General features: G+C 48.5%; 1 protein-coding gene across 2 annotated transcripts; it reads right to left on the reverse strand.

Moving 5' to 3' along the window:
- Positions 1–4,776: 4,776 nt before the first annotated feature.
- Positions 4,777–93,925, reverse strand: FAM78B (family with sequence similarity 78 member B). Of its 2 annotated transcripts, none has more exons than XM_032422082.1 (3): positions 93,626–93,925; positions 17,667–18,597; positions 4,777–8,351 (listed from the first exon to the last, which is right to left on the reverse strand). In XM_032422082.1, exons 1-2 carry the CDS (start codon positions 93,886–93,888, stop codon positions 18,075–18,077), a joined length of 786 nt encoding a protein of 261 aa, XP_032277973.1. In that variant the 5' UTR covers positions 93,889–93,925; the 3' UTR covers positions 4,777–8,351; positions 17,667–18,074. The 2 variants fall into 2 exon arrangements, with proteins under 2 accessions (XP_032277973.1, XP_032277974.1); XM_032422083.1 differs by having other exon boundaries at positions 17,663–18,597.
- Positions 93,926–144,179: the final 50,254 nt, after the last annotated feature.

Consider the following 144,179-nt stretch of genomic DNA (forward strand, 5'->3'; position numbering starts at 1 on the left):
CAACAGAGGTGTTCAACAGGGATATAAGAATGTCCTTGTTCACAGCCTCTGGTTTCTGCCTCTGTGAACTCACCAGCAGGGAGATCTCTCCCTAGAGGGGAGGAGGCAGTGCAGAGTTGGGGTCCCTAGTCGGCTTTGGTGCTGTTTCTTCCAGTGCTTTGGGCGATGGCCTCCCTGCCCCTGGGATCCCAGGCTGTGTGGTTACTGAGCGACTCAGCGCCCCAGACCCACCACCCCCAACTTCTATTTCCTACTAAGGGGCACTGCTCCTCCTGGGGTGGGGGAAGCTCTCTTAAAGACATGGGATTTGGGGGGCGGTCCTTATAACCATCAATTTAATACACTGGAATTCAGAAGAAATAGCCTAAGTCAACTCAGAAATGCTCAGGGACAAACTCTCCAGCCTGCAGTGTTTGCTGCTGCCTTGTGGACCCCTCTGTTTGGGGTGGGAGAGGCATGTTAGGAAGGAAAGAACAGTTCCCCACCAAAGACCATTTTTCACTCTCTCAGAATCTTAACAGAAGATCCCTACAGCTTCGGTTGGAGCCCATTTCTCTCTGTCTTTCCTCAGTGATAGGAAAATAATTGGTTCCCATCATCTTCAGTGTAGATGCTCTCACTAGAGTGAACAATTGCTACACCTCAGACGGCGCTGCTGGGTGGAGACACAGACATGTTCCTGAACTTTGCGGATAGATTCTATTTAAACTATTTTGTGTCTTTGTCAGGCTATGCACATGAAGTTTTAGTTTGGAAACTATGACCATCGTGGTTCTAGCTTCTCCCACATGCTTCTTGCTTATTCCAGGATTTGTTTCATTTTCTGTCTTGGTTCATTCTCTATCCTTCCCTATGAAAATGAGGCTTGCCCACTTCCTTCATGTTGACCCTGGGCTTATCAAGTATCTTTGTGTTTTGGGTGGTTTTGTCCCACTTCCCTTGGCATCTTGACGGTGAGGAACTGCAGAAGCAGGGAAGGGACACTTCTGCACACCCTCCAAGCTGGGAGGATGGCTGAAGAGGCTACTTACTGTCTTCCCTTGTTGTTCTAAAGTCTCTCACCCTGACCGTGGGGAGAGGAGAGCAGGCAACCTCTGGCAGCTCTACGAACCATTTCGGAAAAGAGAGTATGCCTCTTGTCTTAGTCAGTTGGGATCGCTATGAGAACACCATAAATTGGATTGCTTGACCAACAGACATTTCCTTCTCACAGTTCTGGAGGCTGGAAGTCCAAGATCAGGGTGGCCGCATGGTGTGGTTCTAGTGAGGGAGCTCTTCCTGGTTTCCTCACTTGGGGGAGAAAGAGAGCGAACAAGCGAGAGCAAGAGAGCACAAGTGAGTGAGCTGGGGTCTTTTCATCCCTTTATAAGGGCACCACGCCCACCATGGAGGCTCCTTCCCCATGACCTCATCCAAACCTGATCACCTCTCCAAGACTAAAATACCCCCCAAACCTAACTACCTCCCAGTCTCCAAATACCATCACTGTGGGTGATATGCTTTCAACATAGGCATTTTGGGGGACACGCTCAGTGCATAGCAACTTCCTGCCTATAGTTTTTATCTTCTAAGCTTTCCCAGAAGCTGAATTCAGTCTTACTTACTAGGTTAGACTGATGGGCTCAGGACCAGCTGCCTTTCAGACCAGCATGACACTTCTTTCTGCTCCATGGTGAGCATCCTCCAATGGCTGAGATAACAAAGGGAAGCCAGAGGCCTGGGATGGGACAATAAATCCAACTGCTTGTTTGTTGCCACACCCACACCCCTGGGATCCGTCACACGAATGTCCTTTTCTCCACACAGAGGGCTCAGAAACTCCTGGCAAGGACTGTGTCCCAGTGCTTCTTCAGCACATTTCATGTAGTTACATGCATGCTTTCGTAGAGTACCTGCAAGTGGACTTGCTCTGAATCCAGTTGGAATCAGATAATTAGTTTACAGACAGAAAATATATACTGTTTTAATTTTTCCAACTTGAGTAAGGATTGCTTTGGGAGTTGTGTGCAGCATGCTGTAAAAATAACTCCTTTTAATTATATTTATTTACTTAATGAATCACACCGAGAGTAGGTAAGTGGAGTGTTGAGGCAGCCCGCAGAGTTGCCCAAAAGTGTCATTTGTCCCATGCCTTCTGATTTATAATGTAATTTCACATCCAGTCTTATCTTCTGTTTGCAGGGAACTTTTCTAGGTTGCGTACACCTAGTAAGAGGCAATGCTGGGTCTCAGTTTTGAATCTTTGGACTTCATGTCTTGTGCTCTTTCCACGTTCATTGGGGACATCATACAAGGGAGTCAGGAGAGCCTGACTCTTAGTAGCCATGTGGCCCTCGGGGGCCACTTCACCTTGCTCAGCAGCAGTCAGTGAAGGCTCCACAAGTTGCCCGAGATAGGAGGTGATCAACCTGAGACTGCCTTGGAGAGTGTGAAGTGATCCTTCCGTGGCCCAGGGCACCTCCTGATGCATAGGTTAAATGGGAGAGGGCATGATTACTATTGTTCTTATTAGTAAATGCAATTGGCAGCTGCTTCTTGGCATATGGCCCAGATAGAAAAGAACCTGGAAGCTGATCTTCCTGAACTCTTGATCCCCCTTCTCTGTTCTTGTCCCCTCCCATTGAACCTCTCACCACATAACATACAATTTCCTTATTCATTATGTCTATCGCCTATCTCTCCCTCCACTAGAATGGCAGTTCCAGGAGGGATGGATTTTTTGTCTGTGTGATCCTGAGGACTGCTCAGCATCTAGAATAGTGTCTGGTACATGCTGGTCACTTAATAAGTATTTGTTGAAATAAATAAATCTCTTGCTCTGCAGATCACTCCAGTGGTCTCCTTACTTATGCAAACAGGGGCTTCAGGGAGGGGCAAGGCAGAAGTGGATCAGCTTGCCTAGGAGACCTGGGCCTTTCTGTAAGTCAGGGAAGGAGACCCAATTCCCTTTCCTAGGTTTGAAGTTGGGACACCCGTGGGGATCTCCAAGGGACCCATACTTGGGCTCAGAGCAGGAAGAGTGCTAAGGTCACTGACTTGGGTGGGCGGACAGGGCTTTAGGTTGTTGAACTGGGTGTAACATAGAGGCTTAGAAAGTTGTGAGGAAGGTGGTTTCAGCACAACATGGGATGGATTTTAGAAGGGCCTCCGGTTCCCAGCACCCTTGGCATCGTTTCTCTTTGAGAACAGTGACTGAGCAGAGTATGGTGTCCAAAGCCGTACCAAGGTGATAACTTTTGCCCTGGGCATCCCAGCAACAGTGAACTGCTATCTTCCCTCAGCTGGTGGGAAGGGAAGGCAGCAATGGATGAACATGACCATGTTCTTTCTGTTTGGTGTTTCGGCTCTCTTTGGGATGAGTTCAGGATACAGGGTTACTGAGAAATTGGGGGTGGGTGGGTTGAGGAGCCTCAAGAAGGGATTACTGAACTCTCTGCTAACAGGGCCTAAGAAAGTTCAGGTAATTAATTTGAAAAATAAAACAAATGTGATCATATTTGTGCCATAAGTTGATTAGGCAGGTTGTACCATTTCTTCACATAGGTAGCAATAAATATATAGTTTTTGTTTGAATATTCTTTGTTCCCCCAAATTTCTTCTTTAAGTGTGTGTGTGTGTGTGTGTGTGTGTGTGTGTGTGTGTGTATTTTAAATCAAATATATCATTGTTTCCTTTTCTAAACCATTATGGAGTTTAACATAGAATTTTACAGTTTCTTTTAGCGAGAAAGAAATACCACTTATTTTCGAGTTTGCCTCAACTGTCACTATGTTCCCAACCTTCATTTATACATTTGAGCTTTATACACACACACACACACACACACACACACACACACACACACACACGGTGTGTTCAGCCATCACCAGGGCAGTGTATATTTCTTTTTTTTTTTTTTTTAAGATTTTATTTATTTTTTTGAGAGAGAGAGAATGAGAGAGAGCACATGAGAGGGGGGAGGGTCAGAGGGAGAAGCAGACTCCCTGCCGAGCAGGGAGCCCGATGCGGGACTCGATCCAGGGACTCCAGGATCATGACCTGAGCCGAAGGCAGTCGCTTAACCAACTGAGCCACCCAGGTGCCCGGCAGTGTTTATTTCTTAAAATAAATTAATTAGGAAAAAGTGCCAATTGCCCTTTCACACAGGATATACTTCAGATTATGCTTTTTACTGGAGAAGATGTAGGAATCCCGTTTCCGAAATGTGCCTGTAAGGCTGCTTCCCACAGAACTGTGCATGTCCTGCTTGGCTCACTTGGTGGGGGGGGGGGGGGTCCTACTTATAAATATATATGTTTCAAAATGTACCGCCCCTCACCCCAGGAGAGGCATGGTAGATAAAATTTCTTCCCCCTAGTGGAAACCACTATTTACCATTCTTTGAGTATCTGGGTCTCCTTCTTGCTTTTCCTCTTTTGAATGGTGAGAGAGAGAGAGAGAGAGAGAAAGAGAGAACAAATATGAATTTTTGACTCCTAGCCCTCTTAAAACTGCTGACCCCTCAAAAGGGTCCCATCTCTTGTGGCAAATAGCCATGATAGCTCTGAATAAAAGGTCCAATAGAAAGAACAGCTGTTAGCCCGATGACACCAAGCACTTGCCAGCCAGGTGTTTACTTCCAGCAGAAAAGCAGGGTGAGGAGGAGGCGGGAGAGGCAGGGGGGGGGGGCCGGGGTGGGTGCTCTGGCCGGCCAGGGCTGGAGAGCTGTGCTCCCCAGTTCCTTCCCACCTGCAGAGTGTTCAGAATCCACGTGCACGCCAAGATCTCCATCCCAACTACACTTCCCATTGTCACCCAGATAGGTCTGACCATTAAAAAACGTGACTCGAGGGAGAGAAGGCGATATCCCAGAAGCCTTAACTACCTTTGGGAGCTCAAACTCTTCACGTTATCTTGTTTAAGTAGAATCCTAGGTGGCAAGTGTTGAACTAAGGGGAAATCATTTAGCAAAGGCAAAGCAGAAACTGGCCAAAGGGTGCTCTAGAGAGGAGTAGTGGTGGGGAGGGGATAAAGGGCAAGGTTTGCCCTCTTCTTTTCTAGAATGTTCTCCCCTCCCCCGTTTCACAGCACTAAGTTGGCCTTAGCCCACCAGTTGTCCTAGTGGGCAGGACTCTTGCATCTGCCCTCTGTACGTCCCAGAGCTGCTTATTCTGAGGCCTCCCCAAGGCTTTAAAAAAAACAAAACAAAACAAAAACCAGCCGCTGCATCTTTAATGACCAAATTAAAGAGAAAAGATACTTTGTTGTTGTTGAATACATACTGTATTTAACTTTTTTTAATCCCAGAGAAGTGAAATGCAACATCTGTTTGAGTTTATGTAACATCCAAAGACTGACGACTCAGAATTTCCTAATTGAAGTCATTTTTAAGGCACTCTGCAGAGCCAGCTTTCGTCTCTTCCTTGGGTGGCTTTTTTTCCAAACTGCAGCAGAATACCCGGTTTCTCTTTCTTCCAAGCGATACACACATGCTCATGCTTTTCACCTGCTCTTTGTCCAGACAACACCGAAAAACAGCACAATTCCAAACGGGAAACAGTGAAGGAAGGAAATACATCTGTTGGAGGGCACGGGGGGAGGGGGGCACAGAGAGGACACTTTTGAGTAAATTAACTGATGGGGTGGTAGCAGAAAAGAGAAGGAGCAGCAGGGAAATGGAACAGGGTGGGGTGGGCCAGGTGGCTGGCGGCCAGTGAAATATAGGCTACATTTCCCAGTGAGGTTTAAATTAATTTAGCTGTTCCTTCTTCTTCTTCTTCTTCTTCTTCTTTTTTTTTTCATTTGTAAAATTCAGGCCAATATAAGGGAGGAGTGTCAACATTCTGGAAAGTGTACATAGGTAAGTGTGCTTGCTTGTGCTCATGTACTTATGAAGGGTTGATCTTAGAGATAAGTGTGGTTGGCGGGGCCTAAAAAGCTCCCCTGATAAAAAGTAATCTCCCTTACTGGCCCACTGCTGTGCCTGAGATACCCACTGTTAGAGCCACTCCTTCGGATTAAGGCATTATCTGTAGCCCCAATTAAAACATGAATGTCACCTGGGAGGGGTAACCCTCAACTCTTTAGCACCCACTGACTGAACTGTCTGTCACCTATCAGAGAGTAGGACCCTGAGAGATGGGACATAGGGCAGGGACATTCTGACTAATGGGGAAAGAAGGCTTGGTGGTATGGAATGCAGGAGGGGACAGGCTGGGCAACAGAGGGTGTGTGTGAACTAGTACTCGCCCCAGGAAATTACTCAGATGGGGGAGATCAAGTACGAAAAAAACCTCTTCCCACATCCCAGGTTTCCCTGGACTGTGTGTGTGTGTGTGTAACAGTTTGTATATATTACAACATTCTTGTGTATATATCTAATATGGAATTCACCTGGGCCCATTTATGAACATGGTACATCTCTGTGGATCTTGATGGTTTGTATGCAGCTGATGCACATCACACACATACACACATACACATCACACACATACACACGCATTTACTCACACTCAGTGGAGATCTTGTAAAGTGTGAAGGGGGAGATGTCTCTTCTCAGCCATTTGGGATTTGGATGCTGCACAACTGTTGGGGAAAGAACTGGCTTGGGGTAATGAGACTCCTTCCTCTGTTACCAGTTGACCCTCATTCAATTCAGGTGGCTCTGCAGAAATAGCCAAGCCTTGGGTTATCAAGACTCAGCACGGGCCTTCCCATCAGGATTGGGATTGGGAGACATAAATGTCACCCAAGTGCCCTTTAAACCTTTGGAGCTGGGGAGTCTGGGGCAGATAAAAAGAGAATCTGGTGGGGAGTGGGTTTCTATTCCTAGAAAAGCTGGACACTGTTTGAGAGCCCCCGGGCTGGGTGTAGGCACCAGCCTTGGGGTGCAAAATGGTGGGACCTGCCAACTCTCCAGGGATCCACTCAGGTTGGTTGACCTGATGGGTAAGGTTGAGTGAGGAGGAGGGGCTGGAGAAATGGGAAGAGAGTTCTCATTCCCCAGTGGCCACTCCCATTCTTGGCAAGGCAGAAAGCTCCGGAAATAGAGGATGAAGGCTGTGGATGGGTGGGAGGGACGAAGGGAAAAAACACTAGAAGTGCTTCTCAACCCTAGCCTCACATTAGGATCATCTGGGGGTACTTTTAAAAACACCCATGCCCAGGCTCTATCCCCAGATTCTGCTGTAATGAGTTTAAGCTCCTCAGGCATCTCTAATGTGCATGTGGACTTCAGAAGGCGGCACCAGAGCAGAAGGAAAAATCTAGATCTGAGGTGGCCAGGCTGCAGCTGACTGCCCCCCCCCCCCGCCCCACGTGCACACAGAGCAGGGGAGGGGTTATGCTGTGAGGGGGAGGGGAGGGCGGGATGCTGGGAGCTTCTACTTGGACAGTTGACCCTCTTTCTGCTGATTTGTATGGCTTTATTGCCTCACTAGAGCTGGTGGTTTCTAACCCCACTTCTGGCTGAAAATCTGGTTGGGGTAGAAGTGTTTGGGCACAGAGAGAGAAATCCCCCCTCTGTTTTTTCTGTGGCTTCAGAGAGGAGTCACTCACTGTGCTCTCCAGGGCCAAGAAGACAGATTCCGGGGCTGGACGCCTCAAAGATGGGAGTGGGTTTTCTGCTGTATAATAAATACATATTTTATAAATGAATCAACCAGTAAGCAAGCCAACCAATAAACCAATAAATAAAACAATGCACACCATTTTTGCCCTCTTAGGGTGGCTCTCCCCTCCCCCCATCAATCCTGCTGACATACACTTGCCCTTGGTCACCTGAAGACACCAGCCTGGTCATGCCAGGGAAGCAGGACTGCTTTGGCCCTAGCTCCAAGGATCAGAGAAATCTCAAGAGAGTATCCACACTGGCCCCCCATGTGGAGAAGGGAGGAAAAGGGGAGATATGCATTCCCGCTGTTTCAGACCCAAAAGTGTAGGGAGGGAAGGCAAGAGTTTGGGAACCAAGGCTGGGCCATGTTAGGTGTCTGAAGTCCAGGCTGACCAGCTCTTCCTCCCTGGGCAGCTTCACTTTAGAGGGTCGGGGATGGACTTGAGATCTGGATGGACCCAATCTTTCCACACAAAAAGATACAGCAGACACAGCTCCCACTTCAGCACAGCCCGCCAAGAGCCGAGCCCAGCCCAGCCAGTCCATGGGGAGTGCTGCATGACCCGTGCTTTGGTAGGAGGGGGTACAGCTCACGGGATGGGAGGATGGCGAGGAGACAGGGAGAATGGCACTCGTTTTAAGGGGAAATCAGCTGTCCAGGTCTTCAGCTTCTAGAACCACCAGCCATGGCTCATTTCCTCCTCTTTAGTCTCTGCCATGTGGTTCTGCTTGCTGGACGTGCCTTGTCCTACTAGGTGACCTGTATGTGGACATGGAAACATGTAAATAAGACGGGCATGAAGACAGTGACCAAAGAATCTCATTCCTTAAAAGCAGATGGTTATAATCTGGCTTTATAGATTTCAAGGGGACAACGACCCTGCAATTTTATGCGAAGTTATTGGGACTTATTTACATATGCATTTCTCTGTAAAGATGGTCTATAGTATTTATGTGGGTCTTAAAAAATGATTAAAAACTAAAATAATATTAAGGGATTCCAGATCATCCATAGGTGTTACCCACCAGCAAGGCACAAAGGGATCTAAAGAAATGGGTGGGAATTCCAGACCCCCCACCCCCCTGCCTTGTTTTTTAGCACCTGAAGGCACAAGGAGATTTGCAAGACTCGCTGATTCACCAGAACCCTGTGGCTTACCCCATACTCCTGTGCCTGGGCGCACACTCCAACTGCACTAAAATTTCTCGAGTGTAGGTCTATACTACTCAACTTGAAGTTGTCAGTCAGTTTGTCTTTTTAAGACAAACTTGCTGCCACTATTTTTGTGTGTGGGTGGGTATTTGTATATATCACTTTAATAGTTATGGTCCTAAAGAAGGGGGCGAACTGAATCTTTCAAATAAAAACGGTACTTTTGAATGCATGGAAGGAAGAGTTGCTCCGAGGTAAATCCAAGCACCAGGCATCCTCCTCTTTCTTCCCTGATCATTTTTTCTGCTTTGTGTCTTTGGATTTTTGATATACTGGCTTTGCTTACAGAGATGCACAGCAGAACGAGTTTTTCCAACAACAAATGAACACCGTTGCGTTTTCAGAATGTCTGCATGGTTTCAATTTCAAGAAGAAAACAAATCCCCGGTTCTTACAGAGGTTGTCAAATAAACTCGTTCCAGTTGTTTGAAGTTTGCAGACAACCACATTATATGTACAAATGGGGACTTAATAGCCTATAAGCCATTCTAGAAACGGTTCCCCCATACACCCTGTACTCTAGCTGCTGTGCCCTAGTGTACCCAGTGCCTGTCCCCCGCCCCCTGCAGTGAGTGAGTGGTCAGAGGCACTGAGAGTGCTAGGCTCTGCCAGCCCTTGATATCTTGCATGGCACAGAGTGACAGACGTGGGGGATGATGGCGGAAGTCGGGATATGACGTGGGCACTTCTGTGCAGAAGCCTTGAGACAACCTCGGAGGCTGTGTGCTGCTCATGGACCATACTGGAGAGAAGCCTGTGTGCAAACGTCACATCATTGTGACAACTGCTTTATATGACCATTATATTCATTATTATAATGTTCATATCTGTTAACTGTATTCAACTTACTATACAGTAAGGGTGCCTTTGGGTTAGCATAATTTTGGTACAGGAAATATTTTAACTGCATGGTTGAGTTTTATCTCAGTTTCCCCCAGGAAACTCTGCCAATGTGTTCTCACGAGCTTAAAAATTTCGGGGGGGTGACTGTGGCACTGAGAACAGGACTTCTTCCCATTTCACAGATGGAAACGTGAAGATGCCTTGCATGAGACCTTCATATTAAGGTCCATTCAAAAGGACGGGTCTCCTGGTCCCTGACACCATCCTGAGCATTTGAAGGAGGGAGCTGGCTTGGGAAGTGCCTCCTTCTTTCCTGAAGAGGAAAGGACAAGATCGTTTTGAATCCAACTGAGTTTAGAGCTGCTTATTCTCTCACAACAAAGGCCCCTATTTCCTTTCTGATGAATGTGCCCAAAAAAGGCATTTTCCTTTGTTTGATTTTGTGAGTGACTCTTGGGAGCAGATTCTTTTTTTTGCTGTTTTCAGAAGACCCATGACATTCTTCAGGTGAGACAGCAGATGAGTCTTCAACCCTAAGGCATGTGTGTGTGTACGTGCATGTGTGTGTGTACATGCATGTGCATATGTGCGTGTGTGCACATGTATGTGCGTGTGCACACGCATGTGCGTGTGTGCACACGTGGGGGTGTGTGTGCATGCATGTGTGTATGTGTGCGTGTGTACATGCATGTGTGTGTGTGTGTGCGCGTGTGTAGAGCTAGGTGGTGTAGAGCCTAAGGCCCCGTTCATCTGATATGCATATGCAGGGCCCTTCTTTCTTTCCTAATTAATTAGAAGTAATAGCTTTCTATAGTTTCTGGTACGTGAGGGAGTGAAGTGGGAAATAATTTAATTGGCTGTCTTGCTTTCAAAGACCAGTTTAATGAAATAGTTCTCAGCCTGAAGTGCATGTATTATCTTTCCTGTTATTTTTCCAATTAACATTTCATTGGATCATGTCTGTGTGGAATATTCTAATTGGTTTGGAGGGTGGGGGTGAGGGGACAAGAGCAGATGGAGAGATAACCAGCTGTTTCTCCCATCACCAGAGCCTGTGTATGTGTGGATGAGGCTGTAGGCTCTCCCTAGTGCCTTTCCTTGGAAGAGATCAAACAACACGACAGAATGCTGCTTGTCACCTCACCCGTCCTCACCAAGTCCTCGGGCCGGAAAGGCGTCTTCCCCTCACAGGCAGACTAAGGGAGCGCTTGTTAAACTTCTGGGGTTACTTGTGATGTATGGCACCAAAGGAGAGGATGAATGGTGCCCAGAGCTTCCTGTGAGCATCGTCTCCCTCTGGGCAGGGGCTCTGTTTAGTCTGGCACATAGTAGATGCTCCGTATAAACACTTGCTGGGAGAATGAGTATCCCGAGGGATCTCACGGGAGCCACCCCCACCCTCCCTTCCTGTGAAGAAAGCAGCATGTAGATGGTGGCACAGAGCAGGGCTGGGAGCAGGGTGAGGGAAGCCAGGCATCCAGGGCAGACACCGTGGGGCGTTCGTGCTCAGCAAGTGCAGAGTCGGTCTTTGCACAAACCTGCGTCAAGGGCCTTCTGAAATTTTTGCACCCTGGGCGCCTTGGTTGGTTCACCCTCATCCTGAGCCTGGCCTGAGGCAAAGTATTCTGCCGTCCTTCCTGTCTCCTCCCTGTTCCCAGAGACATGGGGCATCAGCCAGCCTGAGACCAGCCCCCCATGTAGCCATCTTGCTGTTTGAATGCTTCACATGCCCTGTCAGAGCCCCCCATGGTCCCCAGGGGTGTCCGAGGGCAGCTGGGCTGCTGCTCTGGGTCTCGGCCTTCTCCCCTCAGCGCTGTAATGCCATAGCGTCTATTTTCCCTTCTCTCGGCATTTCTGACCCACACTCAGCGGCTTTAAGGACTGAGCCACATGTTCTGGGTTAGCTAAGGACCCCTGGGAGCCCGGAGGCAGAGGAGAGGCTCCTGCGTGTGGCCATGTGGCCTGCTGCCCAGAGGCCTGGCTTCATATTTATCCCGGTGAGAAGAGCGGGTGGTTTCTCTTCTGGACCACTCCCCAGCTGGGCCAGATTACCTCTCTCCTCAGAGGGCCCATGGTGCTGGGTCTGGCTGGGGAGGGGTGCAGCGGGGTATGTGGGGCCAGGGGGCCTTGGAAAGCAGTCCTGAGGCAAGCTGCGTGGCTGGTCCAGGTGGGGCCATGTGGAATGGGGCCACAGCAGGCAGGGTGGGCAGAGAGAGGGACCATAACCACGTATGCCTGCCATGTGGTGGGACAGCCTGGGGGGTGGAACATTTGAAGAAACGTATCCTTTTATTTGCATACTCAGAGCCAGATCTGTAATGCGACCTCCAAACTGTGGTGTCCTAGCCAAGATCTGGGGCATCAGAAACTTTGTAGAGATAGGACAGTGGGAGATCCCCACCCCCAACACTATATATATATTTCCCCCCTCTGTATCAGTGGAAACCCACAAAAAGGTGTATGTGTGTATGTGTGTGTAAAATTATTATTATCACCATTTTCTGCCTCTGTATCTCTTGCCTGAGCTCACAACAGGAAAAGGGCCCCTGCCCCTGGCTGGCTTCTCTAGGTGGCTTAAACCAGGCAAAGTGTGCTGGGATTTCAAGTTTGGCCCAGATCTGATGTTCAGCCTCCTTTCCTTTCCAAAGGCTTCTTGGAGTTGCAGCTACAAATTCTGCCCAGAGCTGCTTCCTACAGGGCTACGTAGTGGTCTCCTTTCTTTTCCTGACTGCCAGGGTCCAGGCCTCTCCAGCAAGGTGTTTGGGGGCAAGCGGGGGTTGGGGAGCTCAAAGCCCACCACCCTCCACTGAGGCCAGGCTTATTCGGCGGGCAGAGTGGGTTTCCCTGAAATGGTTTTGGGCTTCCTAGTAGATGGAACTTGAAATCGTGCAATTAGCTCTGGGCCCTGTGATTCTACCAATGTGACAATACCTTACAACAGGCAGCACGTTAGACATTTTGGGAGTGTTTCCAGACATCATCCCCCTGTGTCTTCCTGACTGTGATGTTGGCTGGGTTGTATTAGTGGCTCAGTTAACAAAAGAGTAAATGGAAGCCCAGGTGAATTAAATGATTTGCTCAAGGTCTAGTTCACCAGCTGGATCGCAAGTCACGCTGAAGTCCTGGGCTCTGGCCTCCAACTTCAGAGCACCCAAAAGGGCCTCCCTTCCAATGAGGAATAGGAGAGAAATCACCTGAAGGCACAGAGCCTGGGATAGCTGAACCCAGACTCTTCCAGAGAGCTGATTCTGTCTTAAACTGCATCCAGGGATCAATCAAAAAGGATCAATTTCTGCATTCCTGCGAAGACACCCTCTCCTAGTTAGTCAGCCTTGCCCAAGGAACAGCAGTGGCTGGACAAACAGAGAAAAAATGCTTGCACTGAACGAAGGAGAAAATGTTCCATGAGAATGGAGTGCAGGTATGCAGCCAGAAGACTGAAGCTCAACTCCTCCGTGCACTACTAACATTAGGGTGACCTTGGACAGGTCACTTGACCTTTCTCCTCAAATCCTTCATCTGTAAAATAGGGACATAGGGCAGCTCTTACTGGATCGTTGAGACAAAATGACAGAATCTCTGTGTCTGTGCTATGTAAAGTGTAACATACTAATCAAAGGGGAGTTGTTGTTGTTAATAATAAGAAGGATAGAAAGATTAGGCCAATACTAAGATTTCCTCTCTTCAACAGAACTCTTTTTTACTCTACGTAAAGGACAGGAAAAACCCTTTGTGAACTGTAAAGCATGGTATGCCTGGAAGGAATCGTTAGCAGGACTGAGGTTAGCAGTAGGATGCATCGTGGCAGGGAGCACGGCCCTGGCCCTTAGCTCCCCAGACACATTCCTGTAAAAGTGTTTGAGGATGGCCAAATAACCTTGGCTGTCCTCTGGCCACTGAGCTGGCAAGTCTCCTGTAGGCCTTCTAGAGGCAGATGTCCTACCGGGGAAACTGGAACCAGATGTACTCAAGATCTCAAAAGAAATTAATGGCAGTAAGACTCTGGGGTAAAAATATCTGTGTGCACTGAGCTTGCTCACTCAGCTCCCTTTCTATCTGAGGATCATTTAGGCTTAATTATAGAGTTCAGGCGTTCATTGGGTTTTTGATTAATTTTCTTTTCAGCTTGAGGAGTGTGTGAGTGTAGTGGGTCTGTGTGTGTGTGTGTGTGTTTACATCTTTCTTTGCAACGCAGTTGGGAGCTGGCTCTGGCCATGTCTAATTGTGCCCTCAGTTCTAACAAGAACGTTCGATGTGCCAACCAGAACTCCGAAAGCCGTTGTTTGCACTGCCTCTGCCCCAGGGGCCGCTCCTGCCACATGGAGGGATGGTGGCTGGCAGGGTCTCGCTCAGCTGGGACCTCAGCTGCGGAATGCATGCTTTCCTCCTCCTTTTGTGCTTATGGGTTGTTGAAGGGGCTCTGAGACCAGGAGAGCCGACTTCCTCCTCTACTAATGACCAGGGCTGTGCTGAGAGCTGCCAGATGACCGCAGCTCCCCCACTCTGTAGCCCCTGACAGGCATTCTTGGGGGGCCAGTCTCCCTGAGGATTACAAGGTTCTCTGCCTAAGAAAACACTGTTTGTCCTCTTATTTTTAATATGTCCACTCAGTAGTTGGTAGGGACTACGTGGCCGTGGAGGGGAAAGTGGCATGCTTTCTCCCTTGCTTCCTTCTCTTTGGGTGCCCTCCAGGCAGGGAACGCGTGGGGAGGCCGCACAGTGCAGTGTCCTAGCATGGGATTTGGAGCCAAATGGCCCAGTTCGAATCCTAGCTCCTGACATTTCCTGTTTGTGTGCCCATGGATAAGTCACTTAACCCCTCTGGATCTCAATTTATGGTCTGTAAAATGGAGACAATAATATCAACAACAAAAGTACACTCCCTGCAAGACTGTCTGGGGATGAGAAGAGGCATGTAGAAGCCTTTGGTAAAATACTCTATAAATCACAGTTGTCTTATTTTATTGCTCAGAATTGCTGCTCAGAATGCGATTTTGCCCTATGCCCTTATTCCTAGCACGAGGAGACGGGGTTGTAAAAAAGCCCAGGGAACGGGAGGTGGAGAGAGGACTAGCCTCCAACCTTCCCATGGGCTGTGAACCAAAGCACTGACCTGGGAATATAAAGTCCATGCTGCCAAGGGCCCAGATTAAGAGTTCAATCTCAAACAACTGTCATGGGTAAGAGGGAGTCTGGAATATTCATTTTTTTGACATAACAGTAACAAAGATTTCACCCTATTTTTAAAAGGGGGAATTCAATTGCCTCTAGTGCTGGAAGGGTGAATGGTTCAGGGCTAGACGCAGGAGAGGACAGTGGGTCTCAGGTAAGTGTGCCCATGCTGTGCTATGAGATTTGGGAGATCCAGGCTCTTCTCTTGGCTCTGTTGCTAATTAGGTCTGTGACCCTGAACAGATGAACTAATTTAACTGGACCTCAATTTCCTTGAGATTGCGGAAGAAAAGATCTCAAAGATGACTACATTTAAGATCTATTACCTGACAAAATGCTCTTTCCCACACGGAATTAAAAGGTCTTGTGCCACCAGAAACCATTGCATTATGTGTGTGTTCAGAATTAAGTATAGTCTCTTAAGTATATAAGACCACCCAACTAAAACCTGATCAAGGCACTGAATGAGCCTCTCTAAACTGATGGCCTCTGGCATCAGACCCCAGGGGCTCTCGGAGGAAGAAAAGCCTGGTGGGAGGATGGGGCGACCCCAATAGAGATTTCAAGGTGAATTCTCTCTTGCTGGAGAGCCTTTCATTTGGCAATATCCTGACTAAGCTGAAAGGTAACGATCTAAGGATCACAGAAAGAAAAAGGATTGTTTCCTTGCAAAACCACTTTAACTTCAAAATAATCAGCTGTGGGGCAATGGAGCATTCTGCCCGGCTCATTCCAGAACCGAGAGACCCAACTGCACAGCTCACAATAGTATCACCAACAATAATCATAATGTATATTTTGCCCAAGGGATTTTAACTTTTATAAGCACTTTCCTCTCTATTTTTCTCATTATTACATAATTTTCCAGAAAACTGGCCAGGTCATTTCTTTTCAAACTCTGAAAAGTGCGACTTTTCAGCAGGAACAAATCTAACTGTATGCTGCCCCTTGCTTTCTACAGATATGCCCTTGAAGAAGTTATGCTATACGTAAATGTGATTGTGGAAGTCATATCTTGTTTTAATGGATGGGCAAGGGGAATTTAAAAACAGAAATCTTGTACAGGATTTTGTAATTCAATGATCATTTCTCATTAATCAGTGGTTTGTTGCAATTTTGGAATTTTAAATATCAGGTTTTCTTAGGATAGGGCCACATGGGTTAGATTCCAGGATTGGTGTCCTGGCATCCCATCTAATTCAATCAGAGGGAGAGTTTGTTGTTTCAGATGTCAGAGTGGAAAATAGGCAGGTTTATTTCAGCCCTGGAGCTCTTTGGAGCTCCCATAAAAAACAAGGAAGCATGGGAAGGACAGTGGAATCCAAATGTAACCGCTGAATTATTTTTAAATGGAATGTCTCTAGGTCTTCTGTGAGTCACTGATGTATCATTAATGTGCTGTTATAAATAGCTCAGTTTGCCATCAATAACTAATCTATAAGAGAATAGCTGGTGGTTGTGTGTGAGGTTAACACTACATGATTTCAAGTGGATCTCTTAACCCTCTCTTGTAAATAAGCACCATCCCCTGGGACTAGAACCTGAAAGAAATTAGACTTAATTGCATTTTAAATAAAAGTAATAAGAAAGTCCTCCTGCTTTTTCTCCTCCACTCTCAGACTGTGGTAGAAGACATCATTGAAGCCAACCATAGGACTGTAATAATTACTCTGAACTTCAACTCTTTCACCTCTGAGATTAAGCTGCCAGTATCCATCCACAAAATCTACAATGACATTGTGACAGTTTTAAAATTATTTTGCTTGGGGGATTTTGAATGAAGAAACCGTGTGTGTGTGTGTGTGTGTGTGTGTGTGTGTGTGTGTGTGTATCACAGTTTGCATGATTGAGAATTAAAGGAAAGGCTCTTTTCTGGGTGATGTAAGCTAGAAGAGCTGGGAAAGTCCTTATTGTAAAGACTGGAAACTCTCTAAAACATTTGATATTGGCCTGACTAAAGGAAATATGGTCTCTCATCCTTGATGGTTGGACCTCAGCCATATAGTCTTGCACAATGTGAGCAGCTCAGATTTTCTTTAAAGAGCTCTGAAGTTAAACATTATGAGGCACTTCCTCACAAGTGCTCATGCAGTTAAAGTTGAGCTTCTGTGAAATCAAGCTAAAGTAAACATATATAAAGTATACGTACTGGGCTACAAGGACATATGTAGGGACTGCTGGCACATGTGTTGGTCATGCTATCAGCATCCTGGTATGTATGCTTGCATGTGTGCATGTATATACATGTGTGCATTCTGTATGTTCACATCGTTCAGAAGCTAAAAAGACCCCAAAAGAATGAAAATAGTATTCTTATTTGTTAAAATGTTCTCAAAATCCTACATGGATTCCATGGTTTATAAACAATTATGCTTTTGTAAATTTAGGGCTGGTAACAGGAACAGGGTAAGCAGCTGTAAACAAAATCACAATTAATGTTTCACCAAAAAACATGGTGAAGTCCCCAAATATCATAGCTTCTGCAGAATACAAGAACTGTCTATCCAAATACTGTGATTAAGGATACTCAGAACAATCAGATTTTGGAAAGAGGTGGGTACATGGAAGCATCGAGGCACCATCTGTCCACATCAGAACCCTGGACAGTTCCCAGGAGGCTCCTCTTCAGAATGGAGTGAATATCAATATATCTCTAGTTCTCTAAGTGTACCTTTCATTCCACTGAGTATGTTGAAGATCTGATTGTCTACTAATAAATTCATAGGTATTAATTTGTAGTAACAACTTATTTCTCCTTCTCCCCATTCTCTTCACCGCCCGACTTTCATTCCACCCCCTTCCCCGAGCACCCTCCAGTCAGACAGTGGGACTCTCTGTCTTACAAACACCTGGTGTGGATGTTTTCACTCCCACTTCTAATTGGTTGGGAAGCAGCATTTGCCACAGGCACTGTTTAATTTTGTTTCCATCCCCTGCATCTCACAGGAAAGAAATGGTCAGTAGTTCAGATAAAAGAATCATCCTGGTCAGCTCCAAAATATGGCTACTTGCATGGTAATCACAGCAAGTCTGTCAAATCAGTGATTTCTTTATTCCTAAAAGGAAGGGACTTTTCCTAAGGATTATGGTTCTACCACCCAAGAAGCAGCCCTACTCTTCATAAGTGGCTGCAAATGCTGGCAAACCAAGTGGTCTGCTTTGGCTCAGAAACTCAGTTTGGCTCCTGCCACCCCTGGCAGCCTCACTGCGTGTCATAGCGTCATGTGCTCCACACACAGTCAGGCCAGTCTGCTTCTACTTAGGAGGGATCACAACCAGAGGTGGTCCTCGCTTGGGCCTCCACATGAGGACCTGGGCATCGTTGGCATTGGGTTTCACTAGTGCATTGGGGGGGATGGGTTCCATCCGGCTCAGGATCCGGGGCTGCTCCTGCTGAGTCCTGCCCACCAGCCGGGCTCGTTGCCCCAAGAGCTGAAGAGGGTCCACCTCAATGTCCACCCTCATCCTCCACTTGATGGTCTGTAGAATGATCTTCTCCTTCGTGGTGGTATTCATGGCCACCAGCCAGGTAGTGAAACTTTGGTCCCTCTTGATCCTTGTGAGCAGTGGCACATTGCTGTCACTCACTGGCACTGCCCACGTCACACTTGGGTAGAAGTTGTCATTCATGCTGACGGAGAACCTGGAGATCTTGTTGGTGGGACCAACCAGGGTCACAGTTTCTGTGGTGTTCCCGTACCAAGGGTAGCTCACCCCATCTGAGTCACTGATGGCTTTTACTCTCCCTTCCCTCAAGTCAGGTAGTTCCCAGCTTGACCTGGCAAAGCAGAAGAGATGCACAAGAAAAGAAGAGGCTGAATGAATTTTTCAAAAGCTGGAGAGGTGCCCACCACTTACTAACACTGTCAACTTGGGCAAAATGAGAAGTTCAGAGGGGAATTCAGGTCAAAGATCTATGCTGTGCTGCTTCGGGATTAAGTAGGGACAAATCAAAACAACACAAAGATTAAAAAGCAATACCAAAACTAGTTAAATAAAATCATAGCTGGTCCAACTGGAAACAGGAAGCTCAGAGAGGCATTTGTGAGCCCCACAGAGGCATCAACTAGTTGGGATGGTGGAATTGTAATCAGCTGGTTAGAGGCATTCCATTGCAAGAACCACTTTCTTGGGAAGTATGAGTGTGTGTAACGTTTGTTTGTTAGGAAGAGGTGGTGACAATTTGATGTACTTAGAGGGAAGTATCAGGTGGAAAGGAGGGCAAAAGGAGGCAAACTTTCCCAGGAAATCACAGTAGTAGAATTTCTACTCAACAAAGAAGGTTGCTTAAATTCCAGTCATTGGCCAATCTAGCACTTGGCAAACAGACGTAGAAACTGATAACACAAGGAGATCATGGTCACCTTGGAAACCACCTCAATGTAAATGTTGTGCCGTAGGCTGGCATACATAGTCTCTAATGTGCTGTTCTCCCACTGACTTCAGGTCCAGCCTGGAAGTCCAATTGCTTAGTTTAGCAAACCTGCCATTCTGGACACTTTGCTACTCCTCCGGGCTGCACCTGATTTTAGCCCATGTCTTAGCCCATGTCTCTCCCCTCTGCTCACCACTAACACCACCACCACCACCACCACCACCATCATCATCATAGTGATACTTATTGAGCACTTGCTCTATTCCAACAACTGTGCTAAGTACTTTAACTATGTTATCTCAGTTAACGTTCAAAATATTCCACAAGATAAATGAATTTCTATTTCCATTTTACACAGGAGAGGGTGGAGGTTTAAAGATGTTAAACACCAAGGGTTCTACAGTTTGTAAGAGGTGGAATTAGGAATCATCTGCCTCCAGAGTCTATGCTTTTGACCACTATACTTTATCACCTCCTGGTTCTGGAGAAAGCCAGAGTGGAGGAGACTCAGGCTGTCCAGTGTGATTGCAGCTCTCAGAACAGCCACAGGGAGCTGGACTGAACCCAAATAGAAGTCGAAGTTTAGTCAGCAGAGCCTGGCTACACATTCTGCATATATCCACTGCTGGGACTGGGAATGAGTCTCAGTGACAGTGCAGAAGAATTTAATAATTAAAAAAAAAATGAGATGCTCCACTCATCAGCTGAGACGTGGTAGCCTTGTTTGATATAAAGTTCTTCCTCTTATGAAGTGACAGAAGATCCTACAGGGCTTTATACGAATGGCTTAAGAGAGAGTTGCATTGTCAAGTTGATGCTAAAATGTCTCAGCATCCTTTACCATCACACGGGGACATGGAGACACTAATTGCTGCCCCTGGCTGGCCCCCACAGCTCCCCCTGTGCTAGTCAGCCCCAGTCTGAAGAGAAGGGAAGGCAGGGCTGCCTGGGGAGGAGGTGGGCCCACAGCTGCAAGAACCTTTTCTCTTGTCTCCATGCCCCTGGTAACTGCCGGGCATAACTGAAATGTATCCTGATTGGCAGAGATGAAGAAGAGGAAATGCCCTCACGTAGAAAGTCAGAGAGAGCCCATTTTGCTGCACATGCTCATTGTAGCTGTGCTGACGAGTAGCTCTCCGCAATAATGCTACAGCTCCCCAATAATGCTACAGCCATTCCTTACTGTACAGAGGGGCATAAGTGTTGTTTGAGTGGGATATAATCATATACGCATCAGAGGTCAGGTGAGACCCAATCTGCTTGTTGGGTTTATGAAATAGACACACTGGAGTGAGCTTCTTGCCCCCAGCCAAAGTGTGGAGACAATTATTAAGTCATCAGGCATTTACTTTCTGTGTTGCCTCAGCTCTGTTCTCCATTTAGGTTACAGTGACCAGGCCTGCTTTGGGTTCTTTTGGTTCCTTTGTGGGACGGGAGGACAAGCATTCTCAGCAGCATAAAATTGTACTTGTTCTCCTGTCTAGGACACTGTGCCAACTGAGGCACATTGGTTGGGGAGTTTTTCATTCTGGTTGATTCTTGATTTTTGGTTCTGTTGTAACACTGTCCTTTTCAGGACTTGCTATCTTGCTGGTCGATTAAGATATGTTGTCTATAGAGTCTTCACAGTTCATATTTTTGCCCTCACCTTCCTGCCTAGAGTTATGTGAGCAGACTTAAGCCCAGGGTTCTAGAGGTCAGTCATGTGAGAAATTTACAAAGCTTAGTTTGGTCCCAGATTTTCTGCAAACAGAGATAATACAATAAAGTTGCACTCTTGTGCCTGTCTTGGGAGAGAAGGAAGATACCCTTTTCTTGTAGGATTCTGTGGAATAGAGAAAAAGAACAAGCTTCTTAATCATCACATCAAAACAAAGGCACCTGGCTGAGTGTAGCCAATGGGCGTGGTGACCTTGGGAGGCTGTGTACTCAGTCCATCCACATTGCTGTGACTTCTGACACTGCTCTATTGGAAATCCTTTGGGTCTGAGGCATGTTCTCTCCCACAGCCTCAGGGACTGAAGGACTCCATCATTAAGGGAAGGTTTGATTTTGGGTAGCCCAAAATTCATTATGACGAAGTCTAGTGGATAGGTTTCTTTTTCAAAAATATCATACTTTTATTTCTTTTTCTTTCTTTCTTTCTTTCTTTTTTTTTTTTCCTAAGGTAGTGGCCCTTTTTCTTTTCCCCCAGGAAGAGTCATGCCTATACAACGCATGACTTGTTTATGTAGCTGATAAACTGGCTTTGGTAATGGTTTTCTTTTTTTTTTTTAAGAGTATTTATTTATTTACTTATTTGACACAGAGAGAGAGACAGACAGAGCACAAGCAGTGGGAGCAGCAGAGGGAGAGGGAGAAGCAGGCTCTCTGCTGTGCAGGGAGCCCAACACAGGGCTCGATCCCAGGACCCTGGGATCATGACCTGAGCCGAAGGCAGACGCTTAACCACTGAGCCATCCAGGTGCCCTGGTAATGGTTTTCAAAGAAGTCCCTGACAAATTCCAAGCGTGATAGTACCCTGGAGTCACTCTCTGACCATTTAAGAGGACTACTTTGAATGGGATGCTGGAGGCACTTCAAATTCCATATGTCCCAAAGTGAACGCACCACCTCCAGCGTACACTTGGCCCTTTCCCCCTTCTCTGCCAGGGGTGACCCACTGCTCACCCAGTCTTCTCGGCCAGAAGTAAGGGTTATCTTTGGCTCTTCCTAATGCCCTCCCCTAGACTGTTTGAGCTATTGCATCACTGAGTCCTATGAATTTTGCTCCATAAGTGATGCTTGAATTTATCTCCTTTTCTCCATCCAGCTGTCACTGCCCTCATTTAAATCCAAGCCCTTAGCATCTCCCACCTGGTCTACAGGGAATGGCATAACTGCCCTCTCTGCATCCAATCCTGATCCCTTTCAAATTGATCTTTTAGCCGCACTGTTGTTCAAACACACAGACATGATTCTGTCCTTTTTACACCTAACACCCTTCAAAAGCATCATTGGCATCACCCACATGATAGGATTCAAGTTCCTTAATATATGGCCCTCCGTGGTCTGGCCTCCCTACCTCCACACACCATGCTGTTTTAACCTCTTCCTTTTTGCTCGTGCCATGTCCGCTGCCTGAAGCACTCTTTCCCCTGTTACAGTCTCACTGGATCTAATCACTCATCCTTTGAGAATCATTACATGCATCACCTCCTTCAGGAAGCCTTCTTTTCCATGCTCCCATGGATATATCCAGCTCTTTACAGCTCTCAGGTTATATTATAATTATTTGTTTATATGTCTGTTTTCCCCATTAGATTATGATTTCCTTGAGGCTTGGGATTGTGACTTATTTTTGAATCATTAGTATCTCACACATTGTTGGCATGTAGTAGATCTTAATACATTTTTGTTGAAGGAATAAATATTTTATTTGAATCACTTTCATGCCTATCTACCTGGAGCTTGGTAGAGCACAACAAAGTGCTTTATCACAGTTTTACCTTTTATATATTCCCTCACCTTTAAAAAAAGACTAACATCTACTATTCATGTATTCTATTATTAGAATAGCACCATGCTTAACACTGAAAGTTATTTATCCTTGAGGGGGATGCAGACAAGCCACACACAAAAATGAATGAACTGGTGAATATAAATGTATTTAGTGACTGTTCATGCCATTATATAGCTACATACAAAAGTGAAGGACACAGACTCCAAGTGATACAGGACGTTGGAGACATGGACATCCATGCTGGCTATAGGGAGAGAGCTTTGTGGAGGAAATGGGATATGAGCTGTGGAGAACAAAGAAAGGCACACCCTGGTGGGAGGTTCCACCATGGGCAAACATGTGGCCTTAAGCATGAACATGGAGTGTCCAGGAAAGAGAGGGCACCTGGGAAGTAGAGACAAGACTGGGTGGGCAGGGCAGAGTCAGTCTGTGAAGTAGCCTTTAATAATGGGCTTAGGCACTGGGCTTCATTCCAGGGGTGGTGGGACTTTTGAGCAGGAGATGATGTGCCAGGAAGAAGGATGATGGAAGAAGGAGAATTAGAGGGCCAATGGGAGGGAACCTGGATGTTTAGGAGCTTTTGCAACACTGTAGGTGATCTTTAATGAGGCTTCCAGCTAGGCTGGAAGGAACGGAGGGGAGGGGCTACGTATGGGAGATGCTGCAAAAGTAGGTACTCTCTGGCTTGGTAACTGATTGCCTATCAGAGACAAAAAGAAGGGGTAAAGTAAAATAACCAGAAGAGCCACATACAGTTGACTGGTGTGTGTGTGTGTGTGTGTGTGTGTGTGTGTGTGTGTGTAAAATCATTCTCAGAAGTAACAAGGTGTGGTCTCACTGCCTCTGACATTCCACAGCCATCCCTGGACCCACCCACAGTGGTATTTCAGGGTGCGAAGCCCTGACTCCTCCATGAGGGAGTGAAGATGGAGTCATGTTTGTCTTTGCATCTTTCCCCAGAACATGGTGGCTGGCACAGGGAGCACACACGTGACTCCTGTTGCCCCTTGTGTCTCATGAGCTCTTCCTCACCATCCTTGGCTGATTCTGCTTCATTTCTCAACCCTTTACCTTTGGAAGGTGCCAGGTCTCAGTCTTTGGTCCTCTTCTCCTTTCTATCTACTCACATTCCCTTGGTGAATCCAGTCTCATGGCTATTAAGTACCATCTAATCCTGACAACTTCCAAATTTCTATCTCCAATCTGAATTGCTTCCCTGAGCTCCAGATCCATAGACCCAACTGCCCATCTGCCAACAACTTTGGAGTCACTCTTGACCACACTCTCACATTCCATGCACTATCGGCAAATCCTGTTGATGCCATCAAAATCTATCCAGAATTCATCTCCTGTCCATCCATCACCTCCATTGCCACTACCCTGATCCACGCTAGAGATGTGTCTCCTGGATTGTTGACCTAGCCTCCTAGCCAGTCTCCTCCTTGCTAAAACCTCTGTTCTGCTGCCCTGGTCTATTTTCAACATGGCAGTCACAGTGATCTTGTGAAACAAATGTGAAATTATGTCAGTCCTCAACTCAAAATGATTCCACAGCTCCTAAGCCACTCAGGAAAAGCCCAAGTTCTTAAAAGGACCTATGTGGCCCTACATGATCTGGCTCTCCATTTCCTCTCGGCCACCATCAACTTTTCTCTCCTTCTTGCCCATTCTGGCCTCTGTGCTGCTCACTGAGCATGCCAGGCAAACTCCCACCTCATGGCCTTTGCATGTACTCTTTATTTTATCTGAAGCATTCTTCCCTCAGGATCTTCAAGGCTTGCTGTCTTGCCTCCATTATTCCTGGCTCAAGTATGATGTTCTCAGTGCAACCTTTCTTGTCAACCATATTTAAAATCACAACTTCCTGCTCCAGCACTCCCCATGCCCTGACTCTGCTTTATTTTTCTCCACTGTCTAATACACTATATTACTTACTTTGCTTATGGTCTCTCTCCCCTCACCCTGCAACTCAAAGGTAACCCCAAAGAAGGCACTGACTTCCTGGTTTATTCACTGCCATATCTCCAGTACCTAGAACAGTGCCTGGCACATAGAAGGAGTTCAGAATCATTTGTTGAATAGGTAAGTATTGAAATGATCTTAAGTGAAAGATAGGAAGAGATTGAGTTTCAACTGGGAGGTGCTGCTTTTGTGGAATTGCAGAGTTGGATCGAGAGCTTGGGAGAAAGTCAGGGCTAGAGGTGTAAATTTGGCAACTGTCTGCATGGAGAGGATTGGCTGATGGTGATGGTGAGACCACGGGGGATGAAAGAGACACCTTAGGAGGCTTGTTCAGATGGCCAAGAGACAAAGAGGAACCTATGAAGCAGAAGAGACAGCAAATGGGGACAGCTCACTTCCAAAGTCAAGAGAATTTCAGGAAGCCATCATTGCCAAAAGCCACATGAATTGAAGAAAGTGGGGTTAAGAAAAGACTATGAGATTTATTAATTATCAAGACAGCAGTGAAGATATGCTGGTGGAGGCCATCCTGTAAGGGGTTACGGAGGGAATGAGCAAGCACAAGAAAAAAACGGGAGTTCAGGTAATTCCTTCAAGAAGTTGGGCAACAAAGGGGAGGAGAGAGCGAGGTGGAGAGCTGGTTGGGCAGAGGAGCCGAGAGCAGGATTTCTGGAGCCAGGCTGCCTCAGCTTGTAAACCGAGTGCTACCACCTACTGGCTGTGTCAGTTAGGCAAGTCACTTGCCCACTCTGTACCAGTTCCCCCACCTACAAAATAGGACACAGTAATAGGATTTACTTGATGTACTTGGTGTGGACATTAAATGAGGTAATGAATGCAAAGTATGTAGCACTGCATGTGGTACAAGTGAGATCTGACTTTAGGTGTTAGTAAGGAAGAGCAATGGGGGCAGTGTTGGGAAAGAAGGAAACTTAACAGCCACTGATCCTTCCATGGGAAAGCACCCGACAGCAACTGTGTGAGGCAGATTTGATGATACGCAGGTCACACACAAGGAAAAGAAGCTCCAAGCAAACTGTGCAAAGTCCTACCAATGGGAAGGGCAGCACCAGAATCTGAAGTCAGGTCTCTCTGACCCCAAACCCTGCTTTCTCTCCTTCACCACACTTGTGGGAAAGCTCCTTAGTCTTAACCTTAACCTTAAATGAGTTCTTCATCTCATTTTTTCTCTTTGCGCTCAGTGGTTTGGGTGTCAGTCCCAAGGTGACAGCTGGCTGGCCTCAGACAAGCTGCTCCTGTCAGCCTCAGGCTCCTCGTGGGTAAAATGGGAAGGAAAATAACTCCAGGCTCCTTACATATCAGAGCTGTTACAAGGATCAACTGGAGTGATGGAATGTGAGCAGACACTTTGTAAACTATAACAGGCTAGATCCACGTTAGTATCTCGTTCCCCTCCTTCTCCTACAACCCTCTCCTCACGGTGATAAACACAATGTTTTTATTTTAGACAATCAGTCTTTGACCCAAAGCTCACAGCTAATGGACTCACCAATGGGGCTAATAATGAAAACATCGATTATTGCAACCTTCATGCTTTCTGCATCCCATTTTTAGAAGAAAAAGGCAAATCCCATTTAAAGAAGCTCATGTGAAGCATTTCATTCAAATAAGTGGGTTGAGGTCCAGGTTCCAGCCAGTTCTCCCAGTGCCCACGAGGGGCAGAGCAACCTCTCTGAAGGAGCTGTACTTTGCTCCCCCTGAAGCCTTGTGGTCACCAAGGGGATGGGGGGGCCAATAGCAGCATTCTTGAGGGCAGGGATAGGCCAGGTGTTCAGGGGCACTGCTGACACTGATGTCCCCTGATGGATGGGTGGTTTCAAGCCTGTTTCAAGCTCCCGGGGAGGCTTTGGGATCCAAGATGACACTGCCCCTCAGCCCAGGTGAGAGGAGCCCCTGCTTGTCCTTATGCTTTAAGGGACCCACTCTGGTATCTTCTGGCTATGCCATTTCACACTGAGCAAGGGGCCTGTGGGGCTAAGAAGACATGCCCACCTGAAGGCTGTTCCCCTCCTTCTAGACCACAGTCTGGGTATCTGGGATCTCAGTATTCCCAGCCATATGGCCCCAAATGTGCCTCCAGGGTCAATGCAGGCCTCTTCCCTGTTCTGTCTTCCTAAGGGCAGTCTACTCCACCTGTGTGGGCCAAAGCTTGGCTGTTTGTTGGGGGTGCACATGGAGTTTGGACATATGTGTTAAGCATCCACACGCATATGCGTGATTATCCGTTATCTCTCAATATGGTAACAAGCCAAGGTGGGAAGAGGAGTGGGGCCAGCTGGGGGTCAGCTATTCCTGCGCTGCTACACTCTAGCACAGAATTTTGAGGAGTCCAAGAATTCTAAATCTGAACTTTGCTTTCTAGGTTGTTATAAAGGTGTAGATAGATCAGGGTAGGAGGGCAGAACTGATGTGATTTAGCACTTAGTCTGACTTACACCCTTAGCTTTCCATTAGTTGACTTACAATTAAAATTAATATTTAGAAATATTTAGAAACTAATTAAAATTAATATGTGGGCCTTCATTTGTGTTCTCTCCTTGGACCCTACAAATGTTGGGGACAGGTGGAGATCTGGAGCCCCATGACTTCGGAACCCTGGACAGCTCCAAATCAGAATTCTCTTTTGGTTTGTGTGCTTCTACTCACATCTGTTCAGTCTTAACATTTACAAAGTACTCTCAGAAATAGCTCTGCACCCGGGGCGCCTGGGTGGCTCAGTTGGTTAAGCGACTGCCTTCGGCTCGGGTCATGATCCTGGAGTCCCGGGATCGGGTCCTGCATCGGGCTCCCTGCTCAGCAGGGAGTCTGCTTCTCCCTCTGACCCTCCCCCCTCTCATGCTCTCTCTATCTCATTCTCTCTCTCAAATAAATAAATAAAATCTTTAGAAAAAAAAAAAAAAAAGAAATAGCTCTGCACCCACTTCTTACATCAATCTCATGAAGTGGGTATCATTCTACTTTCCATTACACAATAGGGAACTTGCTCAAGGTCATACAGCTAGCAATGGGCAGAGCTGAGTTGCAAATCGAGGATCAGATTCAAAATCACATGCTTTCCTCACAGTGACTCCCTGGTACTAAATTAGTGGTCCAAAGGCTCTGAAAAAATAATGATAATAGTCATGGGTGATATTAGCTGACAGACACTTGCTATCACCATACCAGTTGTTAAAATATTGAAACTTTTTTTTAAACAACTGCTAAACAGACACCCTCCACCCTTCCCTCCTCTCTAGCTATGCAGGTTCCTGCCCAGGGCCCCGGATCTCTCCAAAATCCACCAGCCAAAGGGTTAATGCAGGCAGGACAGGGGACCTCGGAGACCCCTGCTCAAGCTCCAAGGCTGGATATCAGCCCTGATCATATCAACGGCACTGCTCTGAGAGTCTGTGGTCTGCCCGCCTCGCTGAGCCTGCTCCTACAGGAAATTGGCTGCTGTGTTAACTTCACTGCATTCTGATGCTGAGAAGGGGCTCCCGCCTTCTCTCTTCATCTTCATCGCTCAAACTGATGGCATTACCACTTGGGAGTGTGGAAAATTAAAGAGAATGTCATGTTTTCCGAGGATTCAGGCTTTTCTCCATCTAGTACTGGGACGAGCAATCGGTGCCACATCCCAGAGAGTCTGCGGCTCAGGGTCACTTCTGATTTGGCAAAGGCAGCGCCCGGCACCTTCGAGTCCCTGAAGCCCCTCCACACGAGTTGCTGGAAGCAATAGCCCATGGCCGGTGGGTGAAGGGAGACGAGAGGAGGAAGAGAAGCCCCCTTCTAGGAGCAGGCAGGGGCAGGGCTCAGGGCTGGGGAGAGGGCTGTGGTGGGAGGTGGGGGGAAACAGGAATTCAAAGCCTCTGCCCTGTGTCACCTGGTGAGTCCGGACGCCCACGGCCTCTAGTCAGCCTCTCAGCCTGTTCAGACACCAATCCCAGCCCTGGCGTGGCTCCCGAGTCTCAGATGGTTTGCACCATGATTACAGAGTAAGTTTTAAAATTAGGTTTTTCCTCATTCTGCACTGTTTATGTCAGACTCCAAGAAGCCTCCCACCTCCTCCTCCGCCCCTTCCTTTCTGACCACATCCTTTTTTCTTGGCACACAGGGAGGTATTTTTTCCCACAGCAGAAAAGACAATTTCCAGTGTTTTTAAAGAGCCTTCCGTGTTGGGAGAGGCTCCATGTTTAAGTGAAAGGCTTCTCTTGCGGCCACACTCATGTTCTGTTTAGACTGGGTTTCACTAGCATTAGAGACACCTTCTTATTACGTATTTATCCTTCACGACTGGGGGGTCAGTTTCTCTGGCGGACCCCCTAGCCCAGCACGGTTCTCAGAGGCCTCTGCTGGCTTGTTTATATTTGACATGCCTGAGGTCTTGGGTCAGCGGCCAGTTTTCCGGGTCATGTCTGAGGATGGTTCACCTCCGACTCCAATTCTGAGCTTCTCGGAGCAAAGCGCCCTTCCCCACAGACAGCTGCAGACCGGGGCAGCGGAAACAGCGAGTGTCCTCACTCACACGTGTGGGGCAGGCACGCAGGCCCAGGCTGTGTCCCGAGGGAGCACCGTGTCTGCTGTCCGGGCACAGGCTCTGTGCTAGGCACGGTGGGGGTCTGTGCCCAGCCTCCAGGGGCTCACCACCTACCTGCACTCAGAGGCTCCTCACCTCCTCCTGTCTTTGGAATGAGGGTTCCAATCCTCCTCCCAAAGGCAGCTCCAAGGACACAGCCGTGAGTTGTGCTGTGGTGCTAAGACCATCTGGCTGGTTCACAGGCACCAATGTCCAGAGTTGCACAAAGGTCGGTGTGAGCCCCCCGTGCCCCGCACTGCCTCCCCAGGTCAATGGCAGCCACTCCTCAGCCTACTCAGCTCTGTCCACAATGCTTCACGCTCATGATTTGCAATCCTGTTACGTAACTCATCACTTCTTATTACAGAATAAATACAGTTTTTTTTTTTTAAAGTAGTTCTCTACACCCAACGTGGGGTTTGAACTCACACCCCAAGGTCAAGAATCGCATGCTTTTCCAACTGAGCCAGCCAGGTGCCCCCAAAATAATTATTTTTTAGAATAAGAACAAAATAAAAATAAAGGGAAAGACCCATAATCTTGTGATCATAGGTAACTACTTTTAACATTTTGGTGTATCCATCCAATATGGATGGATAAAATTTCTCAATTTTAACAAAGCATCTATCTGTAGTAGCAAAATTCCTAAATGAGAGGAAGAAAACACATGTCCACCTTCCCTCTCCTCTTGTCCCTCGTTTGTCTGGCTTCTAGGGATGAAAGCAGACGATTCAGTTGACTACCATGGCTGGAGTGTGCAGCCCCACTCCCCCCACCACCACCTGGCCCTTCCAGCCTCTTCCAGTGCCTGGGGGCGGAGCTCATGGATAGTGCTGTCACATGGAGGCACTCGTGCTGATGGCTGGTGGGATTTTCAGGGCCTCAAGGGGGGAAGAAATCTGATTTCAGAAGAAAGAAGTGCAGTGGGTGTTCGCTCAGGATGAGGGGCTCCTCCCAGAACATAGGACCCCACCCAGTTGGTTTTCCCGGGGCTCCAAAGACACTGTGGGGACTCAGGCTGGCTGCCCTGGATCTAAGCTGGGCCTGGGGCCCCATTCACTCTCCCCTCTAGGCTTCTGGCATCTTCCTGATTGAGTCTCTGGGACCACCTGCAGCTGGGAAGCCACCACGGCTCCTGACAGGTGGTTCTGATCTGCTGGTCGTCATGCTTCCAACCTGTGCATTTGGGGTGGAAGGAAACGTGGCTCCCGCCTTCACCCCGCCTGGTCCCAGCCCCAAGCCAGCCTTCCCGGGAGCTCCTATGCTCTAGAATCCAGCTCCTGTGGTGATGACAGCCCTCTGACCCTCCAAACTCTTTCTTTGCATTTGTTCCTCCTGTTCTGTCACTGACTGGGGGGAGGCGTGGCTGGCTTATTTCTTTTTGTACTATTCAAGTGAGATTCCTCATTTGGAATCTTTTGGTGGGTCCCTGGAGGAGGACACCTTGGGGCCCTCCCATTTCCCCAGCCTCGGGGAACTGACAGCTTGGCACTGCATGCTCTGCAGTCTCATTGACTTTTAGCCCAGAACATCTGCAGCTTTTACTGTTGTTTATAAAGACACAGCTGGTTTTCTGGGGGCTGAATCTGATGATGGCATATGCATCTGATAGAGACGGGGAATCCTGAGGATGGCTGGCGGGGGGCCCCAGGCAGCCCCCAGGAGGAGATAGCCTCTCTGCCGTCCCACCCTGACATCTGGACCTAATGCCGCTGGAGGCTGGGGCCGGAACTCCGAATTCTTTGTATTTGCTGGTCTAGGTAGTAGTTGTGATTTCTTCCCATCTGGTTTGGGAATCATTATGGGGGACAGTTCCTCAAGGTCAAGATCACATGATGGCTAAATCTTCCCCAAGATGAATAGGAAGTCACTAGATATTTACAATTGAATGAATGAATGAATGAATGAATGAACCAGAGCAGGAGTTCCGGGGCACCACCACCCACCAGAGTTGCCTGAGCCTCTCTGATCCCAGCCTGAGGAGGAGAGATTGCCACTTCCCAGTCCTGCCCACCCCATCAGCTAGCCCGACAGAACAGCCTACAGGGCTCAGGCCCCTTTGGGGGACCAGGACTGGGGAGGTAGGTAGAAAGGCCAACAGACCAGGGGAGAGGCTGAAAGACCCTGCTCTGGGCCACCAAGCCAAGGGTGGGACTCAGGAGTGACCCGAGGGTCTGGGTACCGGGGGTGGGGGGTGTCAATGTGGGGTCTGGGGTGCAGGCTCCTTGGCCTCAGTGGTGTAGTGACTAGAAAATGAAGTCAAAGGTCTGTTTATTGGAGCAAGAACAAGACCAGAGGAGCCAGACTGAGTGCAACAGCTATGGTGACAAGGCAGAAATCAAGGCAAACAGAGGGGACTCTCAAAAGTCAAGTATTATTAATACCTCTATTACCTGCAAGAGCGGCCGATATTTACTGGGGGCTTCCTGTGTGCCAAACATTCTACTAGATACTGATACAGCAACCTCAAAGTAGGCACATGTTACTCCCCTCCACTTTTTTTTTTTCCCCCCAAATAGGGCACTGAGGCTCAGGTTAAATCATTTGGTAAAGTCAGCAAGCAAGCAGGCGGCCGAGCTGATACGAGCTTGACTCTCCAGCACCTGTACCCACTTGTGGCTCGGAACCCGAGGCTGTTGGCAGCCAGTGCTGACCTGAGCGCCCTAACCTGCTTCCCTCTCCCCCGCCCCCCGCAAAGCACCGGTTCTCTGTATGGATGACACTCCAGCTGAGGCATCGCCCCAGGGGAGGCATGGCGGCAGAGGGAAATGACTGCCAGGTGCCGCCGGCCAGCTGCGGGGAGCACGTGTCTCTCACGGGCACCGGGCAGGGTGTGGGAGGGAAGGCAGACAATGGGGACGTGCCCGTGCCCTTTCTCCCAACTGCCAAGCACTTCCGCTTCTTCTTCAGGGAGATCCCCATTCCCACCGGGTCATACCCAAGCAGGCAGCAGGGAGGGTGGGGAACGGTCAGGTTCCTGAAGCGCAGCAGAAGAGCGGGGTGCACACAGGGACACAGAAGGGGCGAGGCTGAGGACGGAAGCGGTGTGGGCTAGCGGCACCGACTCTTAAAATCAGAGTTTATTATTTTCATTAACTTTCCACTGTGTGTTCCTCACACGCCGCATTTCACTGCACGCTGAGCAGGGCGGCAGATGTGGGGGGTTACCAGCACAGCTACGCTGGGGGCAGACAACATGCGGCTGCCGCCGGCTCAGCGTGTGTCCTGGCGACAAGGCCATGAAAATGGTTTATTAGACAGGTCCCTGCTTAGCACACAGAAGGGGTGCCTGTCTGCAGGGAAGCGGAGGTGGACACATTTGTGAGCACAGAGGAATTCGCAGAGGTATTACCAACCTAGAGGGGCAGAGAGATTCCAGAACGTGTTCCCCCAGCGCTTGGTCCGGGGGGTGGGGGGATGCCCTGCAGCTCTCAGTGAGGGACGTGCTTCACACACCTGCTTTCACTGCATCTGTAACAACGCTACCAGACGGCTTCTATTATCACCACCCCATTTTGCAAAGGAGGAAACCGAGGCACCGAGAGATGAAGTTACGCCGGGATCAGGCAGCTGGTAAACCATGGAGCCAGGATTCACGCCCTGGTCACCTCTATGGCCCCCAATTCTCCAGAGATGGGAGGAAACTACCATTTCTCAAGCTCCTACTATGCCTACCATGCTCGGTACTTTCTTACGAGTCAACTCATTTGGTCTTCATAACCTCCTTGGGAAGGAGGCGTCAGTAGCCCTGACTTACCAAGGTGCAACGCAGACCGAGAAGTCAAGAAGCTTGTCGGTATTCTCCCAGTTGGGAAGTGGCAGACCCCACACTCTTTCCCCTGCCCTGGGTGCCTCCCACTTGACCGTGTTGTGTTTTCAATTTTAAAAAGTTACCTTATTTATCTGCCCCACCCTGTCCCCCCATCTGCTTTCCTCGTTAATCGATTAACTCCTTTAACACATAATTTTTTAAGTTGTTCTGCGTCCAAGGCCATGTGTGGGGAGGGGACACACCGCTGGCTGTGGCCTGGCTCCCGGTGTCCGCTATATGCACGTGACCTCGGTGCAAGGAGGAAGGTGAGTAGTGCACTCAGGCCAGAGAATGTCCTGGGGTGCTGGGATGCCGGAGAGCACCTGTTCCTCAGTATTTTAGTCTTTTTGATACTCTTGTAAAATGGGCTGTTTTCCTAATTTCCTTTTGAGAGCGTTCGATACTCATGCTACCTAGAGACACAGCTCATTTAGGGAGTGCGTGTCAGCTGTTGCGTCCTGAGCTCTGGGGAAGGTGGCTCTGAAGTCAGCCTCCCCCAACGAGGGGTCCAGGCTGCAGACGCTTTGAGCCAAAGCTGCTCAAGCTGTTGGTCACCTCATCAAACCCCCAGGGGCCTGGCTTTTGCCCCTGGATGGATCATCTCTGCTCTGAAGATTCTGGCATCAGCCTGAGAGCCAGCAGGGGAGCTGACTCACAACAGAAAACTCTGGCACCTCACTCTCTTCAGATGTTAAGTTGAAATCTGGAGCTTCATGACTCTTCCTGTCTTTGGGAGCCCATCAGAGCTGTGTGAACTAGAAGGAGCAGTGGATCACGCCTGCACGCCGTGCCCCGCTCTGGTCTCACTCTCTTCCTGGGGGAATTTCCCTCTCCTCCGCAGACCCTGCTGGCGGGGTGCAAAAAGCACTGGACTTGACGTCGGAAGATCCGGACCTGCATCCCGGTCTGTCCCTCAGCTGCACAACCCCCCTGAGCAGCACCCTGGCTCCCCTCTCCCTGGGTTGCCTGAGCCATAAAATGCAGATAATAATGCCCCCTCATGGAGCCAGGAGCCACCGTGTGGGTTACACGGGAAGTATGTGGACCACTAGGTTTTATGCCCATTACAATTTCCTGGCTTTATCGAGTGACATCCAGCTGTGGCCAAGACATTTCCACCCTACAGTCCTCTGGGAAGTGCTTCTTGACCATCCTAGTGCACCTGGCTTCTGGAGGGCTGTGTCACCTTTTCCCCCAGCCCCCAGCCACCCAGATGGGGGGCAGAGGAGGCAGACTCTGGCTTGGCGGCCACCCCAGCTTGCGACTGTTCCTATTACAGGTAGAATAAATCCCAACCCCCTCACTTTCTCCACTCACCCTGCGTAATCCAGCCTCCGGCTCTCCCCGCAGCTTCCTCTCATACCACGCTCCCCTGTTCTCTCAGCGCTCCATCCCCACCCGCTCGCCTTGTAGTCCTGAAACATACCAGACTCTGCCCTGCACCAGGACCTTGGCACATGCCATCCGGGAAGCACTTTTCCCCCTATTTACGTGGGTAACTCGGAATAACCCTTAGCTCTAAGTGCCAGTGGTGTTTTCTCTGGGATCTTCCCTGATCTGCACACACCCTCCCTTCCCCAACGCTGAACTAAACTAGGTTTCTCTTCCAGAACCCTGTGCTTTTTCTGATTCACAGAATGTATCACCATTTGCAATTACATAAATGCATGAGTGTGACTGTGCTTTAACGTCCATGTCTTCATGTGGACTAGAACACGCGGACTCTGGCTACCACCACAGACCGAGTACCTGCCACACTCGGGCACACGGTGGGATTTCATAAGCATGTGGGGTGGGGGGAGTGAATGTCTGCAGGAGGCAAGAGGATGGAGAGTACTGGAGAAGGAGTGGTAGGGCTGACTACTGAGAAGGGAGGAGGAGGAACGTGGTGGGATGGGCAGGGAGAAAGCAGAGGGCTCAAGAGATGAAGGAAGCCTAGTGGGAACACCTGAGAGTGACTGATTGAATTTAAGATTTTGGAAGAGCAGAGTGAAGGATGGTCTGTTTTAGGGCTCCCAGAAGGGGTAGGGGCTGCCTCCAGATGGGGTGCAGCCGGGGCATCCAGAGTGCCCAGGGAGCTAGGAAATGGACCCGGAAGGAGGACAGGGCTCCACGGAGGGGCCCGTGTTGCCCACGTCCCTGTGGCAGGGGTGGCCCTGCGCTCCAGGCGTCTGAGGGATACTTGGAATTTCATGGGGATCCCTTGGATTCTGCAGGAGGGAGCTCTCTGGGAAGCACAGAGCTCTTTGCACATAACTTTGGTGGGGATTGAACAGCAGCTTTTCCTCATGGGCTGGAGCCCTGTGGTCAGCAGCACTGCGTGGACTCAGCAAGACTCGGCTCCCACGGTTCCTGAGCCGCACTGGGGCTCTTGGTCCTCCTGGCAGCAAGGATAAAGCCGAACAGCAGAGGTAGCGATGGAAAGCCACACGGGAAGCTGCTAATAGCCACCTGCAGAAGTAGCTCTTTTTAAATACAAAGGTTCGTACGAAGGTCAGTTATCCAAGCTCCGCCTGTCCCTCCCAGGCCCTCCCATTCCCAGTGCCTCCTTTCTGACCCCGTGCACTGCTGTGGGTTGAAAGATGTCAACGTGAAAACCGAGGGACTGAAAATCCTATCCCACATGCGCCACTGCTCAGGGCTCCATTTTCCAAGTCAGGACCCCACAGCCATCTGCCCATTCACTGATACATGAACCAGCCCAGCCCCTGGCCGGGCACATCAATGCCCAGCCAAGGAAACGGACCCTTTATTCAACAGGAAGACTGGGCTGAACAGTAGTCATAGGGGAAGTACGTGCCATGAGCCAAAGGAGGTGGCCGTGGCAATGATGACAACAGAAGAGCCTCCCAGCATCGCAGGTTAAGTCCATCCTTCTCCGGCTACACCAAGCCCCGCTGAAGGAATGTTACCCCGATCAAAATCAATAAGAAAAACTGCCTCAAAGGTATGGCTCATTTTAAATTTAGTTCCATGATGTCTCGAGCACTTGCCCTGTGCCTGGCGCTGTCCCCGGTGCAGGGGACACCGAGACTTAAGACAGGGCTGTTGACATCCCAGGCAATGTTGACGTTATTTGGGGAGGACAGGCTTAGCGGCAGATCAGTTCAGTGCAGTGTGGGATATTTGGGGACAAAGACATGTCATCCTAGGGGAGGTAGGAGAAGCGTGAAAGCCAGCTGGGGAGAGAAACAGGTGGTGATGGCAATGACAGCCAGCGCTGATCGAGGGCCTGCTCTGCACGGGCATCCTTCCCAGCGCTTCGCACGCGTTCACTTATTAATCCTCACCACCACCCAGGGAGGTGGGAAGTAGCACTGTCCTGTTTTAAAGGGGACCGAGGTGTGGAAGGTGGATGACCTAGCCTGGGGTAATGTGGGGTTTGGACACGTCCCGCATGGGATCCCGGATCCCGGATGAAGACTGAGTGGCAGAGGAGGAGGGAGAATGGCCCGGGGAAGAGAGGGCGCAGGAGATAGCTTCTGAATGACTTGAACGTGGAGTTGGGCTAAGAGTGAGGGAAGACCGGGGCGCCTGGGTGGCTCAGTGGGTTAAGCGTTGGACTCTTGGTTTCGGCTCAGGTCATGATCTCAGGGTCCCGGGATCGAGCCCCGAGTTGGGCTCTGCCCTCAGAGGGGAGTCTGCTTGGGATTCTCTCTCTCCCTCTTCCTCTGCCTCTCCACCATCTTGCACTCTCTTGTTCTCTCTAAAATAAAATAAATAAATCCTAAAAAAAAAAAAGAGTGAGGGAAGACAAGGTGAGAGGGGACGATGGTGTGGTCGGGTTGATGCAAGGAGGTGGGCTCTCAAACATAATTCTTTGTGGGTCTCCCACCTTCTGTTGCCACGGAGATGCTCTGCATCTGTGACTGACCCAATGGGAAAATCACCAGAGCCAAATACTGGCTTAGCACTTTACACTTCACAAAATACTCCTTAATAACCCCATTTAATCCTCAAAATAATCCAGTGAAGTTGATGGTATGTCCTCCATTTTAGAGCCAAAGAAACCAAAGTTCAGAAAGGTTAAGTGATTTTTCTTAAGGTCCAGCAGTGAGTAAGTGACGGAGACTGGTCTCAAACCTCCATCTGCATTCTGTATGTTGTCTACCACACTCACCCTGCTCTCACAGAGGCAGGATAGCTGGAGAACCCAGAAACTGGGGTCCACATGGTTGAGCTACCATTTTTTCTGAAACACAAAAAGGGTGGGAGCCTTATGTACCAAGATTCTATTTTTCTGATGAATTTTCCAGAACCTGGCTCTCAGGGAGAATATCTGTCCAAACTGCCTGTAATACACTTAGTAAACATGAGCCAGAAATAATTAGGTACTAAGCTGCCATCAGTGCTAATTATCTGTGCCAATGGAGGTGAGCACTGGTGTGGAGAATAAAGAGCATTGGGCAAGTGTCCCTCTGATGGCGGGCACGGCCCCACTCCTCCTCCCCGAAGGGGATCCCAGGCTGCCCTCGGTGCACCCTGCACTCCCAAACCTGCCTGGTGCTCTCAATCCTCCCCAGCAGGCACCCCTGTAAAGGGAGCACAAGGTAAGTGCTCTCCACCGCCCCTCTACCTTCTCCTTGCGCCCAGGTAGTCCTGCTCTGCCCCTCCTGTTGACCATCCATCATGGATTCAGGGCTGGTTCTCTGCCTATTCGCTGCCTATTGGTCTTCAAGCTTCAAGCTTCCTTAAGCCTGTCATCTAGGACAGAGACCTTGGTTTTCCTTTACTCCATGCTCCTCAGCTGCAAGCCAGCCTTGCCCCCTAGAAATCCAGTCCTGGCCCTTGGAGCCCCTGGGGAACAGGCTCCCCAAAGGGAGTTTTGTGTATGCAGCATAGCTTTGATTATAGGCCTAACCGCCCCAAACATCCTTCCTTAAATTTGGTGCCGTCTGTCTGATTATTTTTGCTTGCTAAGGTGAGAGTGAAGAGGCCCTAAGAAAAGTCATTCTAATCCACATTTTTGACGAATGAAGGAATAAGTAACTTAATCCTCCAATGATGCCCATTTTACAGAGGAACACACTGGATCTCAGAGACCTTCTAACTTGCCACTAAGCAGCCATGCCAGGACTAAAGCTGGGCCGCTCCCGAGCCCCAGACCTATGCTCCTTCAGGTCCACTTGCAAACTTCAGCCGGAGTTAAGGATATGCCGAGAAACAAATATACTGGGGCAGCAACCCATTAAAGGAGCCTTGCAGAGAAGCATTTTGGAACCGAAAACTCTTGGTGTACAGTACAAATGAGCACCCATTCATTTTTCCTATTTTACAAGTTTCTTTAAAAATAGATACTCCCGTTTTTTAAAGTGGGGCATGTCAGTTTGTAAGGAAAGACCCAGAAGAGGTATTGGGTGGAAAAGGGTGGTAGGAACACACAGCCAGGTGGTGCCTCAGGTCTAGTTGTATATGGCCGTTGTGAATGGCAGCACAAACATGCAGATGGTCATAAATTCTAATTTTTATGTACCTATTCCAAGTACTTGCCCTTCCCATTACTTTTACCAAGAGAAGAGGGGTCCGATCATGCCCTTTTTTCCTGGGCCAAAAGCAGAAGGAAAAAGAACCAAACTATGACATGCCAGGCCCTATAGAACCCCCACTTTAAAGCAAAGGGCTTGCTTCCTTTTACATAAAATGTCTTTCTGTCCCTTCTCACATGCTAAGCCTCTAAGACATGAAATCTGTGCTAAATTAATGGAGGACACATATGAGAGGAAAGTGTGTCAGAGCAATTCTTTGCAAAATAAGGCAGTCCTGTTCAGCAGAGACCTCGCAGGGGCCGGGAGTCGGCAGGCAAGAGGGTCACAAGGAAAGTGTTCTTTATTATTTTGTTAAAGAAAGCAACAAAATTCGCAGACAAGATGAGGCACTGGAGGTGAGACAGGCATTGATTTTTAGGGAAGAATTGATGCATCCTGATTGGCTGGGATGATACAAGGACAGGGCTGCTGGGAAGGGAAACTGACTAGTCCTGGGAACAATGGCAACTCCCTGGGGAGAGAAGGGGGCATGGGGACCAGGGGAGAGAGGTCCTCAGAGAGTGTGAACAAGTGTGTGTGTGTGTGTGTGTGTGTGTGTGTGTGTGTGTTTATGTGTGTGTGTGAGAGAGAGAGTTTTGAGGCCACACTTTACAGAGCCAGAGGCTGGAGAGGAAGCAGGAGGTCGGGATCAGGGCTGACCTCACACAGGAGGCTCTGAATGTAGCCGCAGAGAAGAGGCTTTCTGGGGGGGACAGTGCCGAGGAAAGTGCCTGTGGTCACAGCCAAGAGAAAAATGGTGGCGGCTGAAGAGCAGGACCAGGAGTGCTGCGACTCAAAATCACGTGGGCCCCGATGGAGCCGGGAGCGGCAGCCGGGAGCTGGGGGACAGAAGCAGAAGGCCCCCTGCCCTGCTGTGGAGGGCAGATGCGTCCTGTGCTCCCAGTAGGGACCCACCTCCATGCGGTGGCAGGACCTCCCCACCTGGGGGAGCGTGTCCACACGGGCATCTGCTCTCTGACAGAGCACGGCTGTGGGCATTTTCCGATCAAGGTGGACCCAGCAGAGCCCTTGGCCATGCTGCACTGGGGCTGAGAGTCTGGCCCCATGTTGTCCTGTCCTGAGCAGACTTCCCTCTGCTCCTGTCTGTACCTTCCTTAGAAGGCTGACAGTGCAGGGGGGTCCTATAGATGTGGGGACCGAATGTGCCTTAATTCTTCTGCCGTGAACATGTTGGCCCTGTACGGATGCTGCTGTGAATCAAAATGCCTACGTATTCTGGAGGGAACCCTGAGGGTCGCCGAGGCCCGTTGGGGCCGGCAGAGGCTGACGGGTGCAGAGAGGGACAAGACTTCTGTTGCAGTGACAGCAATAACCACAGCAGTACTAGTTGCCGTGGCTTATGCACTAGGACATGCCAGACAGAGTAGGGCGTTGCATCCACAGCCACCCTTCTGCACATTTAATATATAAGAACATGAGAGCTAAAACCACCTGCCAAGGTGGCCAAACTGGCAGGCCGATCTGGCCGCCCAGACCCTCCTGGCCATCCTCAGTAGGCACGGCGCTCTCCATCCCCCTGCACCCGCCCTCACGGGGCCTGCAGGAGCTAGCTGGCTGGCACGCAGGGCCGTAGGTGGCCGCGTTTCCCCCTTCCCAAACAGCTTGCCAGGCCCTGTGGGCAGGGCGGCTTCCCGGGGCAGGGGTGGGGGCAGCTTCCTTTCCTTTGAGCACGAACAACTCAATGACAGGCCCTCCGACTGCCCCAGTCCCACAAGAGGTGGCAGGCCAGGGCAGCTGGCGTGGCCAGGCCAGAGGGACGTGGGTAGAGGCACGCCCAGGCGTCACAGGTGCCGGCCCACGGTGTGGGCGCTCTCCCTGGCTTCCCAGCGCTGCGGCATGGGCTGTCAGAGCCACCGGGGGAGGGCTGCAGAGGGGCTGCCCCAGGAGGAGGGCCCCCACCACGGTTTTCCAGCGGAGCTATACAACCTGGACTTCCATGCACACTGTCGGGGCTGCCCTGCCCCTGGCCCAGGGCTCCTGAACCCCCAGGGACCGCCCCCCAGACCCCCTTAGTCATGCCTCTCCTCAGCCCTGCTGAGAAGGGGGCATGGGGAAATGAGCAGGGAACCGCCCAAGTGATAGATACAGTGAGTGATGCACGGACCCTCCCAGGCAGGAGACAGTCTCTGGGGCTGGAGCAGGGGAGCAAATTAGGAACCACTTTGGGGGGTGAGACTCCCTGAGCCGAGAGGAGTAAGATGTGAACTCCTGAGGACCAGTGACAGAATCAACTCAGAGACGATCAGACCCTAAATGCAGCAAGCTGCAGTCAGAAATGAAATGCCCCAGCTGGGAATGGCAACACCTAAAAATACAGGCTGTGGTTCTCGTAGGAATGCTCAACGGCCCACGTTAAATGGAGAATGGCTTCTGGATTATGGGTTAGAGTAAATAAAGAAGATCATCTAAGTAACATAACCATAGGTTTTTAGCTTAAAATGACATCTGGTACCAACATATTGTCTGCCTCTAAGAAACTCAAATTGCCAGTCGTCCTGGGAGCCTCTGCTGTTCTCAGCAAGTTTTCATCCTGAGTTGCTCTGCCTGGTAAGAAAGAGCACAAGTGTGGACTTCCAGGCCTGCTTTGGGCCCCCGAGTCTCTGTGGTGACCCCAGAGCCGCTGCTGGGGACAGGTGGCCACCGAGAGCCCACCTGCTCCCACCTGTGGGCCGGAAGCCCACACGGCCCCCATGCGGGTCACGGCGCACCTGTCTCCTCTCCAAGGGAAGCAGCTTCAAGCGCTCCCCTTCCCCATGGGTGGTCAGTGGCAGCGCTGGACAGTTTCTCTGGAAGGAAGTTAAACCTGCCCCACCATCGATCTAATTCCTGGTTCTCCAGTGTCTGCGCCACGTGACCCAGGGCGAGTTACTTCCCCGATTTATGCCCGTTTCCTCATCTCAGATGGGGACTCAGGAGAAGAATATTTCCGGCGCCTGACGTTGCCCGAGAGGCCTGCTTTCATGTTCTCCTGCTCCTGTCCTCACCGGGGGCCTCCCCCCGCCCCCAATACCACTGTGGCGGGTCGGCCTGCACCCCACCGCACGCTGACCTTTGCCACGGGAAGTCAGCCCAGTTGCCAGGGAAACCAGGCTGGAGCCCTCGGATCCAGAGAAGATGAAGAGCTGTCTTCAAAAGGAAACGAGCAGGGCTTTATCACTGGCCCTGGCCCCGGGGGTCGTGAAATCCTGACTTCGCCTCCTCCTTCGGCACTGCTGGGCATCTCTGAAGAGTCGGGCGGTAAGAGACCGTGACTGCTCTCTTCCTTCGGCTGTTCTGGACACTGTTCATTATCTTCTCTTCCTGTGGCCGAGGCCAGGCAAGTGGTGAGAAATCACAGGCCTTCCCTCCCCTATGCTGCTGCCCCAAGCCGAGCTCCTCATTAACGCCCCCACTCCTTTCTTGCTTGGCCACTGACGCGGTGAGCAGATGTCACAGGCACATCGGCTGCTGGCTAGGCGGGCATCGGTCACCGCAGACTCCAGGACACTTGGAACCAAGTCCCACAGAAAACCCAAGGAGGGAGTCCCCAGTTTGGGAGAGCAGATTGCAGCCCCCAACTATGGGAGACATGGTTTCTGATACCTCACGTAGCAGGGCTCGGGGATACTGTGAAGACCCACTGGGATGACACTGTCCTAGGACAGGCGCAAGGTCCGAGTGCCTCTGCACGTAATACTGGGCATTCTTTGTAGGGTGAACGTGCACTAACACCATACAGTCATGCTTTGGAAGGTCCTCTGCCCCTGAAATGTGAGGAATGACAGAGAAACCTGCAAGGCCCCTGTTGAGCAGTGGAAAGGTCTCTTCAGCAGTGGAGAGAGACAAAGTCACTGGTATGAACTCTGACGACCAAACCTGGAGGGTAGGAAGTTAAAGGCCTCTGTGGGAAGACCATTACAGGCCATTGTTGACAGGGTTCTCCTGACCCTCCCAGAAATGGTGGCCTGGACCTGATCCTTCTCTTTCATATGTCCCCTGGATCAAGCAACTGCAAGGTCCAGGTGGCTGGGATCTGTCCAAGGAGGGCCCTGCCCGCGGCACCTGCTGTTCTCTCCATCAAGAAGATCCCACATTTATGCAGTTTGTTAGAAGTAGGACTCTCTCTAAGACTGATGGGCAGGGAAAGGAAGGACAGGGTTATAATGGGTTCACATTTGCTCTCTGCACCCCAGTAAATGGGCCTCTGCTTTCAGAGGTTGGCTGTCAAGTGGGGACACTTGATATGAACGATCTCACCCCTGCAGAGAGATAGCCAGAGAGCTCAGACATGTCCAGGGCTACCTGTCACAGAGGCCCAAATAGCTGGCAGCCAGCAAGGACACACCGACTGTGAGGTTCATGTGCAGTGTCCCTGCTGCACCTATCGTCTGTTCTGGAAATGTACTGAGTTTCCTGCTTTCCTTACAGGTAACTGGGACTCACTTCTTTTTGGCCACCTGCAGTGGGGGAAAATTCGTGCTCACAAGGTCCAAGAAAATGTCTTTACATGTTAGACAACTATCAAGTGGTTCCTGGTCTGGGAAGCCTCCTGCCCAGAGCTTTTGAGGGGACCCAATGAATGCAGGTCATTAAAGTTTGCAGCCCAGCTCCTGGTACCTAATAACTACTCGGTAAATGTTCACTATTATCTAATTTCCGGTAATATTTGAAATAGAACCAGCCAGAGAGCAGGGCTCCTGGCTTCCCAGAGTCTGGTTCATTACCTGTGGCTTACCATTCTTTATTGCTCTCTGGCTAAATTTCCACCCAGGTCATAGAGATTTTGCCTAAGAGAATATAAATCGAGTTCAGGAAGTTGCATGATCCAGGTTCTCACGGAGTTGATCAATGTCAGGAGACAGGGCTCAGTGGCCTGGCCTTCCCTGGCTATAACTGCTGTTCCGGGCCTCCTTGGCACTGTTCCTTCTGCCTCACTTCTTGGGGTGACTCTCTCCACTGCCTCTGCAATTTCCTTCCAGCTGAGTCATTCCCATCTTCAGAATGTATTCACGAGGGATTAGTTTTCTTAGTCACTGATCCCATTTCTATTACAATTGCATTCACAAGGCTGGTCCCCAGACAGACACAAAACAGAGGCAGGTCGAGGGAAAATACAGGTGGGACCCCAAAGCTGGGCTCTGTGGAGACCAGCCTGTTGCTTTGCTTCTCCTCCTCACCTCACTTCACCCAATTTCTAGAAAAGCACGGATCTGGTTTTTCGGGCCCACAGTCTGACTTAGCTGAGGAGAGGAACTGCGGAGCCGGAAAGGGCACTTTTCCCTGAGAATCCTCCCCCTGCTGCAAGACCCAGCTCCCAACCCTCATGGCATCGCCTCCGCTGAGGGAGCTGAGGAAAGACTGTGAGGGGGACCCTACGTCCTGGAGCTCGCTGATGAAGTGCCGACTAACCCCCCAGTCTGCACTGCCCGCTGCAGGCGCCCCCCTCTTCAAGGGGTGGCTACAATACACCGGCTTCCCTGTCCCCCAAGAGGCAGGCGTTCCCCAGCTCCTGCCCTCAAGCCAAGCGGGACGGGGATGTGGCACCAAGGCCCCGGCCCACTCGCGGTTCCATGAGTGCTTCCCACGCGCCAGGTCCCACGCTCGGCACCCGGGCAGGCACCTCATCTCTCTTCGCAACGATCCTATTGAGTACATAGTAGCCTTACGCCCACTTCACAGATGTGGAAGCTGAGGCCCAGAGAGGCTATGTCATTCACCCACAGCCCTATCACTAACAGGTGCCAGAGCTGGACTCCAAGTCTATATTCCTGGGAAGTCCATTTATTTATTTATTTATTTACTTGCCTTTTTTTAAAAAAAAGATTTATTTATTTATTTTAGAGAGAGAGCGTGTGTGTGCATGCAAGTGGGGGGAGGGGCAGAAGGAGAGGGAGAGAGAGAATCCCAAGCAGGCTCCTCGCTGAGCAGAGAGCCCGATGCAGGGGCTCGATCCCAGGATCCTGAGATCATGGGCTGAGCTGAAATCAAGAGTCAGACGCTCAACCAACTGAGCCACCCAGGCGCCCCTAGGAAATCCATTTAAAGTGCATTGTTAACCTGGCTAAGTTACAGAGATGAGAGATTAAAAAAAAATGTTTTCTACTTAATAACACCACAGAAACTAACTGTAGTGAACCAGGCCCTTTCAGGCCTCAGATGGTCAGCGGCCCTAGACCTGCCTGCCTTGTCCTGGCCACGGTTGGGAGGAAGGTGTGGGTACCAGGGCCACCGTGAGCAGGCTGGCTGTCACCATGGCCCTCTACCTGTTTTGCTGTCAGCAGCGAGATGCACCTGCAGTGGGCCCTGAGTTCACAGCCCTCCCTCAGCAGGTCCTGCCCCCACAGCCTTCCCAGGAGACTATGTAGGGCAGCCAAGGGAGACCCGCTCTGCAGGGTGAACAGACCTCCCTTACTTGTCACTATATGCCCAGATGACATCACTGCTCCAGCCTCAGTCTCATGAGCTGTGAAATAGACCTAGAAGCTATATTGCAGAGTTATGAAGATGAAATTAAATGTGTGATGACCAAAGCTATGTCAAAGCGTTATACACACTGGCAATTAAGTATGTAACTGAATTTATTTTCATCAGGGTGTGAAGGACCATTAGGATTTACCCTCCTGCATTTTTTTTTTAATATTTTTATTTATTTATTTGAGAGAGAGAATGAGAGAGAGAGCATGAGAGGGGGAGGGTCAGAGGAAGAAGCAGACTCCCTGCCAAGCAGGGAGCCCGATGTGGGACTCGATCCCGGGACTCCAGGATCATGACCTGAGCCGAAGGCAGTCACTTAACCAACTGAGCCACCCAGGCGTCCCTCTCCTGCATTTTTTAAAAAGATTTATTTATTGGAGAGAGGGAGAGAGAGCGTGAGTGGGGGCAGGGGAAGAGGGAGAGGGAATCTCAAGCAGACGCCCTGATGAGCGTGGAGCTAGATGCGGGGCTCGATCCCACGACCCTGAGATCATGACCTGAGCCGAAGTCAAGAAGCAGACGCCTACCCGACTGAGCCACCCAGGCACCCCTACCCTCCTGCATTTTAAAAGAGGAATTTGATCAAAACAAATGACACTCCAATGAGTGGGTTGTGATGTGGCATCAGAAAATCCTTCCAGCAGGTGGGAGGACTGGACTCACCCCCCACCCCCGCCCCCCAGAGTCTCTGGCCCTGTTGTGCCATTCTAGCTGGCCTGCACTGCATGCTCACTCAGGTGTGCTCCCCTTAACAGCCCTGCACGGAAAGGAGCTGGTGTTTCCTGGCACAGAGGGCTGCTGGACGGGGGGACAAGGAGATGGGCCCGTGTGCGGGTGGGCACGGCTGTGAAACCGCATGCCAGGCCTTTGTCAGCTCTGCCACGCCACCTCCAGCAGGTGCACTGTCGGGATCCAAACTGGGGTGAAAGCATGACGCCAAACAGTGGCCACAAGGAGGCAGCCCAGCAGAGCTGGGGACATGGTGCCCATGACGCGATCCACCAGCCCGCGGGGACCTGCTGGCATGCGAATTCTTTATAGAACAAGATAACTAAATCAAATAGACCCCATTTATCCCTTCCACATTAGCCACAGGCCTCCTCTGTGCACACTCTATGCCGAGCACCTTTGGGGGTACCACGTATGCTGATAAAAGGGCATTTCTCTTGCACATTAGAATTTGGGAGGTGCTCCCATCGGCGTGATCGAGCTGGATTCTGGAAACAGACCTGTACCAAACGTAGTCTAGTGCCCATCTCGTGGTCGGGAAAGTAAAGTTCAGGGAGGAACGGTGTCCTGGGCCACAGGCAAGGGCACGGTGAGGGTGACGAGCCACTGGTCCATTCGGTCACTCAGTCAGTCAGTCACAGAGTGGTTGGAATTTTTTGGAATTGATTTTGGCATAGATCTGTCACCTTTTAGAAAAAAGTCTGGCCATTGAGGCAGAGGGTCCAGGGCTCTGAGAGAGGTGCGGCCTCCCCAGGAAAGCGGCTTCTCCGAGGAGATACGGAAGGTAGAAAAGGGAACTTTTACCTCCTTCAGACTGGTCGTCTCCCTTCTGCTCAGCACCTAGTAGTCTGGGGCCTGCTCACACTGGGCACTGGGGAAACTGAGGCAGCCTGGTAGCCGTCAATCACCCCGGCAGTGAGCTGCCACCCGATACTCTCATCTTATCTCTGCGACAGCCCTGTGAGGAGGTGCCAACATCTCCCACTGCACAAAAGGCGAAAGCAGGAGGGGAGCGGGAGGCTGAGTCCCGCTCCCTGTGCGGCTCTGCAGTCGCCAGGAGCGCGGCCGGCTCCGGGCTCTGTCCACCGTGCAGCCCCTCCCTCCTGTCCACATTGCCCCTGTCAGCGCTCTGGCTCACCGAGACCCCAGTTTCCTGTCTTGTGCAATACTGCAGTCGTTCCGTTTGACATTTGTTAAAAATACATACGTCTATGTATGTATTTTGTGAGCACCAGCAGTGGTCGGGGCTCTGTGCTGGGCCCCGGGGAAGAATGATGAGCATGACCCAGGGCCTGGCATGCTGGTTTGGAACAGGACAGGAGGACAGGCATCCCTACCTCGCAGGGGCGAGCGCTTCACTCAGCGAGCAGCCCAGCTGCAGCGTGAGTGCATGGGAGATGCACCTGGCCCAGCCGGGGGAGGCGGGGGCCGCGGTGTTCAGGGGTCAAGGGAGGTGCGGGACCTCCGTGACGAGTTCAAGCCAACCAATGTCCTGATGACCCCTGTTGAAAATGAAAATCCAACCAAACCACGCCTCTTCTCAAAACCTTTCCGTGGCTCCCTATCACTGACAGAAGGAAGGACGGGCTCCTTAGCAGGCCCGCCAAGTTCTCCCACTCTGCCTATATATATACCTGTCTCCTCCATGATGGAAGCACCCAGAAGGCAGGGCCTGGGTCCAGTTTAGCTCTTCAAATCCAGGGCCCGAACAGGGCTGCTAGATAAGAGGTGCCTGAGGAATTTATTACAAAAGAAAGAATCATTCCTGAGGTCTGAGTCATGGTCCCCAGGGAGAAGGCCAATTCCGCTTTCCCTCGGGTCTCATGGTAGGAAGGGCCCAAGCCCCCTGTAATTTTGATCAGTGAGGGGAGAAGAGGAGGGTAACAAGGGATGAGATGCAGCTTCGGCCCCTCTATTTCCTGTGGAGAACCCTAGGAGGCCTGTGGACAGCTCTTCCTACCTCTTGACACAGAGGGGTCAGTTTATAGGTCCTCTGAGTGCAGAGTCCGAGGAAACTTCTCTGTATGAACTGCCCCTCCCCCCAGTCCTTCACATTCCCTCCCTAGGAGCCCCCAGCCCCAGTGCTCTGCACACACCAAGCATTTAACAAGTTTCTGTGTGAAGGGTGAGCCCTCTGCACTTCCCACCAGGATGGGGTTTATAACAGAGACAAATTCCCCTATACTAATTTTCAAGGAGAAAAGAAATGCACTTCCAGCAAGAAAATTGGGTATCTGGGAAGGTTTCCAGCCAGGAGATTTCCAGCAGGACTTGAAAAAACCTAGTCCATCCTGCATTACAACAGAGTGGGGGTGGGGAGGTGACCTTTACTCATCCTTTCCCCAGCTCTGTGCTAGTCACCTCCGAGGACACAGAAGAGGCGACATGGAGTCTGCCCAGGAGAACAGGACAATGTGGATTCCTTCTCTCCTAACTATAGTGTAGCTTCTTTGCTTTTTCCTCCCCAAACTCCGTGTCGGCCAACATCTTAACAGTTAACACTGTGTGTCTGACCCACGTCTATACAAGGCGCTCCTGACTCCCAGGGAGATAGTCTGGTTTTGTACCAATGGTTCCCCTCAGCCTTCTTCATTTGATAGCATAGAGATGGTAATTTTTAAATTTGGGGAGGAAGGATGAGGAGTGAAAGATTTAGGAGGGGTACGCAGTACCACCCTCCCCTCGAGATGTAGCCAAAAGCAGCTTTTGGTGCCTTAACATGATGCACATGGATTGTTCATTCATTCCACAAATGGTTACTGAGTGGCAGAGACTGTTCCGTCTCAGTGACAGAAGCTCTGGGGGCTCCGGACAAGCCTGGCCACCGCGCACTGCCATCTGTCCGCGTCCACGAGGGGGGGCGCTGTGCCCACAGAAGCCAGGCGAGGCTCTGACCAGAGCCGTGTTTGTCTGGCAAGAGGCACTCAGCTGGGGAAAGAGAAGAGCCAGCACTCTCTATAAAGAAGGTCCATTTGGGAGGAAATTGCCATCAGCAGATGGGCACGGTCATAGTTGAACACCAAACGAGCCGCCATGAAGTTAGAATGAAGTGCATGCCACGTGCCCTGTTCCCGGGTTAAAAAGCTCCTCATCTCCAGGTCCCTTTAGGAAGAGGAGTGTCCTTTCACTAAGCCCACGGCTTGATGTATTTCATCCCCGGTGTGTGTTTTCTGCTGAGTTGTCCTGCGGTAAGCACCCCTCCTCACCTGGATCGCCCATACCTGACTTATGAGTCAAATACTGCTTTTGTTCTATCACCCTGAGCACCCCTTGGGCCTCAAGACTATCTGGAGAAAGGGGGGGTGAGAACAGTGGACCCCAAGGTCCCATGACCCTTCGTTTCTAATGGGCGCACCCTGCCATCTCTCCTGGCTGAGGATCTACTGTGTCCCTTGGATTGTATCTTGACCTCTGCCTTTATGTGCTCTCCTTCTGCCTCCCTCCCCAGTTTAGGGAAAGACACATGTCCCTGGATAGGATTCTTGCCTAATTTTGCATTTTGTGAAGCCTGCAGCTTGCTCCTGGGGCTCCATAATACAAACAGAATAACAGACCCCCAAATCGCAAGTTTGTCTTTGTTCCTTTAGATGATGAGCCCTTGCGGTCTCGGCACCCCCAAAGCCACATTTCCTGGTCAGCGCAAGCGGCTGCTTCTGCCATGTGCTAATAACATAAGTATCCATTTACTCCCGCCTGAGAAGTGCAGTTCCGAGGGCCTGTTTCATCCCAGTCTCAATGGCACTGATTTTTCTATGGATATATGCCTTCATGAGCATAGATTTCTGTCGAGAAGTCAGCAGTTTTATTCATGGCAGGAATGGCTGAACTGTAGGTAAATAGGTAGGTCGAAGGGATGGGGGTTCTGATTGGTCTGGAAAAGAGATTTAAAGTACCTCAGGGGTTCTCATATATTCTAAACTTTCTTCTTAGATGAATGGGGGCAGGGGCTGGACCGGGGCAGAGCTTCTGGATGTCTGGGTAGGTCATGGGGTGGGGGGCCGTTGAGCCAAGTGGGGTCCAAGAGAGTCAAAAGTGCAGCTGGGATGGAAAGCTAGGCAGGCAGCCCCACGGGAGCGTTCACTGCCAAAGGCTGGCCAGGCTGAGCTGGCAGGGCTAGGGAGGGGTGGGGGCCCAGGGACGCCAGGCCAGGAAGGCACTGGAGGGAAGGAGGCAGAGCTGAATGAGTCCTCAGAGGCAAGCGTGCTGGGCTCTGCAGCTCATCGTGGGGACAAGGGGAGGAAGAGAAGGAGAAGGAACGAGCGTACACCAGTAGGGCTGGTGGGTGAGGCTACAAGGACGCAGAGTCTGCCTTCACCGCTGGAGGGGCTTGGGTAGAGGGGGCTGCTGTCTGAGATGACCAGCCCTTTGCAGGCTACGGATCAACAGGGCTCAGGAAGGGGGAGAGGGGCTTCCAGCATGTGGGGCGGGGGCACTCTGTGATCCCGAACATCCCTTGGAGCACTAAGAGTTTGACATTCTATGAAATTCTTTTTTTTTTTTTTAAAGATTTTATTTATTTATTTGAGAGAGAGAGAGAGCACATGACAGTGAGGAGGGTCAGAGGGAGAAGCAGACTCCCTGCTGAGCAGGCAGCCCGATGTGGGACTCGATCCCGGGACTCCAGGATCATGATCTGAGCCGAAGGCAGTCGCTTAACCAACTGAGCCACCCAGGCTCCCTCTATGAAATTCTTATCAAGTATATCCCAAGATAGTCATCTAAAGTATAATTTCAGTTAATCACACAGCAAATAAAAGAACCAACAATTTCATATTCTAATGGGTTTTATGCCTTCATTAGATAAAACATATAACTTTATTAAGTTAGAAAAAAGCTTATTGGATATGTTTACTACCTTGACTGTGGTGATGGTTCGTTTTCATGAGTGCATGCAGATGTCCAAACTCAGCAAATGAAATATGAAATAGGTGCAGTTTTTAATATGTCAATAAATATCTCAAAAATTTGTTAATTATCTTTAAAAAAAAGAAATATTGTGAATTTAAAAAAAAGAAAATCTTAAAAAAAAAAAAAGAAAGAGGGGCGCCTGGGTGGCTCAGTCGTTAAGCGTTCTGGGATCGAGCCCTGCATGGGGCTCCCTGCTCCGTGGGAAGCCTGCTTCTCCCTCTCCCATTCCCCCTGCTTGTGTTCCCTCTCTCACTGTCTCTCCTCTATCAGATAAATAAATAAAATCTTAAAAAAAAAAAAAAGAAAGAGATATTCTACCTCCCAGTTTCAAACATACAAATCCTACCAAAAAAAAATTAAGAAAAAAAAAAAGAACCTCATTGATTCTCTAATCCAGGACCTAGGGCAAATAAACAAATAAAATTTTATTGGAACAGCCACACCTGTTCATTTACATATCATCTTTGGCTGTTTTCATGCCACAACGGCAGACTAGAGTAGTTATGGCGGTGACCATATGGCCCATGAAGCCCTATATACTTGTGATCTGTTTGCCACCCTTCTATCTAATCCAATCCCCCAATTTATAGGTAAGAAATCTGAGGCTGACAGAGTTCAGTGACTTCCTTTAGGTTGAGCGAATCGGCTGAGAAGGAACAAGAACCACAACCTCATGCCAGGTGCTCATTTTACAGATACAAGGCCCGAGGACGGAGCTGAACTCTTGGGCCCAGGATCACTCCCACCACCTGGCCACAGGACGGGGCTGACTCTCTGAGTTCTGATTCCACCGGGCTGGCTCCCAAAGGCTGTTCCAAGACGGCTGAGGCCTTGGAGGGCAGAGAGAGCTTCCAAGACAAGAACTCATCCGGCTCCCCAATTCCCTCTCAGCATTAGCATTCACCTTCTGTTAGCCAACAAAAGGACACATTTACAATTGTCTTGACTTCAACTTGAAAACCCTTTTCACAGGTTTCCAGGGAAATTACTCCAAGCGGCCCTGATGGGTTAAAATGATTTTAACACACCAGTTGCTTTCAGTTCCTTCCGTGCCATCTGCTACAAACAGCAAAACACATGAGTACCTGATATTTATCTTCTTTTGAAATAGGAGATTCCAAACGAGAGAATGCATGGGGGAAAACCACCCTATCTGCCCACAATCATATTTAAAAGAACAAACAGCCAGTCGGAGGCCCAGGTTGGGCCTCTGTGTTCTGTGTGGGAGATTTCTCAGAGCTACGAGATCAATCGACCGCTCGGATGATCTACGTTCGTCCAGGAGAGTATCAATTGGAAGCTGACCCTCCCTATCTCCTTTCTCCCAGCTGCATGCGTCCCCTCAGAGGGCTGTTTTCCTCCTCCTTACCATTTACAAGTCTTTACATTGTCCGCATTTACACTTCTATCACACATCTCTCCTGGACAGAGAGTGATGAATATTCCTGGGAGAGATTAAAGGACATCAGCATTCTCAACATAAGTGGTCAAGAGAATAAAGTGCGTGCTGTCAACAGCCACGAGAGACCCCCCAAAGCCTTGCCAAGGGGATACATTTCACAGGTGCTTGGTTCCCTGGGCCCACAGAGCTCCTGACCAGCGCAGACACGAGCTTAAATTTCAACAGTGCCATTTCGCAGCCAAGGGAGGAAAGCCAAGGACCAGAGGGAAGCCAATCACCAGAGGCAGCTTTGCGTGGGGTTCAGCCAGTGCATCCCCTGTTACTCATGGCTCTGAACTCAGCCTGCCCTTCTCAGTGGAGTCAGCTCCTCACGGCTTACCGAAGACAACAACCGACAAGTGTCACACCAGGCGCTGGGGGCGGTGCTGACAATCAGAGATGGAGAAGGTCATTGTCTTTACATTTTTTGAGAACTCTGCTGGGGCTTTACCCGTGCTGCCTATTTCAATCCTCACACAACTCCAACGGTCCGCATCATTATCCGCGTTTTATACACGCAGCATCCCCAGCTCTGAGAAGCTAAGCAGCTGGTCCGAAGATGCACAGAAAGGAAGTGAGGGAGCTGGGCTTTGAACTCATGTGTGTCCATGTGCCTTCCATCCTACCGTGCCAGCTCCAAAGTCTGGGGACTGTCTATCTCTGCGGCTGCTGGCCAAGGGTGCCGCACCCCCTCAGCGGGGTGCCCGGCGGCCGCAGGAACATGGTGGAGACACAGGTGCATTGGATGTGGTGCATATCGTGTTGAAATGAGGGTAAGTTGGAATGGCGAAGGTCATTGGAGAGGAGAGGCAGACGAGGGAAACAAGGGAAGAATAAACCGGATTTGTTGGAAATACAATTGTGTATGTTGGTGTGAATTATTGGGATTGATCTTGCTCAACTGTCCTCACTCAGGCCCTGGGGGCTCCTGACGAGGGGGGCACATCCCCAAGGGCCGCGGCAAGGGCTGCCGAAGACAGCAAAAATGCAAGATTCCTGCAGCACCTGGAGTGAGGTGGGTGGGTAAAAACAGGAACTGAGAGCTGTTTCCAAGAAGAGGGGCGGGCGGTGAGCGGAGGACCTCCACCGGGAGCTCACAGGTAACCCGGATGAGTGGAAGCACGCTCCAGGCAGAGGGGTCAGCCTGGTTCCGGAACCCCCAGCCGCATCTGCAAACACCACTTATCTTGTTCCTTACAGCTAAGTCTCCAATACCTCTGCCTTCCATCTATTTGGCCACAGTTAGTGGAGGGAGGAAGCAAGGATGGAAATCAATACAGCAAGGCAGACACATCCCAGAGCTTCAGCTCTGAGTAACTGCTCTTGATCTCATGCCTCACCACGGTTATCACCACCAGGCCCACCGCAAAAACGTTCAGGGTCTGGGGCAAGAATAAAAAAGCCCACACACCATATGAGTAAATATTTAAAAGTTATAAAACAAGCCTACAAACTGCTAGGTAAAAGAGATGCTGTTCTCCTACCTTGGCTACTCTATGTTGTCCTATCTGGAAGATCAGATTCCAACTCAGAGTTTTCAGACTCCACAGAGTTCTGTGTGGGACCATGGTGGCAAGGGATGACACACCCGTGGACGTGGACCTCACGGTCAGGGAGGGGCCGAACCCACATGGTGGGAGAGCGAAGCCCACAGCCCAGGCTCCACCCACACCCTCACCTTCATGCACCGGGGGCCTCTGAGGATTCCCAAGGCAGTGGAGGCCACCCACAGGAGGCTGACCTGGGGCGAAAAGCTCCTCATGGGTCCTGGAAGCAGTTTGAGGCTGTTTTAGCAGGGAATTCTGGGGTCCTGGGTCCCTGAAGCATGGCCTAGAAGGAGGAGTAGGGACGCGTATGTCTCCTTGGCCATTCAGAACTCCATGCCCTGTGGAGCGCAGGGCCCTCTAAAGCATGGGGCCCAGGACCCGAGCGTGGTAATGATCTTCAGTGACTCCCACCAAGTGTCACCTACTAACACGTGTTCCAAGCATTTTACATGGGCTAATTTATTTAATTCTCACAACTCCAGGAGGTAGGTACTATTCTTGTCACCATTCCACAGCTGAGGAACCTGCAACACGCCGCAGGAAGCCACGTGCCCAGGGTGACAAGTGATGGATGGAGCCAGGTTGTCTGGCTGCGCTAGCGACTACCCCGCGTCCCCTCCTCACATGGCCGGGTTCACCTGCGGCGCACGTGAGGCTCACGCAGTGGCCCCTTAGAGAGACACAGAGCCCTCAGGGCAACTGCCAAGCAGGCACGACAGAGCGCCTCCTGTATGCATGTGGCCAGAACATTTGTGACGACTCACTGCCACGTCCCCATCTCTCTGACTGCTTTGCTGAATCAGATTAATTCCCAGACCTGGGAGGTAGATTTGCTGAGGCATCATTGTGAAGAACGGGAAGTGAGGTAGGCGGCGGGTTCGTGCGTGTGCCTCAGCCAGGAATAAGGAATGGAACCATCCCTAAGGGAGAGGGTAAGCCCAGTCCGAGGGCATCTGTGGGCTGATGCCGTAGCTGACCTAACCGGGAGAAGGTGGCTCTGTCACGACACAGATCCGCCCGTAGCGTGAGCGATGGAAGGCACGGTGGATGAGCCAGGTTTCCAGCAGCGGGGGATGGTAGCTGCCCTTGAACTGGGGGAAGGTCCAAGCCAAAGAAAAGGAAGCTACTGCATCTCATCTTAGAAGCCCAACCCACCTCTACCCGAATCAGATAATAAAGGGGAAGAAAAAAACCCCAGGAGCGTGGTATTTACAGATGTTTGTAAGGTGTGTCGTCCCACATTATGTCGGCAGGCTCCCCGTCTTAGGTACTAACAGACGTCAGAACAGAGACAGCTGGGACCCACTGACAAATGGTTAAAAAATCGGTCCGGAGGTGAGAATCATCACGGATCTGGGTTCAAATCCTCCTTCTCTCCCTTAGTGGCTGTGTGCGCTCGTGTGTGTCATCACACCTTCCTGAGCCCTGGCATTCTCCCCTGTGAAATGGTGACAAAGGACCTACCAGGATTACTGTGAAAATTCAGTGAACCAACATTGCTAAAGCCTCTGGGACATAGAAGGTACTTGGGCAAAATGCCATCTCCCCCTTGAGGCCATCTGGGAGCCTCTGTCCCCTGCTGTGTGCAGGAGTCCGGGCGCAGGCTGGTCCCAGCTGTGGGAGGCCCTCTTTTGCACGGGGGATCCGAGGTCCGGCCCAGAGCCCTGGGAGGAAGGTACAGAAACAGCAGAGGGCAGGGTCTGCTTTGATCAGGAGCCGCTCTGAAGGAAGGTGGGAACCCAGACAAACACATTTAAAAGAAATCCCTCCGTGGCCGTGACCACGGAGCCGTGGGGGCTGCGCCCAGCCCCGCGGTGACAGTGAGCACAGCCCACAGGGTCTGCTGCGCGGCGAGGGGGCGCGGGGCGGGACACGGCGCCTCTCACCCCCTCTGCTGGCTGCCCGCCTCCTGCTTTCAGGCCTTGACTTTCGAGGCCAGGTCAGGCCTTGCACACACCTTAGGCCGGTCCAGGGACCTCGGGAGGCCCGGACTCATGGGCGGAGACAGCTGACAGGCTGCTCTTGGTCACCTCGGTGTTTCTGGGATCGGTCTGCCTTCTCTGTTCTGACTTCAAGTCATCTTGACACCCAACGTAGGGCTCGAACTCATGACCCCAAGATCAAGAGCCGCATGCTCTTCTGACTGAGCCAGCCAGGCCCCATACTTCTCTCCTGGACTCAGGGGGCCCCTAAGCGTGTCCTCTCTCGACTCTTTTTCTGTCACCTTCCACGGTGCTGTCAGCGTGGCATCTCCCAAATGCACAGCCGACCCCAATTTAACACCTTCAATAGCTCCCTCGCTGCTCAGGCTCCTTAGTGTGGCCCATTAGCCAGGCCTGTTTCATTTGCAAATGTCACAAACCAGCTTGAGAAAGCTTGGATTTTTTTTTTTTTTTAAGGGTTTATTGGCAGGATACTGGGAAGTTCACAGCACAAAAGGAAGAACTATAGGAACCTAGGCAGTTCCTGGGATCTGAGGGGCCAGGACTGGGGACTCCCCCATGGGGTGGGGCCTTCAGGCGCCCCGGAACCACACGTCTCCAGCCACACCCAGCACGAGGGGCAAGCTGGACTCTCCCAGCCCGGCTCTGGCTTCGGTGGAAATCCCAGGGGCGCATTATGATTGGCCAGCTTGGGTCACGTGGACACCCCTCGCTCACTCTGGCCCGTGGGATGGGGGGGAGGTGACTAGTGCTTGAGCTCCACTCCTGGGCCTACCAAACCGGGGAGAAGAGTGGGCTCTGCGCTAAAAGAAGTCAGAAGGGTAAAGTCAAAAGCCCCCCATGATCTGACCTCATGGTCAGCTTAGCACCTCACTACTCGGTGTCCCACCTGGAAACTTACATCATAGCAACACCAGTCTCCTTGCACTTTCTAGCACACGCCATTATGTCTTGCTCATGGTTTTCAACACCCCTTTCCTGGGACGTCTATACCTTCTTTGCTTGGATAATGCCTACTCATCCTGCTAGATTCAGTTCTTTGTCACCTCTTCCAGGAATCCTTCCTAGAGCCTTAGGTTAGATCAGATGTCTCTTTCTGAGCACCTAGCACACCTGTGCATCTTTACTGTACTTAGGACACAAGGACACTACCCAATAATAATGATGGTAATGAAGACAAACACATACAATGTTTACCATGTGCCAGGCATTGTTCTAGGCAGCTGACACACTTGAATTCAGTTGCTCCTCACCACAACCCGACGAGGCAGGGACATTACTAGTCCCCATTTTATGAAGCAAAGAAACTGAGGCACAGACGCTAGATCGCAAAGCTAGCAATCAGGAGAGCCGTGTTCAAACCCAGCACCCACAGCTCTGAGTCTGTGCTCCTAACTCCTGTGGCCAGAAATGGCTCGAAGGGCCGCGGTCTGCCCTGCTGGGCTGTGAGCCCTCAAGGGCAGGGACAGTAAGAGTCACCCTCACATTCCAGGCGATGACAGAGTCCGCACTCACAAAATACTGTCTGACAGAATCGAATCGAACTGTCTCCATGGGGTGGCAGGAGGATGAAGAGGGAAGGAGAAAAGACTCCTTGAGCTGGATTTTGCAGACCTGAGGAAGGCATGCGGTCAGAGGCCAAGCTGCCCGTGTCCCGGCAGACCACACAAGCTGGCCAGAGCCCTGCTGCCCACCGGCCCTTTCTGCGAAATGCCTCTGGCTAACTCAGCCATGCTTCCTTTCTCCATATTCTGGAAGCAAACTTGGCTTTCTCTGTGGTTAACTGAGACTTGCGTCGTGGCACAAAAGGAGGCTTCTACACTGAGCTCTCACAGATGCGGTTTTTTCCAACATAACGTGATAAAGCCAGCATTGGGGGCGCAGCGCTGGGGTGATTCTCACCTGGAGCTGCGGCATTCCTCGGTGTAGCTTTGCTTTCCTTCGGTTGCTGGCCCAGTGGGCAGGCAGGCCTCTGACTCACCGCCTTTCCTAAATGAGCTATCAAACGTTCCCTGACTTGATTTCTCCAGTTGTGTATTGAAGCTGACTCTAATAACCCGCCTCAGTGGGCCACGGGGCTCAATAAAAGGGCCTACTTGTTTCCACTAGGAAGGCAGGTGGCAAGGAGGGACTGCAACCGTCATGGACGGGTCATTAAACATGGCCCGTGTTTCCCTCCAGTAGGACCCGAACCCAAACTACACCCCAGCAGCAAATTAATCAATATTAAAGTCAGATACGATGAGAGCGGCCTTTTATTGAGTCCTTCCTATGGGTCAGGCTTTGAGCTAAACTATTAACAACTCCTATCTAATTTAATCCTCGTAAATCTGTGTCGATCCTTTCAACAGTATGACGAGCACCCGTTTATGCCAGACTCTGTAGTGGGTCCCTGGGACACAGCAGTGAACAAAACAGACAAAGATCTTTGACTTGTATACAGACAGCAAGCAGTAGACATAATACACAAGTACACTACAAGGTGAACCACAAAGTAGGTTAGGGAAAAGATGGGTAGAATAGTAGAGCAGGTGAGTGGCTGGGCACGCTGGGGGGATGGTCCCCATTGAGAAGGTGCTATTTGAGCAAAAATTTATTGGAAGTGAGGGAGTCAGCCATGTGGATATCTGGGAGAAGATCATTCTGGGCAAAGGGAATGGCCAGTGAGAGTGGCCTCAAGGCAGGACCGTGCCAGGGGTGCGGGGGAGGGGTGAGAACAGGGAAGATGAGCAGGAGAGGCAGCGAGGGGCCACATCGTGCAGGCCCTCGCAGGTCACAATACAAGTAGCTTTACAGAAGAGGAAACTGAGGCAGAGCAAGGTGATGCCCAAGGTGACGTGACCTGTAAGTATCAGAGCTGGGACTGACCCCAGGGGCCCTGCATCAGAGCCTAGGTGTACATCCCGATGCTAGATACCCCTCCCCCTACACACGGCAAACCAAAGCTGCGGCTGCTTCTCTCTCTTGTTGTTTTTTAAGATTTATTTATGTGCGAAAGGGAGGGCACTCATGTGCATCTGAGTGGGGGGAGGGGCAGAGGGAGAGAATCTTCCGCAGACTCCCCGTGGAGCATGGAGCCCGACGCAGGGCTCGATCTCACGACCCTGAGATCATGACCCGAACTGAAACCATGAGTCAGACACTTAACAGACTGAGCCACTCAGGCGCACCAAACCAAAGCTTCTTGATGTCCTCCCAGGTCAACCAACTTAGGTCTGATGGGATCCAAGACTCGGACATTTCTGATAAGTACTGACAGTTTCTCTTTTCCGTCCTACCTCCTTCCCCAGCTTCTTGGAGCTGCAGTCATTGACAACCCATCTCTGAGCTCAGTCCTGCCCCAGATGGGGACAGGATATGTACCAGTAGGCTCCACTCAATCACTACCAATCCAGGGGGGAGCTGGGAATTTTCCCGGGACTGTGGAGTGTCACCCCCTCATCTGTTCCCACACATGGCAAGTCCACTTTCCACGCAGGGGGCCAGGATCTGGTGCCCTGGGTGTCCCCAACCTTGAGTCTCTACTGTTCCTCTTTCATCGGCTGGGGCCCCGCTGGGTGCGCTCAGAGCTTCACTTAAAGCATTAGACACACGTTAGGTGCTCGATGAATGGTTGTCACTGTTGTTACTAATAGCACAATGGGATTTGCTGCCCCCAAAAATGTATTGGACAAGTCATGCACCGCTGTGCACCCCAGTCTTCCCTGCAATATGGGGTTAATACCCATGCTAGTTTCCGTCATGGCAACTGCCTGGGCTACTATGGATGAAAAAACTAGATCATTTGTGAAAAGCTATACACACGGAAGCCACTGTTTTTAGGCATCAGCTGGAGAACAGAGAGGAGAAGGTTTCAAGCTGGATCCCACTGCCCACATCCACAAGCCAGAGCCTGGGGGACCTGGTCCTTGCGCCTCTCCTCCCACTTTCCCACTGGGAGCAAACCAGGCACGGGGCTGTCAGCCAGAGTGGCCGAGGCAGGACCGCCTTCTTTCCTGTGGTGGCCCCAGAGAGGCATGCAGCATCCCTCTGGCTGGTTAGCAGATAAATATTAATGACTAAATATGTATGTAGGGTGGAAGATGGATGGGTGTCCTGGGAGCCATCGCTTTGATTGTCCCTTCTTAGATGCATTTAAGGATCTCAACGTGATAATTGTAGAGAGCTGGAACGAAATAATGAAAAGCGTGGCGGGGAGGTAAAGCAAGGTCTAAGGGTGGGAAAATAAAGCCGTTGGGTCCTGCTGAGAGGACATGATGCAAATGTGACTGGTGGCCCTGGGAGGGCAGAAGCCTTTGGTGGGGATACCCTCTCGTGCTCCAACAGTCCCGGCTCCGCTTTCCTGCTGGGGGTGTGAGCAATGGCAGGAAGCCCAGGGGTACCAATTCGGGCTCAGAGCCCCTGGTGCGGGCACACGCCAGTGTATATAGACTCAGAGCGTCCTGGTGTATTGTTAGAATATTCGGAAAAAACAGCATATGGCATATGCTTCGCATGCAATTTTGCTCCTGCTGTTAACTTAGTTAATTCCAAACTCGGATTCTCTCTGCTTATAAAAAGGTGCTTTGCACAGGGACTAAGGCCCCAGACTGAGCTTCTTTTCTTCTTTCTCACTGAATGTTATTTTTTGAGGGTCACATAGATCGTCCCTTAAAAAATTATAAATAGATCTGAGAAGCCCGTCCGCACTGAAAAAACAAAGCATTGAGCAAACGAGTGCGTGTCTTTTCCCACAGGAAGTGCGGGAGACCGGCCCAGGCATGGGCGTGGAAGCCTCTGGGAACCCCGCACGTTTAATGTTTTTCCTGGGCCCCCCTCCAGGGCCCAAGGTTCCTGATTCCTGGTCCCTCCTCTGCTCCTCCTGTTCCATTAATGGCCACGTCTTTCTCAGGGATTCAGATTCCACATTTTTGTCCCTCCGCCTCCTCCTCGTCCTCCTTCACCCCTCACCAGTCCTGCTGCCTCTTGGCACCTCTTCCTTCATCCACCCTGTGCTCCCCACTCCCACGGCCGTCACTCTCATTCAGGCCCCCAGACGCCTTGCACTGGCTTCCCTTCACTCCAATCCACTCCAGACACTACCACCAAACAACCCTTTAAACACAGCTCTGACCACGGCACTCTACTGCTCAGACACCTCCCATGGCTCCCCATTGCCAACATTAAGGGCAACTGGCACAGCTGACATTCAGAGCCTTCAGAAACCGGCCACCAGGTCTTATCTCTGGCTACCTTGTCCTCTCAAACTATGTCCTTCTCTGCCCTCCATCACACTGCTCCCTCTGCTCAGACCACCTGCAGGCGGCTTCTGCCAGCGGGAATCCTATTCAGCCCCTGCGGGCCTATCCCCAGCATCGGCTCTCCCAGAAAGTGTTTCCTCTGGGCCACCTCTTTGCGCTCTCAGGTATGCGCGCCCTGCATTCCAGCCCTTTCTGTGCTGAAAGATTCCTCCCACTAGAATTTATCACCCATGAAAACAAGCACTGCTACTCATCTTTTTGGCTCTTCACTTCACACACAGTAGATATTAAACACATTAAAAGAAAGACACTTGGATTGCGCGAAGTGAAAGCACAGACATATCAAGTTTCCTGCTGGATCACATAGGGGTCTGGTTTAGAATACGCTGTTTCTTTCTGCTTCTGCATAATTATGGTGAGATCGGAGGAGACCCAAATGCTGAAGGATGCTGACGGTGGCCCCCATGGTGTGTCCTGCCTGTGCGCACGTGGTTATTCTGTGTGTTCCTGTAATCCTAGGGGTTCATGCAGTGGCTCTAGCTGCGGGGGGGGGGGGGAATTTTGCCCCCCAGGGGACATTGGGCAAAGTCTGGAGATACTTTTGGTTGTCACGATGGGGAGTTGCTGCTAGCATCTAGTGAGCAGAGACCCAGGATGCTGCTTACCATCCTACAATTCACAAGAGAGCCCCCACAACAAAGAATTATTCAAGCCAAAGTGTCAATAATGCTCCTGTGGAGAAACCCCGAATTATTGTAAAATCGGCATGATTAACCCCGTGACTGGGCCAAAGAAACCGAGGTACAAACAAGTCGGGTGACTTCCCCAAGATAACACAGCTGTTTCAGTGGCAGAGATAGGCCTGCCCCCAGGTTCCCTGATTCCCAGCTGTGTCCCTTCCCCTAGCTTATGCTTCCACCTGCATAGACACACACCATGGCAGCAACTCAAAGGTACCAGACCTGACCGAGATCGCTGTTATTAAGCCTGGTGGATGTTCAAGTGACCCCAAGGGTGTGGGCCGAGGTAAAATAATTTGGTCTCTCAACCACTCTCCCGAGCCGGGATGCTTTCCCAGAGTCCCTCCAAATTAAACAAGCCAGCGGGAAGCAAAAGCAGAGAACCCCCACCCATGGATAACTAAGTCCTCCAGGACACGATGGCTTTGCTGAGACCCAAGAGCATCAAGGCTGGCTTTCTCTGCTCCAAGCGCCACCGTGATGAAGCCCAGGAAGCAGCCCAAGGCGAGCCACGCTGGGAAACCCAACACCACCTTCGTTCCTGGATTCCTTGACTCCAGAGAGCAGAAGGGCAGCATGCTGGCACAGAGGGGGAGGAGGGGCCCGACAGACACAGATGCCACTTTTTCTGAGCATTTGGGCCCATGTCCCAGAACCTACCATCTGCAGGAGAGAAACGGGCTGAAGAAGACTGACAGGCAGAGGGCACTTGGGGGCGCGAGCATTTCCTCAAGTGACTACAGGGCCACCATGCAAGAAGATGCTCTTGGCGCTGTAGGGGGCAGAGATGACACCATGTGGCAGATTTGGGCACCATGTGAGGAAGAATAGGGACAACAGTATAACATCATATGAGGTTCCAAGTCGCCAGGATCCAGGGTAAGTGGTTGAGGAAGTTCCTAACTGGATACCTCCCAAATCCTGTATGTTTGATGGAGGAAAATGCAAGCATGGTGGCCGGGTGCTAACTGTAGGGCCGGAGCCTGTGGCCTCGGCAGCACGGCTGTCTAGGACGGGGGGCAGGACCTGAAGAAGCCCAGCCCCACGGAGCAGGAGATGTTCAGCTGAATGCAGAAGACCTGTCTCACGGCGACAGGGACACACGGGCATCGCTGTCGCTCGGATCAGAGCCGTTGACTTCAGTTGAGAAGGTTTCTGCTCCAATCCGAGGCTGAAAGTCAAGAAGGCCATAAAAACTCCTCTAAGCACAGCTTTCTCCAATTTTTAAAATTTGTCAGCAGATGTCTCTACAGTAAGAGCAACAGGCTATGAAGACCGGGCACGGAGTAGCTGTTGCTGGGAAGTAAAGCTCACAAAATGAATATGGTACATTAGCGGTATCGTTGCTTTTGTGTTACATGGGGGTGAAGCAGTGCTTGGCTTTTCTGTTCTCACTTTGCTCTTAGAGGGGTGATTCCAGACCTCTCCTCTTCCCCCAACACTCACAAGGTGAGGACGGTGACACCGGCATTGACCGACATTCAAAATCTGGCACTGCCACTGAAGTGTGACCTTGGCCAAGTCACTGAAATTTCACATTGCGGTTCCCTCATCTGTCAAATGGGGATACTACTACTACTATTACTACCACTACTTACCTTTACAGGGTAATCGTTGAGGATGAAATGAGGTGTGTGTAATGTGCACGAAGCAGGGAACGTGCACAGTAAGTGGCTGGTGAATGTCAGCCCTCATTACAAAGGGCTTCCCCATATGTCATCTCTTTCCCCCTTGTACCACCATAAGGTGCAACAGCAGGAGGCTCCCCATCCCTCCAGTGCCTGATTCTCCACCCAACGGTTGTTGTGCCCTCTTGCCAAATCGTTCTACCTAATTAGGCAAAGACTCATGTTAGGATGAAGGCACCAAGTTCTTGCTTCCAGTTGCTTTCTCTAAAGGAACTACTATAATATATAAATATATATATATATATATATTGCATCAACTACGTGACCCAGTAAGGTCAGTTTCATTGCTAACTGCCCAGAAATACTATGAGATAAGCAGTGGCTTGAGTTACAACGCCAGCTCATTAGTGCGATCAAACAATGTGTCGCGGTATCTGCGGGCTTCCCAACATGACCCCTAACGAAAGTGGTAAGAGCAGTTTGTAGGGGTGTCCACAGTACTACTTATGCCTTCTGGGAGGATATGGAAACAGTCTCTGGGGCCAGTGTCAGGTCACCAGCAGTGCCGGGAATTTGTTGGAGAACTTGCACTTCCAAGAATGAGGGAAGGTATGGATGGTTTGTTAAACTGGCAGGATCTTGGCAGGACAGGAGGCATTGCTGACTCTGGGGATGGCCAAGTGGCCCTCCTCTTCGCTTTGAGAATAGATGTCTGCCGGAGGCTGCACCTGTGTTCTTCTCTTGGCTTTAGGTATGGGGACCAAGGGCAGAGCTCTGCAGAGCTGACTGATCCAGCAGCCACATGCGGTGCCTGAAACCCCTAAAATTGCCCCCTTTGGTCTTCTGCAAAGGCAGGTTATGAGAACTCTAGGGAGAGGATGCTTGTTATTTCAGAATGCTAGGTTTAGAGAATTCTGAACTTCCCCAAAGGTGCCCGTTAGAGGAACAAGGTCTTTAATGAAACAAAAGAACCTGCAATTTGCATATTTTGCCAGCAGGTGACAGCCATGTGACCCAGACTCGAGTGTGGGATCTTTCCCCAAACTCTGCAGGTGCGCTACTGCTATTTCCGCGGATTTAGTAGAACGCATACTACTTTAAAGCAATATGAATCCGCCAAGGTGAGAAATCTTAAGGAAAAAAAAGAACCGGGGGTATAATGGGGGATGCCGGATCTGATCTTTATTGGTTAGAAATGGTTTCTGAGGCAAACCTCATGCCTATCTAATTGGAGTGGGTTTTGTACAGCTGCAGGCCGCTCTTTCTTCGAGCTTGCCACCCTAGTCACCCTGGATCAGAACCCCTGCCTCCCTTCTGTGCACACTGTGATGTACTGAGCACTCACTTTCTACCAGGAGCTGGACAAGACTTCCTGCCGTTCACTGCTGCCTCGCCACAATCCCATGAGCTCCACATTATCATCTTCGTCTTACCAATGAGGGACGGACTCAGCTGGTGACAGAGCCACATCCAAACTCAGACTTGCCGGACCCCCACACACCGGGCTCTCCCCTGCATGTCGCTCACTTCCTCTACCAGGTTGGAAGAAAAGGAAGATACCAGGGTTTCCCCATGCTGACAGTTCTTTCCTGACACTGTCCTTACAACGTTCATTTCCTATCTGAAGGGGGAAGTCCTCTACTTTATCCTTCCTGAAAAATAAGGCAAAGCAAAAGAACAAGTAATCTAATCAAGAAATGGGCAGAACACATGAACAGACATTTTTCCAAAGAAGATATCCAAATGGCTAACGGACACATGAAAAAATGCTCAACATCACTCGGCATCAGGGAAATACACATCAAGACCACAATGAGATACCACCTCACACCAGTCAGAATGGCTAAAATTAACAAGTCAGGAAAGAACAGATATTGGTGGGGATGCGGAGAAAGGGGAACTCTCCTACACTGTTGGTGGGAATGCAGGCTGGTGCAGCCACTCTGGAAAACAGTATGGAGGTTCCTCAAAAAGCTGAAAATAGAGCTACCCTATGACCCAGCAATTGCACTACTGGGTATTTACCCCAAAGATACAAATGTAGTGATCCGAAGGGGCACCTGCACCCCAATGTTTATAGCAGCAATGTCCACAATAGCCAAACTATGGAAAGAGCCCAGATGTCCATTGACAAATGAATGGATAAAGAAGATGTGGTATATATATGTAATGAAATACTACTCAGCCATAAAAAAAATGGAATCTTGCCATTTACAACGACATGGATGGAACTAAGGGTATTATGCTAAGTGAAATCAGAGAAGCACAATTATATGATCTTACTGATATGTGGAATTTAAGAAACAAGGCAGAGGATCATAGGGGAAGAGAGGAAAAAATAAAACAATACAAAACCAGAGAGGGAGACAAACCGTAAGAGACTCTTAATCATAGGAAACAAACTGAGGGTTGCTGGAGGGGTGGGGGTGGGGGGATGGAGTAACTGGGTGATGGACATTAAGGAGGGCACGTGATGTAATGAGCACTGGGTGTTATATAAGACTGATGAATCACTGACCTCTACCTCTGAAACCAATAATACATTATATGCTAATTAATTGAATTTAAATTAAAAAATGGAAAAAAAAATAAGCCAAAGCAGTCCCCCATTTTCTTTCTTTCCAGGCACTCTCTGAATGAGTGTGCATATCGTATTTATTTATAGGTTCCGAGAATTTTCCCACCTGTGGGACCTCAGGGGAGCTTTCATCCAACCCCTCTCTTTGTGATATGGAAAATGAGGCAAGAGAGGGGCAGCGACACCCAGGGTCAAGCAACTAGTTGGCAGAGAGGTAGGATTGGAGCCCAGGGGTTTCCTGTCTTATGGCTGGGCTGTAGGACCCCCTACGTTTTCCAAATCATTTCAGAGAGTTCTGAATAAGTGGCCAATTGAAAGAGACCAGAACATCAAAATAATAATAATAATAGTAGAGATTAAACTGGTTAAACTGGCTTAATAAGAGTGGAGCATGAGAATTTAAAACACCTCAGTAGGTCAGACCAGCATTCACCCCACCTTACAAGGCACCCCTGACAGTGGTATCGCAGAGGGTCATGGGAGAATATGGGAGATGCATCTAGAATGTTAACATTAAGCATTTTGGAAATGTCCCCGAAGTTCCATTTAATAACCCCATTTATATCTGTCATCCACGACTCTCTAAGAGTTCATTCCTGGAATCTATTTATAATTTCAGCCCATACTGTTTCTCGGAGTAACGATTTTTGCACATTTACTACCTACAGCGTAAAGTACTACTTCCTTTTATTTGGCCTAAAACTATCAAGCTCTCTGGCTCTGCTCAGCAGGGCAGGACGAGAAGTCATTAACATCTTTCACCTGAAGAATTATTTTTAAAGAAGCTAATTAAGTCTACAATGAAAACAGGTATATTACTATGCAAAAACATTAATTAGGCCAATTTTGAGGTTCCTACAAGGGCCCTGAAAGAGTTCAGTCCACCTACAGGAGCTTACCTTCTCCAGAAGACTTCCAGGTAGAACCTACTTTTAGTAGGATTTTTCTTTAGACACCTGTGTGGTGGACACGGTTTATGGCTGCCCCAGAAGAAAGAAAAAAGTCCGTTGAGGGGTGGAATATATAATCTCTAACGACAGTGTAACAGCAGTGAAATCTTTAAAATACATCCTTTTGTTCTCAAAGTCCAAAACTCTGAGAACAATTCCTTTCTGAACAAAGGGTATATTGGGAATGACTCCAGTAGCTAAGGCTGGGAGATGGGCTAGCAGGAAACACCATCTTGATGGAGATTCAGGTTGCATTACCTGAATCCTTCTGGATCACCATTTATAATGAAAGCATGCATCACCCCTTGTCTGTTTCACCATCAATAAGGGATAAGCTTTCATTGCTTTTCTATTCAGGCCAATAGTACAAGACATGCTGGCTGAAGATATTCTCCTTGAAGATTCAAAGAAAGGGCAGATGGATGGCACGGTCTGAGTCTCCTACTGTGGCCAGGCCAGGAAAGAGATGGAGAGGCACCCAAGCCAGGGAGAATTCCAAATGGAACAATTTCCACTGTGGTCCCGGGCTTCTGGGACCAGCTCCAGCACAGGCCCAGACATAGCACTTAACACCATGGCACCTGTCAATTGGAGGGTGGTGGGTAGTGCCTAAACGAGTTTCTCTTTCCCCTGGAGAGTCATATTCTGTGTGTCTTCAGCAAAGATAGTGCAAAGGTTAATCATCCAGGGTATTTTAGAGTCAGTACAGACCAAACCGGTTTCTGAAAGTTGGTTTTGATACGCTAAGGAGAGTTCTAGTCTCCCAAGACCTCGGGAATCCCCAGGGGTTCCCACATTCACAAGATGGAGCAGGAAAAACGAAGCCACATGGCAAGCCTCAGCACTAAATCTCCTGAAACAGCCCGTTGGGGGAGACGTGTCATTCACCAGTATTTTTAGGTAGGCTAAGTACAGTGTCTTCACCAAACTCTGCCAGTAATGTGCTTGTCTATGGGACCAGCTGGGAACTAGCAAAGGACACGGAGGATGTAAGAGAACAAGACTGTAAGGATCCTAAGGCATGGAGCGAGGCAGAGATTTGATAAGACTTCAATCTTCTACCAAAGTCGGAGTTCACAGCATGGCTTTTTCCAAGAAGCGCCACGTGCTTTCTAGAAGACACGTTAATCTTCGCAGATCCCGGGGAGGGGAAAGCCGGAGGCCGCGGGGGCAGGGTGGGGGGCTGGGGAGGCAGACGCCTCACTGTGCACTGCCCCCCCCCCCCCCCCCCCCCAGATCCCCGGTGCGGGGAACCGGACAGCGCATCCAGACGTCCTTCTGCTCTGACTGCCGTCCTTGCTGCCCACTCTCCCTGCCCGTGTTACTACCCACCATGACCCTTACTTCTGTCTCTTCCCAGCAGCCTAACTTTGCTGATAAGCAATAATCCATATAAAAGACTCCAAGAGCAGATGAGAGAGGAAAGGGGCAACTGGCTGATCTGCGGGAAGAAGCGAAGCCAGGAGCTCAGAGAGCATGAGCATCCCGCCTTCCGTCACAGGCCCGGGGCTACCCTGCCCGTAACTGGGGCTGGAGCGTCTGCTCCAGATGCGGAGGCCTGGCTGCCTTCTCCGCCTCGGCGTGGGGGGAGAACCTAGATGTCCCGTGTGGGAGCGCTCACGTCGCCCGCCTGACCACGTACGGATGCGGCTCGCCCCTGCGTGTTGGGACAGCGCCCGGCGCACAGCGGATGCCCCGAGTGTCTGCTACGCGAATGCGCTGGTGCTGCACCCTACGGTGTAGAAAAGCGCGCACTCCCTCCCCTTCACTCCTCAGAACTAGCCCACGGCAGGGGCCGTTGCACTCTCGCAAAACACGAGGAGACGACGAGCAAGAGAAGGGACCCGAACCCCGAACTTCTCATTCTGATACTCTACTTATCTCCAGAAAAGGGAGGTTCCAGGCTGACCAGGTGGAAAGAGGAGTACAGGTTTCTATGCCCAGGATGATAAGAAAAGAACCTGGGGATCTAGTGGAGGGATGGCAAGCAATTTCATTTTATGTGCTGACTCCGATTTTCAGCAGCGGCTGCGGGCTCCGGGAGGCAGGAGGACCCTGGGGCTGCTCGGTGGGAGAGTGTGCTGTGATCGATTAGCTATGTCTGCCCCAGGCACGGAAAGGGCTAATGGGACCACCATGTCACCATGATATCACCCATGGGCAATATTTTCTTTCTGGTACACCTATTTATTTTGTAGCTAATAAAGTTTATCAGAAAATTAATGCATCCTACATGACACAGCTGGACCGTGGCAGAGCTGAAATTTGAATCTAAGACTCTGAACTCCAAGTCCAGTACTTCGTTCACTATGTCATGCTCTCCTGGTCCTAATACCAGTCACGGCTCCATAAACATGGATGAATGAGTTCTCCCCCGACTCCGTTTCTTCGCTTGCAGATCAGAGTAGCTAATTCCCGTTTTCTCTATCTCACAGAATAACTGGCAATCGAATGAAATGCCAGAATCTGAGAACTCTGAGCTCGCAAGCCACGTTCTTGCTGCGGAACCACGATGCTATCAATAGATGTGAAAACAGAGACTGCAGAGCAGTAGTATGGGAAGCGAGGACTCTGAAGCCCGAGATTCTGCTTCAGTTGCATCTGCTCCACACCTGGCGGCTTTGTCTCTCCAGCCCCATGTGCAGGAGGTCAGGAAGAATGAGATTGGAAGAGAACCAAGGCTGACAACAGAGGCAGCCCCCAGCCCCCCTCAGGCAGCTGGTTCCAGGGATGTCGCAGGAGAGAGAACGTGGCTGGAGGCAGCAGCTGCGTCCTCTCGTAGCCCTCTCACCCCTCCATCCTGCTCTCCGGAGTGGCTGTTCCAGACCTAGTCACTGCACATGAGCCATGTCGCTGGAACCTGGGCCACTGCAGCTCAGAAATGAGGATGATGGCAGTAGGGCCTGGGGAGGAGTGAGGCTGGGGGTCCTGCGTCTTGAGTTGGGGGCTCCCCTTTGTCTCCTACTTCTGTTCGCTCCTCATCAAAGGCTCCATCCTTACTTCTACTGCTCTCCATCCTGTCTCTCCCTCCTCCTGACCCCCTCATGGGTCCAACCACGTTGCCCATCCTCTGGCGTCCTCTTTCTTCAGCCTCAATAGCACGGCAACCTCAAGGAGAGGCAACCACCTCCCTGCCCCATGCACATGTTCCAGCAATGGGTCTTGGTGCCACGCATAAAAATAGCCACTGTATCACCTCATCACTCCTCATAGAGTGGGAGTTTCTGGAGAGTGGAGGTCATAATTTGGCCTAGAGGTGTCCGAATAAAGAGCCTGGGTGGCTCAGTTGGTTAAGCGACTGCCTTCGGCTCAGGTCATGATCCTGGAGTCCCTGGATCGAGTCCCGCATCGGGCTTCCTGCTCGGCAGGGAGTCTGCTTCGTCCTCTGACCCTATCCCCTCTCAGGTGTTCTCTCTCTCTCATTCTCTCTCTCTCAAATAAATAAATAAAAACTTTAAAAAAAAAAAAAAGAGAGAGACCACTCATCTTAACTAGCCTCAGACTTGCAGGATTGTAAGGCTGAAAGGAACTAACAGGGTCGTGTTGTCTAACCAGCCATGGAAGTCCTGAAAGTATCCTTGAACACAGAGACCTGCCTAGCTCCCAGGCAGCCCACTGTGGGGTTCCAAGAAGCTCCTACCCATCACGTTTATTTTTTGATTGTCTCCACTCGCTAGAATATAAACTCTAGGGTGGGGATTTTTTTTGTCTGTTTTATTCATTACTGCATCCCCCTTGCCTAGAATAGTGCTTGGCATATGGCAGGTGCTCAATAAATACTTGTTGAATTAATTAATAATTGGTTTAGTTTCTAGCCTTTGGGGTCTTTCAAAAGAGTTTAAACCTTTTTGCCTTCTATAGGATGGTGCCTCAAATAATTCAAGACACCTGTCACGTCTTCTCCCTCCCTGACTGAGCTCTTACAGTCCCTTGAACATTACCTGAAGAATATCCAGACCCTTTGCCACCTTGGGATGTTCTCTGAATTGCTCCAGAATCACAAAGCAAGGAGGACACCTGAAATTTTCCCAGCTAGCCCAAGCTCTCATTTTACTATCTGGTCTTTGGACACCAAAGCCCGGATGCCCCGCTGCCTCATAAGCAGAAGTAGCTGTGTTAGAGGGGCATGAAGTGTTCCCAAAGTGGACGCCCGCCTTATGTGTGGGCCAGCGAGCAGGGGGAGCACTCACAAGGCTCACCTGTGATGGTCTGACAGGTGACTTCTGGGGCAAGAACATGTGAGATGCACGGAGACGGTCTCTGCCCTCAGGGTCTCCAGTGGGACAAACGGATAAGTCAACACGCAATTACATCCTAGGGAGCCAATGGTTGATGGGGCACGTGCCCCACCAGGAGCACACCAGAGGTTTGGGAATGTGCCAAGTCTCTGTGGGTTTTACTCCAGTGACTGAGCAAGACATTCCTCTCTCTGAACACCCTCAGAGTATTAAGCAACTGAAAGGAAGACAGTGGAGTATTTCTACCTGTACATTTTGGACATCATTTTGAAACTCCCTAAGACAGATTTCCTGAAAGCTGTTATAACTGAGTGTTTACTAGGTGTTGGGAGCTGGGCCCATCATAGGTCCTCAGCAACTGTTTATTAGACAAGTAGATGCAGGATCTTCACAAAAACTCTACGAGGTAAGCGTGATTATCCCCATTTTACAGAACAGGCAAGTGTGTTCCTGCCTGGAGGTGATGAGTGGTACATATCTACGTGGGGCCCGGCAAAGGGTGGCCACAGATCGGTGGCAGCTATGGGATGCACAGCTCACATTGTCTTTTGCATGTGCTGACGATGCAAAGCTGCACATGCCAAGCACGGTCGTACGTGTCCTGGGCTCTGGAGGAGAGAGACTGCTCTGGGCTGGATTGCATGGAGATGCTGGGGGAGAGGCAGGCTTCCGAGTGCTGGGCTGGTCCTGCAAAGCCATGGTGCTCTCTGCTCCTCAGCAGGGCATACTGTCAGTTTCCTTGCTCTAGGCACAGTTCCCCTGTGATCAGGCAGGTTGTGAGGGTGAGTGGCATGCTGGCAGCCAGTTCTGCTCTGACCTGAGGCGTGTTGGCATTGAAGGGGATCACTGCCTTGCAGAGATCTCTATGAAGGTAGCTCACTAAGGGACATTGTGCAGTGGAAAGTAATTGTTGGGGGGGGTGTCAGACTATGCTTAAAGAAGGTTCTAGAGTCCTGAACAACTTGGGTCTATTGCAGTTTGGGGCTCTGCCTCCAGAAATCCTCTTCCACCCAGGGTGGATCTCCCAGATGCCTGATTCCTTTGAGTGACCTCTACCATCCAGACCTGGGAAGAGTGCATAACTGTGGCCAAGACACAGGGCGGCCGCAGAAGCCTTGAGCTCACAGAGAGGCACTTGGTCCCTCTCTTCAAGGGGTCCAGCTGGGACAACAGGGAGACTCTATGTCAGGACTGACCATAAATCAAAGAAATTGGCTTTGTTTGTGATTTGAGGAATCATTACCATGACTCTAGGTTTGTGTATAATCTTGTTTATTTCCTCAACCAAGTCACAAGCTCCCCAAGGGTGGAGGCTTTGTCTTCTAAGTCTCTGACCCCATGGTTCGAACACCGAGAAGGCATTCTGGGCCTATTGTGGATTGATGGGTGGGCAACTGGCCGCATCAGGTGGGTTAGTCTTAAATCTGAGTCCCACAGGCCTAGAAGGATGTGATTGGCTGAAGGGTTAACTGAAAGGAGATGTGCTCTGACCCGGAGCCGGGCAGTGTGGCGGCTTCCAGGATTCAAACGTGTAGCACACGTCTTCTTAGGTCAAGGAGCTCAATCCAGAAAGGGCCATGGTTCGATCACAGGAGGCCACAGAGCCTGGTGGTTATGAATGCAGACTCTGGGGCCAGATCCCAGGTTCCAATCCCAACTCTAAAGAGCTGTGTGATCTTGAACAAATCATTTCATTTCTCTGTCTCAAGTTCCTCATCCAGAGGTGGCCATAATAGTAACAGCTCCCAGGATCGTTGTGAGGATCACGTGAGGGGAGATTTATGAAATATCAGGAAACACATACATGCTGGCTATGAATGTGCCATAGAGGCTGGGGTGGTGGGAGGGAGGGAGAGCTCATCCTGACTTGGGGTGGGGGGAGGATGCCAGGGAAGCTCTCTGGGGAGATGCACAGGTGTCTTCCGGAAGGGAAGGGGACACTGGCTGGAGGCGACATGCGTTGTGCTGCAGGTCTGGTTGAGGCCCCGTGGAGGGACGGCGGGACAGCAGATGAGGCAGGTTAGATGCCCTCCCCCCCACCCCCCCAGCAGACATTTGGCATTACTTGGTAAGGATGGTAAGGAGTGTGAATTTTACTTTGGAGGGCATGGAGAACCTTAGGAGGCTTGTAAGTAGGAGGATGAGCTGATCAGATGTATAGGCTGAGGTGCCCACTCTGGATGCACATGGGTGGCAGAGGGAAGGGCTTGGGGATGGGAGGCAGGGAGGCCAGATGGGAGGCAGTGGTGCAGGTGAGAGGAGGTGGGGCTTGCATGAGGGGGCAGAGATGGGGAGAAGAGGGTGGGCAGACCTGACAAAATTTACGTTAAAGGACAGGACTGGCAGACACTAAAACAATACCAACGATAATTTGTGGGGAGCCCTTCACAGGAGTCAGGCCCTATGCTGAGCACTGGGCTCGGGCCACCTCATTTAGTCCCTCCCCAAACCCTCCAAGCCTGGGGGGGGCCCTCGGGAGCTGCAGGACAGATGAGACACAACCTGCTAACTCACCTGTGATGAGAATAAAGAAGGAAGGGGGCTTTGTGAAGGAATGAGTGACAATGAGGCAAAATCGCTGACAAAAGGCAGCAAAGAATCCTGAACCCAAATTAGTGGGTCCAGCAACCTGGGTTCTCAAAGGATAAAGGGACTGGGGAGTGCTGACTTCTCATTATTCAGGAAATGAATACTAAAACTCAAAACTGCCTGTCCGACGTGTGCGTGTGCACTGTGTGTGCGCGTGCGTGCGTGTGTCTGTTTGTGGAGAGACCGAAAGCGGGGGAGGGTGAATATGTTTTCACAGACCCAGGCACGCTCAGGCATTTGGATGGGGGAAAGTGCTGAGTAAGGGAAGGGTCTAGGAATGGCTCTGCTCCTCTTTATGAATGATCTTGATGTGGGTGTCATAGGAATGAAATCAACAGATGGCAATAAATTTGTAGGAAATGAAAGAGACGGATTTAAATGCAGGATCACAAGAAACTTTGAACTGCTTCTATGCAAGAGAGGCCTATGAACATTAAATATTTCCTAAAGGGTTAGCTCAATTCCCAAAGCGGGGGAGGCAGGGCTGGGGAGGAGGAAGCTAGCTGTCCTCATGGGAGGGGAAGAGGGGGAGCAGAGAGGGAGCAGAGAGAGGCCTCCCATTCATCTGAGCGGTGGTGGCTCTTGACAGACAGGGAGTGGGCGGCTGTTTATCTCCCAAACCTCAGCCATTTTCTTCAGTAACAAGGTATAAACTAACTTTCTTCAGGGCAGAATCTTCAGCTTCAAGGGGCAAAGAGCACATCAAAGATAGAGAGCCCACAGGCGAAGGAGGGACCTGCCATTTCTTTATGGAAGAAACTCCCTCTCTGTTCTCCCCCATGGGACCTCACCCAGAGGCTGCTCTGTGACTTCATTCATCTTCCCACCAAAAAAAAAAAAAAAAAAAAAAAAGCAACCCTCTCTTCCTGCCCCTGCCTATGAAAAGGAGTAGTTTTGAGTTTCTTTGAAAAAGCCAGAGATGGGGAGAGCAGTGGGGGCACTCCACACCACCTCCTAGACTGGACTAGCACTTCAAAGGCCCACAGCAGACTTTAGTTCCTTGATTCTCCAACTATGCCAGAGAAGACAGGTGGTAGGGGGCCCTTCGGGGTTGAATCTGTCTTAGTCAAGGTAAAGGAGGTGCCACCTGGAGGGGCCCTGGAACAAAGAAGGTGACCCCTGTCTGATAGCCACAGACTCAGGAGGCCAAGGACTGCAGGAATGGCCACTCCTGTCTCAGACTCTCATCTTTTCCATCAAGACTGTTTCCAGCATTTTCGTTTTTCCAAATCAGAGGTGCCACCTAAACATGGAACCCAGGCGAGACTTGACATTTTGGATGTGTTCCCACCTGTCTCATTAACCTGTCTGAACGGCAAAAAAGTTGTCCCAGAGCACGTCTGGTGTCCTGCCTTCCAGAGCATTCTGCAGGTCGGGTCCAGATGCCTTCCCTGAGGACAGTTCATGGCACCAGCACTTTGCTCAGGTTCTCAAGGGGAAAGGAGGGTTTTCAATGGGCAAAGGAGGGGCGGTGTGTATGTGGAAGGGCCTGTGTCGTACAGGACACCCACCTGATTCTGGGTTTCCCGGGGGAGAGGGAAGGATGAGTCAGATGTTTTCTCAAATTCCCTTTCAGCTGCTTTGTGACTTTAAGAGAGGCCACAGAGCATTATCTTAGCAAAAGTCAGCAAAATGCCCATCTTGGATCTGCATATTGTCAAAGACAAGCTCAAGTCAGACACATTTCTGGCACCAAATGGAGCCCATCTCTGCAAGTTTTCCAAATGAAAGGTGACTGGCTCTTCTTGGTTGGCTGCCCATCAAGCTGATGCGCAAATGCAGAACTCAAGGCCTGGAGGGATGGCAAAGTGGACAAAGCCTGCCTCACGAGTTAGAAGGAGCTTGTCTGGTCATATCCCTTGCCTTCTGGCCTTGGACGTGTCACATAACTCTCCTGGGTCTTGGTTTCTTCATTTGCAAAAAAGACATGATACCTCCCCACCTTCTTCTTATAGCTACAGTGAGGAGCAGAGGAAATGTTATGAGCCAAAGCACTTTGTAAGTTTCTATTACCAAGATGAAGGATGGTTATTAGTAACATGGCCCGGAAGGTCCAGAATCTTCCCTGAGGACAATTCACGGGAATGCTCTGGGCCTTTAGTTCAACGGACTGACATTTCAGTTACTGCTACGGCCACTTTGTTGAAGAGGCTTTTGACCTCCAGGGCCAGTGTCTACCTTCTCCACTCAGGGTTTTATGACATCTGGGACCACAAAGCATTATGTTTATTTAGGATCCTGTCTGAATCGCTTTTTGTATCTCTGAATTAAACGTATTGATTATTGGGTCAGGGTGGCACATTAGGCTAACATTCCAATTCAGAGCCCAGAAAGCCAGGAGGATGGTAAAGTGGACAAATCATGGGGAATGGGTCTCAGGGGGGATCTCTGTCAACCTCAGCACAGGTAAACAGCCTCCTGAGCATTAGCATGCATTTCATTCTGCTCATAAAGCCTATTATCCTGAGCTTCCCCTTGGAAGCTTTAGGTCCTTTGCCTTCCTCCGTATTCAGTGCTCAGGCTCAGTTGATGACTTTTGGATAAGGACCCTCTACTCTGTCTTTGTAGATCTCGTCCCCAGCCAAGCACGCACACAAAGGCATCAGGGTTCCTAAAAATCCTGAGCTCATAATCTAATCCAGGGACTTTGAGCTCTGGGTCTGGGGTTCAGGAGACAGCAGATCCAGGCGGAGATAAACAGAGGGAAATCCGTTCTGGGAGAGGCGGTCAGGAAAGAACCAAGTGCAGCCTAGTAAGCGCAGTGATGGACACGGGGAAGGGAAATTTGCTGACAACCAGGACGGGGAAGGCGGGCTCGGCATGAGGTGAGGATGGCCAGAAAAGTCCTAGGGGCTGTTGAAGGTAACACCTGACTTCTTTTACGGGAACGCTGTGGTTCTGGAGATCCAAGGCAGGCACGAGGCTGGGATAACAATGCCTAGATGAAAAGTCCTCCCGTGGCTGCTACTCGCTCATGAAGACCTTCTCTGGGAACAGAGTCCCAAGGATAAGCAAGTTTGAACCTGGTAAGGACACTTTAGGGAACTGGTATAATTCTGCCTGGAGAAAAGGCAACTTGCAGCAGTCTTTCAGGGGTCTCTACCGGTCTATCAGGTTCCGCCTCCTCCAGGCAGGCCTCCCTGATTACAAACCCCATAGTGGACCCCCCATGGTGCTAAGCATCCAGGTGCTTAATAGCACCAGCTGACTGATTTAAAAGGGCTTGTACACAACCACAAGATTTTCTGCACGGGATGAAAGATTTCCTAGCATAGCTCCTGGCACATACCAGGTATTCAATGAATACTTGTCCATTTAGTTATTTGTTCACGCATTTTTTATTTAATTTTTAAAGATTTATTTATTTGGAGAGAGGGAGAGAGAGAATCTTGAGCAGACTCCTTGCTGAGCTTGGAGACTGATGCAGGGCTCCATCCCACTACCCTTCGATCATGACCTGAGCGGAAATCAAGAGTCAGACGTTTAACCTGAGCCCCCCAGGCGCCCCTCACCCATTTTTAAAAACATTTAACAAAATCACAGGGTACCCGCAATGCATGAGGCACTGTTGTAAGCATGTTGTAAAGGTTAACTCATGTAATCTTCCTAACAATTTTATGAAGTAGGTACCCCCTGTTATGGGTGGGGAAGCAGAGGCACAGAGAAGTCCCTGAACTGCCTGAAGTCACACGGCTAGTAACAGCTACGTACGGAGCTGCGTACATAGCCCGTGTATGGGGGGCTCAGAGCCCATGCTCTTTCATGCTATGTGGCCTCCAGTCAAAGAGGAGGTAAGAGGCCGGTGGCTGAGCCCCGTGCCCTTCTCCACCGCGGCGCCCTCTGCCCAGGAATCTAATGCTTCAGCCGCCACAAGGACAATGAATCTCCAGCCCCACCCCACTCCACCACGTGCAAACCTCACCTGAACGCAAGGTGCCGTGTGAGGGGTCCAAAGAGCTACGAACACAAAGAGCACAAGTCTTTGATAATTTTTGTTTAAAGAGTGTTTTGTTGGCTTTCGGAAAAATCCTGACCTCCCTCTCATGTACGTGCAGTTTGGTAAGAATGTTTGCAATGGTTCTGTGATTAGGTGTTCAAATTATTTGCTGCTCCCAGCCTTTGCAAGCCCTGCTTGGCATCTTAGGGTTGCTTTTCCTCTCTTAGGTCAGGCAGTAGTACTAGGAATGCTGTGCTGATCCTGCTGGTCAGAAGCATAGCTTCAGAGTCCTTTGAACCTGGTGTTCAATTCTGGATCCAGCACGGTGAGTCTGGGCAAAGTACACGATCTTTGAAGAGCCTCAGTTTCTTTATGTGTCTCACGGAGATAATGTGAATTTCAGCGAGTATTAACGAGACACATTTGGGTCAGGTTCGTCCTGTGCCTATCGGCTGGCAAACCAATAAACGAATGGATGACCGCATGCCAGTCAGATGGGGGAGGTGCAGCTCAGATCTCCAACGGGCACCCCTGCACCTGAGGGAGGAGACAACTCATTCTGCCCCTCGGAGCCTGGAGGCCCAGCTGAGAGGGGAGGCTCAGACCCCACGCTCCCGACACAGCACCTGTCCAGGCGAGGTCATTCCTGAGGACCGTCACTGCGTTATGGAGTGTGTTTCTCCGAGGAATGATAAGCTTGCATAAAAAATTAAATATACAGAATTGTTATAAAAACAGACATGTTTGACAATAGACTCCATCCTTGGAGGATCTCAGCTAGTCTGCCACTCAGCTGTTTGTATGACCTTGACCTCTTTTCATACCTGTGCTATTGTTGCACCTGAGAAATAAAGCAGTCGCGTTGGGGAGCTCTCAGTCTTTCCAGCTTCTAAAGTTCTATCGCCTTTTCTTTTTCTACCATCAGCTACCGAGAGGGAGCAATCAACGTGAAATCAGGTGGCAAGTGTGGCCACTTCCTGACTGCGTGAACCTGCCAAATCACTTAAGTTTCCCAAGCCTGGGTTTTCTCCCTTGTTACATGGACAACGACGGCATGAGCTCTAAGAGCAAGTCTGAGCCTCAGCGGAAGTACCTAGAGAAAAACACTTTGGTAGATACTAAACTTCCAGCCTCGCCTTTTGTCACCGGATTCTAGTTTTATGTGACCCCCAACTGCCTTGAGATCTCCATACCCCAGAGCAGCTGGACGCAGGGAGCCCCCAGCCTTGTCCCCACGCCCCGGCGACTCAGCACGAGGAGTGCCCGGGCGATGCCAGGCATGGGTGCCTTCCCGGGGGCCCCTGGTTACGCCTTCGAAATAGCAGCCAGTGTTGCCTCCCCGCCCCTCCCTCCTCCTGATGGTCCTTCTCAGAACCATCTGGAAGAGAAGGAGGTACACAAGCTCACCACTTGCCAAGGGCCGAATGCCAGTGCAAAATGAGCCTCGGGGTCAGGCCCAGGGAAGAAGAGCAGAGCAACCTGGAGCAAATCCTTGAGTCGCTGATGCTCCGGAGGGACACTGCGGATGGCTGTGCTCAGACAGGGCCTCAAGAGCTTCCTCTCCAGCAGAACATTCTGGGTCATCAAGGCAGACTTGGGGCCCTGAAGTGTGTACAGATGGGGACCAATGCCACAGTCATTGGGCAGAGTCACAACACCGCAGAGAAACTGAGTCACTGAGACAGCAGTATGCCTTCGTCGGCTGTGGCCGGTGCACGGTACGGGTCTTGCCAGACTCCCTCTATCCAAGATCCTCACCATGCTGTGGCTCCTCTCTCCACTCCCAACGGTGGGGGTGCTAAGAAACCTCAGGTCTTTTTACCAAAGGGCCTTGCCTCGACAAGCAGCTTGCTTTGAAAGATATTCCTTCAAACCAGAAAAAGTAGCCCCTAAAAGCTTATTTATTTTTTTGCCTATAGTTAAGGAACAGAAGAACCTAGTAAGGAGGTCATAATGTAGTTAAATAAATATCTTGAAAAACCCTCCATTACAGATCTCTTATGGAATCCGTGGTTGAGCTTGCAAAACAGATCCCCCAGAGGCCAAACATGAAGAGGAAGCAAAACCGAAGAAGTAGGCAGGCTCAGCCTCGAAATGTACAAAGTAAACTGGAGTACTCTGCAGGAAGAGAGGCATGAACACACCAGCATGGAGAGAAGTTTCAACAGACCTTCTCAGTAACGAATAGAGCAAGCAGATAAAACTTGGCAGGAACACAGAACATTCGCACAACACAACTAACAAGTTGGATCTTATGGACATAAATAGTGAATATTCAGAAGTCAGATGGAGTGACCCAGAGCTAAGATGCTGAGCTTGTACGGAAGTTCATTTTCGCCAAGGAGCTAGGGGTCAGGGCGATCCACCTCAGTTCCATCCTGGGTCATGCATGTATCAAAATGTTGACAAACAGGGATGGCAGGACAGAAGAAACTGGATCGTTGAGACTGGAAATGATTGCAGGTCGAGCTGTAACAGCTCAAGAGTTCGCTGCTACCCTGTCAGCAGGTCTGTGCTCTTGAACTCTGGATATACTTAGCCCTTGACCAGTCCCACCATCTATACCCACTTCCTTCTCTCTGGCGACTCTGCTTCCACTTAACAAGAGATGTTTCTAATAGAATACTTTTTCAATGTCTTTGCTCTTTTGGAATAGCATGAAAGCATTCCAAAATGCTTTTCCTTTTTTTTTTTTTTTTGTGGCAAGTCGTAAATACCAAGGTGAAATTCTAGATCCTAATTCTGATGCCCAGACATTTCAAGAAACACCAGATGCTGAGAGTAAATCTTAGAAAAACCCCTCTCAGCATCCAAGTGAGGATGGATTTCTTTCTTGGAGTGAAGACCTAAACACACCCGTCTGCTGATCCAAAAGCATCCCTACTCTTCTTGGCTCAGTGGTGGTTGTTTGTCCAGCCTGGGGGTACCTGGCCTCGGACTCCTCCACCTGAGTCTGAAGAAATGGTGGCGCGATGTGAGCAGAGAGGAAACCATCTGAAGCCCCGAGTGTTCACCAGCCATTCCCAGAGGGTGCGGTGCCCAAGTGTCCCGGCTTCAAGTCCTGAGCCCGCGCGACCCTTCAGCCATTTGGCTAAAGAGAATTGGCTGCTTAATGGAAAAGTCTGCACAGATCCCCAGGTTAAAGGTTGACGGCCAAGGCTTCTGTGAAAACCTTATCAGGTGGCCCGATGCTGCATCGCCCCTTCCATTCTAGGCCGAGGGCCTGGTGGCTCCTGCAGGAGAAAGGGGCCCTTAGCTCCAAATCTGCACAATGACCCCTTCTAGGCAACCTTCAGGTCTGACCCTTTGTCTCATCATGCAACAGTCCCATTTCTGAGAGTCTTCAGTGGCCCCCCATGTACACCCAGATGGTGAGATGCTCTGGAGGACCCAGGCCCTGAAAAGATGAGCTCTCTCTGAGACATCTGAGAGAAGAAGAGACAGTGGCCAGTGCAGGAGGATGCACCTTCGCCACAGTGGGGGCCGCCTTGGGGTGCCCAGCCCCAACCCTCCCTTCCATCTCAGGCACCCCTTAGTCGGGGCCGCTCGGCTCAGCTACCTGACCAGAGACTGTTACCCTGGGGGCTTTCAGCAGAGAAGGCTGAGGGGGGCTGTTCTTTGGCATCGGGGTGGGGGTGAGATCAGCACCAGCCCTGCTTGGGTCTCCCAAGTTCACCCCCCGGGAAGGCAGGGCCGGACAAAAGGTTAAGAGTTTGGCCTCGCTGGGCAGGAACCAGGCTGTCTGTGGCTTCCCTTGGCCCTGTCCACACCCCATCAATCGTCCTCTTTCCCAATCTTAGGGTCTGCTCTTGACACCCAGGCCTTTCTGATGGCCGCCAAGAGGACAAGGGCAGTGAACCATGTTCTTCAACTTCTTTCATTACCCCATCCCTCTGCGACAGACCTCTGTGAGTGGCCCGGCCCTGGAGGCTGGAGCATCAGTCTGCCCCCTCCCTGGTCCACCCACTCTGTGATGTCCCAGGTCCTCTGGTCTGGCCCAGGTTCCAGCTGCCTTGCCAGACTTCCAGAACTCTAGTTTAGTTGCCCCTGTAAGTCACAAACAGTTTTCTTTATAAAAATCGTTCCGTGGCTTTTGAAACCCCCACCCCCACCCTCCACGAGAGGAAGAGTGCAGGCTTAGAGGGTATGCGAAGGACAGGGTGGCTCACGGCCTCCCAGGGCAAAGGACAGCATGATCCTCTGGCTGGGACCCTCTCTGCATTTCTCTGTCCTACCTCAGAGAGAAAGAAAGGGAGTCCGACAGAGAGGACCCAGGAGGACAGGGGCCAGGGGCAGGCATCTGGCTAAGGCCCAGCAGCCTGACAGGGTGACTGGCCCAAGATGAGCAGAGGGCCAGAAACCAGGCAGGGAAATGCTGACATAGACAGAGAGATGGTGCACATGGTGGACAGGGACAGGGACTTGAAACTAGGCCAGGAGATCTGAAGGTACCTCATCCTCCAGGGAGGGCCGGAGGTGGGTCCCCGTGCAAGTTTTGAGAGGGAGGCCCAGGCTGGAACAGGACCGTGTCAGGGGGAGGCAGACCACTTGATGTTGTTCAGAATTTCCAGAGGCGTCATGATGGGCAGCCTGCAGTGGTGTGAAGACAGAGCTTTGGAGCCACCAGATGGGCCGAGGTGATAGGCTGCTCGGAGGCACACGTGGCCCCTCTGCAGTCCTTCCTTTAGACCCCCCTTAAATCCCACCAAACTGGGTGTTGACCTTGACCGGCTGCTTCTGTTCCCCTCCGCCCCTCCCTCCTTGATTGAGAGTAAGCAGCCAGCACACTTAGATCATGCCCTGTGCTAAAAGGCTTCAAGTGAACAAAATATAAGAAACAAAAAATGGAGAGAAACCCAACTAAAAGCCACAACAGAAACAGAGTCTCCAGGCTGCTAGGATATCCCTCTCAGACTTGCCCCATCTGCTCTGCTCCCCAGGAGCCTCCCAGCTGAGCCCTGCTGTCAGGGGAGGGCCCCCGGCCCCTCACAATCTGTCACCTTTGACACCACTTGGATCTTGTTTCTTCTGGACCTGCCAGGAGCCATGAAGCTACCTTGCCTGAGTGTGGGCAGCGGACCAGGGGGCCCATGTATGGCCCTGAGTGCGAGGGAGGTGGGGAGGTAAGGGAAAGGGATTCTGAGTTGCTGGGCACCCAGGCAGAATCTCATGTTCTCCACACATCCCTCCTCCCTCAGCTGCCAAACCCTCCCATTTCCTGCCACCTGTGATGGGTACCTCTGGGGAGACCCTCGCCTTTCCTGCGTGCTAATCACTGTCTATGGACACTGGGAAGAGGCTGGTCTCTCTGCTCCTGGCAACTGTGTAGACATCCCTTGGGCTGATGTGAGTTCCTCCCTGTGCTGCCGAGGGCCAGGCCCTTCCTGGACTCTGGGCTGCTTCCTCTCTTGGGCATCTCTGCCCAGAAACCTGGACCGTCAGCAAACAGGGAATGGGGCGGTGGGGGCAGGGATGAAACAATAGGATGTGGTGACCCAATTACTACTTTACGGACTAGGGGTGCCCGGGGTCGGAAGGACTTGGGTCACTGGCTGTGTCATGGCCCCTCTCTGGGCTTCGGGGTCACCGTCTGTTAAGATGAGCAGGGGGCTCATGAGTTCCCACGTTGCCTTAACATTCTGCGACTCATGGATGATTCTGCTGACCCACTACCTGCACTTTTCTGGGTGTTTCTCTTGAATCTAGACTCTGCTGTGACTGGTAGCTGGTAGCTGGCAGGGTAAAGAATGCGAACTCAGGTGCTGAGAGGGTCCCTTGGGTCCGACCCCAAGACCCCAGTCTCATTAACGTCATGTCCTGACCAGCTGAGCAAACCAGCTGGGAGGCGAGGAGGCTGGCTATTTCCAATCTGATTAAACCCTTTGTTCCCCAGGTTTGCTCAGGAAGGACAAAAGCAAGTGCTCAGGCAATATCCTGAGCACCCCCTTATCCATTTATTGGTTCATTCATTCACTCACCCCTTAATGAGGCAGCATAACGTCACGGAGTCTCCGGAAACCTGGTTTCTAATCCTGGCTGTCACCGACTAGCTGGGCAATGCCAGGCAAGTGAGTCAACCTCTCGGGCCTCAGTTTCTTCATCTCTAATTCGGGGAAAGTAACAGCCTCACTTCACAGATGTGCACACGGCACATTTAGCATGAAATGCGTGTTCAACAAATGGCTGAGTATCGTTGAGTAAGCTGCTTATGGCCTCATGGGGATACAGACAATAGGCAAATACCTGCTCCTTCCTTAAAGCCCACATGGGGCCCAGCACCAGACAGGCTCCCTGGCTCCAAAGGCCATGAAGAAATCTTGGGAGTGTGGGTTTAGTTTTCTGACACAAATTTCTTAACAAAATGTGAAGGTTATTCATGAACATTTGAAACAGATTTTCAATTATTTCAGTCCCTTTAAAAAAATCTGGTTTTGAATTGAGTCCCCCAGCCTCAGGTGTGGACACTGCCATTGGGAATGGAGGCTCAGCTGGTGGCCCTCAGGAGGAGGAAGACAGGGCGGCATCCTGCTCTCCCAGAACCAGCCTGAGTCCCCTTCCAGCCTCGTGGTCCCCACACACCCCAGCACCTGACCCCGGTCCCCTACCCCCATGCCCAGAGCAAAGCGACATCTCATTGGCCTGTTTCTGGCCATTCCCAACTTGCCAAGGCGTGTCTCGGCCACCACTCATGCCCAGAAGCCCCGACCTCCTCAGCCCACCTGCCCTTCAAGATGCTGACCGAGGATGCTGGTTTATTACTCCCCATTAGCCAGACCTCTGACAGCCTCTGAGCACCCCAGCCTGGCACAGGCCCAAAGCCAGCTTGGAAAGATCAGGCCCCAAGAGAGAGCACCAGCCAGAGGCTTTCTGAGGCAGGCCTGTCCCAGAAACCCCACTGAGGTGCCATCAGACACCACGGTCTTATTTATTTCACTGTAATCTGACAGCCTGCACGTTTCTCTTTGCTTCTGTTGAATACATTGGGATGTTCCTATCTGCCCTCTCTTGTCTTTAGAGGCCACAAATCCTGACTGGCCCGAGGTGCCCAATGTGCACGGCTCTAAGGATGACCGCTCCTGTCCCCAGCTCCTGTCCGGGGTCGGCCGACTGTGCACTTGGCACAGGGAGGGACTAGGGAGGAGTTGAGAGGCCTGGACCCCAGGCCTGCCCCACCGCAGGCCTGCCAGGGTGATCTTGAGCACACTCTTTCATCTCTTCAGGCCCCCACTTACTCATGTAAAATGGGAATGGTTGCTCTAAATATGTTTCATGATTATCGTCCGGTTAATTATATGAAGACTTCTTATAAAGAGACAAAATCATTTTATATGGAGAGAATAAAATATATTTATGACAGCAGACATATTAACAATAATTTGGATGCAAATCATTTCATTGGTCCCATCTGTCCACCTGGGTTGCGAAGTCTGCAGCTTACGGCTCCTTCCGGAGCTGGAACAGCATGGCTTACACGCTCTAGAATCGTCCCCAAGTCCTAGGCTTCTCATCTGACTGACACTGTCACCTCAGGAGGGCCCGGGACAGGGTGGGGAGTCCCCGCAAGGATATGGCTGAGTTGCAGGCATCCTGTCCAGGAACTGGAAGTGCTCAGGGGTCCTGCATGCCGCCCAGAGCCCACGGCTCAGAGCAGATCTGGGAGGGTGACTTCTGGGTGAGACGAGGGGTAGCCACCACCCACCGCTGAGTATGTGTGGAAAACAGCCCTGGCTCCCTGTGGGCAAAGCCAGCCTTTCTCCTCCCCACCAGCTCTGAGCGGGGCCAGGGAACAGCAGCTGAGCCGTCTGGGACCCATCCATCCTCAGAGTCTGAACGCCTTTCTGCCCGGAAGCCACAGGGCCACAGCCGTGACCTCCCTGTTCCTTGAAGCTGACTGAGAGTCATCCTCTAGTGACAAGAGTCACGCTCCATCGTGATAACAATAATGCGTGCACAGCACATTTCAGTGTGGAGAGCTCTTTCACGGTCTTTACCCCCCAGTGACGGTGACAGGACAGATTTCATCGCCCAGTGACATGCGTGCAAAGCAAACACCGAATTGTTAAGGCATCTGCTAAAGGTCACGTGACTGGTGCTCGAACCCAGGTCTTCTGACCTGAACCCTGGCGCTGGGGAGCCAGCGGCCCTATCTTCAGCCGGCACCGTGAGCCACTGGTTCCATCTGGCTAGCATACCGGAGCCTAATGAGGGAGAAGGGTCCGCAGGGCTAACATGGTGGCCTGAGGCGGCCTTGGGAAAGGAACAACAGTACCAGAATTCCCAGGAGCCAGAGGGATGTCGGTCCTGTGAGCCAAGGGTCCTTCCGCCACCAGAAGTGGGTCTTCTTTCTCTTCCCGATCATCTGTCCAAACAGCGATGGTCTGGAGAATCTGAGGGACGAACAGACTCTGAAGTCCAGGAACTGAGGGGTCTGGGTCACTATCTGCTGGTGACCATCAGGGCTGACATGGGACCCCCAAGGAAGCTCCTGGAGGAGGCGGCCCAGGGCTCAAATCTGCAGCCCAGACGCCGGCTCGGGGTCCCTGAGAGCTGGGGGCTGCCTTCTCTGTCCCTCCCACCCCCCAGAAAGAGCCACTGTCGCTGCAAATGTCTACCGCCACTCTCAGCGGGAGCTCTGAGACGTCCGCGCCCCTGACCTCGGAACAACTCTCTCCATTTCCGAAGGAGTGAGGAAACGCATGAATCAGAGAAACACGCTACAGCTAGGACCGTTCTGGAAAAGACTAGGGAACTGTAGAGGGACAGCGATATTTTGCAGAGCGAGTTCTGAGCGCCTCCTTCCTAGGAGAGCAGGCAGCGGGTCAGAAAGAGCAGGGGGCCAGGGGTGGCCGGGGCCTGGGCTCCTGGCGGGGCTGCTGGCCGGCTGAGGCCCCGGGCCAGCTACTGAACCTCACTGCCACAGGAGTAGCCCCCCCGGCTGCTGAGATGTCCCGGGCGGCCCTGTGTGGAAAGCACCCGGCACCGAGACCTTTCAGGTCATCTCCTCCGCCTCCCTTTGGGGCCCTTCGGGAGCGCACCTCCCAGACTCGGGAGGCTTTCCTGGATGCGGACAGTTCTCCCGCCACCTGGACACAGGCACCCCTCTTTCTAAAACCCACTGCGACAACTCCAGGGTACCTGGCTGATTTGGGAGTCCCGGTGAGAACGGCAGGCGGCTCCCCCAATACCATGTGGGGGTCTCTCTGAAGCTGGCGTGTGCGCCCCGACCCCTCCCAGGGACCCCGGCACCACGTGGGCCCTGCCTGGCTGGGAGTGGTCACCAGAACGGTTACCGCTGACTTCGCGTCACTTCTCTTCTCGTGACAGCCATTCATAAACGGCGGCCACTTCTCGGGGCTGTTTAGTGTTAACACATCAGAAAAGGCAGCGCCTCTGTGATCCGACCCAAGCGGCCGCATGAGAAAGGAGCTACCGCATCAGCGACCCGGGGCCGCGGGGCAACCCAAGCCCCCCCCTCAAGGAGCGCTGAAGCACCAGGAGGCCCCAGGCCGCAGCAGCCGTAAGGGCGAGGTTTTCTAGTGCTGCCGGGAATGGGGTGCTGGCCGGTCCCCACCACTGCCGGGCTGAGCCGTGGCAGCACACAGACAGGCAGGGTACAGGGTCCGAAGCCAGTCCCCGTGCCGCCACCGGCTAGGCTTGTGCCCTCATGTCCTCTGACCTCCGTGAGCCTCAGTTTTCTCCTCAGGAAGATGGGCACACTGACAGCATGGAGCTCCCAGGGTCGGCGGAGGGTCAGCCAAGATCCGAGTGCTGGACAAATCGGAGGGCAAGGGATATTTGGGATCTTGTGCCCCACACTGGAGTCTGCAGTCCCCTCCCCAATCGCCAGCTTTCTCTCTTCACCCGGAACACGAAGCACCTGCAGACAGCTTTTGCCTCTGCTGCCTGGTGGATGGTCACTGACACCCTGCTGTCCCCATCCACCCAGTGCCCGGCTGAATTGTAGCATCTGGGTTACACGAGCCGCGTTTCATTTTTAACTCCCCTCCTAACCCTTGTCCTGATGTCCCCTCTGGGTACTCCCATCCCTTCCAGCCCCAGGGTTGTGCTTTATCTCCAGTGAGCTTAATGCTTCCTGATAAGACCTGCTAATCCTCCGCCACTCCTCCTCTCCGAGATGGAGAAGATTAGAGGCAAAGGGTGAGGCCAGCTCCCCTTCAAGGGCACTCAGGACTCTCATGAGGGAAGTGGATCCTGTTTCTCATCTCATGCTCTCGACTGGGAGTCCCTGACATTTCTGGTGAAGTGCAGCTCTAGCCCCTTCCAGGTCATGAGCCCCCCATCCGGGGATGTAATGGGAATGGGGGGAGGGTGGGTGTTGGTGCAAGTGGCCTGGGGGCTCATCAGATGCCTGAAGGAGGCATCTCTATGATCGAGGAGGGCCACATGCAAAGCCATACCACACGTGCAGGCAGCCGTAGCCATGGTCACGAAGGAAACTGCTAGCTTTGGGGCAAATGACCCAAAGGAGCGGGGTACTAGCACCCACAGTCCTGAGATTCAGACCACGGGTCAGTGATGCAGGTGAACGGTGCTATGACATGGTCTCCGGGTTGCCTCTCCTTGGGCAGACACCGAATGCCACTTGATCTCAGGTGACGCGAAAGTGAGGCTTGGGTGTTTGCTGAACACGGCTCCTCGTGCACAGACCTGGAGGCAGAGGAAGTGACAGACGGGAGCCCTGCGCTGAGGAGCAGCGGATCTGCCGGGGCAACGCAGAACGAAATGACCCAAAAGCATAGCGGCGTTACACTGTGTATGTGCTAAGTGACGGCTGGGACGTCTAGAGTTCAAGAGCTTGGTTGGGTTAGCCTTGGGTGTGATAGGAAAAGCTGATTTTGAGGGGCCCCCTGGGGGCTCAGTCGGTGAAGCATCCGACTCTTGGTTTCAGCTCAGGTTGTGATCTCAGGGTTGTGAGATCAAGCCCCGTGTTGGGCTCTGTGCTCAGCACCGAGTTGGCTCCGATTCTCCCTCTCCCTCTGCCTCTCCCCGTGTGTTCTCTTTCTCTCAAATAAAAAAATAAGTCTTTAAAAAAAAAGCTGATTTTGAAGACAGACATGATTTGTTGAAGATGACACAGACTATTCGAGGTCCGAAAAAAATGGCTCATTTATTTTTCAGATGTTTATGGAGGGCCTGCTAGGAGCTAAGCACCATTCATAGGGCATAAAATGGATACAATATCTGCTTTCATGGGGCTTATATTCTAGCAGAAGGGTCAGGTGTTAAACAAACACACAATTACATTCTTACAAACTATAACAAGTAAAAGAATAGTGTCTCATTCAAGAGAACAGAAGAACCTTAATTTAAACTGTGAAATCCGGGTGGCCTCTGAGGAGGTAATGGTTTAGGCCTGAATAAGGAGTAGGAATGTGCTAGAAAAGGATGGGCAAGAAAAGCATTTCAGACAGAGAGCAGCACAAGGAAAAGTTCTGAATTGGGATAAAGAAGCTGTTTTGTTTGTTGTTTTGTTTTTTTTTTAGAAGTGGAAACAGGTTGACATGGCTTAAGAACAGAAAATTCGGAGACTGGGACGAGGCCTTCACATTTCCTACCTTTTACAATGAAAAGTCAGTAAAAGAGTTTAAGCAGGAAAGTGATAACATTTACATTTTGAAACTATCACTTGGCCACTGTGTGGGGAAGAGACTGGAGGGAGAGCAAGAATGAAGGTGGGAAGTTTGGCTGGAAATCCTCTGCTGGAGCAGGCGATAGCGGACGGTGACCTCCCTGTGAGGATATGAGTGGACGCGGAGTGGTGGCTGGATGACAGAGCTATCCCAGAGACGGGACCAGGGGGGTTTGATGATGGACTGGACGTGTGGGAAAATATCTAGGATGACACACATGGTTCAGCCTGAGCAGCTCAGGGGCTGGAGGTGTTCTTTACCAAGATGGGGGAGGATCGGTGGAGATGCAGATTTGGGGAGGGAGCCGGAGTGGCAGTCAGGAGTTCCAGTTTGGGTACATTAAGCCTGAGATGTCTTTGAGACAGCCAAAGGGGAAATTGTACACCGACCGATACACACACACACACACACACACACACACACACACAATGCCGCAGGTGACTGCGCATCACACAGAGCGTCGACTGCCATGGGGAAGGATAAAATTACCCAGGGAGAGGATCCAATGAGTAAGGTCCTCATGAACTGTACTCTGAGGTAAGACAGAGAAACAGCTAGAAAAATAGCATCAAGCTAAAAGATGGGAGTGATTCAAGATGGAGGAAGCTGTCAACTATGCGGAATATTGCTGAAATAGCGAGTGTCTCTCAAAAGCATCTGCTGGATTGGTAACATGGAAGTCACAAACTGAGCCAGAACAATTCTGGAATGGATAGAAACCAGCTTGGATTGGACTGAACAGGCAACAAAGGTGGGCAGGTAGGGTCAACTTCTCATCAACACTGACTCCCAAGGAGGAGTAGAGACAGGCAGGAGTGAGCTCTGACCTCCGCAAGTTTCACCCAGGCCAAGGGTCTCCCAGCCTTGGGCTGACCACAATTCCCTTACAGCTCTAGAAGATGACGCACATGGGCTCAGAGAGAGTGGGGAGAAACTCCATTAGCCATTGCCTGTCCTCCCTCTGACCTCGGCTTCACCTCATTCATCCTTGACACATGAACCCCACTCTTTGTTCAAACCTCACTCAGGAAACCTCTTGGGTGGCATACTCTAGCATTCAAAACTGTTCCATCACAAAGGTTTTATGTCTCTGTTGAAAAGCCGCTGCATGGCCCAGAGGTATGAAGAAAGTAGGAAGAGCCTCTCCACACTGGTTCAGAAGACCTGACCTCAACCTTCTCCTTTCCAGGTCATATTGTCCTAGGCCTTTCCCAACAGACCCTGGCCTGCCTTCGGACCTCATCTCCCACTGCTCTCCTACTTGAAAGCTCCACTCCGGCCTACTTATACTCTCTTAAGACACCTTATATTTTCCTGCCCCCATATATTTGCTGTTCTTCCCTCTTAGAATGAGTCCCCCTCCTTGTCTAGCTGAATCTTATCCATTGCTCACATCCAGTTCCAGTCCTTCTGCCTCTAGAAAACCCTGCCTGGCTTCCCACCCCTCTTTCCAGATTTCTCCTATACTGCTTGGGAGCAAAGGCTTGTTCTGCCTGTGTCCCTCCCTCCTACACTGAGGAACTATGAAGCTGCCTGCTTGGTCCTTTGCTTTCTTTGCTGGTGCCCAGATCTGAGAGGCACTTGATAAATATTTGTTTATTGATGGGATGATTGACGAAAAACCAGAGGCCCTTCATTCCCTAAAAATGAAGACTTGGACCAGGGCTGCATTAGCGGGGTTCACCAGGGCCAAAGGAGAAATAAATAGAGGACATAAGTATTCACCAGCCTGGGTTCTATGCAATCATGTGAGAATGTTCCAAGTCACTTGAGTTCAAGTTCAAATTAAGCTCGGGCCATCATGATCATCAACTATTTCAAATGCTCCTTCAGAAACCTACTCCTTCTTGGAAATGTTGAAACTTTAAACCACAAAAGCTCATGTTTTCTTTTAAGCCTGTCACTAGAAGTTTCTTGCCATTTTAAATTATGGATTTCCTCTGGCAGTCCCTTTTAAAATGCTGAAAAGGCAGCTTTCTAACCTATACCCTCTGATCATACCATGCTTCATGTAACAAGAGCATTGCAGAGGGGTGAAAATTCAGCCTGTGGTATTTTTTATCCCCCCACTCAAGATACTGGCTAAAGTGGGTAATAACCAACAGATTGTGAAGACTTCCATGCAATATGAGGTCCCATTAAAAAGTTTGTCCTGGCTAAGTTTTCAGGGCATACACATTTTGTGGAGATGGGTTCAATCCAATTTGGGCTCCAAAGTATGCTTAAACATAGCAATTATTGCAACCATGAAAACAGGTGGACTCTGGACCCAGATCTCCAATAATATGCTTCATGATATCTTGGGCACTATTTTGCTTCCATGCATCAATATGAACACTGAGAATCTTAAAATACTGATAGTAGCAGTTGAAAAGCAAAGCTCTTTTCCAAGCCCCAGAGGCAAGAATTCAGCAAGGAAAGGTCAGGGAATAAGTGCCCCTCAGACCCAACACCAGTTCATCCCCATTGAAGCTGGTTCCACGGTGGACACACTGTCCCCCAGATTCAAGGAAGTCCGACTACTATGTCTGTTTATATCTCAACTCAGCTTTTCCTGAGGTGGGATATGTTTTCTTTTATGGAAAGAAATTATTGATTTGTTTGCTTTTGATTTACTGATTCACAAGAGATACAAAGCAACAGAGACACCTGGCTGTGTAGTCCGGGGAAAAATGAGGCTGTTTCTGCTCAGTCCCTCCTGGCCTCCTCTGCATCGGCCCCAGACTGCAATTACTGCTCCGATCCCCACCCACCTGGGCAAGGTGTACATCACCATCGGGGCCAGGACAAGAGGGAAGGCCTTTGCCTGGTCTGGGGCTTGCTCTGACTTCGCTGGAAATAATGGGTTTCTAAAAGAACAGCTTTAAGAGACCCATGTATTCAGATATAATCATCCTTTGGAGGGTGTGTTTTTAAATGGCATGATTCACCCAAAATAATATGTCCCCCATTTCTTACATCCAGCTGTCTTCCAGAAAGATAAGAACACAGTGAACAGAGGCATATAGGAAGAAACTGGGCTCTCGCACATCTTCACTAGGAATGAGCTTTCTCCAGCCCTCAGCTTTTATGATTAAAGAGAAAAGTTCAAACTCTTTGAGGGGAAGGCAGGGAGAACAAAACAACCTGTCAAAATCTCTTTTAGCACCCATGACTAGTGTTAACTTACATGCTCTCAGAGTGCAGTTAAAAACCCTGCAAGCTGCCATTAAAAAAAGATCGTTTGGCCTTTCAAAATAGAAACTCCCTTGCCCCATATATTCAATGGATGAATCTTGGGAGCTCCAGAGTCCCCGGTTAATAAATGAAATGAGGCTGGGTTTCCAGAAGAGGGTTTCTCTAGAGGCCGCAGGCTAATTAGGGTGTTCCAGACCAACACCGTAGCGCAGGTAGAATGCAGGCCCCAAACCTTTTAGCCACTGTGGTCGCCAACCGCTCAGAGTCGGTTTCTGCAAGGAGGCTGGCGGGGAGTTAAGCAAAGTGAGTAACTAAAAAGTCCTGGACGCGACAGCCCGCAGCCTGCGGCTCTGGGGCAGGCTGCGGGCTCCGGTTGCGGCCGCGGAGTCGCCGCGGTGCTGGGTCTCCCCGCAGCCGCCCAGCCCCGCGCGCACCGAGCAGCGCTGCTGAAAGAAGTTGGAGAGCTCCCAGCTCGCCGACTGGATTCGCCGGTGGGCGCTGGGGAATCCCTCGCGGCGCCGCAATTAGTAAAGTTCTGGAGCAAGTAAGGACCCTGGACAGCCAGGAGACGTGTACTTGCCCGGAGCACAAGGAAAACCCCGCGCCGCGCCAGCCCCAGACCGCTCGCACAAGGTGCCTTCCCGCTCCCCACCGCCGCACAACTCGTCCAGAGGGCGCCGAGCCAGAGAGGCGGCTCCGCCGGGCTTGCGGCTCCGAATGGAAACGCCTGCAGCCTTCCCGGCCTGGGGCACAAGGGCTCGAATTCAACAGCGGAGGGAACAGGGGCAGAACCAGCAAGTCCCGCTCGGACGCCCGGGACCTTCTCCTCCAAGCCCTCTCGGGCTTTTCCAAAGGACGCGCGGCACAGCCGGTGCGCCCCCGGCGCTCCACTCCACTCCTCTCTCCACAGGTCCCCCCAAACTCTTCCCGGGAAGCCCCATCAAGCCCAGACGGCTCCCCGAAACTCCCAGGGCACTCGCCAGCCACCCCCACGCCCGTCTCTCGAACCCTCCTTGTCGCGTTCTCGCCGCCCCGCGCCCTCCTCCTCGCGTTCACGGGGAGTCAGAAGCAAACCACGAGAAAATGCCTTCGCGAGGAGCCTCCCTACACCCGCCCTGTCACTGAAACAAAAGCGCAGGGAGGAGGGAGGTGGAAGAGGAGGCGGGAGGAAGGTTTAGAAAGAGGATGGGGAGAGCGCTAAGAAGCAGCTGAGGAGGAGGGTCGGGGTGGGGAGGAGAGACGGGGCCAGGGACCCCGCTCCGGCTCCGCGCCGCCGGTCGCTTACATGCCCAGGTCGCTGTAGGTGTTGAAGAACTCCATCTGGTTGCACGCCTGGATCCAGCCCACCACCCAGGTCTCGTGGCGGGGGATGGGGGGCATGACCACGCGGGCCGAGGCTTTGAAGTAGGGGGTCTTGTAGCGCAGGACGATGGGCGAGGTCTCCTCGATGCGCGTGGGGCACTGGTCGATGGTGGCGCACACATCGTACACCACGATGTTCTCGCGCCGGATCCGCGCCTTGCAGGTGATGCTTTGGATACAGCCCATCCTGCCGCCCGGCGCCGGCGCGGCGCGGCGTGGGGCAGCGCGGGGGCCCGCGCGGGCAGCCGGGGGCGCCCGTCACGCCGGCATGGCGACGCGCCGCCAGCTCCCGGTCCGGCTCAGCTCGCCCCTGGGAGCGGGGAGCCGCCGCCGGGCATCCTCCCGGGAAGCCCCCTCCTCCGGCCGCCGCGCGGGGTCCCCGCGCCCCGACGCCCGCCCGCCGGCCCCCGCCCACGCCCGCCCCTCTCTCTCCGGCAGGGCGCGCGGAGCGTGCGCTCCTAGGAGGCGGCGGGCGCCCCCGCCGAGGGCAGAGCGGGGAGCGGCGCTGCGCGGAGCGGTGCCCACCCGGGGCCGGAGCCCCCCGCCCCTCGCCGGAGAGGAGGAGGAGGAGGCGGCGGCGGCGGCGGCGGCGGCGGCATGGAGCCGGGGGAGGGCGGCGGCGGCGGCGGCGGCGGCGCCCGGTCTGTCTGCCTCCGCGGCGGCAGCAGCAGCAGCAGCAGCAGCAGCCGCCGCCGCCGCCGCCGCCGCTGCTGCATGAACCTCTGCACCGCGGCTGCCCCCCGCGTGCAGCGCACCCAGCGGCGGGCGAGCGGGCGGCCCGAGCGGCAGGCGGAGGCGGCGGCGGCGAGGGCGGCGGCGGAGATCCGCGCGGCCGCCGGCCCCGCCCCGCACTCCCCTGCCCGGCCGCTGGGGGCTGGGGGGCGCCAGGGGCCTGCGGCCGGGGGGTGGAGAGCCCCCTCGCGCCGGGCTGCCCGGGACGTGATCCGCGGAGGAGACTGGCTGTACGCCACGAGTTTTGTCCCTCTCCGGCTGCCGTCCGGGTGGCGGGGGGGGGGCGGGTGGTGATGTGTAAGGGTGGGGGTGTTTAAAGGGCCGCGGGCGCCGGGGTGGGGCCTTGCACGTGGGGCCGGCGCGGGGCGGGGCTGCGATAGGTGGTGCCGGGGTGGACGTGGGGGCTGGGGGGCCCGGCGGGGCCCGGGTGGGGCCGGGGTGGGGCCGAGGTGGGCGCCGCGCTCCCGAGTCTGGTGGGAACCGGGCAGCGACCGTCTGGGGCAGCCGGGGCGGGGGGCAGGGGGGCTAGGGGAGCAGCTGTATCTTAGGCAGGTCGGTTATTTGTAATGTGGTTTGTTAGATTAGAGTTAGGCTTGAGCTCCCCTAGTACCCTACCTAGAGGAAGCCTCCAGGAGCCGCTCGAAATGCGGCTTCGCCCGACTGGATTTGCTCTGGAAGCTTTTCTTTCCACCACCACATGTAGGGAGGGTACCCAAAGAACCCCCCCACCCCCACCCCGTGCCCTAACACCACGTCGCCAAAATGCCAAGAGTTTTGGTTGTAGCATGAGCTCAGCTTTTACTCATCTCCTGCCTTCATCTAAATCTTTTCTTTCTCGGAAAATGCTCTTTCAACAAAACCCGACACATTGGGGAATTAGAGCAGTGGTGGACTTACCTAAACACGGCGTTTTGAACGTACCTGCGGGGAGACAGGTTGTGCCCAGCACGACCATCTAGCTGGATTAGAATGCCTAGCAGCCTTCTTGAGGTTACCCAGGGTAACCTGTGACCTGCTAGGTGCAAGGGGAACTTGAGAACATTTTTGGAACCAGGCTGAATTTAAATAGTAACTGCTTGATGATACAAGTCCAGGACACCGGTTTGTAGTAAGCCGTCTCCCTCGGAGAAAGCCTGGAATCTCAGGGACCCACTCTTGTCCTAGCTTCTCCAGAGCACAGCACGTGGGGGCTGACCAGCAGCTGTCTGTGAATGAATGAAGGAGTAAAGAAAGAACAGCCTCACTGTCATCCTCCTGCGGTCACTGCCACCGTAGATATTGGACATTGTGTGCAGTATGACCCAAGCCATGTGTCCGATATTGTGGTCTAATGTACCAAACGGGAAATGATATTTAGCAAATGCTCTTACTGGGCATCTTTTTACATTTAAAAGCCCAATAGCTTTTCTTTAAGTATTTCTTCTGTGATCATTGAACATTTTGCAGGATCTGGTGCCCAAGTGTGAAACATTCTGACTAACAGGCTGCGGGAGGCTGACTACAGTTAGTCTTTAGCTAGGACAGATGTGATGAGTAATTTAAAAGTCGGTTGAGATAAAAGCATTCTTCATCCTTGTTTTAACTTTTCTGGCACCTTGATTCACTTTGTAGTTAACAAAAAAGCAGTTTTTGCCTTTTGATAGCATGCTTCGGTCATTTTACCACATCGCTACAGATCTCAATCGCGGGTCCTTTCATTCAGGAGACGCTCACTGACTTCCTGGCAGGAGCCAAGCCTTGTGCTACGCACTAGGATTCAGAGGTGAACAGGAGCTCATAGATCACTGAAGATAAACCTGTTAAGTTGTTAGTGTAAGTTGTGACACATGCTTCATTAGGGGTGTGTATCCAGTACTGTGGGAGGCCAGATAGAAGAGCCACTGAGAGATGTATCTGTGGCTCTCTTGGAGTAGTGACATTTGAATTGGATCCTGAAAGTATTGTAAGAGGCTCTCCGAGAAGAGAGCTTTCGGGCAGTGTAGGACAAGAGTTGGGCAAATGAGAAATGCATAGAGGTATGAAAGAATGCAGCATGTTCTGGGAGATAAACAGCTCACAGCCAAGGCATTTCTCAGTGTTAGACGGTGGGATAGGACCCTATCTTGATCTTCACTGGAAGCCAATGAGTGCAAGATTTGCATTTTTTTTTTAAAGATTTTATTTATTTATCTGACAGAGCGAGACACAGTGAGAGAGGGAACACAAGCAGGGGGAGTTGGAGAGGGAGAAGCAGGCTTCTTGAGGAGCAGGGAGCCCGATTCCGGGCTCGATCCCAGGACCCTGGGATCATAACCTGAGCCGAAGGCTTAACGACTGAGCCACCCAGGTGCCCCGCAAGATTTGCATTTTAAGAAAAATTACCCGGTATCCTTTTGGAGGATAGAGCAAGGATGGTTTCAAGGCAGGGGGTCAGGGTATTGTGATGACAGATGATTTGGCCCCAAGCTAAGGCAGTGCCATGGGGCTGGAGAGACCTGGCTGCATTTGAGAGTCATTTAAGAGGTAAAATCGATTTACTTGGTAACTGATTAGATGTTGGGGAAAGAGTCTGGCCAACTCTGAATTTCCTGGCTTCAGCAATAAATACATTTGATTTAGTAGTAGTCAAAACAAGGAGACAGAATTGGAAGCAGATTGAGGTTGTGTGTTGTCATGCTGTGTGGAGGGTATTTGGGGGAGGGGGCCAGAGTTTGGGTTTCAGTGGTTATTGGGTTCCAGGAAATAGACAAAGAGAAAAGCACTCAATTGGGGGAATGTAGTTAATCCTTGTTGGTTTGAGTTACTTGTCAGGCTGCAGTGTCGTGGACAAATATCATCCTTCGTCTTCTGGTAGCACGTGCTAAGCCTTCATAAACAGGGCAGAGCGATGGCAGCCTACTCCAAATGGCAGGAAAAGCATATAAAGGAGAATATACCTTCTTTCCAAACTTAAAATGAGGCCTTGTTTTATCCAGTAGAGAACCAATAAAATATAACTCATTATTCACAGACCTGGACCCCTGACATTCTCAAAGGGTTCATGCATGACCTTCATGAGCCTCCAAAATCATGAATGTCACCATGACATATCATTTCCACTATAAAAAGCAGTAAAGTGTGAAAAATGTAAGGGATCCTTTTAGACTCTTAATAGTTCTATAAATAGGGGACCAAAGTGATTTCTAAAGCGACTTAAATAAATTTTGCCATTAAAATGAACTCCTTACTTCATTACATCTGTACCTCATTAATTCTGTATTTCCCTGGCTCTGCAAAGAAAAAAAATGTTAGCCGCAGTAGGAGCGTGACTACATAGATGTCAAGGAGAAGAGAAGAGCTGAGCTGTGTGGGGACATGAATGCCAGCCGTCGGGTGTGGTCCATTCACGAGCTAAGTGGCTGGCAAGTCCACTCTGGCGTCCTGGCAAGCCATTCAAATTTGTGTCTCAGCAATTACCTCATGGCAGAGACCTTTCAGATCACGCAGTGGAGACTGTGTTCATCCATGAATATTCAGTCTGCAAATGCCAATGGACTACTCCGTGTAGCATGCATGAAAGTCCTCAGAAGTGCCACGATGTCTCTGTGCTGTTCTTCTAAGCTCCTCTTTCTCTCTTGGCGTAGTGAGTGTCCCTACCCTGTGAGCATCACTTACCTGCCTCTCTTAGCACCTTTCGTGCTGTGTCACAGTTGAATGCTCACACAGATCTCCTTCAGTAAGCTGTTCACACCTCTGGGGAATGTGGCATTATGTCTTGTTGCCCAGCCCAGGGCCCCCCGCCTAGGAGCTGCTCAGTAAATATTAGAATAATTAAAATTATTTTTTAATATGATAAAATATTATTTCCCATGACTTAACTGTAAGCTCTGTCTCCTTACCAACAGTAATATATTTTTATCCTAATTCTTTCTGCGTGGTACTTCTTTGTCCTCCCAGTCTTCCCTCACAACGAGCCTTCTTGGTGGTAAGTGATGCCTTTTGTCTCTGAGCACCATATACCATCTCAAGGGTTATCCGCTCTAGGCACCAAGAAAGGGAAAGACTTCAATGATGAGACGCTGATGACAATCATTCCTTGTGAATAATCTCATTTGGGTTTATTCTCAGGGCACAGCACAAATGCTCCTTTGTACGTCATGCTTTTGATGGTCTGGTGCATGACAGAGACCCTCAGTTCCCCCAAGTTAGAGCCCCAGAGCACATTCCCCAGGATGCTGGCCTCTGCACCTCCTTTACAGTCCATTCTCTCAGCCTCCGATGACCCCGTGCTCAGTCTTTCCAGAAGCAGGGCGATCTCTGACTTTATTTTTCCTATTGGTTGACTCATTACTCAATTTGTCAAGTGTGCTTTTTAGAAACTCTGGGTTACAAGGGCCTATTTTCTAGTTGACCTTGGCAAGGATTTTCAGAAACTGTAGAAGAGATTACCACAAGTTGTTGCCTCTGGAGCTGTTAAAAATGGAGATAGATTTCTACCTAGCTTAGATGTTCTGAAGACAGGCAAGAGGGTAAATGAATCCTCAAGGTCCAAGAGTTCAGGGTTAAAGAAATAACTTGGCTTTTTGGTGTGAGCTCCTCCTACCACCACTTCAAGTCAGAGAAATCAGGCTAAGCTCAACAGGAAGTGGACCGTGGCCATGGACTCTTCACAGAAGGCAGTCAGCCCGAGATGTGACAGCTGATTCATGTAGCCAGTATCTGTCAAGCCTTTCCCACCAGCCTCACATTACCTTAGGCTGCAAAGACTGTGAAGAAGGATGCCCTAGTTGCTCAGCTGTCCTGTTGAAGGTCTCATGCCTGTCTCTGCCATAGTCAGGTCCTTTTCTAGGTCCTTCTCTATAGGGTTTAATTCTCTTCTCTTCTTTTAATCCCATGATTCTGCAAATCATGATTCTCCTCCTAGCTTCTCTGACTCCTCTTGCTTCCCCATCTCCCACAGACTAGTATTCCCAAGGGTCTCTCCTCCCCTACCTGAACTCTCTCAGGGCGTTTAATGATGCTACTGGTTTTAATTATTATTTTCCATGGATGTCTTCCAAGTTGGTCCCTCCAGCCCAAACATTTCCTCAATTCAAGGCCAGCACGTTCATCTGCCTACTAGATGTTTCCATTCAGAAGTCCTGCTATTGGGCGCCTGGGTGGCTCAGTTGGTTAAGCGACTGCCTTCGGCTCAGGTCATGATCCTGGAGTCCCGGGATCGAGTCCCGCATCGGGCTCCCTGCTCGGCGGGGAGTCTGCTTCTCCCTCTGACCCTCCTCCCTCTCATGCTCTCTGTCTCTCATTCTCTCTCTCAAATAAATAAATAAAATCTTTAAAAAAAAAAAAAAAAAAGAAGTCCTGCTATCTTCTTCATACCAGTGAATTGGCACCTCTCTCCCTGCAAGCCAGTGTCTCCTCCTGACTACCCCACTTGTGGCTGAGGGTTCTTCCCTCTCCATCTTTGCCACTGTCATCCAACACCTCAAGTGAAAACAAATTTTGATCATGATACTCCCTATTGAAATTTTCAGTGTCTTCTTGTTGCAGATTTACCACAAATATCATGGGTTGGTGTTGAAGTGCTCCATGATGGCACCCCAAGGCTTTTCAGCCTTCTTAGCCTCTGCTTCCAACATACCCTGGGCCTCAGCCTGAGCAGACAACTCACCATTCCCTCAACAGGGCTCCACCCTTTCCACTTCTCCATCTTTCTTTAAGCTCAGTCCTCGACTGCATGTTCAAAGCCCGCCCTGCTCCATGACAATGATAATGATGACGACTGTGTATGTCTCACTGAGTCCTTACATGAGTCTGGGAGGTGGGACTGTTATCCTCCTTTATGGATGGTGGTGCAAAGCAAGTAAGGGACCACCCGCAGGCCAAACTGGTAAGCGGCTGGGCCAAGATTCAGTTCTCTGTCTGCCCACACGCTGTGACCCTCTGACTCATAGAAACTGCGAGCACTTCAGCCAGAAATGATCTTTTTCACCCCTGAACTCCTACACAGAACACACACTGGACACTGAGTAACTCCCACATGAATGAACAGAATAACAGGATTTTATAATGGCTTTATGGAAAGAGCAAAGGAGAAGGAAGAGTTAAGGATAAATCTAAGATTTTCAGACTAATTACTTAGAATGGTAACACCATTTTCCAAGTGAATCACATGAGAAGAGGAGAAGGGGAGAGTCTGGTGGGCTGGGGGCTATAGTGACCTTGATATCAAGACATCCAAGTGTTCGAGTGAGGAAGTCACCGATGGGCGCATCTTGTTTGAGTTGTCGTTTTAGAAACTATAGCTTAGTGCAATTCTTCCTTCTCTCATTTCTCCCTCCTTTCCTTTCTCTGCATTACCTTCCTTCCTTTACTTTCTTCCAGAAATATCATCAAGCCTTTTCTTGGTGCCTGGTATTCTAATGCTGCTTGGAGACAGTGAGGCGTATGAGATACTCCATCCTGTTCTTACTTTGTTCATAGCACTCACACTTTTAAAAATACTATTTATTTACATGTCTCTCTCATGAATACATTATCATCATCTTGAGTTTGTGTCTCATATTTAATTCGACTTTGTGTCCTCAGTTGTAAGCACAGTGCCTGGTACGTTATAAATTCTCAAGTGATGTTGAGTCAAATGTAGCCTGGTGAGGAGTAAGAGAAAGGGCATTTTCAGGCTGAGAGCAGTGCTTCTCAAATTATGCCTACAGACCCCCTGAGGATCTTGATAAAATGCAGATTCTGATTCAGTAGGTCTGGGTAGGCCTGAGACTCTGCATCTGTGGTGAGTTTCTGAGTCCTCATTACTCCAAATGGGATCTGAGGACCCTCAGCACTGGCATCCAAGTTCACGAAGCATGATGGAGAGAATGGTGTGTAGGAAGCAGCTGGACGTAGCATGTGGGGATGTAGCCATGGGGATTGTGGAAGCCAAAATGGGGAGCTGGGACCAGGGCCTGCAACTCCCAGGGTCTACGTGAGGCAGAGGGAGGTATAGTGAAACGTTAATGCAGTTGGAGTCAGACATACCTGGGTTCTAATCTCAGGTTAGACAAGAACTAGCTGTATGATTTCAGTGTCCCTTAGCTTCATTTTCTGTGTCTATCAAATAAGCATAGGGAGAACACGATGTCTACTTCGTAGGGCTGCTGTGACCGTTAATTAAATGTAAATCTCAGGGCGCCTGGGTGGCTCAGTCATTAAGCATCTGCCTTCAGCTCAGGTCATGGTCCCAGGGCCCTGGGATTGAGCCCCATGTCGGTCTCCCTGCTCCGCGGGAAGCCTGCTTCTCCCTCTCCCACACCCCCTGCTTGTATTCCCTCTCTCGCTGTCTCTCTCTCTCTCTCTGTCAAATAAATAAATAAAATCTTAAAAAATAAATAAATAAATGTAAATCTCCTCATGCAACGCCCGGTGCATGGTGGGTGTTCAGTAAATGGTAGTGAGCATTAGCCCCATTTTAGAGGATGCCAGGGTCAACCTGGGCAAATGGATAAAACACAATCCCTGCCTGTGGGAACTTCCAGAGTGGACGGATCATCGGTGTGGATGGGCTCCTGGTATAGCCTCTCCATTTTCTGTTTTACTGTCATGACTGGAGGGGATAGGCTGTACATTGGCTGCACAACTTGAGGCCCCAGGTGGGATGACCCCTTGCCGGTAGATCCAGGTCAGCAAACACCCTCAGCAAAAGGCAATCGCCTTCTCTGGATTTGCTTTGGCCTCAGTCACAGTTCTTCCAGACACCTTCCCTTCTTCTCCCTTCTCATCTCACCGTCAGGTTATCCTGCCAGGCACCCACTCCTGTTGGGAGGGGCGTGTTTCACCCCGATTCCTCCGCGTGGGTCAGAGCGTGGAGTTTGGATTCAGGGAGCTGGGGCGGCATTTCAGCGCCAGTGTGTATGCACAGGTGCTCCTCCTCACCAGGGCTGGCCGCCCCAGCTCTCGCACCACGTGGAGGGCAGAGCCACCGCCTGTCCCCGAGGCTGCCTGTCCTTCACTGCCACCACCGCCACCGTCCACCCGCATCCTCTAGAGCGCTGCTCTCCAAGATAATCTCCACTGGAGCAGAGGAAGAAAATTCTACTATTTTCTTTTTCCACTTTTTTCCACTTTTCCTGTTAAAATTTCTATTTTTTAAAAAAGATTTTATTTATTTATTTATTTATTTATTTATTTATTTATTTGAGAGTGAGAGAGAGAGAGAGAGAGTACAGGGGCGGGGGAGCAGAGGGAAAGGGACAAGCAGACTCTGCTCTGAGTGCAGAGTGCAATGTGGGGCTTGATCTCACGACCCTGAGATCAGGACCTGAGCCGAAATCAAAAGTTGGAGGCTCAACTGACTGAGCAACCCAGGTGCCCCCAAATTTCTATTTTCATGTATCTGGTATTAATGAATGTATCAGTATCATGGTGCTCACATGTATAATATATAAATAAGTAAATAAGCAAACCTACGTGGCCTCTATTGAACCAGACAATTGCAACTTCTAGCTGGTGTCCTTGTCTCAATCCCTTCCTTGACATTACACTGAGAATTATTTTTCCAAAATGCTCTTGTCCTTGTTCACCGGCCTGTCTGAAGCCATTTGTTCATTCATTTATTGTTTCATTCATTCATTCATGGGCTGAGCAACTACCATCTGTCAGGCACTGTGTGCGGGAGATACAAAGTACCAGGATATTATGCTCCTCCTGGTGATGAAGAAGACTTTGTAATCTGCTCCTTTTCTATCCCACAGCATAATCTCCAGCTCTCCCCCTCACTCGGAGGAGCCACACCGAGACCCACACAGTTTTTGTGTGCTTTTCATTTTCACATCCCACAAGCACACCAGCTCCATGAGGGCAGGGAGCTTTGCCTTTTTGTTCACTAATGTAACCCAAATGCTTCGCATGGTGCCCGGTATACAGTAAGCACCTAATAAATATTTATTGGATGCATGAATGCTCAGCACTTACCTTTTCTCTGTCTTGTGGGTGCCATTCATGTAGCCAACTCATCCCTTGGGGCTCAACCTAAATGTTCAACCCCCTCAGCAGCGCTTCCCAGCGAGGGCTCACTAGCATGCATTTATAAAGCCCCTCTACTTCTTCCTCACAGCCCTTATCACCATAGGAATTACTTATCCACTTCTGTGATTATTTAATTATGATCTCTCTTCCTTGCTAGATTATAAGCTCCATGAATGTGGGAACTGTATTTAATTTTTTTTATTGCTGTTTCCCCAGGCATCAGAACAATGTCGGATACGTATATGTTGTTCACAAATCTCTGTGGAATGAGTTGGGGTCCTCGTCTTGGTAACCTGCCCAGTATCCCAGTCCTTCTAGAGTTGCTGCCTTCTCTCACCTGAGCAGTCCCTCAGGCCCGGGGTGGGAGACAGATTGGATCCTGACACTTGCTCACAGACTTCCATCATGCTGCCTGCCTTGTCACTGCTCCTGGAGTTGCCCTGGTTTTGTCCCCTGCCAGGACGCATGCGTCACTCCAGTAGCAGTTCTGGGGCTGAGGCCCAGCCTTCCTGACACCATGCTGTACCTGGGGGACCAGGCACATTTCTCTCAGCACCTGCTTTGGGATTTTCATGTTAAGCTCCAAGTCCCACCCCTCCTGGATTGCCCCATCCAATCTGTGGTGTGGACATGTGTCTGAGATACAGAAGGAGGTTGTGAGGAGCTAGTGTGGGGATCCTCAGGGACTGATTGTGTAAGGAGCTCTAGTGTGTGTGGTGTTTACTCAGAAAATTCAGCCTGGGCCTCAGTCCAGGCTAAATAAACACACACACAAGGGTACAAATCTCTGTGAGCATTTACCAGTGGAATGAGAACTTATATCTGTTACTACTGGAACCTATTGATATACGAATGGAAAGCAAGTCCAAATCACATTATAATAAAGGGAATGAGCATATAGGAAGAAAACAATACAAAAAGGAAGGAGAAAGCCTGAGAATCTCTTTAAATTGGGTATTGTGTTTACTGGAATAGGAACTAATTCTATCTGTATCGCTCAGTAAGTACTACACACAGTGAAGCAAATAACATTAGTGTTGACACTTCCTGAGGCAGTTAGCAACACCCACAACCCTGTAGCAACATGAGACAAGCATCCAGCAGGACACACATCACAACTTCATTTCACGGCGCCCCCGTCCATGGAGCTGGGTGAAGAGGACCATCCTGTTTCCCTAAATGTTCAAAGTACAATTGATTGTATCTTAAAATAAGCTCACAGCCTGGCACAGGGAGCTTTATTGGAAAGTTACGTCTCTGAGGCTTTGTGTCTTTCAGTTAATGGAAGATTGGAAGTGATATCAACTCACTGACCGTGGGCACATAAAGCCTTTGAGCCTCAGTTTCCTTGCTTGTATTGGGAATTCAAAAAGGTGATCCTCATGGCTATCTCCAGATTTCCACCTGTGTTTGTTCTGGGAAACACCTTGATAAACTGCTTGGGGCAGAAGATGAGAATTCGATGACAAGGAGCTTGAGACCTGGTAAAAAGATGTTGGTGGGTTCTCCCACAGAAATGAATGTGAATTTGGGGGATGGGAAGAGAAGACAGGGAAGGAAAGAGTGGATGGCCTACTAAGATGGGTAGGGAGATTCACCCATTAGATCAGGGAAATCTGATGTCCAGTTTTAAAAGGATTGTATTAATTTTTTTCATGTAAGACCCACTCTTCTGTGTCTCCAAACCTTTAACAGAGTCTTCCTTATTTATGAAGACTGTGTGTGTGTGTGTACGTGCGTGTGTGCAAATTAAAAAGTAATGTTGAGTTCCATATGTGGGTCAATTACAAGGCAGACAACTGGAGTTGAGCAGTAGTTGAGAAGTGACATGAAGTCAGAGTCAGAGGAGGCTTTGAGGACATCAACCTCCTGGAACTGCAGAAATCTTGCAAAAGCAAATGAACTTTCTGAGGGCATGGGTTAAGCATTTGAGCTAATCCAGTCTTTCTTTCTCAAGGAGAAGGAGGACCTGAGAATGCCAGGTCACATGCAAAAAGGTGAAAATAAACACAACACAAGGGCAGAAATCTTTGTGAGCATTACCATTGGAATAAGCAATTGTTTTTATTACTGCTGGAAACTGTCCTACCCTGCTCACCTTATATGGTTGTTAAGGGTTGAGGAGTGTCATCAGTCAGAGAGTATGAAAAGCTTTACCAGTGTCAGATATTGTTACCACTACAACTGTCTTAGGGACTTAAAGCCCTCTCTGCTTGTGTCCCTAAACTTTGTGACTCAGTGTCCAATCTGGACAGCATTACACAAGGATTATTGTCTGTTCTTCTTGGTTGTTGAAGATCAAGAGCCACTCCCTAGGGAGGGCATCTTTCTAAGCATGCTATGGTAGTAACTAAAATGACTGCAAAACAGGGGCACCTGGGTGGCTCAGTTGGTTAAGCATCTGCCTTCAGCTCAGGTCATGATCCAAGGGTCCTGGAATTAAGCCCTGCATCAGGCTTCCTGCTCAGCGGAGAGTCGGCTTCTCCTCCCTCTCCCTCCCCACCCCCTGCTCCTGTTTGTGCTTACACACACTGTCCTCTCTCTCTCAAATAAATAAATAAAAATATTAAAAAATTAAAATAAAATGAATGCAAAACAATAATTCTGCAGAGGTATAAGGAGACTAAGCCGTTTTTTCCTCAAAAAGGAAGAGATTAAAATACTACATTAAACAGATGAAAAAAAATGAATGATCAGGGGAAGGAATTCAGCTCTTTTTCTACATAGAGAGTGATGAGACCTGAAGAGGGGGGATGGAAAGGAAATTCCCAAGGTGAGTAGTAGAGACAAAAGCAAAAGAGATTTTATCTACGTTACCCAAGTTTCATGGGGTCAGGGACACAACTGAGCAGAATATGTAAAGTTGAAAATAGATGAGCAGACATGGTAAAAACCAAAAGACCAACTAGGGAGATTTGAGAAGATACGTGTCAAACAAGAATAAAGGGACCACTCTTAGGCATGTCGGACTGGCCAGTGACCCCCAACACCCCAAGGTGAAGACACCATGGCCGTGGAGATGGCTGACTGTGTCTGGGTGATTCCGTGATTTCTAAGATGTAAAATGGGGAGGCTCACTGGGCTATTGGCTGTCCCTACTTATCTTCAATTCAAACATATTCTCTTTCCCATTTTTATTAGTGTTCTAAGTGCTTTGCTAAAGATAAGAGCAATGCCCAGAAGGTCTAGAGGTCACGGGGCAACCAGGGTTGCTACCAGGCTGGGGAGACCTCCAGTACCCTAGCCTAGAGTGGTAATCATCCAGAGGGCAGGCATTCAGAACTGCAGATGGGATGCCTGCAGTCCAGCACCAAAACCCTACTAATTCTCACTTCCTTCAGATCGGGGTGGGAAACTGTGGCCTGTGCTCAAAGGAGCAGACAGCGTGGGGTACCGTTAGCCACCTGGGAGGGGATCTCACTGTTCTGCCACTATCTCACTCCATAAGCTTAGGTGAAAAATTTGTCCTTCCTCAGCTCCAGTTTCCTCCTGAAAAATGGGATTAATCACATCTTCCTTATTGCCCTCGAAAAGAGTATCATATGTATAAATGCTTCAACATGGTGGGTCTCCGAACACTTGTCAATTAGATGATGTAATTTTGAGTGGAAAGATGATGTGTTTCTTTTTGGAACCCTTCCAATCTCTGAGGCTCATTTCTTCCTTGTGGATTAGTTCCCTCTGTGCCGCAGAACACTAGGCTGTATCTCAAGTGACTGTCAACTATTCTCTATTAAAGTGTCTATTGACCAGTAATTCATGAAGGGTCTCCCATGTGGCAGGCACTGTGCTAGGCATTGAGGATTCAAAGATGAATTGGACACCATTCTTGCCCTGATGGAACTCACAGTCTGGGAGGAAAGTAAGAATTATAACAGAAGGTAAAGTCCTAAAGACAGGTCCCATTGGAGTGCTGTGGAGAGATAGGGAAGATGGGGAGGAAGAGCCTGAGGCTAAAAGGGGAAGGTTTCTCAGAGTACAAGAAGAGATCTGTTCTAGGATATGAAGGGTGAATAAGTGTCCCCAGCAAGAAGGCTAGAGGGAACAGTGTTTGCAGGGGAATAGCATGAGCAAAGGCAGGAGCATACAGAGATACTTTATATATTTAGGAAATGCTGGGAAGGCTGATGCAGATAAATCCTGAGTAAAGAGTGGAATGGGGAAAGGTGGAAGATGACATAGGATGGGTCACTGGAGGCCAGGTCTATTAAAGGGATTTGGAGCAGGTTGGAAAAGAAATGGAATATTGAGCCATAATAGCTTTCCTGGGTTAAACCCAATCTGGTCATGAAGAATTATCTTCTTTATATAGTGTTAGAGTAGATTTGCTTAAATTTGATGATCACATCTAGTGTTGTTATTCTGTGGTTTATTGTAATGTCATTGTCTTGTTTCTGTATCAAGATAATGCAGGCTTCATAGGATGAGTTGGAAGTGTTCCCTGTTTGTATTATTTTTCTATTGCTGCTGAACTAATGAACACAGATTTAGTGGCTTGAAACAACAAAATTTATTATCTCACAGTTCTGGAGGTCAGAAGTCCACAGTGAATCTTACGGGGCTAAAATCAAGGTGTTGGCAGGGCTGACTTCCTTCTGGGGACTCTAGGAGAGTCAGTTTCCTTGCCTTTTCTGGCTTCCAGAGGCTGTTGCATTCCTTGGCTCACAGCCCCATCTTCCTTCTTCAAAGGCAACAGTGTAACATCTTCCAATCTCTTATTTCAACTCTCTTGCCTCTCTCTTTCACCTGCAAGCACCCCTGTGATTACACTGGGTCCACCAGGATAATGCCAGGTAATCTCTCCATCTCAAAATCCGTAGTTTGGTCACATCAATAAAGTCCCTTTTGCCATGTGAGGTAACACATCCATTGGTTTCAGGGATTAGGACATGGGCATCTGTAGAAACCATTATTCTGCCTACCATACTCTTCTTCAATTTGGGGGGAGAGTTTGTGTAGAATTGGTATCATTGCTTCCTTAAATGTTGGGTAGAATTTGCCAGAGAAGTTTTCTGGGCCTGGAATTTTCTTCATCCAAAGACTTTTAGGAACAAAATCAATGTCTTTAATAGCTTTAAGACAATTCAAGTTATCTACTTCTTTTGGTAGAGCTTTGGTAGATTATGCCTTTTTAAGAAATTTGTACCATTTCATTGAAGTTGCTGAATTTACTGGCATAAAGTTGTTTATTATACCCTTTGTTATCCTTTTAATTCTATAGGATCTGTTAGGATAACCACTCTCATTCTGATATGGGTCATTTGGGTCTTCTCTCTTTTTTATTCATGATCACTATGTATAGAGGTTTATAGATTTCATTGACATTCTCAAAGATTCAGCTTTTGGTTTCCTTTTCTATTGTTATTCTTTTTTAAATTTTATTGATTTCAACTGTTAGCATTATTTCCTTTCTTCTTACACTAGGGCCACCAATTGCACATATATTGATTTCTATTGATTGATTTTTCTCCTCATGAGAGATCATACATATTTTCTTGTTTGCATGCCTGATAACTTTTCACTGGATGCTAAGCACTTTACATTTTATGTTTTTGGGTGCTGGATTTTTTGGTATTCCTTTACAGGCTTTTGTGCTTTGTCCTGGGATGCAGTTAAGAAAAAAAAAAAAACAAACAGTGGGGTCCTTTGGAGGCTTGCTTTTGAACTTTGTTGAGTGATACCAGACAATCTTAGTATGGAGGTAATCTGGCAGTGGTCTTTCAAATATCTTTCTGATATCCCACATATTTCAGGTTTCTCCGCTCTGATTGTTGCAAACAATTCCCAGTTCTGTGTGAGCTTTGGGAATTGTTTCTCCTGCTCTTTTCTGGTGGGTCTTTCTCCTGTTTCAGCTAGTTTCCTCACATGTAAACACTAATTGGTATTCGGCCAAAGATTCCAAGGGAACCCTCTGAAGATGTCTGCAGTTTTCTCTCTGTGCCGGTCTGTTTTCATTGACACTTGGCTCTGTGAACTCTAGCTGCCTTGGGTTCCTCAATATTCCAACAGCATCTCCCAACTCAGGGAGACTCTCTGCCCGGGTCTCCCCTCTCTGTTCTATGTCTTAGAAACTCTTCCCAGACGCCACTCTGGGACACCATTGGGCTTCCCTTGTTCCTCTTCTCTCAGGGAACCCTGTCCTTTACTGCCTGTTGTCCAGTGTCTGAAATCTGTTGTTCCACAGATTTTGTCCAGTTTTTAAGCTGTTTAAGGAGGGAGAGTAACTTCGGTCATTCTGACCCCATCTTGTTTGGAAGTGGAAGTAGACATAAAATAACTTAAAATGAGATTGCTTAAAATCTTGGCTTTTAAGAAGCCTCAGATCCAAAAGAATGGGACCATGGTCACGAAAACCTAGAGCATGGACACCTGGAGTATGGTAAGGAGCCAGAGACTAATCCCAATATGCCTAAAATCTGGATAATCCATTCTACACTGCCTCAGATCAGAAGTCCACACTATACCCTTCTGAAAGCTTAACTAAAACAAGTTATGGAAGCCCCATTATCACTGGGAGCAGGGGCATTGACCTTACCCTTAATTCTAGTGAACCCACTTGCCCCAATCTGCTGGACATGGCTGAAGTCTGCGGGCAGTGTTGGGTCTAGGTCCCTGGTCACGGTGGATTTGCCTGGCTTCCTTGAAGATTCTTTCTGCCTGTGTTTCCAGGGAAACAGGCCATAGCCGCATGGGGCCTCCTAACCCCTCAATACTAAAACTCAAGACTGAGAAGTGAAGCCATCTGCCCAGGGCCTCACTTTTGCCCTTAGGGATCACGATGAACTCTGCGGCAGAGTTGTGATAAATGACTTTCTTTCCCTACAGTGATTCAGATCTCCCAGGTGGAGTGGCTCTGCTGGGGTAAGGAATAAGAGTTGGGCAGCTCCCTGAGCTGTCGGAGAACCAGCGGCATGGATGGTTGAGCATCCCTGAGCATTCCCTCTCGGAAGGACAGATGGAAACAGAGTTATCAGTGGGTTAAGCCTCTCCCCCAGGCCTAGAGTCCTCATTTCAAAGACTAAGTGGCCTACAAGGTCCTTTTCTTACATGACCTTGGAACTCAGTACTTCTTCCTTCTGGGTTTCTTTTTATTGAGGAAGAAATGATACCAGTTCTACACAAACTTTCTGTTTATTTGATAATGTCCTCCCGCACTCATAGAAACCAATGCCAAGGAGGGGCAGCCCAGGTGGCCATGCCAAAGGAGGCTCTGACCTCCCTGAATGACAAAGGAAGGCTGCTTTCCCGGGGCAAACTGTGATTGTTCCTATAAGGATGATGGGTGACCACAGTGATGACAAACGTCAGGTGGCTCCCCGCGCACTTTGCACAGAAGGCCCAGTGACTACACGGCACGAGCTGCGGTGCCCAACACAGGTCAGGACACACAGTAGGTACGTGGTGGGCCCTCACCGAATGAGTAAGCCCAGAGAGTTCTATAGTCATCGTGGGCTTGGAGACAGACACATTTATGAGCTCCTCCTGGGTGTGTGGCATCAACGATGTGGCACACAAAACCAAAAATCACACCTCACCTGCCACGGGGAGTTTTCCAGTCTGGGGAAAGGAACTATCGTATAAAGTAAAGAGTTGCAATGTCTACAAAAGCAGTGATTCGCAAAGCCCAGGAGGAAGAGATCACTCAATTCCAGCTTCTTCTTCACACGGTAGCCCTCTGGAGCTAATATTTGTCTGTTTCCTAATCACATGCTCTAAAACCCCTCTTATGTTTGGGGGTATTTTCTGCAACACAAGCCTCCCCTCCCCAAGGGGAAAAGGCTTCCCGGCCTGCCTTGTAGCTGGGGTTTACTCACAGATCCAAATTCTGACAATCAGATACGCTGCCTGGAGACTTCGATTAGGAAAACAGCGGACCGAGGATGCAGGCGCTGGAAGCTGCTTTCTGTTGAGGGAAACTACGGGGCACTGGGCTGCTGGGGGCAGCAGAGTTTGGGGCTTCCAGGGCCAGGGGTGTGAACCGTGTGCTGTCACGCCCCCCCCCCCCCAGAGTGGGGTCTCCTCAGAAGCCATCCGCAGTGTGGTCCTAGTCCGACCCCGGTCATGTGGCCCCCAGGCCTAGCCCTCCCGCCCTCCTGGACATTTTCTGAGCTACCCAGTATCCTTTAATAAATTCATTTCCTGCTTATGGCGGCCGAAGGGGGTTCCGTATGTGTACCTGGAAACCTGACTGAAAAACCTAAGGCCAGCACTTCCTGCTCATGTGAATGCAAACGGGACTTCCTTGTTCTGTGACTCAGGTGTGACTTTCTCACAGTAGCTGGGTCAGAATGAGCGAGCAGGTCCTAAACCACCCTGCAAGGAGTGAGCACACATCTCACTTCTGGAAGCTTCCTGGCAACATCTGCACTTTAAATATACTGTTAAAAACAAAATTCAGCTGAGTACATAAGAAAGAAAGAAGAAACAAAGAAACAAAGAAACAAAGAAAGAAAGGAAAGAAAAAGAAACCAAGCCCAGAATGGTGTCATTTGCCCTGATAATAGCAAACCAAGTCTTAATTACAGTTTTAACCTACCTCAAGCATGTGACCTTTTAAAAGTTGATCAGAAATTTCCTGATCAGCACTAGTGAGGTAACCTGCATGAAAAAAATAAAATAAAAAACGCTGCTGTTGTGTGTCAACTATACTTCAACAAAAATATGTATATTTTAAAAATTGTTTTTATCCATAGCAAAAAAAAAAAAAAAAGAAAGAAGAAAAAGAAAAAGAAAAAAGAAACTGTTATTTCCTTCCCTGAAAAAAAGATGTCATGTCCTGAAACAATCCTTTCTCTCTCGCTCTCTCTCTCATTTTTTTTCTAATAACTTCCTTGCCCCACCCTCCTGCCTGTAAACACCTTCCATTTCGTACAACTCCTTGGAGTATCTCTCTACTTGCTGGGTGGGATGCTGCCCAATTCATGAATTGCTTAATAAGGCCAATTAGATCTTCAAAGGCCCTTCTTTCCGTCTGCACCGCTGCTCCCCCAGCTTGGACCTTCGTCCACTGTATTTGTCTTCCCATTCAATTTCCTGCCTCCAGCCCCTTCACTTTGCACTTCACTTTTTAACAGTATATTTAAAGTGCAGATGTTGCCAGGAAGCTTCCAGAAGTGAGATGTGTGCTCACTCCTTGCAGGGTGGTTTAGGACCTGCTCGCTCATTCTGACCCAGCTACTGTGAGAAAGTCACACCTGAGTCACAGAACAAGGAAGTCCCGTTTCCATGCCACCAAATTTAATCAGGTCACCCTTCTTTCTAGGATAAAACCCTTCGGCGGCTCCTTATTCCTTGTGGACTGATGCCCAAGCTCCCTTGTGATCTTGCCCCCAGAAAACTGGTTTAAACTCACTTCCTGCTCCTTCCTCGTCACCTCCTGTGTCTAGCCACCCACCAGTTACCAAACACCAGGTGCTCATAGCTGCCTCTGACATGCACTCTTCTCTCTTCCTGAAATGTCCTTTGTCACATTATGTGTTTGGCATACTCCTACTCAGCCTTCAAGATTTAGTGAGAATGCCACCAACTTTGGGAAATGGTTTTTGCCATTTCCAGCAAAGTGTCACATTTCTTTTCTGTGCTCTCTAGCTTTCTGATGGAGCACTCATCACATTGCCGTGGTTCTTGACTTACCCATGTAGCTTCCCGCTAGATGGCGAGCAGTGAGCGGCAGGGCTGGAGTTCCTCTGTTCATCTCTGCATCTTCAGGGCCAAGGACAGTGCCTGGGACTTAGTAGATACTCAGTTGATGCTTGTGAATTAATTAACTAATAATAAAAGCGATTGCAGGAAAGAACCTTGAAAGTTATCTAAAACATTGGCAACCTGTATTCCCAAATGGAGGTTGTCATTAAAGCAGTAAGATTCTAGCCACTCCGGCCACCACCATCCCCTCTCCAGTGGGCCATATGCAACTCCTGAGGGGAATCTTTCTGCCCTGGCAGCCTAAAGACAGACCCAGGGAAGGAAATGAAGCACCTGCTAATTTTCAAGCACCTAGGAATTTGGAATACTAATTAACGCAAAGTTCACTAATAGTTAGGGAGTAATTAATAGCTAAATGTTGGCAGTTAGCAAAATGATGTTTTTCCCTTTTTCTACCCAAGCAATGATTTTAAGTTGAGGATGCTGAAAACGGCTTGAAATGGGAGGAAATCATTGCAGACACCACGTGTATTTAAAACAGTGCTACAGGTAGGCGTCCTCCATTGCTCCATTAAAGCAGTGCTACAGGTAGGCGTCCTCCATTGCTATTAACCACCACGGCAAGTGCAAGCATCTCCTGAGCCCCCGCCAGCCAAGGCAGAGGTGCAGAACTGAAGGCAGGCCCACTTTCGCAAAAACCTCTCCAATGAGATCGAATCACACTTGCAAAGCAAATGAATTTAGAGGGAGGCAAGGTTATCATTCACAACCCAGAAGGACCCTTACAAAAGTGTCTCCCACAGGGCTCCTTTCAACAGGGAACTCCTGGAAACACTTAAAATATCATCGAGTTTATAAAGAATCAATTAAGAACTAATTCTTTCAGCAACCATTCTATGGCACAACGGGGGGGTTAGCTACCTTTAGAATTGCTGCTCTAACCTTTGACTTGACATTGACCTTTGCCATCAACCAATAGGCAGCAACACTGTGTAAAAGAAAATACATGGACAGGGTCAGGACCCCTGGGCTTGAGCCTGGCTTTTGATCATGCTGACTCAGCCTCAGTGTTCTCATCTGGAAGTAGGGCCAACAGTCTCAGGGGCAAGAAGTGGAAAAGAAAATCAGTGGAAATGGCCCATGACATAGGTAGTTGTTCACTCCTGTATGTTTTGCTAGGGCCACTGTAACCAAAAGTAGCACAGACTGAGTGGTTTAAGCAACAGAAAGGTATCATCTCAGTTCTAGAGGCCAGAAGTCTGAGATCAAAGTGTTGGTGGGGTTCGCTCCTTCTTGCTCCTTCGGAAGGCTGTTCCATGCCTCTCTCCTAGTTGCCGGTGGTTGGCTGGCAATCGTTGGGGTGCTTAGCCTCTGCTGCATCACCATGATCTCTGCTTCATCATCACAAACCCATTCTTTCTGTGTGCATGACCCCATCTTAACTAATGGCATCTGCAATGACCCTGTTTGCAAATTGGTCACATTCTGAGGTCCTGAGAATTAGAACTTGAACATATGAATTTTGAGGGGCCACAATTCAACCCGTAATAACTCAATAACAAATTATTATTCCGGCCCTCAGTCCCTGAGATGACAGACAAGCTGTGTGGTTTTTTTTTTTTTTTTTTTTTTTTGTTAGATATTTTCCTTTTCTTGGCTAGGATGTTGCCAAGTAAAAGACATTTTTTATAGAAACAACAGCAAGCCATAAGGAGAAGATTTGAAACATAGAAATCAAGACAAAAGGAAATGTTAGCAGAGAGCAGCCGCCCCAGGAGCAATTTTTCTTTCTCCTGCCAGGTTCTTTTATTCCTTCCCTCTCAGGAAAGGGAGTGCACTCATCAGGGATTTGGTCACATTCTCCTTGCCACACTGACGAGTACGAGGGAGGTCTGGCACTCTATTCTTATCATGACTCACTTTTTACAGGAAGAAGATTTCTCACACCCAGTGGAACCATCCTTCTGTCAGATGGAGACGACTCTCTGCCTCCAGAGTTCTGCCAAACCAGCCACAGGCACAATGACTTGGTCATTTCCTCCCAAGCTTGGTTTCCAGTAAACTCCAAAAAAAGCCAACCGATGCTGTTGCCCCCCAGATCATATTACTATTGGTGGAGGTTTGGAGGTCAGAGCTGGAAAGTCGGTGACACACATGTTTTGTGCTCTGGTCCCCAAATAGTGATCCTTGGCTCTTAGAGTAGATTGATTGTGGTGATGACCACATTTGCTCCCACTCCCGTATCCAAGCATTTGATAACACCCTCCCACACCCCTGATGGCATAGCCACGTGTCTTGATTTGACTTGAAAAATACCTGTGCACTGCGGTTTCTCCTCTTGCTGCCCTTGTGACCTCAGCAGCTGCTGCCAACCCATCAAGCTCAAGTTAGCCTGCTGGAGGTAGAGACATCACATGGAGCAGAGGTAACCCCTTTTAGCCAGGCCATGATGGACTCACAGATGCATGAGTGCCCAGCTGATATTAACAGAGTCTGGCCCAAGCTGGGAGAGCCATTCAGCTGTGGGAGGCCCAAATTGCACAGTCTCCAAACTGCGAGCTACAATTATGTTTTCTTTGCTTCTTTCTTTTCATTGTTGTTGCAGGCCACTTGGTGTTGAAGTGCTTTGTTATATAGCAAAAGCTCCACAGATATTTTCCTAAGGGTTCTCCTGGAGTCTAGTACTACTGATGAAATCATGTGTGAAGGGATTTTAGGGACAGTTTTCTCTGCAGCCAGGTGTAATTTGGGGAATGTGGGCTAGGAGGTAGGATCTGTTATCAATCCTGCTCCTCACCCTTTGGGACCACAGGCTTGGAGTCAAACTGGCCTTGATTCAAATTATGGCACTCTGTCGTTGTGGTGTAACAGCTGTAAAAACAGTGGTTTCACATGATAAAGGTGCATTCCTCCCCCATGTCACAGCCCATTTATATATTTATATATCGGGTGTCTCATACATATGTGAAAACCTGCAGAGCTGGCTGGGGCTGGCTAGTCTAAGATGGCTTGGGGGGGATGGCTTGTCTCTGCTCTGTGTAGTATCTCATCCCCTGATAGGCTAGCTTGTGTTTCATCACACTGACATATATCCATGTACAGATTCGGGGACCCAGGCTCCCTCCATCTAGTGCCTCCTCTGAGCCCTCCACAGGATCCTTGGCATCCAGCCAGGAGACAAGAAAAGAGAAAGAGCATGGAGCATCTGGTGGGACTTGTTGTAGGGGCCAGGGCTGAAAGGGGGCATAAACCACTTCCTCCCCTATTCCATTGGATAGCACTAGTCACATGACCCCCACCTAATGCAAGGGGACTGGGAACATGATCTAGCAGTGTGCCAAAGAAAGAGAGAAGACAGGTGTTGGTGAGTTCCAGAAGTCTGTCTCATGTAGCTACTTATTAACTAGGTACTTGGGCGAGTTATTTGACTTCTCTGACAGTCAAACAGTCCCATGTGGGTTGTGCAATCTATGTAGAAGGTGCTTGCTCCAATCTGTGTCTCTTCATTCTGGTCTGTGGTCATTCAGACTGGGGGAACTGAGGTCATTTAGTGCTACATCCCTATGCTGTTGTTTTCCAGAATTGGGCTCTGTTGGGCATACCAATGACAAGGCAGTGGGAATGGTTCACTCTCGGTGTAGGTAATAAGTCAGTGCATTTTCTTTTTTTTCTTTTCAAGATTTTATTTACCCATCTTTCGGGGGGGAGAGGCAGAGGGAGAGGGAGAGACTGAATCTTGAGCAGACTCTGCACAAAGCTAAGAACCCAATGTGGGGCTCTATTCTAGGACCCCAGGATCACAACCTGAACCAAAACCAAGAGTCCGATGCTCAACCAACTGAGCCACCCAGCCACTCCTAATTCAGTGCATTTTCTGTGGAGACTTTTTAAATTATAAAATGAACTGGAAGTTGGCCTATTTTGTATTATCATCGTGTGCCACCAAAAATAATAAAATACTCCTTCCTAAATAAAAATTGTTATCTAAGTGCTAAACAATGGTGGCATTACTATTGAGATTTTTAAAAATTCTTTATGTAAATTCTATTTATTTATTTATTTATTTATTTATTTATTTTAAGGTTTTATCTTTATTTGAGACAGAGAGAGAGAGATAAACAGAGCACAAGCAGGGGGAATGGCAGGCAGAGGGAGAAGCAGGCTCCTCACTGAGCAAGGATCCCAATGCGGAATTCGATCCCAGGACCCCGGGATCATGACCCGAACCAAAGGCAGACACCCAACTGACTGAGCCACCCTGGCATCCCTATGTAAATTCTAGTTAGTTAGCATATACCGTATTATTAATTTCAGTGGTAGAATTTAGTGATTCATCAGTTGCATATAACACCCAGGGCTCATTACATCATGTGCCCTTCTTAATGTCCATCACCCAGTTACCCCATCCCCCAACCACCTCCCCTCCAACAACCCTCAGTTTGTTTCCTAGAATTTAGCATCTCTACAGTTTGCCTCCCTCTCTGTTTTCGTCTTATTTTATTTTTCCTTCCCTTTCCCTTTGTTCATCTGTTTTGTTGCTTAAACTCCACATATGAGTGGAATCATATGGTATTTGTCTTTTCTGACTGACTTATTTCACTTAGCATAATACCCTCTAGCTCAATCAATCCCATTTACAGTGGCACCAAAACTCATAAGATACCTAGGAATAAGCCTAACCAAAGAGGTAAAAGATCTGTACTCTGAAAACTATAGAACATTTACGAAAGAAATTGAGGAAGACACAAAGAAATGGAAAAACATTCACGCTCATGGATTGGAAGAACAAATATTGTTACTATTGAGATTTAATGATATACATAGCTACAATTGAGTCCTAACGCACAAGTTCCTGCCACACACTTTGGATTTCAGAATATATTATAGAGGCATCTAGATTTCAGATTCATTTAAGCATATTTTCAAACGATCACTCCAGCTACTGTGTTTCACTGTTTAAAACTTTTAAACATGAATAAAAAAGTCCAAGTGGTCACATAGAGTGACAAAACAAAAGTAACTCCAGTTCTGCTTTGTTGTCTTCATAGGCATTGTTAATTTTTACTTTATGGCTTTAATGCAAGAATATCTAGTGCCATGGAAATTGGAGACACAAGCTTCTCCCCAGGAGAGCTTGAACTGTTCTGAACCACTGTGAGCTTACTGGGAGTTCACCAAGTTCACTTCCATGTAGAATACAGTATCTATTTAAAGGGTAAGTGTCTTAGTCAGCTTGAGCTGCTAAAGTAAAATACCGTAGACTGGGCAACTTAAACAATAGACATTTACTTTTCAAAGATCTGGAGGCTGAGGATCCAAGGTGAAGGTGATAACTATTTGGTTCTTGATAAGGGCTCTTTTCCTGGCTTGTAGATGACTGATTTCTTGCTATATCATCACATGGCAGAGAAAGGAAGCTCTAATCTCTCTTCCTTTTCTTAAAAGAGCACTGCTTCCATCATGGGGGCTCTAGCCTGGTGACATCACTGCAACCTAATCATCTCCCAAAGGCCCCACATCCTAATACCATCACATTGGGGTTAGGGCTCCAACAAATGAATTTGGGGGTAGGACACAAACATTCAGCCCATAACAATAAGTAATGACATTGTGCTTGTTTGAAGATAATTTGGGGGGAAGTTGGAAAATTATCTGCTTTGGATTCAAATTCACAGGCTTAGTCATTGGCCCCTCTGCAGAGGATTGGTCTTTGGTAACCTCTCCTTGTCAGCACTCTACTCTCCACTGAAGTTCCTGCGTCCACCTTGATGTATTAGGATCTTCTTAGGAAGGAGGGTGACTAGAAAGGACTCCAGAATTCCGGGTCTCAGATCCAGACATTAAATGTGACCTGGGCCATGCTGTCTACTGGCTGGGGGGGCAAAGCCATGCTCATTCCAAGTGGGCCAAACATGGAAGCTCCTGAATCTCTCCCTTCCTCTTTCTTACATAGTCTGCTGCTTCAGGCTTTTTTGTTTGTTTTACCATCAACTGCCTCTAAAATAGCTGTGTTCAGTTGTCCTCTTGTCCAAATGAGTAAGTCCAAATCTGGATGGATCTGTTCTTCCCATATATGAATGACTCTTATGCCAATTATCCCACATTCTTCCTTTTTTTTCTCTTTTTGCTTTTCGTTATTTATTATTATTATTATTATTATTATTATTATTATTATTGACATCATTATTCTCCCAGTCTCAGTAATCTTTGGCATGCTCTCTTTTATTTTCTATAGTTGACTAAGTTCTCTGATCAAGTTCTCTCCTTTCCCATCTACCCTGGTTTGGACACAGGTCAGCTTGCATGTGAGGTCATGCTTCATTACCCCACCCGCACACACTGAAACCTGTCTGCACTCTGCTGCCAGATGAACCTTCCCAAACACCACTTCATCATGTCACTGCTCCCCCCCAGTATCTGTGATGGTTTCCTGTTGCTAATGCATCAAAACCACCTCCCCTCAGGCCTGAGGACGCTCGAGCCAGTGACAAACAGACTTAAAAATTTTTAACTAAACATTTCAACTTTCACCTAAAGATGTTTTCCTAAATCTAAATCTAAGCTTGGTTTTTGAGGAGAGAACACATAAGTGGGGCAAAGGAGACACCATTTTCCTCTGCACACAAGAAGGATGTGTTGACCAATGTCGGGGCTCAACAAATACTTTTTAAATAGAGAAAAGAAACTTATGGATAGTATATGAAAATGTAACTTCCTCAGATAGTATACTTTGCCCATATTCATCCATTGATGCTGTTTTAGTTTCTATAGCTGCACGAATGAAATACTCTAAAACTTGGTGACTTAAAACAACCATTTTATTATCTTTCAAATTTCTGTAGGTTGACTGAGCTCAGAGGGACAGTTCTTTTGCTGGTCTCTCTTGGGGTCTCTCTTGCAGTTGTACTTGTATGGAGGCTTGGCTGGGATGCTGGCACAGCTGGGCCTCTTCCCTCTTTAAGTGGTCTTACCTCTCCCTCTCCATGTGGCTTCTCCATGTCATCTCGCCATGTAGTCTTTCCAGCAGGAGAGCCAGACTTCCTATGTGAAAGCTCAAGGTTTCCAAAAATGAAATAGTGGAAGCGTCCAGGCCTATGGAACTAAGGTCCTTGCAGGCACAGTGTCAGCTCTGCCTTATTCTGTTAGTTAAATCAAGTCTCAGGAAAGCCCAGTTTCAGTGAAGGAGGGGTGTATACAATGGTGTGATGCAGGGAGGTGTGGTTCATTGGGAGCCATCTTTGGAGACTAGCTACCATCTTCTGGCTTTTAATGATTCATGTCCTTCTTTTCTTTTCTTTTTTTATAAGATTTTATTTATTTATTTGAGAGAGAGAGCATCAGCTGGGGAGGGGTAGAGGGGGATGGACAAGCAGACTCCCCACTGAGCAGAGAGCCCGACTCAGGGCTCAATCTTAGGACCCCAGGATCATGACCCTAGCTGAAGGCAGACGCTTAACCAACTGAGCCACCCAGGCGTCCCTGATTCATGTCCTTTCTATGTGAAAAATACACTCACCCCTACCTACAAATCTCAGCATAATATGGCATCGGGTTAAAACCCAGGTTGCTGTCCACTAAATCAGGTGCTGGTATGGATGGGACTCCCTGGGGGCAGTCACTTATATGCACTTCCTCTGGTGCAGAGAACACCAAAGGACAAGTTATCTGCCCCTCACCCACCCATCATATAATAATGAAAGAGACAGAAAAACTACAGTTGACTTTCCTGTGTAAAAAAGAGAGAAAAAGGGAGACATGAGCAGTCACTGATTTATAGCAATTTTGAAAAATCCAGCCTGGCACATGTCCCAATTTCTCTGACTCCAGGCAGGGAATGTTCCTTGATTAAAGCACAATTTTGCTTTTTAGGAATGGTTCTCCTCGGCTCCTGGTTTCATCCTCTAGGCTCTGACTGAGTCATTCTTCCTTTTTCATAAGAATGGCCCGTGTTTGCAGATATGTGGCTCTGAGCCTGCTTCTTGCCTCAATGGAAGTTACTGGCCCGGAGTGAGGGCAAGCTGGTATGGCTAGTCTACAAAAACTGCCCCAGTGAGCCACACCTCTTTTTCCTATCCTTGTAGTTCCCTCACTCACTGACCCTGGGCTGGCCCTGTGACCTGCTTTAACCCATGGACTATGTCGGAAGGGACACTGTGTTGCTAGCTCCGACCCAAGTCTTCAGAAGCACTGGTTGCTTCTGATTTTATACTTTGGGGATCCCTGAGCCACCGTCCTGTAGGAAGTCTGGCTGCCCTGCTGCAAAAACCACAGGTAGAGTCCACATGGAGAGGGAGAGGCTTGAGACTATACCAAGAAGGCGAGGAGCCTCAACATAACTCATTGCCATCTGACTGCAAGCACACGAGACAACCCAAGTGAGACCACAAGAAGAATTTCTCACCAAGCCTAGTCAACCTAGGGAACTGTGAGACATAAGAAGGCTGTTGTTTTAAGCCATTCAATTAGGGGGGTTTGATATGCAACGGTAGGTAAACAAAACCCATGTGTCTCTTCACTGCAAGCCATTTAACTCTCCCTCTGTGCCTGATACTGTGTTAGGAAAAGTGGATGCTAAATTAAATAAAGTATTGATTCTGAACTCTTATTTGCTAATGAAAAATCTTTGTAGGTAGAAATACTTTAATTTTACATTTTAAAGGTGAAAGATTCTGTTTCATGAAATTATCCATGCAGGGAATCCTTTTTTAAATTAAAGATTTTATTTCTTTATTTATTTTAGAGAGAGAGAGAGAGAGCGTATGCGCACGAACAAGGGGAGGCGTGGGGGGGGGAGGGAGAGGGCGAGAGAGAATCCCAAGCAGACTGCGCATGGAGCCTAACGCAGGGCACGGGGCTCCATGCCATGACCCTGAGATCATGACCCAAGCCAAAACCAAGAGTCAGAAGCTCAGCCCACTGAGCCACCCAGGTGCCCCAGCAGTGAATCCTTTTGTAAAAAGGAATAATTACTCTGAGACTTTTCATATTTTTTATTTTCTTCATGTCAGAGTTTTTACATAGTGAAGAACATCTGAGCTTTTAATAATATAATTTAATTCAGCAAATATTTTCTGAGCACTTACTTTGTGCTTCGTCTGTATATTTTTGAAAACTGTGCTGAAATTCAAGGGCCGTTTTCTACCTGATATCTATTGGCTTGCCTGGGGCTTATTGTCCTGAATTACTTGGGGATCCTGGGGATCCTGTTTTTGTCTGTTAGCATGTATTCCTGTCCCTATTATGCATCCCCTGGCTGTTTTCTTATTGCTTCAGCAAGAATTACATTCAGTTGTTCAGTTTCTAAGTGACCTAATTAGCAGTACTTTTCCATTCTTTCTTTAGAATTCTCAGTCTCCAGTTGGACTCCCTCCCCATTACTCTTTTCCTTTCTGAGTTTTACTCAACATCCTGCTAATGAGTTCATGTTCCACTCCTGTCCCTCCATGGATTGCTGCCCAGGCATTTGGAGGCCTCCTTGCCTTAATTATCGGGGAAGAAGAAAAAATATCATCTTAGTCTTTCCTTGCTAGACTCCGTTTGCTCTGCTTTCCAGCTTCTTACCTCGTATGGGTCTGTTTTTCACATAAACAGAGACTGTAAAGCAGAGAGGAGCCCTGGAGATCACATAATTATACGAATGAGCAAACTTCGGCCAGAGAGCCAAGTGACTTGTTCAAAGAACCACAACCAGTTAGTGGTAGAGCCAGGCCAGGACTCATATCTCCACACTAACAAGTCCTGGCTTCACTAATGTAATGACAGCACTATCAAACCACATCACATGAACACAAGCAGACAAACTGATGATTGATTAAGCAGGCCTATCTATAATTAATTAATGGGTTTTACTTACATCTCTAGTATTAGTTTTGTATTAAAACCGGGACGGAAAATAAGAGGAAAAAAAAGAAGCACAGTGGATCCAGAAGCTGGAAGATGTATAGCAGTAGTTCATAATATTTTTTAGGGTTTAGGATTTTTTAAAAAGATTATTTATTTATTTGAGAGACAGAGAGAGCATGAGCAAGGGCGGGGGTGGGGAGGGAGAGGCAGAGGGAGAGGGAGAAGCAGACTCCCCGCTGAGCAGGGAGCCTGACTCAGGGCTTGATCCCAGGACCCTGAGATCATGACCTGAGCCAAAGACAGATGCTTAACTGACTGAGCTGTCCAGGCACCTCTAGGGTTTAGGATTTTGATGAACACTCTTGAGCCCCTCATTAATTTATTCAGTAAATATTTGTTGAGTATCTCCTATGTGCACATCTGTATGCACATAGGAGATACAAAAGATCACCGGATCTTCTTTTAAGGGGGCACTGTGCAAAATAGTGTACAATGTCCTCATAAATATCTGTATAGTGCATAGAATTGCAAGGTCCATGCCCGTAGCAATGTATCCCAAATTTGTTGCTTTTTTGGAAAAATGGATGCATTAATTCCTTATAGATATTTTGTCTTCTTAATCACTCTCATGCCCCCAATGCCTAGAACCATCTAATCCTTGTATTTCAAATGCCTTCAAGGGCGACGCAGTTGAGGTAAATAAGTGGAGTAGGCTCAGAGGTGCAAAGGGAAAAATGCTAGGGACTCTGGCAGCACTGAAACTACAATTCCCATGTAAAGAACACAGCAGCTACTTAGTGTCAGGTGATTTTTGTCAGGTGGGAATTCAAAGGCCGGTATTTCTAGAACTTCTACCTTTTTAAGACGGGCTGGAAATCTTTATTTTATGTGAACTCTTCTGATTTTTAAAATGCTGGCAAGGGGTGCCTGGGTGGCTCAGTTGGTTAAGCGTCCAACCCTTGATCTCAGCTCAGGTCTTGATCTTACAGCTGTGAGTTCAGGCCCCATGTTGGGCTCCACGCTGAGTGTGCAATCTGCTTGAAAAGATAAAAATAAAATAAAATGCTGGTGGTTAATTTTAAAAACTTAAAACCATTATGTGGGCCAAATAAAACCCATTTACCAAATTCAAATCTTGGGCAGACAGTTGGTCCCACCACCCGGGTGTGCGCCTTCTTCATTGGCAGAGATGGCAGGATCCCAGCTCCCTGGCCACAAGACTCTCCCATTTCCTAAGAATTCTGTAAATCATGGCTCAGGAGCGGGCGGCTGGGTGGCTCAGTCACCTGCCTTCAGCTCAGGTCATGATCCCAGGATCTGGAATCGAGTCCTGCATTGGGCTCCCTGCTCAGAGGAGAGCCTGCTTCTTCCTCTGCCCCTCTCCCCGCTCGTGTGCTCGCACTCTCTCATACTTTCTCTCTCTCTCTCTCAAATGAATAAATAAAATCTTTTTAAAAAGATAAGGGCTCAGGGACAACAGTTTTTACTCATTGACCTCTATGGGGTAAACAACCCATTCAGTGATTTGCCTGGTCAGTCTCCACTTGATGTCACTGAGAAAATCGAAGTACCTAATTAGAGGAAGTAAATGGGGAAACATTCCTCACTCCCTTCTGCTTTTGCAGAGATCCAAATATGGAATTGTCTTGCTTTTATTAGTTCAAAATGTATTGGTTATCCTAGAAATGAAAATGTAGTGTTGGCGGTGTCGCCCAATGAATCTGTTAGATGCCCGTTTCCACATGGGTCATGCTAACACAAACCCATACATGGCGTCTCGGATCCTGTTTCTCTGAACCCAACAATAAGTGTCTGGTATTAGCTCAAACCATTCAGTTCAAGGTCCTCTATAGTCTCCTCAGCCTCAAATCTAATTGCCCGCTCTCATTGCTTGTCTTATTTCATTTGCTCATTTGTCAAATATTTATAGAGTGCCTTCAGGGTTTCAGGTATGTTTTAAACACTGCAGAGATGACAGACATGGTCTGTTCTTTCATGGAGCTTACTTTCTGTGAAGGTGAGGGAGACAACAGTCAAGTAGACAAATGAATATGTAGCATGGTTGCAAATAGTGATAACTGTTATGAGGAAATAGGATAAGAGTGGCTGAAGAAAGGCTTTACTGCAGAGTCATTTGAGCTGAGACCTCAATGTGGAGGAGCGGACAGCAAAGCAAATATATGGGGCCAAAGGGTTCCAGTCAGGGGAAACATCTGGCAAGAAAGCCCTGAAACAGGAATGGATTCGAAGTTGCAAGAACCAGAAAGAAAATCTGTGACTGGAATATCTAACTTGAGTTCTTTCCCGCGTTTGGCATTGTTCACAGAGCTGGTTCTGACAACACTTGCCTACATCTATTGATCTGCTGCCTCTGCTGGTTCTCTCCAAGGTCCTGAAGAATGAGTGTGCCCTTTTTGGAGAGTTTATCCCCTTCTACAGTCTCATCTATTACCTCAATGTTGTAATCACCTGAGTACACTTACAAACCTATGAATTCAAGTAATTTTCCATGCATAGAAATGGCAAAAAGACTTACAGCATTTATAGCTTTCTTCTGCCTGGAACACAGAAACATTTTGCAGGAGTTCAGAGAGATAATGTCCTGAACTACAGTAATGGCTAAGGTACAATCACTGGTACCTGGTAGCCTGTTAAGATGTGTGTGTGTGTGTGTGTGTGTGTGTGTGTGTGTGTGATGGCAGTGAGGGGCATATTGAGTAAGGATGATTCCAAAGTGTCAGACTGGAGTCCTTGGGTGGTGCCATTCACTGAGATTCAGGAAATAGTAAGAGAAGAGGCTTCCATCAGGACTCAGAGCAGGATGACTAGGGGTGTACAGGTAATGGAAGGTAAGACAGAGTTGAAAGGGGGTTAAAAAGGAGTTCCTGAATCTGAAACTGGGACTCCAGCAAGAGAATGTCTCTTTCTGCCATCTCAGATTGGAGCTCCAAATAAATCTTGCCAAGTAAACATAATTGCAATGGGAATATGGTTCTATGCTGTTGTTGAACACCTTTATTCTTCTACATCAAGATACAAGAATTTTATAGTTGGTCTAAAAACTTACCCACCAATGATAGAATTGCTTTCATTAAAGTCAGAATGCTACAAGTCAAGCAAGTTAAAAGTTGAGGCAATTCCCTAGGAATTTCAGGCCAGAGTTTTTTGGTGCCATTTTGATTTTCCTTCTGCCCAACTAAGTAGATTTTACAAGCATAATCATTGGTTTTTGAGAATCGGAACATGGTGGCAGGACCGGCCATCATTATATGCTGGCTAATGTTCGTCAATCATTAAACAAAATTTATTGGGCACTGACTGTGCACCAAACATTGTTCTGGGTGCTGGGGGTGCAAAGATAAACAAGACATGGTCCTTCCTCCAAATTATCAACAAATCACACCTGGGCTGACTTTTCTTCTTCACACTAGTGATTCCTTTCCATAACTGATTAATACTGCCTTTCTAAATGGTCTGTTATGTGTCAAGAGCATGTGGGACCAACTTGTGTTTACTCTTTTATTCCTAAAGCTAATTGCAAATCACCATCTCACCAAACAGCTCTCTGATGCCAAGTGACTGTAGGTCACTTGGAAGGGGGAAGAAGTCTAGAAGGGGTCAAGACATGCTACATTTATTTTTTTAAGAGTTTCTATTACCAGGAATAGTTTCCTTGGTTATTACTTATGAATCCTCTCACCTAGTTCTCTGATAAAGCAGCTCGAGGGCCTATGTTCTGGCATTTTGATGGAATGGGTTTATTTTCTCTACCTTGGACACCAGGTGTTACTTGCTAAAAACAGCAGAGGACTGAATCTCTTCCCTTAAAGGTCCTGGAAACTCTGCAGCAAATTTGGGCACTGAGGCAGCCCAGGCTCCATTATTTCCTAATAGGTGTGTGTGTGTGTGTGTGTGTGTGTGTTGGGGTGGGGGTGAAGGGGGAGAGAGGAAGAGAGGAAGAGAGGGAGACAATGTGCTTCAGTGTCTCCCTACTCTCAAATGCAGATGGTGTTCTCTGCCTTCGCTGTCTTACAACTGGTTGCTCTGAAAGTAAAATAAGATAAAATAGGACAATAAATATGACTGTGCCTAGAAAAAACTAAGTTGTGATTATTTTAAAATATTATTTGCTAATTTGTGGTATAAATCAGTATTACTCTGCATTCCCATGAGAGACAGTATAGTCTAGCGGTTAAGGACATGGGCTCTTTGATTTGGCCTGTACTAGCTGTGTGATCTTGGGCAAGATACTTAATCTCTTTGAGCCTCAATGTCTTTCTCTGTAAAATAAGGATAGTAACTTTATCTGCTTTGTATAGTTGCTATGAAGATTGAATAACTTGTTATATGTAAAGTGCTTACCCTAGTGTCTGACAAATGGAATGCATTTACTTAGCCAAGTATTTGCTTTCTTTGTCCCTTCCATGCCCAAGAGGACCTAACAGCTCTTTCCAAATGTATTTGTACAGAAATAACCACCTGTATCCTCCTATGACCCACTGAAAACCCAACATTTGCAAAATGGAGAGACATGCACCCAAGAGAACAAGCTGTTAAAAGACCCGGATTTCAATCCTGATACTTTGGCCAGTTGGCTAGGTGACCTTGGACAGACTTATTTATGGTGGTACTAGCATTTCTGCAATATGCAGCTGAAGAAGCTGAGGCCCTACCTCATTCCCCCAAGATAATAGAAACATTCAAGTCTCTCCCACCTTTAAAACCAACCAATCAATCAATATCAAACATTTCAATAAAATATTTTCTCTTTGTGGCCATAGTCAAGCTTCTCTAAAGGCTGTCTACATTATTTTTCCCAGCGTTTTCACCTGCATTCACTTCTTAACCAGGCATGGCAATCTATCCTTGGCCCCTATCACTCTATTACACATGCTCTTTGTTGGCAAAAACCAGTGGCCATCTTTCAATCTTCATCTTCCTTAACTTCTGGCCACAAGGAGAAGAAGGCAAATGACCTTCACATGTGGAAAATACATTTTCAAGTTTGAGTCCAGACATAGCAATTCTTGTTGCTGAAATCAAAATTGCCATTTAAAGGAACTTTGTTCTGCTGAAAACATCCCATATTCAGATACAAAATGTGAATTATTCAAGTAATCAAGGAAACTAGGTCTACAAAAATATCTTACTGTGACATCAGACACTGAAAGTGAAATCTGATGACAGGAAAATGATTAGAGCACAAAGCAATCTGTTGCTTTGTTCTGATATGAAATGATGATGGTGAAGTAGGCACCTGCTGCCATTTGTACCTGATGGGTCCTAATACATTTCAGGCCATTGTCTAATCATTCTACCCCTGTCCAATCAAGACATATTTGTCCATGTCACATTCCATCAAGACCTTCATCTTTGTTAAGGAGCTGCTACAAAGATAGAAGCAAAATGTTAAATGTAGTCATTTGCATTACAACAGACATTTTCAACGTTTCATTTCAGACACACAGGCAGGTGGATGCAGGCAATATTTTTGGTCAGGGGAACCTTCTGCAAGCCCTCTGAAATCCACCACCCCCTTGGAGCTGACTGCATTTTAATGGGGTATTTGGTGAAGCTGCTACTCTGAGCTGAGTCAGATCATTGCGGAGAAAGTTTATCATTCTCAGAGGCTGTCAAGATGATTAAATAGGGCTGTTGTGCAGTAAGTCCCAAACGGCAGCGTCAATGGAGTGGAATAAACACTGGACTGGGAATCAGGGGAACTGGTCTGGTCTGGTTCTGTGACTCTCAGCAAGCCCCTTCTGCTCCCTCAGCCTGGGTAATGTCACTGGTAAGAGGAGGGGCTGGCCCAGGTGATTTCTAACGTCATGTCCAGTTCAATGAATCTGAAGTTATTTTTTTAATCTCCTCTCTCATGACTCTATAGCTCTCCTTCTAATTTCTTTGACCTGTTTCTACCTTGCCTGATTTTACCACTACTTTCCAAAGTGATTACTTCTTATCTCTCTACCTCTTCACTTACTTTCTGGCTAGTTCACTCGGAGGTAACCCCAGGAAATATGTATCTCACAAGCAAATCATCTTCTCCTTTGGAGATAGTATATCTCTATGCTATGTTCACAGCAGAGCAATTACATGGTAAATTCAGGATGTGTTCAGAATATTCACTCTTACAAAGCAAGGCTCTTCAGCCTGAATTCTGGGTCCTTTCCTAAGATTGTTCACTGATGCTGGGTGGCCAGGCTGCAAACCAGATAATTTAACTAGAGGACCAGGCCCTATATGGAGTACACTGGAGTCTTCCCATGCCTCTTTTCTGATAGTACTTTCTCTAAAAATTTTTAAACTCTGTGTTTGACAAAACTTTTTTTCTTGCTCCATTTCCTCAAACTCAAACTGACAGAGGGCTGGAGCATGGAAGCAACTGTGACTCACTAGTTAAACATGTCAACAAAAACCATACCCTCTTTCTTGGGGTTCAATTAGCATTAATATGATGAGTTGTTTTTTTTTTAAAGACTCACACCTAGAAATACTGTGAGAGGCACCTGGGTGTCTTACTTGGTTACTTTAGCTTAGGTCGTGATCTCAGGGTCCTGGGATCGAGCCCTGTGTCAGAATCCCCGCTCAGCAGGGAGTCTGCTTGTCCCTCTGTCCCTCTCCCCGACTCGTGCTCTCTCTCTCTCTCTCAAATAAATAAATATATAAAATCTTCTAAAAAATACTGTGAAATTCCAGGACATAGAGGACAATGAGAATATCCTAAAACTTTCCCGACAGGGTTAAAAGATAAAACACAGGACACACAATTAAATCTGAAGTTCATATAAACAATGGATAATTTTTTAGAATAAATATGTCCCAAATATTTCCTTGTTTATCTGAAATGCAAATTCAATCAGGTGTTCTGTATTTTTACTTGCTAAATGTGGCAATCCTGTTTTCCAGAATAAAGCTAGATCACCCAAATATCCCATCAGCAGCAATGGATGGTAAAAGGCAATTTGAGTGATTAAAGTTTTCAAAAGTCTGAGATATTATGATTTCCTTCTAGAATTCGTTACCTACCCAACTCATCAATGAAGTATACTGGAGAAATTAAAACATTTTGAGACACTTAAGGACTTAGAAAAAAAACAACTTCTCAGGAAGTTGTTCAGCATGTGTTCTAGTAAAACAAGAGAATAAATAAACAAAGGAAGACACGGGATCTACGAAAGCGTGACTCAGAAAGGCAGTGAGGAGGATTCCTAAGACAGCAGGTATCCAGCAGAACTAAGGTAACAGATAAGATTCTTGACTGTAAAGTAATGGAAAATCCTTTGGCTTAAACAAAAACCACAGGTAGGGAGGTCTCCCAGATGGATTCGATGGTTCAAAGATCAACAAAGACCCAGCCTTTACTGTTTTTGCTCTGTCGTCCTGGTATTGGCTTCATCCTAAAGCTGCTTTTCCTCCTGGTCATGAGATGGTTGCCAAAAACAACCTGAACAAATGCTTCTTTGTACATACCTAACAGGAGAGAGACTGGCTTCTCCTTCCCAGCAAGTATCTCCTCACGTCTTATTGCCCCAAATTGGTCTAGAAGGGCTACTCATCCCCAGAAGAGTCTCTAGGAAAGGACATGGAGTCACTTTGATTCTTCCACTTAGGGCCTACTGTGTGCCAGACACTGTTCTTGGCACTGGGATAAAGCAGAGAATACACAGACAAAACTCTCTGCCTTCATGAAGCTTAGATTTAGGTACACAGATAACAAACGAGTATGTAAAAAACCTTCATACTGTATGGTGATGTATACTGGTGGATACACAAAGCAGAGGAGGGGACAGCAAGTGCTGAAGGGCGATGGAGTTTTAGGGAAGATCTCCAGGAAAGTCCTCACCGAGAATGTGACTGTTGTCTCAGTCTACTGATCTGGGATGGGATGGGTTTGGGAGAATCAACCACACTGTCCATTGCACCTGCAGAGCATGCAACCCAGAGGCCCTGGGAGAGAGGTCTACTGGGAAAAAAGGAGACTATAGAATACCTGATGTGCTGAAACATTTTAAAGTAGTGTTAGAATCAAGAGAAACAAAAGCACGTATTAGAAAGAAATTATACTCACAGAATACTACATGGCTCCTTGTGAATACCATTTACATAGTCACAATAATGTAAATGCTGTTATTAGTTTTCAAATTTTAGAATGAACTGATAGAAGAAGCACAGAAGATTGAATTATCATTACAGAACCAAGTGTAAATGTTATTAACTTGAACGCTCTAAGATTGGAATGCTGAAGAAGGAGAAAGAAGAGCCAAGGGCAAGTCTAGGAGCACCAATGTTCTTACTGTACCCACAGGGATGTGAAGGGAGACTGACTACATTTGGTGAAATAGGAAATGATGGTGCACGTGTATTACCTAAAATTTCTGAGTAACCAAACAATAGAGAAACTAAATATGTGTTGTAACCATATTGGGAAGTTGGGAACGACAGGTGGGAGGTGATGCATGTGAGCTAAATCTAATGGCAGGAAGTTGAATGTCTAAAATTGACAAAATCAGAAATAGCATAAAAACCCATGTATACTGCAGAACCATAGAAGAACTACATATTTCTGTTTAACTACAGAATGAACATGTTGAAGAGTTAGTGGGTTGACTTTGGGGGTAAGACTGAGTGGGTAGTGAAGGACAAAGTAAGGTTTTCATTATTAGTCCTTTGGGAAAATTTGCCTTTTGAAATACATGCGTGTATTACTTTGATTTTTTAAAATGTCTGGTCTCCATTGTAGAAAAATTTCTTTCTGTATTCCTCAAAGTGATCCATGATCATTATAGAAAATTTGGAAACTACAGAAAATTTCCCAGCATTTAAAGACAACTCTTAAAATATCGGTATATTTTCTTCTAGTCTTTTTTAACCAATTATATTTATACACATTTTCAATTATATGGAGTAAGGATACATTTTGATGAATTCAAATTCATGACTCTAAACTGATTAGTTTAGATTCCATAGATAATTTGTAACATTTTATTTTTATTTATTTTTGTATTTATTTATTTTTAAAGAGAGGGAGCATGTGAGTGGGGAGAGAGAGAGAATAAGCAGGAGGGAGGGGCAGAGGGAGAATCCCAAGCAAGTTCCACACTCCGCAAGAGCTAGATGCGGGGCTCAATCTAATGACCCTGAGATCATGACCTAAGCCGAAATCAAGAGTCAGATGCCTAACTGACTGAGCCACCCAGGTGCCCCTAATTTGTAACATTTTAAATCTCTTTTAGGATTGAATGTAAATCCAAAACAAACATGATATTAAAGTCTTTATGTGAAGAGATCTTTAACATTAAACAGTAACAGTGAAAAGTAGCCTGTTCATCAAGGAGACTGGACCCCAGCAAACTAAAGTCAAGTTCACTCTGATGGTAATCAGGCAGTGAGAGCTATTAATTGCCAGACAAATTAAATGATGTATTTGTTTCATATCTGAGGATATTTACACAGATACCTTGTGTAATTGATGATATGGTATTCAGGTCCTGCCTTCCTCACCAGCCTTACCGCCCATTCTTCCCCGACCTTTGCTCGATGCCCAAGCCTCTCTGGTCTAGTTGTATGTCACAGAATACACCAGGCTTCTTCCTGCCTTTGTGCTTAGGCAATGCTGTTCCCTGTGCTAGGGTTGTCTTTTCCAAGCTAGTTTAGGTCTCAGCTCAAATGCTCTCTTTCCTGCGATACTTAACTAAGTCCTTTGTGCATATTTTGCTGCTTCTTTCCTTGTGCTACCACTGAACTTTATTCATCCCATGACTAGTGTACTCATGGTATGGAGTTAAGAGTATGTGTTAAGGTTTGGACTGCCTGAGCTTGGCTCCCAGCTCCACCTCTAACTGGCCACGTGAGCTTGGTCAAGTCACTTAACCACTGTGAGCCTCAGTTTAGTCATCTGTAAAATGACAGTAATAATAATACCTACCTCTGTGGTTACGGAAAGGATTAACACTTCTTTTTTTTTTTTTTAATTTTATTTATTTATTTGACAGAGAGAGACACAGCGAGAGAGGGAACACAAGCAGGGGAAGTGGGAGAGGGAAGAGCAGGCTTCCTGCCAAGCAGGGAGCCCGATGCGGGGCCCGATCCCAGGACCCTGGGATCATGACCTGAACCGAAGGCAGACGCTTAATGACTGAGCTACCCAGGCACCCCAACGGGAAGGATTAAAAGAAATAATACAAAGAAGGCACTTGGCACAGTGCCTGGATATGGCAAGTGCTCAGTGATTATAATGATTAGCTTATGTGTCCAGCCATTGAGGTTAGGAACTGTACCTTTTTATCTTTGTCATCTGCACCCCTGTAGAACTGGGCATCATGGCCTTGAAAAGGTTGGTAAACTAAATGAATAAGTAAATGATTTTAAAAGTGTTTTTATAATGATCATTTTTAGGGATAGTGTTTCCAAGCATGGGCCTCAGGGTCATGCAAAAAAGTAACCAACATTAATTCAATGAGCCACTGTTTTTCTTATTAAAACAAAGAACCATGGTCTGAGTACATTTCCTACTTTATCAGCTTTGGAGAGATGCATCTGAAAGACATAAGAAGTCCCCCAGCTGTAGGAGCTCAACTCTTTCCTCAAGATTTCCCAAAGCCATGCAGATGCCAATACTTCTGGTCTAAGAGACTGAGGACTGATGGGATAGTGCATTTCAAGGAAGTACGAAGAATTCTTAATCACAGCACAAATAGGAGGATCGTTAGAGCATCTTTGTATTATCTTATGAAATGCATCTCTTCAGATTTCCTATTTGATTGTTTTTCTTCCCTGTCTATGGAATTACTGCTCGTTGGCCTGAGATATTTCTGTTCAAGCCCAGCTATGTTTCCTGCCTTTGCGCTTGTGTAGGGCTCCCTTGGGACCCCAGACTACAAGTACTAAGGGTGATTCTGTTCTGACTAGGTGGCTCCACCTGTCTGTGCTTCACCCTAAACCAAGGTTCCAGAACACTCCACCAGCAGAACTAGAAGACGTCTTACTCTGCCTGCAAGAGAATTGGGTTCTGCTGGCATTTTTCAAGCCAGACTCCAAGCCAGACACTCCGGTAGTTACTTGGGAGAATAATATTTGTCCTGCTTATCTTCAAAGGCCACTGGAAGACTCTAGTGAGCCATTTTATAAAGTACAAAGTGATCTACAAATACAAGGGTTTTATTATTATTAAAAACACATCTCATCTTCCACTGGAACGTCTAGATAAAGGAATGCTAGGTGTGATAAAGAGCTGGGGCTAAAGGGAGAGAAACACTAAAAAACCCAATTACCAAACATCACACAAAGACCACAAAGAGACTGATTGCTTGATTAATTAATGATAGAGGCCCCATGTTTAGGTTTTTCAGTTATATTGGCATCAACCCTCCTTGCCTATCAGGATCCACGTATTTCTGCTGACAAAGAACCATCATACCACTGAGGCCTAACTGATGGGTGATTAATGTGGGCTCTGTTAATTGTGTGGCTGAGTTTTATGCATGAAGCTGTATCCTTGATTTTCCTCCCTTAATTTCCTCCTGTTTAACTGTTGGTCATAAAACAGCTTCAAATATATCTGCTGAGCATGAGAGCAAGTTTTGCAACTTGAAAAGTGCCTGAGTCAGTCTGGGCATTTCATGTAGTAAAACAGACTTGAGGGAACTCTTAGGCTGTAAGATGGATTGCTGCTTGGTTTCCACTCCCGACCCTGCTGGCTCCTTTTCTGCAGCTGCGGGCTGTGCTGGATCTCATCTGTTATCGTTAAGCACATGCATAGTATCCATAGTGGCAAAAGGCTTAATCACTTTCTTTCTGACAGCCCATCCGATGTGGCCCTACTCATCCTCATTCTAGATGGATGGAGATGGTGACACCTGCCAGTCTAGTCTTCCCAGCATCCATTTACCCTTTTTGTTAACAGCACCTGATTTTCCTTTGGGAACCTACCCCTCCTCCCACTCCTCTGTTTATATTCTCTGTGGTTCAAGCAGGATGGATCTTATTCCCCTTGTTCTGGGGCTGGCCTTGCACAATTAGAATCCCAGTGATTGGTGCAGGGATGGGCAGGTGACCCAAGCTCAGCCAATGAGAGGCAATTCTGGGAATTTAGCAGGAATCACTGAGAAAGAAAAGCTTTCTTTTTTCCTCCTGAACTTTAAACCTGAAGTTTCTGGACTCTTTGCCACTAACAAAGGAGAATCCAGTTGAGAATTAAGCCAACACAGAAGAAAGAAGAACCAAGAGATGGAGAGAGACAAACTCTTGCTGGCATTGTTTGAGTATGTGGTTTCAGTCATGCTTGAAGACAAGTACTTTTCTATAATATGAGCCAGTTTAAATAGGTTTTTCTCACTTATCACTTAGAGCCCTGACCCAAATGATGATGCTAATCATGACCCCTTTCTGCCTTAGCATGTCATACGTGTAGAGATCCTTAAGAAAAATGTGAATGAGACAGAAAGAAGTCAGTCTGCAGGAAATAAGGTTCATAATTTTAGAAATATATATACAGATTTAAAAATATAAGTTCTCCCCCTAGAAGAATTTGCTTGGGTCCATTGAACATTTTCCCTTGTGCTGTTAGAGAGGTCTGATTGAAATAATTCTGCGACTTCTCACTGGTAGGAGAACGTACTGCGTGCTCACTGGGGGAGACCGTGTAGCTCACTCATGTCATTCACTCCTTCAGTGACTGGGTGCCTGAGCTAGATGGTGAGGATGTGACAGGTGAACAAGATAGCTCTGTTCATTTTCCTGATGGAGATTATGGTCTAATAGATTTTAGTGAATCAAGAATCTGGGACCCATAAAAGAAATCAGCAGATTTTGACAATGAAACCCCTTATTGACAGATCCTGTGATTTCCAAGGTGTGTTGATGATGTCCTTAGTTATAGAAACATTCTTGCCTTGATGTTCACTTTAGTTTATGATGACCTTCAGATCTTTTTCTTTTCAACCTTGAGAAGGAAAAGTTTCTTTAAAAAGGAAATTGAGGTAGCTCAACAATAAGAAGGTTGTAAGGACTGAAAAGTACCACCCATTAATCCTATTGCTTTAAAACAATTGGCTTTCTTTGGGGCTGCTAAGATTGTTGTAGATTTAGGGCACCTTTACTCCAGTGAGCTGTAAACACTTCATGAGGTTGAATGCATCTTATTTTTCCGTTTCTGCCGATTGTATCAGAGGCCAGAGTTATAGTCCCCAATTCACAGAGGAAAAAAACCAATGCAGAGAAGGCTAAGGGACTTGTCCAAGTTGTCATAGTTAGAGGCCGAGACAGATACTGATCCATTCTGAACCTTATGAGAGGCTGTCATCCCCCCGAGCTCCCAGCCCACACAGGGTTGATGTGCTTCTCACACAGTCCCTACCCTCTATCCCCACTGCCCCAGCCCTGGCTGAGACCTTAGTCAATATAATGTGGGGAGTGTGCAATTTCCTCCTTGTTCTCCTCACTGCCACTTCTACTAATCTGTTCTACTGCACGTTGCTTCCAGAGGAATCTATCTCATGCACAGCAACAAGTATGTCACTCCCCTGACCAGAAACTTTCATTGGTTCTCTTTTGCCTGCAAAGCAAAGTCCAAATTCCTTAACTAGGTAGGCAAGGGCCCGCAGGATCAGAATGTCTTCCTTTCTGGGATTTCTCTCTCCGCTCCCAGACCCATCACTCCAGCTCAACTCCCCACTCCCCAGGCGAGCCCCCTTCTTCCCCCAGCCTTCATTCCCACTATTCCTCAACCTGGAATGTGGGCATCTCTGTTTCCCTGCTTCCCCAACATGTTCACTTACTGAATTCCTACCTGTCCTTCCAGGCCTTGAGAAAGACCCTCTTCTTTCACTAGGCTCTCAGATCTTTCTGAGCTGGAAGTAATTTCTTCAGCTTTTCTCTCCTCATTATATCTGATTTAGTCCTGCATTTATTTACATCCCAGTCTGTCTCTCCTGACAGCATGTAAACTCATCAAGACAAGGACCCATGCCTGGCTCTTCTCTGTGACCCCCATTGTGTCTGCTGCTTTGGGAGAGAACTAAAGAAGCATTTGCTGAATGGATGATGAGTGGGTTCTCTCCCAGCTTAATCAGTCAGCTGCACACTACCGCTTCATACTTAGTGCTTAAGAGCAGTCCATTTCTCCTGTCTACAGACACAAAGCCTCCTGAGATGACGTGACCCACCAGGAGAAGAGCGGCAGGCTCCAGCTACAATTGATTGGGAGGCACAGCCAGAGCGCTTGCCTCGCAGCACCAGCACCAGCTCTGTGCCGAGTGTATTTTTGGGCGTTAGCTTTTGGAGCCCAAGGCTGTGTCTATGCAGTGCTGCTGAGATCTGTCCCTGTATTTGTGCTTGTCATGAGGGCACAGTGTCCAGCAGCGGTTCAGACTATGTGCGATGGCTCTAATTTGGTTGTTAAAGCTGCCAAAAGAATGACTAACGCAACTGACAAAAATATTTTTGGTGAATAAATGACATCAACCACTTGACCCCTGGCCTCTGTTAGAATTGGAAAATCCAAACGAAGCAAAATAAACAGTCCATAGGATGAGGAGATATTTACGAGGAATATCTCCTTTCCCTGGGGTCATGATGTGCAGAGCAGGGATGCTGCCATATTCCTGTCAGAGTTCTTTCCTCTCCTGCCCCTTATGTCTATCTCCCTGAGAGACACTCTTCTTCCCTTCCAGGCTGAATATGCATTGGACTATTTCTTCTTAGATAAAGTCATTTGCATTTTCCTCCCAAGATGAATCTCATTTCATTAGGTGCTGTCCATATTTCTAATCTGCTAAGTCCATTTATATTATCACTGGCCTTGCCTGACACTTGGCCTATTTCTCTGTTCAGTGTTGCCATGACTTCAGAGACCACAGAGGAGACCAGGAGCACACGTCCTTCCATTACGGGAAGAAGGTGGGGAGAAGAGGAAGAAAAAGCCAACAAGAAGAAAAACAACCATCTTTGTACTTCCTGAACAAGAACAGGCTGTGTTTTCGTACAAAATTTGCAGCGAAGAACAAGTCATACAGATAATAATAAATAGCAAACAACAAGATGTGTGCGTTTAATACACACTAACATCTTCAGTCCTCACACCCACTCTCTGAAGTAGGTACCTTATTATCTCCCTTTTAACGTAGGAAGCTGAGGCACAGAGGGGTGAAGTAATGTGCTCATGACAGTACAGCTAGAAAATGGCAGAGACTGGATCCTGTGGAACATACATGTCAATTATACAGATCTCATGTTTTAGTAGCTTTAAAATTTTCTGTCCTTCAGCTCAGATGTCAGACATGTCGTTGATTTCAGTATCTGATTGGGGAACCCAAGCAATATCATTTTCTTCCATAGCTCCAATGACCCACCCACTCCTGGGGCATTCTTCCACACTTCTGCTTATGCTCAGATGATCAAGTACAGTGTGTGTGTGTGTGTGTGTGTGTGTGTACACAAATAAATGCATGGGGAGCAGGTTTTTTGGTCATTGCTTATTTTACAAAAATGTGATCACATTATAGACACAGTTATTCAATTTGTCTTGCTCACTCATAAAAACTAATGGAAATCCTTTCAAGGCCATTGTTAGGGAATGAATTCATGCTTTGTAATGGCTGCATCATATCTCATGGCATGAACGTATTATACTAATGCAAACATCCCCCTATAGATGGACAGTTGCTTTGTTTTCATGACCTTAATTGTAATTCTAATTGTAATTGATATGGTGTTGGTGTGAACAACGATGCAATAAAAATCCCCGGGTGTGTATTCTTATGTCCTGGGAATTGTATTTCTGAGGAAACCAATTCAACAGTTTTTAGAATATTTACAGAGTTGTGCAATCATCACAACCCATTTCAGAACATTTTTATCACCTTGCCAAGAAACTCCATACCCAATAGTGGTCACTTTTCACTTCTCCCCAACCCTCCATCTTTAGGCAACCACTAATCTACTTTCTGTCGCTATAGATTTACCTATCCTGAGCATTTTAGAGAAATGGAATTCTGCAATATGTGGTCTGTTACGATTGGCTTCTTTTGCTTAGCATAATGTTTTCAAGGCTCCTCCATGGTGTAGCAGGTATCAGTACCTTATTCCTTTCCATGGCTGAATATTTTCAACTATATGGCTCTACCACATTTTGTTTGTCCATCCATCCAAGAACCGTTGTTCTTTGGACTCTTTCTACCTTTTGGCTACTGTGAATAGTACTATTTTGAACATGGTGTACCTGTATTGGTTTGAGTCTCTTTTCAATTCTTTTGAGTATATACTGTATTAGTCAAGCTTCTCCAAAGAAACAGAATCAATATATAAATGAAGAGGTTTATTTGAAGGTATTGGCTCATGTAACAATGGAGCCTGAGAAGTCCCATGATCTGCTTTCTGCACCCAGCTGGCGTCCCAGTAAAGCCAGTGGCAGATTAAGACCTAAGAGCCTGATGGTATAGATTCCAGTCTGAAGGCCTGACAACCAAGAGCACCAAGGGCAGAATGATGCTCCAGCTCAAGCACTCAGGCAGAGAGCAAATTCAGCCTTCTTTGGCTTTTTCATTCTATTCAGGGCCTCAATGAATTGAGTGATACCCACCTGCTTTGGGGAGGACCCTCTGCTTCACTCCACCCACCAGTTCAAATGCCAATCTCTTCTGGAAACACCCTTTCTGGAAATACCCAGAAATAATGTTTAAGTGGCCATCTGGGCATACCATAGCCCTGTCAATTTGACACATAACATTAACCATCACATATACCGGGGAGTGGCATCGCTGGGTTATATGGTAACTGTATGTTAATTGTTTCAGGAATTGCTAAACTGTTTCCAAAGTGGAAGGTGGGATTATTTTCTTAAAATTTTTTTTGGATTGCTCATTACTAGTGTATAGACATACAAATTATTTTTGTGGGTCAATCTTGTATACTGAAACTTTGCTGAATTCACTTATTATCTCTAATTTTGTGTGTGTGTGTGTGTGTGTGTATGTTGATTCTTTAGGATTTTCTATGTATAACATCATATTATCTGTGAAAAGAAATAAATTTACATCTTTTTCAGTTTGGTTGCCTTTTATTTTATTTTCTTGTCTAATTGCACTGGCCAGGACCTCCAGTACAATATTGAATAAAAGTGGTGAGAATGGGCATTGTTGTGTTGCGCTTGAACTTAGGGAGAAAGTTTTCAGTCTTTCACTATTAAGTATGATGTTAGCTGTGAGTAGGTGCCCTTTATCAGGCTGAGAAAGTTATCTTCTGTTCCTAGTTTGTTGAGGTTTTTTTTTTAATCATAGAGGTGTGTTGGACATTTTCAAATGCCTTTCTCTAAGTCTATTTAGATGATCACATGATTTTTCTCCTTTATTCTATTGGTATGGGGTATTATATTAATTAATTTTTGGATATTAGCTAAACTTTCATTCCTGGGATAAATCCCACTTTGTCATAGTGTATGAATCCTTTTTATAAGTTGTTAGATTTGATGTGCTAGTATTTTGTTGAGGAATTTTGCATCTATATTCCTAAAATAAATTAGTCTTGTGATGTCTTTGACTGTTTTTGGTATGAGGGTAATACAGGCTCATAGAATAAATTGGGAAAGGTTCCCTCTTCTTTGAGTTTTTGGAAGAGCTTGTGAAGAATTCTTTAAGTAATTGGTAGAATTCACTATTAAAGCTATCTGGGTCTAGGCTTTTCTTTGTGGGAAGTTTTTTCAATTAATAAAGCAATCTTCACTTGTTACAAGTCCACATACGATGTTCAAATTTAAAGTCAGGTTCCCCTGTGGAGAGCTTCAGAGCTCTCTGTTTTTTGACATACCTGTCTCTCTGGGCAAAATCTCTGGGTCGCTTTTTTGGAGCCGGGGGCAGGAACAGTAAGTAGCCTGCTTCTCTTAGAGTGACTCCTGCCTTACAAACAGGCCATTGGGCGGAGGTGGTAGCTTCTGGTCTTCTCAGCTTGCCTCTCCTGGTAGAACCTATACCCAACAAGTGAGCTGGGGTGGTAGTCCTCAATTATTCTCAGCCTGCTGCATATAGGGCAGAGCCTTCAGCATTTGAGTGTAGGCTGGGGGAGGAAGGGAGCCTCTGACTTCTTGGTTTTGCTTGCCTAGAATTTAGCCTCTGTAATATAGACTATAGGGAGGGTAGTGGGTGGTAGTGTGAAATGCTCACAGCCTACTCCTGGGTTGATACCATACCCTTGACTGAGAGGTTGAGGGAGAGAGAACCTCATCCTCCTGACCACACTTGCCTGAAATGGGACTTCCATCACAATGAGCTGGGGGCAAGGGAGAGAAGGAACAAGATGTCACTTAAGTGGTATAGATTCTTGCTTTTCTTACCAAAATTAAGTAGATTTTCTTAAACAAATGCTCCTTTGTTTGCTCTATGCGCTTAAGACAATTTCTAGAGACCCTAAAATGTTGGTATTTTAAAATATAATTTTTACCAGTTATGCTTGTTTTTCTGGGTAATGGGGTCTGCATAGCCCCTGATGCCAACTCTTCAGAAATTGTTCACCCTTTCCAACTTTAGGACAAGTTTCCTGATTGCTTTTCTAAAAGGCTGCAGTAGTTTGTTTCTTCCACTGGTATATGGGGGTACTCTTTTCTCTGTATCTCTGCCAATTGCAGATATCATCAGCATTCTTACTTTTAGCCACTCTGATAGGTGGAAAGTGATTTTTCATTGTCACTTTAAATTTCTTTACTACTAGCAAGCTTGAGCATTTGTTTATAATCTTTGTGGCCATTTGGATTTGCTGTGCTGTATGCTGCCTCTTCATGTCTACTGCCCATTTTTCAATTGGTTTGTCAGACTTGTTCCTGTCAATTTATAAGAGCTCCTTTTATAATATGGATGTTAATTCTGTTTGTTCTCTGAATTGCAAATTTCCCTCCAGATTTATCGTGCAGCTGTTAAGGGTTGAATTGTGTCTCTCCAAAAACAGCGTATTGGATTCCTAAGCTCAGTACCTCAGAACATGCACGACTTTATTTGGAGATAGTATTTTTATGGAGGTAATCAAATTAAAATGGGATCATTGGTGTGGACCCTAGTCCAACATGACTGGTGTCTTTAAAAAAGAGGATATTTGGACACAGGCACATACAGAGGGAAGACCATATGAAGACTCAGGAAGAAGAGAGATAAAATGTGCAAGGAGAGAGGCTTGGAGCAGATCTTTCCCTCACAGCCTTCAGAAGGAGGTCAACACCCTGATTTAGACTTCTAACTTTCAGCACTGTGGGACAATAAATTATGCTGTTTAAACCACCCAGCTTGTGATGCTTCTTACAGCAGCCCTAGCAAACTTATATGGCACCTACTGACTTCACTTACAGTATCCTTTCTTCTTCCATAAGCCATTTCCATATATTTCCATGGTGATTCTTCTATAATGTCAGTAATACCATCACCCCTTGGCTCAAACTTCCAATGGCTTCCCATCTTACTCGGAGTAAGGGAGTCAAAGACTCTGGCCTATGAGGCCTTAAATGGTTAGGTTCTCTGCTACATCTCTATCTTGTCTCCTACCACCATCCCCCGCTCAGCACATGGCAGCCACATGGACCTCCTTGCCATTACTTAACCGGGTATCAGTTAAGTAATGGTACTTTTATGTACCAAAAAGCTGGTATACTGGGCAACCGCCAGATCTCAGGGGCTTGTAAAACACTTATTTTTCTTACTCAGAGGTTAAGCCAAGCTCACCTGGGCTAGGCTGGATCCAAGCTTCAGGTTGGATGTGGACCTGCTACATGCATATTCAATATTTCTAGGATCGGTGGCTGCTCATGCATGTTCCCTTTACAGTGACCACACAAGCATAAGAGGCCCAGCCAGACCCCTGTGAGCACATTTAAAGCCTCTGCTAAAAAAAAAAAAAAAATCCTCTGCTCAAGTTATCTCCTCTAACAGTCTGTTGGTCAAGCAAATCATACTGCCAAACCCAAAGCCCATGGGTGGGAATGTATTCTCTATTTTACTAGTAAGTACCACAAAGTCACATAACGGAGAGAAAGGGTGAGGAACTGGTGACAATAACCCAATCTATCCCACACGCCAACTGTGTTTCTGCCTCAGAGACTTGCAGTTGCTGCTCCCTCTCTCTGGGTGTTTCTTCCACCTGATATCCCTTGGCTTTCTACCTCAATTCTTTCCGGACTCTGGTCATGCATTTTATTTTTAAAAATGAGTTCTTCTATGACCATGTGTGTCATTTTGGGACCACTGGGAAGCAAAGGTCAAGACGGAAGTAGAAGTATAAGAGATACACAGGAGGAAGAACTGCGGTAGGCAGAAATAGGTTTCAGATTGCAATGCAGGTAGGACAGCAGTGGTGGGAGAGAGGAAAGAATGGAAGACGGGGTTGGAAGAGCTCCAGAAAACAATACAGCTCCGAGAACATCTTAGCCAGGTCTTGGGGGACTCCAAGAACAAGGATTGCCTAGGAGAAGGGTCCTACGCGGGTCAGGAAGGTCCCAGCTGTTGTAGCCACCCCACGCCCAGGTACGGGCTGGGAGGAGCCCGGGAAGCGAGTGGCCTTGACATGCATACTGCCGGGGCCCCTGAAGGTACGGCAGCGGCTAATGGTATCAACTACCCTGCAAGGTTTTCTCTTGAAGCGAGACCTGAGAGGCTGCCACCAAGTCTCTCACACCATCCTGTACGCAAGAACAACCCTGCCGCTCTATCCTCACACTCAGCTTTGTTCTTCATGGTACTTTCCATCACGTGGTTTGCTGTATATGTATCTATTTGTTTATTATTTTCCCCTCCCAAGATGAGAGCTCTATAAGAGCAGAGACTTTGTCTTGAGTGTGTAGCGCCTAGGAGAATGCTGGGAACTGGATTGCGCTCAGTAAATAATCTGTCGAATAAATAAATATGGGCAAGTATGCTTATCTCTTCCTTACAGCTCCAGGGTTTTCAGTCTTGGTTAAAAAGGTGTTTCCTTAAAAGAAGACAACAACAACAGAAAAGAAGGTCTTTCCTTTCCCTAGACTGTTTATGTAATCATCTAGAGTGTTAGCAAAATTTTAATTGTCTATTTATTATTTTTGCATTTAAATATTTAAGCAATCTGAATTTTATTCTAGTATAAGGCTTAAGACCGATGTGCAAAGTTTTTTTTTCCAGATTGATAAATAGTGGGGCCAGCACTAATTATTAAATTATCCATCATTTTCCCATTGTCATAAAATGGATTATCATATATGATGAAATCTATTTCTGGATTTTATATTTTGTTCTGATCTATTTTCCTCATCTCACAGAAATAGATTATTAGTTTGACCA

Source organism: Phoca vitulina, unplaced genomic scaffold (assembly GCF_004348235.1).
Source record: "Phoca vitulina isolate PV1807 unplaced genomic scaffold, GSC_HSeal_1.0 scaffold26, whole genome shotgun sequence".
NCBI classification, from domain to species: domain Eukaryota; kingdom Metazoa; phylum Chordata; class Mammalia; order Carnivora; family Phocidae; genus Phoca; species Phoca vitulina.

Coding starts and splice junctions, on each gene's coding strand:
- FAM78B (XM_032422082.1), bottom strand. CDS start 93,888: ATGGGCTGTATCCAAAGCATCACCTGCAAGGCGCGGATCCGGCGCGAG. Junction 18,598..93,625: donor ACCTACAGCGACCTGGGCAT/GTAAGCGACCGG, acceptor CTGCTTTGCCAG/GTCAAGCTGGGAACTACCTG.